Raw genomic sequence first — 144179 nt, forward strand, 5'->3', positions numbered from 1 at the left:
TAGGGAATACACCCTGAAATATTTACGGGCAAAGGAGCATCATGTCTGTAACTTGATCTCAACAGAGTGGGGAGGGGTGGGTAAAAGTGTGTGTGTGAGAGAGAGAGAGAGAGAGAGAATGCACACCCCCAGATTGATAAAATGTTAACATTCAGGGAATCTGGGTAAGCAGGATACAGCTACTCTTGGTACTATTTTTGTAACTTTTCAAGTCTGAAATTATTTCAAAATCAGAGTTTATAAAAGTGAAAAAGTTCACTCTGGCTGCCAGATGGAGTATAAACATTCGGGAAATAGGCAGCAGGAGGGAAGCAGGATGAAGGCCCCTGCCCATGGTCTAGGATGCCCTGCTTAGAGGGGACGACGGCCAAGGCTTTCAGATCTGATTCAGAGATCATAACCTTTGGAAAGTCACTTGCCCCTACAGTTCCACTAACAGGAGGCCCAGCCAGTGTCCACCAAATGGCTCCTGCCACTTTCCTTCGCATCTACACTTTAAAGCAATCAAATGTGAAAGCCCAGGGAGGCCAGAGCATCATGGCTGGCACTCAACTCTGAGAATCCTGTCATGGAATGGAGAAACTGGCTGCAGCCCCTGCTGCCTGGTCACCTCTGTCTCCAAATGTCATTGACTGCCTTTGGCTCCCTTGGCCGGCCTCAGGCCCCCCAAGAAATAAGACTCTCTGGGCCCTAGCAGGCCTTTTCCAAGATCCTTTTGACTTGAGCCAGGGCTCAATTCTGAAAAAAATAAAGGAATAGCCATCTTCAGGGTCCTGTGCCTCCTGCCTTGTGCAGGTGACATGTGACATGGCGCAGCCAGCAAGACTGTCTAAACAAGCAGGGGTTTAGCTGCATACCAGGTGCCACACTCATTAAACAAGGGCCAGCCGTGGGGCTAATCTGCCAGCAGCCTCCAGATGCCCGATTCCCTCAGGTGAATGGTGTGCCTGGGTCCTAAGCATGTCTCAGGATGCTGGGTGGTCTGATGATTCTGGACAAATGTGCTGATGGCTGCTGAGGACAGAAAAACCTGCTTCTCACGCCCTCCTTTATCATGCACAGAAGCAAACAATGCTGAGGGGACAGAAGAGGGAAGGCATACACACCCCACATTTGCTGGACCTCCCTCCCCTGTTTAGCAGTTCATAATTCGACACCCACAGCCCACTTTGCTGGATTACAAGCATTCATGGCTTGCAGGAAAAGGAGACCCAAGTGTGGACGTGGTGATAGATTGCTATCAGCAGGGCCTAGGAAAGCCTGTTCCTTTATTCTTTCAAAGTCTTTCATGGAGCCGGCCAAGGAGTGGTGACTCAGACACTCCAGAATCAGGAGCAGCCAGAGCCTTGGGTCTGGGTGCTGATGTCGGCCTCTGTCAGGCCCAGCCCCTGGCTCCTGGCCAGCTGGGAGGCTGGGAGAGTGAAGGTTTGCAGGCTCATAAAAAGAAAGCGCTTATTCCTTTGCCAGACAAGAACGCGCCAGGTTCAGTGAGGAGAGAAGGCCGCTGCTGGTTCCCAGACATTCACGCCCAAAACAGTGTCATCCTGCAGATCTGGAGGCTGGCAAAGATCTGCTTCTTCTTCAGGGCAGGAGACAGCCATGTCAGGAAAGGACCGTGCTGCTGTCCCACTTGCAGGTGACCCAGTTGCAGGTGAGGAAACTGGGGCATTGGGAGAAGGAATGACGGCCAAAGCCCCCCACTGATACCTGTCTCCCTCTTCCCTATGGTAGAAAGGCCTCTAGGAACCTTGGGGGACATAAAGCAATGATGACCCACACCTTCTAAGGTAGCCTGGCTCCTCAGGCTTGAGTTCTAATGCCAAGCTGGAGCAAACCTATGATGTTTCCCTTTTTTTCAGAATCTCTCTTCTTGACTTGAAATGGCACGGCAGCAAGCAAGGTTTCTCAAACTATCTAAGGAGCAACCTTGTTTGTGTTTGTTTATTTGTTTCTTTATTAATTTCAATCCGTCATAGCCAGATACTTTTGTCAAGTACAATAAAAAGATTTGCTAGGAAAATGAAATGAAAAAGAAAGACAAGCTGCAAGACACAAACCCAAACTTTTATGTTAGAGTTAATAGACAAAAACATGCTCTGTCCAGTTGCTATCAGTCCTTAGCTCACTAAAGTCAGGTGCCAATTTGTAAACTGGCACACTGAGTGGCAAAATGTCAAGGTCAAGACATGGGAGTTCTAAGGCCACCTCTGTCACTAACTGGCTGTGTGTGGCTTCCTCCTGAGCTACCACTTTCATTTACACATAGCAGAGTCACAAAATCATCTCAAATGGCAGATGAGCAAAGAAAGATGCCAGTTATTTTCTTTGTCTGTAGCTGTTCCCTTCTTTCTCAACATAGCCAGACGGGGTGGGGCAATGAGGCTTTTGTTTTAAGTAGTAGATTGAGTGTAATACCATTGTGTAAATGGCCCTTTAGGCAAATTCCCAGGTTCTCTTATATTTCTACCCTCAGCCTCTCTTCACCAAGATGCTGTTTGGGCGTATGGGAAAGGAGAATAGAACTTATGCCAGTGCTTCTCACACTTTACTGTGCATACAGATCTCCTGGGGAGAGTGTTAAAATGCAGATGCTGACTCAGCAGATCTGGGGTGGAGCCCAAGACTAGGTGTTCCTACCAAGCTCCCAGGTAATGCTGAGACTGCTGATCCTGAGGCCACACTTTGAATAGCTTATGAAAGATGAGGGACTTATGAAGCCTCATGCAAAGAGAAGAATCAGGTCCTAGGACACCCCCCTGGAAACTTCCAGCTCTCTGCAGTGGAGTGGCTAGTCTTGGCTGCCCTTGGAATGGTGGTTGCTGAGATGCAGAGAACCCTTCCTCTCTGATTGAGATGCAGAGAACTCCTGGCTTAACTCTCAGGGGACAGTCATAATCCCATCATCTTGGCCAGCTCTGTCTCCCCTGAGTTGTCATTTGCCCTGTGGACACCTGAAGACTCTGTGATATTCCCTATCTTGACCCTGGCCTAGAACCGCTGGCACAGAACACATCTACCTTCCACTGAGAGGAGCCAAGGGCAGCTCTGCTCACCATATGGTGCCACCCTCTGAGTTTTCTTTAATATGGAGTCTTCCAGACGAGTGCGGAGTATATTCTCCAAACTGCCTCCCAGAGTTCTTAATACAACCATGGACAGACATGTCACTGCCCAAGACATGCCCCTAACTTCTCAAATATACCTCCCTCTGGCCAAATTCCAGAATGAGAAACTAGAACTCCTTCAGATTACTCCCCCCAGCTCCAGCCCCATCTTCCCATCATTTTCTCAAAGTAGAAGGAACAATAGTCTCTCCACATTCCCCTTCCTGTCGGATTGGGACTTCCCTCTCAGCATAAAGTAGGAACTAAAGGAATATAGGAAATCCTTTTCTCTCCATATAATGCCCAACTTCCACCTGATTTCCACCATGATTTCCTCCCTGTGGGTTGAAACACAGTCTAATTTGACCACAGCTGAGCAATGGCTTCTTTGGTGAACAGTAGCTGCTTTTCTCTGGTGCTCTGGAAACCCTGAGATATACTGGAAATTCACATGCAAATACTCCCTAAATGATCCCTGCTCCCTGGGAAATGAAGGCCTCTCGCTACCCACAAGAATCTGCAAAATGGTCATTCCCTTGACAACTTGGAAATGAGCATGCTTCCTGAGGAAACTAGTGACAGGGACCTCACATGATGCCACAACCCTACACACAATTAGTGAGCACCTACTAGATGCCAGGCACCTGTGTAGGACTGGGGAGCTAGGCAGTCAAGGTCTCAAAGCGCTCCACAAAGGTTATGGCATCATCATCTCCTGTGGTGGGCACTGTGACACACCTTCTAGGTCCCCCTTCAGGGATCTCCCTCATACCACCCAGCTCTCAGCTTCAAGTCTTTCAAAGTCTACCCTACCTGCTGAGAGCTCCCTGGCCAGGCTGCACCTTCCTGGGGCAGCCTACACCCAATAACTGATAGCTTCAGAGTTGTGACATGGAGACCATTCTGATGGGCCACTGAGCTCCAGAGCTCCCTATGGGTTTGGCCAAGGCTGGATCCCATCTCGGCTCCTCCTTCTGCCCACTCCTGCTTCCTTCTTCTCCCTTCCTCAGGTGTGGATCCCAAGGACCCTCCTTCATAAACATCCCACATGCTGAACTCCAACTCAGAGTCTGTTTCTCAGAGAGCCTCACCCTTATCACCCCCAGTGCCTGGGAGATGGGGAGTTGAGAAGATGGGAAAGCAGCCAATAGCTCTCCTTAGGCCCATTCTGAGAAAGAGTGGGGCTGGAGCTGAGGCACACTCTACCTCTTCCACCACAGCTGCCAGCTGAAGTGGAAGCTGCCCCCTCCAGGAACACTGGCCTCTGCTACCTCTACTTTCCTCAAAGGAAAGCCGTGGGAGCATCTGCCAGGCCAGAACCTGGGAGAACTGGACTGGAGAAACTACAGGAGAGGCAAGAATCAGGGTGGGAGATAGACCTGTAGGCTGGAGTGGGAAGAAGAGACTCAGTGGGGAGAGGTAGCATAGTGCAGGAAGGAGCACTGACTTGGCCATTGAGAGACTTGAGTTTCTTCCCATCCAGGCTGGGATGGATGACACTGAATAGATCTGTCCTCTCAGTCAGCCTGACACCTCATCTATCAGATTGGGGATGTGCATCTGTGATCAGGTAGCCTCTAAGACCTTCCAGCTTCTCACTAGGCTGTGTTTGTGGCCCTCGGCCTTACCAATGTGACCCAGACAGCTGAGAAAGTGGAGCAGAATTCACCAGAGGAGATTGCCCTCTCCTTTTTTAAGATCGGTCAAAGGGAGTCTGGTTGTTATGGGCTGAATTGTGTCCCCCCAAAAAAATCATACATTGAAGCCTTACCACTGCCTGTCTCCCCGCCCAAGGACTTCAGAATGTGACTGTATTTGAGATCGGGCCTTTACAGAGATGGTTCAGGTAAATTGAGGTCATTGGGATGGGCCCTAATCCAATCTGACTGGTATCCTTACAAGAAGAGATTAAGACAGAGACATGCACAGAGGGGAGAGGATGTGAGGATATAGAGAGGTGATAGCTATCTATCTACAAGCCAAGGAGAGAGGCCTCAGAAGAAGCCAATCCTACTGACCCCTTGATTTTGAACTTCCCACCTCCAGAACTGTCAGGCAGTACATTCGGTTGTTTAAGCTAGTCTGTGGTCCTTGTTATGACAGTCAGAGGAGACTAATACACTGGTCAGTTAAATGTACAAACCTAATGCTGGAAAGCTTTGTCTATATTGGGAGGCCCAGGCACTGCCAAGGGGGTCCTGGCTGAATATTCATTGCTGGTATGCTGGGCTCTGTGCCAGACAAGGCTACAATTTACCACAAGCCAGGCTCTGAGAAGGCTGCAAGGGTGGGGAAGCTGCGTGCTGACTGCAGAGCTGAGAACTATGGGATGGAACTTTGACATTGTATTTAACAACCCCAGACTATGTATACCCAGGCCTAGATGTCCCACACCAAGAAAGGGAGAAGAGGGAATGTTCTAATAGGACACTGCCACTGTCTGGTTCTGTTTCCTTACCTCTGAGGAGTCTTTCTCAGTTCTAGTACATATGTATGTGCTTCGTCACTCACTGTGGAATATAATAAGAGACATAATAAACTGTTCTCACAGCCCACAGACATAAGGAATATCCACAACCCTACCATGGCCCACTTTACCCACTCAAGGCACCCCAGGGTGTCTCAGGAAGAAGGCTCAGGACCACTCCCAATGCCCCAAGGGCTGATTCTGTTTAACACAACTTTCTCTAAATATTTTCCCTCCAGATTTGGCTGGAGACCCTCATAGTAGGTCAGGGGACTTGAAAAGCAAACTGGGCCTGCCAGAAGCCACGTTAGAGCTGCCTTTGTGAGGAAAACCCAGAAAGCAGGGCTGATCCACTCATAGGCAGCAAAGGGACAAGCCCACCCTCTCCTTCCTGGGTTCAAGACAGGGTACTCACTGTGGCTTGGGAGTGCTGGGCCCAAACAGACCCCAGAAAACAGGCCTCAGCCCTCCAGTCAGCTGCCCTGTGTTTGTTTTCACAGCTGCTCCTCCTGCTCGACTGTTCCAGTGAGCAAAGGAATCTGTTTGTCTGAGTAAAAGAATGTGGCAGAGAAGCAGGAGGCTGCGGTCCCAGGCAGCCCAGGCAGCCTCACAGCAACAGAGCACGCTAAAACCTGCCAGACACTCAGGAGAGTCACCCAAAGACCTAGAGGCCAAGGTTACAGACTCAGAGACACCCTCCACTCTCACCCTCCAGACGGCCCTGCTCTTCCATGTGCCAGGATGTTGCCCAGAGTCCTCACAGCCAGTGCCAGACTGGCAGCCTAAGCACACAGAACAGGAACCCACCCTCTTAAGGTATTTTATTTGCTTTTTTCTCATTTACAGACAAGCCATACACACACACACACACACACACACACACACACACACACACACACTGAGAAGGAGGTCGATCAGCTGTATATAGGAGGAACACGCTCACAGGTCTGAAAATGAGCAAGCCCACAGCCAGGCCTGCAGTGGGCCTGGAGATGAAGAAAGACAGGTGGCAAAGAGGTGCTCCAGCCCCAAGGTCAGCTTGTGCAACCCAGCCAAGGGAGGCCATCTGCCACACTGGAGGTCCAGCCATAGGCCCTAGACCTGTCTTCTTTGTTCTGGAGCATTCTGGACAGCCCAGCGGGAACCCAGGCAGGACCAACCCAAAGTCACCTTCATTTGGATGGTTTTGGCCACAAGGACACTTGAGATCCCAAAATAGGGGCTCTGCTCCTCCAGACACTGATGATACTCAGCCACCCATACCCCCTCACCAACCCTGTGGACTGACCAGAAGTTGCCCTGAGGGCTGGGACAGGGGTGGAAGGGAGACAGCTTCCAGCTAAATTTTCTAGATGACAGCAGACTCTGCCACTATGTGATCAGATTTGAGTTGGAAAATTTCCCACTACTATTGCATTGAATCACTTGGAGAGGTAAGAATAGAATAGAAAATAACTAATCCTCTTAAATCTTGCTTATTTAGATTAATAATCTAGATGTGATTGAGCTCCTCCCCTGGGTCAACCTGTTCACCTCTGAAAGCCTCTAAGAGGTTGAAGGACTCTCCCAAGGTCATACAGCAAGAGTGACCAAGGAAGAAGGTGTCTAGGTCTGGGTTTTTCCAGAAGTTGCACCTGAGACAAGGATTTGGGCCAAGTGATTGATTTGGGAGTAAAGAAGTGAGGCAGAGAAGGGAGGCATCCAGTAAGGAGGATATTATTGAGCCAGACACCAGAGTGAGACACCAGAGGTCAATGCCACTGGGCTTCTCTGAGACACCTGTAAAAGACAACTCAGTGTTATCCCACCTGGGATGTGGGGAAGCTGTGGTATTTTTCCACTACCAGTCATTCATTATTCCTTGGAAGATGCTCCCAGGGGCATTGCCTCAAAACCCCCAGATGGGGGTGTCACGCCCTCAGAGAATGTTCTGGACTGGTGAGTGCCAAGAGAATTTGGAGACCTGGAACATCTCCTGCAGAAGTGATCACAGTTCTATGTGAACCCAGAGTCTTACTGGCTTCTCTGCACTAGCTGTCCCTTACCTGACACCTAAGACTGGAATCTTCAAGGCTCTCCAGCTAGTCTGTGATGAAGTCAGCCTGTCAGGAGTTGGGGGGTGGGCGAGAAGACTTTAGGGTAGAAATAGCCACCTCCAATGCATGTGTGTGCACACACGTGCACACACTTGCCACTTGAATGGGGTTGGGCTTTTGTGCTGGCTTCAAAATGAGAACCCCTTGAGAATCTTTAATACCACACAGAGTAAGTGGGAACCCTCTCAGAAGGGCCCCATACTTTGAGAGTGAAAATCTGGGCCCCATACCCAAATTTACCACCGTGTGACCTTGGGCAGGGGACAGATTGCTGGATACCTCAGAGCATGCATAATGAGGATATTAATACCTTTCTTAATGCCCAAAGGCTTGCTCTAAAAATTAGAAGTAATAGGGTGGCCTTCCTGCCACAGTACCTGGTTCACAACAGGGATAGTTAACCATATTTTTTGAGGTAAATTTCACCTAACATCATTTGAAGCATGTTAAAGTGTACAATTCGGTGACATTAAGTATATTTACAACATTGTACAACAATAACCACTATCTAATTCTAGAATATTTTATCACCCAAAAAGAAATCCTATACCCATTAAGCAGCCACTTCCTATTCGCTCAGCTCTCAAGGTTCTGGCAACCACTAATCTACTCTGTCTCTCTAGATATGCCTATTCTAGACATTTCATATAAATACGATCACGCAACATGTGGGCTTTTGTATCCAGCTTCTTTCATTCAGTATAATGTTTTCGAAGTTCTTCCATGTCATACCATGTGTTAGCACTTCATTCTTTTTTATGACGGAATACTATTCCACTATGTAGATAAACTGCATTCTGTTTATCCATTCATCAGTTGATGGACATTTGGATTGTTTCCATTTTTTGGCTATTATGAATAGTACTGCTGTGAACATTTGTTGAGGGTGGGTGTGAGGACAAGTTTTTGTGTGGGTGTCTGTTTTCAATTCCCTTGGATATATACCTAAGAATAGAATTGCTAGTCGTACGGGAACTCTATGTTTAACTTTGTGAGGAACTGCCCAGCTCTTTTCCTCTGCTGCTATACTGTTTACATTGCCACAAACAATGTAGGAGAGTTTCAATTTCTCCATACCCTCACCAACGCTTGGTGTTTTCCTTTTTTTAAAAAAAATTATAGCCATCCTATAGTATAAAGTGGTATCACATTGTGGTCCTGATTTGTATTTCCTTAATGACTAATGATGTTGAGCATCTTTTCATGTGCTTATTGGCCCATATATATTTTTTAAGATGTCAATCATAGCCAGCCATTATTACCCTGGGATTAAACCAATACACAAGAGTGGACTGAAGTCAGTAGGAAAGGGAATTCCAGAATGCTCTGGGCCTTCATCCCCTTGGTCCAGACATCAGAACTACCAGACAGCTTCAAGGACCTGGAGTGTAGGAACAGCACAGTAGACAGGAACAGTGGCTACTGTTGGTAGCCCACAGACAAAAGAGCAGGAGCAGATCATATCAGCTAATTTATCTATCTTTTTTTGTCTTTTGGATAAATTCCCAGGATTAAGATCCCAGGACAAAGAGGGCAGAAGTTATTATTGCTGCACCTTTATAAACCACCACAAGCTACATGTGTGTGTGGTTTTCCCATTCTTACCTCTCAAGCTTTGGTTATCATTACATTTTTAATTTTATTGGTAACTGTGCATTAAATTTTTATCTTTACATTATTTTCACATCAGATATAAATTTAATTTATCTATTACATTTCCCCTTTATAGTTATCTATGTATTTTGCTCATTTTTAAATATTTTTATCTAGTTAGATGAGCTCTTTCATAAAATAACTATATCAACCATATTTTTGGCTTCAATCTGTTTTTTCTTTATAATTCTATTGTAATGTGGTATAGGTTTTTTTGTCTTTGTGTTAAGCATTTTTGATTATCTTTTGAAATGTGCAGTTAACATTTATTATGTATTTTCTTTTTTTCCATCTTCATTGAAATATAATAGACAACTAGTTGCCTACATTTACATCGTACAATTCAATGAGTTTTTTTGTTCAGTTATAGTTGGTATACAACACACCAGCCTCAGCTGTACAGCATATTGATCAGAAATCCACATAACTCACAAAGCAATCATCTCACCAAATCTAGTATCTCTCCTCCCTGCCACAGATTCATTCCAACATTATTAACCTTCCCCATGCTATCCTCTACATCTCCATGTTTACTATGCAACCATCCACCTGCACCTCTCAATCCCTTTGCCTTCTTTTCCCCCAACCCCCTCCCAACTAGTATCCCTCAAAATATTCTCTGTATCTATGAATTTATATTTTGTATTTTCTGATTCCTCTCATCATATCTAAACTTAAAAAGTCCTTCCCTAGGGGCAGAACATTGTTTTAAAATGAGATTCTTCAGAGGAAACTGTTGTACCTTCTAAGAAATCACAAAATCCCTCTGATGGGTTAGATGACATTGGTTTCCTCCCGTCCCTGAGGTCTTTCTAGCAAGGAGAGACCATTTAGCATCACAGTTCAGAGCTTGGGCTGTGGAGCCAGATGGCTGGGTTTGAATCCCAGCTCTGCCACGTGGACAAGTTACTTCATTCTCTGTGCCTCAACTTCTTCATCTGCAAAATAGAGAGTACCCACTTCACAGGACTATTGAGAAGATTAAATGGTACATTGATTATATCTAATTTTAGCTAAGGAAAGCTCTTGGATCTGGCTGGGGCCTCAGATACCAATGGCAAGTGAAATTGAAGGATGAGATGTGTATTCTTTCTGGTCCTGAGCAAAAAGAGGGCTACAGATAGGTCCTAGCCTGGTTTATTGGGGGAGAGGGCAGGTAGGGAGCGGAGGACAGCCCACTAAGTTCACAGAGCTTCTCTACCAGCTTTTCCCTCTCCTGTTTTTTGTTTTGTTCAATCTGAGGTTGACAGTCCACCTGGCCCACTAAACTGGGGAATAAGTTTATCCTATCTGCTGGTTTACCTGCCCCAACCTCATCCTCATTGCTGACTTTTTTACACCCTGAGGAGGCGATTGCAGATGAAAACAGCCCTGCTCGTTTGGTCACTTGGTCTCCACTACCAGGGCTGCCTCATGTCATCTCCCTCACCCCGGGGCAGCTCAGACCCAGGAATTTTAATTGACCTGAAGTTATAAACTTTGTTAACAAGAGTCAGTCAAAAAAGGCCTGAGGGGGATTCAAATGCCTGTGACTTTCAGGTGGGGGTGTCAAGTCCCTAGGAAGCCAGTCACTAGGGGTTGGTGACAGGCCTCAGCCAGACCAGCTCTGGTGCTGAGCCCCAGACTATCCTGGCTGTGAAAGACTACTATCCCTTTGTTCCTTCAACTGGGTTGGAGTTCAGGGCCCTTGACTTAAAACAAAGTCTATCTTCATTCCTAACTCCCCCACTACCCACAAATATTCTGCAACAGAGTGGCTAATAATAATAATAGATGTCCTGGCCTTAACTTTGTAAATGGTCCTCACATTCACTGTTTGAGTCGTTACTCTTGTGAGGTGAGGGAAGAGAACATTATTGCTCCCACTTTATGGAAGAGGTGACTGAGCCCTCAAAAGGTTAACATTTACGTCCTGGTGTGGTTAAGGTGGGTCTCAATCCAAGAGTTCTAAGTCTTAGCCCAAAGCAGCAGTTCTCCATCTTTACTGCATCCAAATACCCTGGAGGCCCCAGGTGCAACCACACCCCCAGAGTTTCTCATTTAGTGGGTCTATTTTGGAGCCAAAAATTAGTTTTTCTTTCTTTACCCATCTTTACCGAGGTATAATTGAGAAACAAAAAATTGCACATATTTCAGGTGTTCAACTTGATGTTTCAATAGCCATTTACATTGTGAAATGATCACCACAATCATCCAAAAGAAATGAAATCAGTGTCTCAAAGATAATTTGCTTTTCTAACAAGCTTCCAGGTGATGCTGATGCTGCAGGGTGGGGGACCACACTAGGAAAACTGCTGGCCCAAAACTTTTGCCACTGCATCATATCTCCTCATTGTGTTAATAAAAAATGCTTCCAGCAGCTATGGATGGACAGATTTGGGTGTTTTCCAAAGAATCTGTTAATGGCAGTAGAACTAAAATATAAGGCAGAAGCAGTAACCTCCACCTGCAGGATATTTCACACATAAGGGAAGGAGTTTGGATGAGAGAAGCTGGGGTATCTTGGGTTGAGGCTTGAGCACAATAGGTTAATTCTGAGTTCCTTCTGGGGAATCTACATGACTGGGAAGGAGGAAGGTGAAATGATTGCTTATATACAGAACCATCAAGGTCTTGGCTGTGTAAAACATAATCCTTACTTCCAGGTGGTAATGCATTTTAGGCAATGTCTTCTGCTTATACTCAGCAATGCATGAGTCTCAGAGCGGTAGCCAGAGAAATGGTGAGTCGTCGGATATTGAGCGAGTGATAATGGAATCCAGGAGGTGGAAATTACAAGTCGAAAAGCAAAATCGATGCCCTGACTGTGAAATGACTGAATGCTTGGTGAAGAACTGTGTAGAGATGTCCCCCACTCCCCTTGCTCAGCACAGACATTTAAGATGCTCACCAGTTCAGAAGTTCCTTGAGGGCAGGGACCATATTTTAATCTTGGGTAATCGTATTGCATCAGGGCTGAAATGGGCCTTAGAGAGCTTCCAACCCTGGAATGGCAAATCGGTTTCATTTTGGTGCCAGCTACAATCATTTCGTGATGGCTGTCTGAAGTGCTGGGCTGAGAAGCGGTCTGCCTGTCTCTGAACTCTGTGGGGAGTCAGCCACCATCAATTAGTCATGCTTACCATTGGGCAGGGAGCAGGAAGGCAGCACTTTGCTCTGATTAGCCAACTCTGATCTTGTCCTACCTTCCCCAGAGACAGATGAGGAAAACACTGCTCCACAGCCCTGTCTGGGTCCAAGACTACACCCCAGCATACTCCAGTCGCCTAGCAGTCACTCCCTACCAGGCCAAGGGGTCTGTGCTTATTATTCAAGTGCCCATGAACTTGGTCACAAAAAAAATATTGTATCTTCAGTTTTACTAACCTCTAACTGAAATCAAGCATTTCTTTCCATTATGAATGTAGGCAACAAACCATAGTAGTATCAGCAGTCCTGTGACTGTCACCAGTGGAAACCACAGCTATCTTTATAGTACATCAGAGTTGCTGCAGATATCTCTAAAGATCGCTTAGACTCCTCACTAGGATGAAATGATAGCAGTTATTAGACCTGCCACTAAATCTTGTTGTCGAATGCATTAATAAAGAAGTACAAATATTACACCATCACAAAATTGTTTTTAAATATTCGGATAACTGCATTTCAAAAAAATTGGTTACCTCTGTATTTCTATTTTATACATTGAAATACATTATCTTGAGAATGGGTCCATAGGTTTCACCAGATGCCCATAGGGTGCATGGTCAAAAAAAAAAAGGTTATAACCCCTGCCAACATTTGATGATTGCAAGTCCTATGTGCCAGAGCCCCTCCTGGCCTTGGCTTCAGTCAAAGTAGCAGATTTTAGACACACAGGCCACCTTTGGTACCTTGTATTCTTTGTTGTGGCTTGGCAGCAACTGGCAGCTAAGACAGTTCGAATTGGCTGTTCTTCACTCTGGAGAGACAGCTGACCTTGGGAGCTGCCTCGACTCAGATGTCCAGACAGTGACAGCTCTGGCCCTGCGCCAAGCCTCCCCAGTTTGGCCTTTCACAGCAATGGTCGGTCTGGGTCACAGACATAGCAGGTCCATGTTTGGCTCTAGCATTCTTCACTCTCCTATGGCAACCCTTCCCTTCTGCTATGCTGGCTCCCGAGAACCTGAAAGGCAGGCTTCAATGGATACCTTTCTGCTGCATCTGGATGCCTGTTTATCAGCCTCAGGGTGGGGGAGAAGAACAATCTGGAGATTTCAATCAGAGAGCACAGGCCACATAACCTTCATCAGGCTCACCTTGCCGTTTTCATTTTATTTTCAAAATGCAGCTATCTTCCTTCCTTTAGGTATGCAGATGTTGAAGTCTAGGCTATTAACCCTGGAAAGCACCTGAAAAAAAAACTATCTGTTTCATACATCCTCCCACCCTTCACTTTACAAAAACCAGGACATAAGCTAGGAAAGGCAGCATGACCTGCCCGTGTGGCACATACCTGGAACTACAAGGCCAGCCCCTTCCTCATCATTGTACAGGCTCATAAATAATGTAAGATTTTAGCATCATAACCATCTGTCTAGGTCAGTGAAAAATAAAACTGCGAATTCGCCCCTGTTCAAAATCACCATTTGACTAAATGTGGGGAATTGGAGCCACTGTCAATGTTCATTTCCGGGAGCTCTGTTCATGGTAGATTCTCTGTAACTGGCACAACTGGAGGGTCTGTGCAGAATTCTTGTTTGTTTTTATTTTCAAATACCCATTCAGGGATTCTAGAAGTATAGGGTAAAGAGTGGAGGCCTCCCAGTTTTCATTGGCATCACTGACAATGCCTGCAAGATGCTTCTGATTTGAAGGTTACTCTGTTGACCAAGGAATCTTTCCCATTGCCTTTAAGATAAACAGCCATGCCTGAGAAACAAGGTCCTTCAGTTAGTCCAGACAGGCAAGGAGTGATAACAAACGCTCCCCAAATCTCTATGGTTCAACAGAATGTGTAAGAGGTTATTTATCACTCATATCAATTCTAATCAGACATTTCAGGGGCAGCCTTCCACATGGTGATTCAGGGACCCAAGTTTTCTACATCTTGTTAAAAATAGCACTACCAACTTCAATATGTGCCTTCCAAGGTCAAAGTAGAATAGGAAGAGAAAATGGACAATCCTGAGCAGGAAATTTTTATAAATCGGGCACATCAATTCCATTTATTTTCCATAAGCTAGAACTCAGTTACATGGCCTTAACCTAACTTCAAGGAAGGCTGGGAAATGTAGTCTAGCTGTAGACTCAGGAAGACAAGGAAATGGGTGTTGACATTGCCATAGTCTTTAATGTTATACTGGTATCTTAAAGTTCTTTTAGTTGCATGCCACAAACCAGTTTAAATAAGAGAGGAAAATGTCGGATCAAGATGACCAAAAAGTATGCTAGGTACTTCACAGAATCCAAAGGAAAATTAACAAGGAGATTCAAGAAGGGCTTAGATGATGGAGAGGAGATCATTAATAGCTTCCCATTCTATGAGACCCCAGGGTTCTTGACCCTTTTTCTTTGCTTTATTAATTAATTCAACAAATATTCATGAGCATTAAGGCTAGGGAGACCCCAGAATCCCAAAGAGCCCTGAGGCCCAGAACCCCAGAGTTCTAAGTAAGGAATTAGAGCTAACTTTATTGGTGGGGCCTCTGGGAGGATGAACAAGAGTTGGCTGAGCCATTGTTGTGTCTCCTTCACTTTGAAATTCCCAGTGGTTGGACTTGGAAAGGCTCTTAGACAATTGCTATCACCCAGCAGGGCAATTTCTTCCATATACTTCACTGAGTCCCCATTTAAGAGCTTAATGAAAATGAAAGACAATTCTCATAACCTCCATCATTTCTATCTCCAACACTGATAACTTGTACTTACTTATTTTTATGAACACTACTTCTTGACCCTGATCCGTTCACATGGGATTTGGGGGCCAGCCATTGCCCAACTTTATCTTGTTCCTTTTTGCTCTTTTTCTGAAACTTGCAACCTCTGTAGTGGTGGACAGCTAAAAGCAGATTCGGCAAGATCTCACGGGGGAAAGATTATGAGATTTCAGTTATTTCTTGTGTTTCAAACTCCTTTCTGATCTGGGAGGGAGGAAGAGGGCAGCCCGTGTGGGCAACTCAGAAAACAAGCCGACTTGGAAAACAAACCAAGATAAGAGCTTCTTGACACTCTCAGCTAGCAGGTCCCTCATTCACACTGCTTCAAAGACAAACACTTTCCATTTGTCGATTTGTTTTAGGCCTTGCCGAAACTGCAACTCTGTGGCCTTGACTCTAAAAATAAATCGCCTGCAATAATGACGAAGCTGTGCAAAGAGGAAGGCATGCAGAGAAAGAAAGAGATAGAAGGAGGCAAAGCCGAGACCAGGGGGGGAAGGAAACCGAATACCCAAACAGGAAGAAAGGATATGGAGAAATTGCCATGGCTCTTTCCTCCAAACTGATGGCAGGGCCCACTGCAAAAGCCAACAGCCCCAAGTAGGACACTCTGCTGACCCATAGGGTAGGACACTGTCCTCTCCAGACACTGTGATCCAGCTGCTAACAGTAATCCAGGCACTGCCAACATTAGCGCAGCCTGAGAAACTTTTAGAAATGCAAATTATCCCTCTCCACCCCAGCTCGGCTGAATTCAGATCTGCATTTTAACCAGCACATTAACCAGTTAACACATTTAACACATTTCACCAGTGTGCTCATTAGAGTTCGAGAAGCTGGGCAGCTTCCCTGGTATTTCACTGAATGCAATGCAGAGGAGGCAAACTCTTAGTTCTCCTCCTTTCCAACAAACCAGAGGTGAGCCCCTCCCCTGCTAAGGGGCTTCTTCTGGGAACTTTTCTTTGGAGAGAGAAACCTAGCCACATACAGCTAGGCTTCTTGTTGACCACAGTTCATTTAATAGAATGTTGCAGTTCCCCACCTACCTAACCCCAAAATAATTAGGAATCTCTTTGACCAGTCCTGCGATCAGACAACATTCATATGAATGCAGCATGCAGACCTGTTACAGACCTTGTTACTCCCCGAGATCCCTCTGGGATTTGTCATTTGAATCCCTTCTCTCCAACCCTCCTTGCTTTGTTGCTCCTTGCTCTGCTCCTGGCCTGAAATGTTCTCCTGTCTCCTAGTCTTTATGAAATTCTATTTTATGGCCTTGGTGTGAAATTTTGATACACATTGACACCCCTCTTTCATTCTCCCCTCCCCTTATGTCTCATTCACATATTTCAACCCTCCTTACTGTTCTCATCAGTTCTCCAAAGAGGCCATCCTCTCCTCATTTCTGCCTCAGCAATCATAAACTTGGTTGTTTAGTGTGGAATCTGGTTCCCCTTGCTCTTGCCCAGGCCGGGCAGCTGACCGTTCAGGCCATTGTTTAGATGCTGAGCAAGTGATAAACAGTTATGGTTGCTCTTTGCTGGAATTCTAAATAGTGGCTGTCACTCTTCATTGACTATAAAATGTACAAATGTGAATGATAAGAAAGAACATAACTGTGCCCCATCTTATCAAATTTATTTTAGCTGTGCTTTAAAATCAATTTAATTTGTAAATTATTCATGGCATGTAGGAACCATTACAGACTTGCACTAGCAAAACCTATGCTTTAAAAATTGTACTAACTTTTTTTGAAACATTCTGTGGATGCTTTTTATCGTTTTTTTTTTATTACAAAGGTAATGCATATCTATTTTAGAAAATGTGAATACTACAGATAAGCGAAAATAATTATTTTATTATTATCATCTCTAATCCTATGGCCACGAAATAATCACTGTTAACATTTTAGTATATATCCTTTCAGTCTTTTTTTTCTACACACACACATCTCTCTCTCTCTCTCTCTCTCTCTCTCTCTCTCTCTCTTCTCAAGGTTCGTTTTGCATGTCCTAGCTTGTCTCCAAAAATGGCCACCATCAAACCCTTCCACCCTGTTCTGAAGACTCCCACCCCACGCCCCATATTCTGGAACCAGCTCATACCAGCTCTCTAGAGCCAATTGTGAACATCTCTTCCCAAATCTGTATTCAGTGACATCGTGTTAATAGCTTGAAACCAGCCATGGTGGTAAATGCTACCTATCAGGTTTTCTTCCCCCAGACATAGGGTTTTTAAACATTTACCAGTATATCACTGTGTATATATATGCCCAGGGCCAAGTTCATGGGCATGCACTCTGAACACAGGGCCATATGATCAGAATAGTCTTGTGCTTAGTTTATTGCTCTACTGTCATCACCTCAAAATTCTTAATAATTTTGTGTTTGGGCTTGTGTTTTGTTAATAAAGTCTGATGGTACATCAGAACATGAGTATAAGTAGAGGACATGCATACAATGTGGTGTGTACACCATTTCTTGTTGTCCCATTGGCATTGATGTTCATAATGCCCCATGAGCTCAGAATTCTGTTGAACCCACAATCCATGGGAGTTAACAACACCAATAGCAAGTAAGTGTGTGATATCTATGACTGAGTAAGTGGGGAGCTGACAACCCTAAGAGTGCATGCTTTCCATTTGAAATAATACTTAACCCAAATGCAGAAAGAAAGCAATGATGTTTGAAGAAACGTGAACAACCAAAAAACCCTATCATATTTTTTCTTGTGTTATTTCCCTTTGTTAGTCAACCACTCACACTGAATAGGGTGATATAGAGAAAAGGAGAAAATAGGGCAATCCATAGTTCTTTTTTTCCTGTCCTTCCTTACTCATCAGTAAGCTGAAAGTAGTGTTGGCAGAATATGTGCATATCAAGAAATCAAATAAAACAGTCGAGTTAGTTTTGCACAGTGTTACCACTGTTCTGCTAAGAACAAAATGTATATATGTATACGAGCTATGAAACACAAATTCTGTGATTTTGACAATTCTGCTTAAGAGTTAAATGATTATATTTACATTTAAAACTGACATGGCAAAGATGAATGGTAAATTCATGTTAATTGTTTAAATTTTTAATTTTTCTTTACTTAGAGCAACTTTAAATAGTAAATAAGAAAACATCATGACAAGTAAAGAGAGAGACCATAGGAGAAAGGGGAAAGCTTTATATTTTAGTACCTTAACAGCACTTTTTTCCCTGGTTTTTAAACAAGGGGCCTTGCATTTTCATTTAGCACTAGGTCTCACAAATTGTGGAGCCAGCTTTGTGCATGCTACTCCCCACTGAAGGGTGGAGTCTATTCCTCCACCTCTTGAAATAGTCTGGCTTGCAACTGTTTTGACCAGTGGAATTCTGTAGAAGTGAGCTATGTTGGTTGCACACTTCAACTTTAAGAAGACTGGAAGTTTCCATTAACTGCCTCTTGGAGCCCTGAAGCACCATCAAAGAAGTCCAGACTCCTTGCTAGAGAGAGAGGCCATGAAGTGCAAGAGCACTAGGACACCAGATGTGTGAGTAAAGAAGCCACCTTGAAGGTCTAGCCCAGTTGAACCTTTGGATGACTCCAGCCCAAGTTGCCTTCTAACTGAACCTCATGATTGACCCCAGGCAAAAACCACCCAGCTGAGCTCTGTCAACCCACAGAATCATGGGAGATAATAATAAACTGCTGTTTACTGCCACTATGCTTTGGGATGGTTTGTTTGGCAGCAATAGGTGAATACAACAATATCCCTTTCATAGCCCGTGTTTTTAGACTTGAAAGGAAAATTCTAGATTTATTTTTCCAGGAATCAGAATACTAAGTAGAAAATTTCAGGGTAAGATGCAAGCTGAAGGAAGCATGAGAGTAGATCTCAAAAGGTTAGTGTGCCTGAGATTCTTTGGGCAGGGAGAGGGGATTGGGGACATATTAAAACTGCTGCTCTTTTGACTCAGCCCCAAAGATTTGAATTCAATAAATCTTCAGTATGGCTGAAGTCCCTCTACTGTGCCAAGTCCCCCATATGATTCGGAAGCAGGCTTTTGATGGACCACAGTTTATGGACTGCTGCTTCAAGGGTGTTACTCCACAGTAACAGTGGGGTGTTTTTTTTCAGAGTCAGAAGATTGCCCTAGCTACTGCAGCTCCAAATTTTAGAACTCAATGATGGCCTGAGAGGCTTAACTGGAATAAGGATAGACTTGTCCATAACAGAATTTTCCTCATCATATATTTGAAAAAACGACAGAGGAAACAAACAACAAACTATTCTTACACGTTAAGCAGAACTTTAGGGAAATGCATCCAACAGTTATTGATTATTCAGAGGACCACACATGAAAGTTGAGATGGATAATATGCCTTTTAACATCTTCTATCTGCATAAGACTCTTCCTTTTCTTTATTATTCCCAAAGAGACATGGGTGGCCCCAACATACCACTTGATTTTAGTTCTTCAGAGGAAACTAAAAACCATAAGAATATTTTAGGTAGCCATACCAAAAAAAATGATATTACTACAATTCAAATTTCAGTTAGACCATAATATATACATCTTTGTGTTCCTGGCTCCTCACATGGTGCTTGCCTCAAAGTGGGTGACCAGTAATTATTTGTCAAATGAATTAATTTGAGTTATCAATAAACTTGAAGCATCAAACAAAGCTACAATCTTGCTGTCAAACAGACATTACTGGATATGATTAGTGCTCAGTGGACCTAATCTGATCCTCATAAGGAAATGTCCTGAAAGAGAGAGACAATGAGTATATCCTAGTGAAATAACTCACTCAAAGTTTCCCAGAAACGTCTGAATCCCTGGGAAGCAGTTTTAATCTGGCAGCTCTCCAGAAAACAGTTTAATGGAGCCAGTTCCGTGGGTATCCCCAACTCACAGAGGATGAAGGATAGAGGGTGCTCCCTGGTTCTCAGGGCCTGGCTACAGAGAATGGGTGTGACCACAGACCTGGACCAAAGAACAACTGAGTATCTGAGTGGTGAGCAGAGAAGAAGAGTTTATGACCTACCTTCAAAGTGATGAGAATGAATACAGCTCAACCTCACCTTCTTCATTTTTAAATGGTTAGAGCAGTATATATCTCCCAAGGTTTTCATGAGAATTCAATAAGGTTACTCACATAGCATCTTGCACAGTGCCTGGAACATAATAACCCCTAAACAAAATTGTATTTCCTATTCCTTTTCCCCTAACTCTCACTACCCTGGATGATTCTCCCATGCTTCAGCTTTCCATAAAGATACTGTAGTGTATGTTACAAAAGAAGCTGGGAGTGGGTAATGTATCTGGCTGCTAGTCTACCTGGGAATGGCTCTTCATCACAGATTGGGGTCAAGACTGACTAGGTCCTAGGTAGATGGTGAAGCAGCTACCAGGAGAAAGCGTTTCTCATGGCAATGACAGAGGTTTAAAAGGGCAAGTCCAACCATGCAACTACATTTCGTTAGAAGTACACAAGGAGGAGATAGTAGAAGTATAGACCAGAGGCCAGGACCTGGCAAAAGGTGTGACCACAGTCTATCAGAGGGAACTGAAGCTGTGGAGGAGACTTAACTGCTGCAGAGACACTATACAACACAGAAAATGGGAAATACCCCTGGCTTCTTCCCTCTTTCCGCCCCAGGACTTCCATCAGTATCTACCTTTGTCCAATAAAAGTAGGAAGTGAGAGAACATGGGAGCAGAAAAATGCAGTTCCCTGTGAGACAGAGCAGGATAGAAAAGGCAGGGATGAATCTAGGAGCAAACAGGTGAATATAACAGCATTTACTTGGCCCAGACCTGTACATACACCCAGGCAACAAACTTCCCAAACACAGTAGCAGTCAATCCCAGCCCCTCACCTATATCACTTGGCACCAACTGATGCCACACCACAATGGAGACACCTACAACTCTACATGATGGTTCTACCTGCTCACAGGAGCACACTTGGGCTGAGTGCTGGGTAGCCTTGAAAGGCTGCAGAGTTGGCATCCCTGGGAGTGGCCCTCAATCAACAATGGACAAGAGTTGGTAGCTAATACCCCAGCTTCTTTACCCTGTAAGCATGCTTTACATGGTCTCTTAGAGGTCTTTGGTGGAATGAGCTTCAGTGGCCCACAGTGCTAATCTGCTTATTACCACATTTAGTGTTGACTTCCTTTCCTTTCCTCTCATACCTACTTCCATTGCGATTCAACTCCTTCAGCCAACCTGAGACAGACACATCAACACAACTCATAGCCAACATTTGTGCCTTCTCACCACTGTGCCTTAGTAGCAGAGCGAGAACAAGCCCCGTCACAGGGGGTGGAGAGGGGACAGACCCAGCACTGGGCACTCTTGTATTCTTCACTAGGATTTATAAACTACTCACCCCTGGGGCCCTATTTGGCTCCTCCCATCCACCATAGAACAGCTTCCTTTACATTTCTATGGGAGGAAGAGCAGGGGCAGACTTGGGCATGGAACATTCTCCCAGAATGTCTATTGTGTTCCCACTCCCACACCCCCTCATCTGCCCCCAGCACCCTATGAAATGTCGCCCCTCCTCAGAAGAGAGCAAGTTAAGTGCTGCGTTACCAAGGAACTGCCACACTAGCCACCAAAGTGACTGCTCGTTATTTGAACACTTTCTTCTATTTGACTGAATACAGGAAAAATGTCACAAATAGAATATTCATCAACCCCTTGTGCGCCTTTTCTTCCCTGCTTATCTCCCTGCTGTCATGTATGAATCCCGGCTTCAGGTTCATTTGGTATGTTGAGTGCGTGCCGGGGGAGAGGATGCCGCCGAAAGCCTTGCCCACATGCTCTTTGCCTAGACAGCCCTGCCTCCCCATTGGTGACACCCCACCAGACAAACGCCACTCACACTGACCCCTTGAGAGTAGGACAATGTCTGCCTAAGCAAAGAAGCCTTCTGCTCCACACAGAGGGAACATAAAGGACCCGAGGAGCCTTCACAGCCATTTAGTGATTCTCGGCATGTCACTTTCACAGACACCTCAGCTTCCAGAGCTTTTATCCTAAGGTGCTTCTTAGAAAGCGCAGGATGGCATCCCTACCCCACTTCAAACACTGTCTGTTTCTAGATTCTCAGAAGGGCTAAAGCCGCCTGCCAATTTCTCAGCTACAGAATCATCAGCGCAGAGCATCTCCCTCTGCCTCTTTTCCATCAGTGCTAAAGACACAGTTTCCCCAGCCCAGTCCTCCTCCAGCCTGGCCCCACCTTACAGATTGCCCTGTCAGGCTGCTGGGAACATGTTTCTAGGACTGGAAAATCAAAGTACTTATTGCACCGACAATTAGATATTATGTTCAAACCTGAAAACTGATGACTTAAACAAGATAAGGATTTGTTTTTCTCTCCTATAATATCAGTCCAGAAGCAGGCCATTCAGGGCTATTATGGCTGCTCCATGAGGCCACCAAGGACCCAGCCCTTTTCTCCTCCATTATTAGGAGGTGACCATCACCCCATGTTCTTGAGATGGTCATTGAGACTCCAATCATCAACTCAGAATTCCAGGCAGAATAAAAAATAAGGGCAGAAAGGGCCTCCTGATCTGATTTAGCCTCTATTCTACGGAGCTTTCCAAAAATCCCACATAAGAACTTCAGCTTACGTCTTGTTGACCAATAGCTGCAAGGGAAGCTGGGAAATCCAAGTTCTTAGTTGAATGCATTGACATCATGCATAAAATTGGAGTTCTATCAGTGTTTGGGCTTCATTGTGTCTCCCTACAATTCACATGTTGAAGTCCTAACCCCTAGTATCTCAGATTTGACCGTATTTAAAGATAGGGCTTTTATTATTTTTTTAAATTCCCATATCCATTTCCTCTCCCCTTTGGCAACCATCAACTTGTTCTCTATATCTATGGGAGATAGGGCCTTTAAAGAGGTAATTAAGTTAAAATGGGGTCATTATACTGGGCTCTAATCCAATATGACTGGTGTCCTTCTAAGAAAAGGAAATTAGAACACAGACAACACAGATAGAAAAGATCATGTGAAGGCAGTCACCTGCAAGCCAAGTAGAGAGGCCTAGGGAGAAATCAACCTTGTGGACACATTGATCTTGGACTTCTAACTTCCAGAACTGTGAGAAAATAATCGCCTGTTGTTTAAGCCACCTGAACTGTAATACTTTGTTATGGCAGCCCAAGCAGACTAAGACAGGTAGTAAGGGAGAAAAGACTAATGGTCATAAATAGGCAATTAGCAGTACCTGGCACATTTGGGAAAACCTTGTCCTTATTGCCTGAGCTTTTAAGACACATTTCAAGTATTTTAAGATACTTTATAAAAGCTCCTTTTTAAGATACTTTTCATCAGATGGTATCCAGAGGACCTATATCATCCCTATCCTTCCCCAGCCAGGTCTCCCCCAACCTCTATTTCTCTCTTGTCTTTGCATGGCTCTCCTCCCTGGAAATGCTTATATAAATACTGTGGCCTCTCTTGAATGATTTGAAAAGCACTGAAATAGCCCTCCCTCCCTTCTCCTGACCATAAATAGCTTGAAAGTCTAAAGTCAGTGCTTCATTCTTTGGTTAATCAATTATCGCCTATGAACACACAAATTAAATGCCAATTGATCTAGATCTGGTCAGCCCAGGTTGTGATGTTAGGAGAGCATGGGGCAGGGCCAGAGGTATGGCTGGAAAGGGGGTATCAAAGAGACAGAGGCCAAAATGAGGGCACAGAAGGGCCAGGTGGGACTGCTACCAGCAGAGGGGTCCCTCGAACACTGCTGGACCCATCCTTCGTTGCTAAAAGGGTATGTATTAGGGTGCTGGGGTCAAGATCAAAAGTTTTCCTGGGGAAGACCCTGTACCTCCATACCATCTCCACTGCAAATAAAACCATGTTCAGATCCCATATTCCTGCACATTCACTGCCCTGTTCTTCCCCTGCCTACCAAACTTCTTCACAGGGAACAAGCCTGCAGTTGAATTGGGATGTTCTGTCTCCCTGTGTGCCATGACGGTGATTCCCCCTAAGGCGATGCCATAGACATAGACAAAGGACATTCTTCTCTGTCTTTATTGAGTCTGACAGTTCTCTGTCTTCCTCTTTCTTCAATCTATTCACTTTATTGCTCTGACGGAGAACACCTTGAAGAATTCTTTCGGAAAGTGTTAGCTGCCCTTAATCCTTTTATATCCAGAAACATCTTTAATTAGCCCTCACATTTGAATATTGACTTGTTGTCTCAGCACTACACCTGCCCTTTAAACTTGCTCTATACCACTGGGGCTAGGAGACTACAAACAACATTTCCCAGCTGCCTTTTTGATAAGTTCTGCCAATAGGAGGCACTGGTAAGAGATGTGAAGGCAGAAGGAAGGGAGAACGTCCAGGCTCCTGGCTCCAAGAGGATAAAACTACTGGGTTCTCTTTTCTTGGTTGGGCCCTGAGTGATACAAATACGGAATTCAAATCTCAAAATATACTCAGAATTTTGAAGACGTTGCACCACTATCTTCTAGCTTTATAGCTGAGATGTTTATCATCAGGTTACTATTTTTTATTTTTCTGGAAGATTTGGATTTTTTTTCTTAAATTATCCTTAGAGCTCAAAATTGCAATGTCTTTAACAATGGGTATTTTATAATTTTTCATGTTTGGCACTTGGTCTACTCTCTAAATCTAAAGACTGAATGGATTTTTCTCCAGGTCAGGGAAACTGTCTATTCTCATATCACTTTGATAATTTTGTTTCCTACAAGCTTTCTGTTCTTTGCTTCTGAAAATTTTTATTAGATCAACATTTGAATTTCAGCTCCTGATCTATGTCTCTTAATTTTTCTCTTATGCTTTAAAAAAAATTCCTTATCTTTTTGCACTTTTTGAGAGAGTCTTTCAGCCCAGTCATCAATTCAATCTCCAGCCATAGCCAGTCAGCTACTTCATCCAATGAATTGATTACATTAGCAATTGCACTTTTTTCGTTCCAAGAACTCTAATATATTCTTCTGACAACAGCCAGTTTTTTTATTAATGGACAGCACTTTTACTAAATTTAAATATCTTTCTATATCCTGGAAGAATTCTGTGGGGATCAGTTCTCTTGTTTGTTTAGGTTGGTGCCTCTTTCACAACGTTAGTTTTCCTCAAATGTTTGATAATTCTGTAATCTCTGTCCTTGTTAGAGATGAAGATCCAGGCTTATCATTTACAGTGGAGGCTGGTGTGCACTTTCTAAACTCCAGTGGAAAATGTTCTCATGACAGTGAAAGCCAGTTCTGGTTATGGAAGCTCAAATTCTCCTGTTTTGGTGAGAAAGGCCTTAGATCAAGCCACCAATCCTTGGTGGTGTCTGCTAGCTTGTTCTCTAAGCATGGGGAATGCCTTTCTCCCAGTGACTACCACCTGAGGCCATGCCTTTTTCCAGCCACTGTCTATGGTAGTATCCTGAATGAGAACCTCCATGTCGGAGAGCTGTTCTCCTGGCTTTAACCTGAAGACAAGTATCAGGGTAAGGGGCAGAGCCATTAACTCATAGCCTCACACCCCATCCTCTCTCCTCCATCCCTTGCTGCCTCTGGTCTTTGGATTCTTCCAGAGTTTTCCATAAAACTCACCTTTGAAAGAAAAACCTCTTTTTCGCTTTTCTAGAATTATAGGATCTTCAGCATTGCTTTGAGGCTATCTCCCTTACCTTACATCTTCAAGTATATTCTGATGACAACTTTTCCAGCTTCCCAGCTAAGCTTTTGGTTTCGTATAACATTTTAGTATGAAAAAGTTCAAGTATCTACAAAAGTAGATAAAATGTTATGATGAACATTATGCTAGGTGAAATAAACCAGTCACAAAAAGACAAATACTGTATGATTACACTTATGTGAGGTATCTAAACAAGACCATGGAGACAGAGAGTAGAAAGGTAGTAGTAGCCAGGAGCTGAGGAGAAGGGGTAATGGAAAGTTAGTGTTTAATAGGTATAGAGTTGCAAGATGAAAAGTTTTCAAGTTTTTCAAAAAAGAGTTCTGGAGAACAGTTGCACAATAATGTGAATATACTTAGTGCTACTAAACTATATACTTAAAAATGGTTCAGATGGCGAATTTTATGTTATGTGTATGTTATGTGTATTCTACTGCAATTAAATATTTTTTAATATTATAATAAATCCCCCATGAATCCATCACCCACCTTTAACAAATATCAGTTTGTTCATCTGTAGTCATATTCACTCCTCCTCCATGCAACTGCCCCCCCCACACACACATTTTTTTTTCCTTTTGTATTATTTCAATGGAGTTTGAAGAAGGAAGGCAAATGATAAATCAGCAATCTTGAAACACAGTCATGTTTTCATAAATGTTTGAGGAGATTATTGAAGCTGGGTAATGAATACATAGAGGTTCATTACACTCTTCTCTCTACTTTTGAGTGTGTTTGAAAAATTCCATAATTAAACATTTTTTTAAAAAAGTAAAAGTCATAATGAAGTAAGACATCACCAAGGAAGGAAACTAGACTTCAGATGGTGAGCATGCAATAGAGTACACACATGTCAAATTATAATCTTGTACACCTGAAAATTATATAATGTTATTGACCAATGTTACTCCAATTAATTCAGTTTTTTTAAGTAAAAATCATGATGAGGTGAGACATCACCAAGGTTTCAAAAATAAATTTAAAAAGTGTAAGTAAAAATCAGTGTTTGAATAATGAATGCCACTGAATGAAGTACTTTCTCTGAGCTGTTTCTTATAGCAAGTAATTCTTGGCCAACAGGGCAAGAAAAGCAGTACCTTCCTCTTCCTGTTTGAAAGAGTCATTGAGAATCACAGTGGTGTCGGCTGAGACAATTTTCTTAGAGGAGTGCTTTCTTTGTCCAGATGAAGAGAGTGGAAGCAGAAATGAAGAGAGAGAACCTCCACTCGACCCTCCCTGAGACTGTTGTAAGCCCCAAGCCATACTCCTTGCTTCATAGAATGTTTATGTGCAAGTGGAGCTGGTTACACAGGTTTATCCAATGTGTGATAATGTGTGCAGGGTCTACATATATGTGTGCTTGTATGTACATATATTATACTTGGATTAAAAATTTTAAATCATTATCATACAGGAGAAGCATATGAATGGGGCAAGGTTAGCTATGGGTTGATGGTTATTGGGGCTCAGTGAGGGGTACATGGAAGAGCATTATACTGTTTAATCTACTTTAGAAATTGTTTAATCTAAATTTGAAATTTTCCATAATAAAATAACTTCTTTAAAGTGACCTTATTTTTTAATACATGTTTTCTCCCATGAGGATAGGGGAGGATTTGCATGATTGCTTTTAATCAGAAGATAGGGAAAAATATACAAATTCATTGCCATGTATTTCTTTCTATTCCATTAAGGATAGATTTCCTAGTTGTGCTCACTTCTCTGCTTAAAGACCCCTCTATCTTTCTCTCACCTACTTCCTCAATTGCCCTCAATACTCCATGAAATGGGTGTGTGTGTGTGTGTGTGTATTCAGAGACAATTGTTTTCACAACAAGAAAGCTGTCCAGAGCTTCCATTAGCCACCATACACTTTTATTGATTTATATCTTCCTTGCTCCAAAGATGTATTTAAGGTTTGCAGAGATGCATATAATAGAGCAGCATAAAATAAATTATAAATAAAGAAAGAATAAATGAGAGAAAAGAAAAACAAGGATTGGAAAGTAAAATGGAGCCAAGATTGAGGTGACTATACAAAATATTTGCCATAAAATCTATAATGCTCACTAGAAGTAGAATGCAAGTCTTAGGCTGAGTTCCCCAGCAACCCATGTGAAAAAGAAAGCCAGGTTACAGTGTGATTTACAGAGCTAGTGATATAAAAACAAAGCTGACAGTCAGGGGGAGTACAAAACTCCTAACATGGAGATCAAGGAGGCAAGTTTTCACCATGGATTATCATAAATATAGTATGAACAACATTTTCACATTACACACAGCCACAGAACACAAGACTTTCTTTCCTACATACATACTACTATACAGCAATGAGGATGAACAATGTATACCTTTACACAACCATATGGACTTTCTCATAACGTCCTTCAAAATAAGCTAATAGAGAATCTCTATATGCCATTCCAAGAAAATAATTCTGTGGGGTCCAAAGGGGGCTTTAACACTAGGGTGGCTTCCCATGCATCATACCTTGAAGAACCCAAAGCAAATATCTATAGCCTAGAAGTCATGCACCAGGATTCAGGGAGTCCAGAACGCCTTGGCATCATAGGCACAAGTGTGTGCATGTGAATTTTTTCCAGGGAATGGCTCCAAATCTTTCACTAGGTTCTCAAAGGTGTCAGTGACTGTAAGAAAAGTGAAGAACCTGCCTGGAGGAAAAGAAGAATCACAAACTTCAAAACATCTCCATAAACATTTTTCTCGGGCTCCTGGTGCATAATTTCTCAGGTTGCCAGTGAGGGGTAGAAATGTAGGTTTAACATTGAATGGAACTGAGGGTAGGACTAGAATCCTCATGTCATACCAAACTGATCAGAACCAGATCCCACTTGAAGATCTCCCACTCCTGCTCAGAGATTTGCTGGGGGAACTTTGGGGAGAAGGGTAACTTTGAGATGATAGAATGATTCAAGTGCCACCATGGTTTGGACCATCAAGCAGGGCTGTAATAACCTCTATCAAGAGAATTTTTTCTAATTTAAGACAATTATAACTGAACATCCACCTAAATCATTTCTTTCAAAGTCATTCATCTTCGATAGCGTGACTTCCTAATGACTCCTCCAAGCTCAACTAGTGTTAAAAGTGTTCCAAGGTGACCCAGATGATTAGTGCCCAGGTTATAAGCCAAGCAGTGGTACAAGCTAGGGAATCGCTACCACAAACCATGGCTTCAGATCCAGGACAATTAAACTAGAGTTCCTTCTGCCAATAATTAGATAGAAGTTATTTATGAAAATTATTTCTGGATGGTATTACTGATAATAACAATAGTTAACATTTATTAAGAATTTGTCAGGCACTGTTTACCTCCATGTGATCCTTGCAACTGCACTCTGATTGGGAGGGCTGGCTCATCATGCCCATTTTACAGATGGGTAGTCTAAGTCTTGTTCCCCTGAAAATAATTGTTGTATCCATTAAGAAACCACTCTCCCATTTCAATAATCTATTGTTATGTAACAAACCACCCCACAATGTGGTGAAGTAAAACAAAAAATTGTGATTGCCTCTCGTGTTGTGTGGATTGACTGGGCTCAGGTGGCTTTTGCTCCAAGTGGCTCATGCAGTTGCAGTCAGGTGCTGGCTGAGCACTGGAGTCCTCTGAAGGCTCAACTGGGTTGAACATCCAAGATGGTACATGCATGGGTTGGCAGTTGATGCTGGCTATATCTGGGAAGTCAGCTGTCAATCAGAATGCCGACACATGGACTTTCCATGTAACTTAGACTGTGAAATTTGAATTGTTCAATTGTTTAATGAGTAATTTTTATTATAAGTATATACCAAATATTACACAGGATATACTTATACTAAAAAAAAGTTTATCGTTTATCTTAAATTCAAACTAGGAATATATTTATACTAAAAAATATTAGCGATTTATCCAAAAGTCAAATCTAACTGAGTATCTTGCTTTTTTTTTTTTGAGTGTCTTAGATTTGTATTTATCTAGTAACCTTAGTAGGAGACCACTCTTTCCTCATTCTCAACTATGTATTTGGCAGGAGGTGGCCTTATCCCTTGTATTAGGTTTTTGTTTTGTTTTCTTTATTCCCATGTAACAAATTACCACAAACTTAGCTGCTTAAAACATTACCCATTTATTAGCTCACAGTTTCTATGGATCAGAAATCCCAGCATAGAGTGGCTCAGCAGGATTCACTGCTTAGAAGTTCACAAGGCTGAAATGAAGGTATCACATTCCTTTCTGGAAACTCTGGAAGAGAATCTACTCCAAGCACCTTCAGGTTGTTGGCAGAATCTAATTCCACCTCACATTTTTCATGCAGCACCTTCCACCTTCAAGACAGCCAGAGCACATCGAGTTTTCTTCATGCTTTGAATTTCTAAGATTTTTCCTTCTCCTTTCTCTTCTGCCACCAACCAGATAAAATTCTCTGCTTTTAAGGACTCCTTGATTACATTAGTTCCCCCTTCTCCAATCATTTCATTTTTTCAAGATCAACTGTGCTATATAACATAACACAATCAGAGAAACATGGCAGAGTGAGAGACTTCCCAGGGTCTCTCCCCTTGAAACAACAATAAGCTGAACATCTAAAACTCAACAAAAAAACACCCAACTACACACCAGAACATCTGTCCGTGGGATCTGCGCATAAGAGCTACGACAGGTGAGAACCCTAGGTGTTGGGCGGTGGACAACCTCCAGAGCTATTTGTAGGAGGGGGAGGGGAGAAGGAGTGGCAAGTTCCCTGAACAGCCCAGTCTTGGAGAGCTGTGAGCTCCACATGGCCAGCAGCAGTGCCCAGTTATCAGGGTAGAAGGCAGAGAAATAGGGATGGCAGAAAAGTGGGAATGGCAGAGAAAAAAAAACAGTTGATATTTACCAGCTGCGGTTGTAAAACCAACACTGAGCTGCAGCCTCCATCCCCCAACCCAGAGGGCCCCTCCCCCATGCCCTCCAAGACTGAACGACGTGGAGCCCCAGGGGAATCTGAGCAAACACTATCAAAAGTGTCGCTAACACTGACAGGAACTGAGGCAGGGTAGTAAGCGTGATTAAACATCTATAAGAAAAAAAAGACATTATTAAGATTTTATGTAAAGCAGAGATCCAAGAGGCTTAGACGCCACCTACTGGAAACCAAAAGAAAAACACCTTCTTTGCAACAGGCTAGGGACCATTATATAGACCATTAGATTTTCCAGAAATCTTCTTTCTGGAAAAAAAAAAACTCAGAATACACTTCCATTAATGCCCAGGCAGAGAAATAGTCCATTAAACACCATGAACAACCAAGGTGACAAGGAATCTCAGAAAGAAAGAGAAAAATCTCCAGAAAATAAGCTTACAGACATAGAAATATACGACTTCAATGACAGAGAATTCAGGATGGTATTTCTAAAAAAAACTCAATGCGATCTGAAACTAATCATATCAACAATTCCAGAAATTGAAAAAAACAAATGAGCAGAATGAGTTCTTTAGTAAGGAGATTGAAACCCTCAAAAAGAACACAGGAGACTTTCTGGAGATAAAGAACACACTGCAAGAGTTGAAAAATGAAATAACAAACTTGGGGAATAGAGTCGACTAAATGGAGGAAAGGATCTGTGATATTGATGATAGAAATCTAGAAATAAATCAAAAAGAAGAGAGAAACATAAGAATGAAAAATAATGAAAGAGAAATACAAAAACTGGCTGATACAATCAGGAGAGGAAACATAAAAATAATGGGAATTATTGAAGGGGAGGAAAAGGAACAGGGAATAGAAAGCATTTTCAGAATAATAGTTGACGAGAATTTCCCAAATCTAAGGAACGAGCTGGAGCTTGGAATTCAAGAAGTCAATAGAACATCCAATTATCTCAACCAAAAAAAATCCTTCATCAAGACACATTCTATTAAAATTATCAAAAATCAACAACAGTCTACAGCCATGCTACCCTGAACAAGCCCGATCCCATCTGACCTCGGAAGCTAAGCAGGGTCAGGCCTGGTTAGTACTTGGATGGGAAATGACCCAGGAAGACGAAGTGCTGTAGGTGTAAAAAAATAAAGAATAAGGGATTGTAAGCTGACAAGGTCCTTGTAATCTGTGAGGTCACCCAAGGGTTGCCTCACCTAGAAAGAAAGAAAGAAAGAAAGAAAGAAAAGAAAGAAAGAAAGAAGAAAGAAAGAAAGAAGGAAGGAAGGAAGGAAGGAAGGAAGGAAAGGAAGGAAGGGAAGGGAAGTGAAGGAAGGGAAGGAAGGAAGGAAGGAAGGAAGGAGACAGAAGAAAGAAAGAAAGAAAGAAAGAAAGAAAGAAAGAAAGAAAGAAAGAAAGAAAGAAAGAAAGAATGAATCAACAATGAAGACAGAATTCTCAGGGAAACCAGAGAACAGAAGACGGTAACCCATAAAGGAAAACCCACTAGATTATAGTCGAACTTCTTAGCACAAACCTTATAAGCCAGAAATGAGTGGAATCAAATATACAAACTATTAAATGAAAGGAACAACCAACCAAGAATAATGTATTCAGCTAAGCTCTCCTTTAGATATGAAGGAGAAATAAAGACCTTTCCAAACATACAAAAGTTGAGGGAATTCTCCACTACGAGGGCTGCACTACAGGAAATATTGAAAGGTGTCAGCTCACCGAAAGCAAAATGACAAAAAGAAAATACAGAATTAGGAGTAAGGTGACTAGCAAGATGATAAAAGCAGAATACTGCAACCCTTACTAGGAACAGGGTATGATAAGCTTAAAATAAGAAGACATTCACTATAGTAAGATAGTAATGAACATTCAACATACATAGGGACAAGTTTAAACAACAATGACTGAAAAGGAGAGGATACAAAGATCCAAATTCAAAAAGCAGAATGGAGATAAGGCATGAGCAGAAGAAAAAAGGATGACTATATATATAACTCTCCTTTACATATTCGTAAAGGTAACCACATGCCAAAGATTCACAACCGAAGTAATATAACATAAAACAAGAAGGAACAGAGGGTGTCTATGGTCATGCAACCCTGAACATGTTAGATCTCATTTGATCTCGGAAGCTAAGCAGGGTCGGGCCCGGTTAGTACTTGGATGGGAAATCACCTAGGAATACCAGGTATTGTAGGCATTAGAAAAAAAAAACGAAGGACCAGAGGAAAAACCAACAAAAGCCAACCAAAATAAAGAAAACAGAAACACAAGGACAAGGAAGCAATGGAAACACCAAGCTACCAGAAAACAAAAGCTAAAATGGCTATAAGAAGATTTCATATTTCAATAATCACGCTAAATGTAAATGGATTGAACTCACCAATAAAAAGGCACAGAGTTGCAGATTGGATCAAAAAACAAAACCCAAGCATATGCTGCCTCCAGGAGACACATTTCAGTTCCAAAGACAAATATAGACTCAAAGTGAAAGGGTGGAAAATGGTATTTCAAGCAAATGGCATTCAGAGAAGAGTGACAGTGGAGGTACTAATATCAGATGAAATGGACTTCAAAATAAAAAATGTAAAGGAAGATACTGAGGGACACTTCACAATGATGAAGGGAATCGTGCACCAAGAAGACATAACACTTAATAATATCTATGCTCCCAATCAGGGAGCCCCGAAATATGTAAAGCAGTTACTAACAGAACTAAAGGGAGAAACAAATCAAAACACTATCATACTAGGGGATCTAAATACCTCACTGTTGGATGTGGACAGATCATCCAAACAGAATATCAATAAGGAAATAACATCCTTAAATGACACATTAGACCAACTGGATATAATTGACATTTACAGAGCCTTCCATCTCAAAATAGCTGTTTATACATTCTTCTTTGGTGCACGTGGAACATTCTCAAGGATTGACCACATACTGATATACAGAGATAGCCTCAACAAATATAAGAGGGTTGAAACCACACGAACCATATTCTCTGATCAAAATGCTTTGAAACTAGAGATCAATGGTAAAAAGAAGGTGGAAAGAACCACAAATACATGGAGATTCAACAACATGCTACTGAAGAATGACTGGGTCAGAGAAGAAATAAAAAGAGAGATCAAGAGATACTTGGAAATGAATGATAATGATAGTACAAGATATCAAAACTTTTCGGACACGGCAAAAGTGGTCATAAGAGGAAAGTTCATATCATTACAGGCCTATCTCCAAAAACAAGAACGAGCCCAAATAAACAGCCTAATGCTTCATCTTAAAAATTAGAAAAGGAAGAACAAATGAAGCCTAAAGTCAGCAGAAAGAAAGAAATAATCAAAATTAGAGCAGAAATAAATGAAATTGAAAAAAATGAAAAAAATAAATACAACAAAGAGCTGGTTCTTTGAGAAGGTTAATAAAATTGACAAACCCCTGGCTAGATTCACTAAAGAAAAAAAGAGAAAGAACACAAATAAACAAAATCAGAGATGAAAGTAGGGAAATTATGACAGACACTGAAGAAATACAAAGGATCATACAAGAATACTATGAAAAAGTATATAATACCAAATTTAATAACCTAGAAGAAATGGACCAATACTTAGAAAAATGCAACCTTCCTAAACTGAATCAAGAAGATCTGGAAAATCTAAATAGACCAATCAACAGTATGGAAATTGAAACAATCATCAAAAATCTACCAAAAGGTAAAGTCCAGGACCAGATGGTTTCACCAATGAATTCTACCAAACATTCAAAGATTTAATACCAATTCTCCTCAAAATCTTCCCCAAAATCCAAGAGGAGGCAGTACCTGCCAACTCATTTTATAAGGCCAATATTACTCTAATGCCAAAACCTGGTAAGGATAACACACACACGAAAAAACTACAGACCAATATCTCTCATGAACACAGATGCAAAAATCCTAAGATACCAGCGAACCGAATACAGCAACATATTGAAAAGATTATACACCATGATCAAGTTGGCTTCATCCCAGGGGTACAGGGATGGTCCAACATACACAAATCAATTAATGTGATACACCATATAAACAAATTAAAAAATAAGAATCATATGATCATATCAATAGATGCAGTAAAAGCCTTCGACAAGATACAGCACCCATTTATGATCAAAACACTTAACAACATTGGTATAGAAGGAAAATACCATAATATAATAAAGGCCATATGTGACAAGCCCTCAGCCAATGTTATACTTAATGGTGAAAAACAAAAGCTTCCTTCTAAGATCAGGAACAAGGCAAGGCTTTCCACTATCGCCACTGTTATCCAATATAACATTGGTGGCCCTAGCGAGTGCAATCAGACAAGAGAAAGCTATAAAAGGCATTCCAAATAAGAAATGAAGAAGTCAAACTGTCACTATTTGCGGATGACATGATTCTCTATATAGAAAACCCTAAAGACTCCACAAAAACACTACTAGAAACAATAAGCAAATAAAGTAAAGTTTCTGCATACAAAATCAACGTTCAAAAATCCATAGTGTTTCTATACTCTAATAACAAAGCATCAGAAAAAGAAGTGGAAAACATAATTCCTTTTGCAATTGCAACAAAAGAATAAAATACCTAGGAATAAATTTAACAAAACATGTGAAGGACCTATAAAATGAAAACTATAAGACCCTGTTGAAAGAAATCAAAGAAGATACAAAGAAATGGAAAGATATTTCATGTTCTTGGATTGAAAGCATCAGTATACTTAAAATGACCTTATTACCTAAAGCATTATACAGATTTAATGCAATCTCCATCAAAATCCCATTAGCATTTTTTAAAGAAATAGAACAAAAAATCCCCAGATTTGTATGGAAGCACAAAAGACCCCAAAATGCCAAAGCCATCCTGAGAAAAAAGAATGAGACTGGAGGCATCACTCTGCCCAACTTCAAATTATACTACAAAGTGACAGTAATCAAACCGGCATGGTATTGGCAGAAAAACAAAATCGAGAGTCCAGAAGTAAGCACATATTTCCATGGACAAATGATTTTCAACAAAAAAAAAGCCAAAAACATACAGTGGAGAAAGGAAAGCATCTTCAATAAATGGTGCTGGGAAAACTGGAAAGCCACCTGCAAAAGAATGAAACTAGATTGTTGTCTATCACCACATGCCAAAATTAACTCAAAATAGATTAAGGACCTGAATATAAGACTTGAAACAATAAAATATATAGAAGAAAACGTAGGAACTAAACTCAAGGACCTTGGACTTAAAGAGGATTTTACAAATTTGACCTCAAAGGCAAGGGAAGTAAAAGCAAAAATAAATGAATGGGACTACATCAAACTCAAAAGATTCTGCTCAGCAAAAGAAATCATCAACGAGGTAAAGAGACAACCATTTGAATGGGAAAATATATTTCCAAACAACGCCTCTGATAAGGGTCTAATATCCAAAATATACTAAGAATTCATACGACTCAATAACAACATAAAAACAAATGATCCAATAAAAAAAATGGGCAGAGAACCTGAACAAACATTTCTCCCGAGAAGATATACAAATGGTCAACAAATATTTGAAAAGATGCTCAACATCGCTAGCTATTAGGGAAATGCAAATCAAAACCACAATGAGATACCATCTCACACCTGTTACAATAGCTATAATCAACAGGACAAGTAATAACAAATGCTGGAGAGGATGCGGAGAAATAAGAACCTTCATACACTGTTGATGAGACTGCAAATTGGTACAGCCACTATGGAAAACAGTATGGAGGTTCCTCAAAAAACTAAGAATTGATCTACCATGTGATCCAGCAATCTGTCTGCTGAGTATTTACCCCAAAGACTTGAAAACTCATATTTGAAAAGATATTTACACACTGATGTTCATAGCAGTATTATTCACGGTGGCCAGGACATGGAAGCAACCGAAGTGTCCTACGATAGATGATTGGATGAAGAAGCTGTGGTACATATATACAATGGAATATTACTCAGCCATGAGAAGAGATGAAATAATGCCATTTGCAACAACATGGATGGACCTTGAAATAATCATATTAAGCAAAATAAACCAGACAGAAAAAGTTGAAAATCATATGATATCGCTTATATGTAGGATATAAACCTAAAAGCAACAAATCAACAGATCAAACAGAGACTCATGGACATGGACAATGGACTGACTAATGGTTACCAGAGGGGAGGGAGGAGGGGGAGACAGAATGGGGAGAGGTAGATGGGGAAAAAATTTAAATCATTTCTTCAATTAAAAAAATAAATATATAAATAAAAAAATAAAGAAAAAATAAAATTGAGTAAAAGTAAAAATTATATTTATATTAATGGCAGTAGTGCATAATTATATAAAATATATTTTATAATCAAATTATTAATAAAACACTAATAAAATAACTTTTTAAAATTTAAAAATATATATATAACAATCACAGGGGTGAAATTGTATGATATTTACAGCTTCTGGGGTTTAAAAATCATGGGATCTTGGGGGGTTATTTTTAGAAATTTGACCTACCATACCCCCAAACCCAGTGGTAGGCTCTGAGAGTCTTACTCGAATGAATATTTCTGATGTTCGGCTTCATCCCAGAGCTAGTGAGACAGAAGCAAATGTTTGCTCAGAATTTGAAGAAAGAAGTGTTTTCTCTTCTACAGGATTAGATGCTATCTGCATATAGGCCTAGAGGTACCACCATCTGAAAGCCACAAGGGGTGGGCTGGAAGCCCACAGAGCAACCACAGAGCTGGAAAGGGAGCTTGCCCAAGGGAGCAAAGCCAAGAACTTGGGTGGTGATAGCATTGTAACTCTGAATTACCCCCTAGAACCTCACTCTGCTTGACTTTTTACTCTTGTGGGCCTAAGAAGTTTTGATAGGTTTTTCCCACCAATTTCTTTGTTGCTGATGTTTATTGAGACGTAATTGACATATAACATCATCAATTGCAATTGAAACGTTCTACATTGATGCAGGAGGTGATGTCACTGAACCTGGCTGGAGCAAAAGAATGTTCTTGTGGAACTTTAGCCTGGTGTTGCAGTTCTGCCAGGAAAGGAAAAACAACACAAAACAACAGATGACTCAGGGTGCTAAAACCTCATCTCCAAATAGCTAGACTCCTCATCTCTCCAGGATGAATTTACCAGTGTAGAGAGAATTCACATTCATTGAAAAGTTACTAAGTGTCAGAACCTCTATACAATAGTGATGCTGCAAGCACATGAAGTACCACATACAAACAGACACCTGGAGTCCTACAGCTCCTGAGTGAGGACAGTATGCTTTTTCACTCCTTTTACAAAGAAATGGAGAATCAGAGAAGTGTATTAACTTGAACTAGGACTCAAAGCAAGTGGGTGGAGGGGCCAGAGCCAGAATTCACACAGGTCACCTAACTCTGAAGGTAGTGAATTCCAGTCCATGAGCCTGGACTGGCTGAGCAAAAAGTGGCTAAGGCAAGAATTTCCATTTGTCTAGTTTAATCCTCCCAATAACCTTGAAAAGTAGGTATTATGAAAACTGGCCTCATTTTACAGATGAGGGAACCACTTACAGAGTAACTTTTCCTATGTCATAAAAAGAGTTAAGTGCAGAGTTGGGGTCTGAGCCCAGGGCTGGTACTTTTTCCACTGAACAATGTGTGATAGAGGAGGAGAATCGGAATAGAGCGAGGCAGGAATTTGAGGTCAGAGATCAATAATATTTTGGCACCATTCATACACACATTAATTAGTTTGTTCAATTATGCATTCAGATATTTATTAAATACCTCTACCCTGTGACTATGTGAGAAAGGCTCATATCACCAGTCTTTGCCTTCGAGAAATTTATAATCTATAAAGGGAGATGATTTATTTGTGTACCCAAAAGGAGTTACCATTTGGAAAGTGTCATAATGGAGAGAGGCAATTTCTGCAAGTGAGAATGGAATCTAAGGGTGTGTGAGAAATTGAAGACAGAACATTCTATCAGGGTGGGTGTAAGGGAGGAAAGAATAGAAGAAGCAGAATCCAGAGGCAGGAGAGGGGCAGAGCTCACTGCAGGGAACAGACCCACTTGGGTATTTTAACAGGAAGGTATTTAATATGGAGAATTGGGTGCTAACAGCATCATTGAAAGGATTGTGGAAAAGAAGACATTTAGCAAGCCTTTCAGGAATGACCACAGGACATGGCAGGATTGACCCTCTTGGGAGCTACTCCCTCAGCCACAATCAGAAAAGTGGGAATCTGAGATTACTGAGTTCAAAAATATACTAGAGCTTCAATCTAAGAAGGTCAATCTGGAAACTAGGCAGCAGAATACTGCCAAAGATAACTCCACAACTCCACAACCTTATTTGCATATAGGAAACCAACCAAAAGCAAAGGAATATGACCATGACCTCACTTCCATCAACCAAATCTTGGGCAGTCAAAACATGCACTTTCAATTGACAGAACCTATTTCACATCCAGAACCGAAGTTGCAAGGGAGTCTAGAACATTGTTTTTTGTTGTTGTTGTTTTGTTTTGTTTTTGTTTTTGATTTTGTTTTTTACCTTTCTAGCTTCTGCCCTACAGGAAAGCACACAAATAGAGGTGGCAGTGGATGCCGAGCACCCCAGACAATGATAGCTGGTAAACTATGGTTTACCAGCCCAAAATGTCATTCATGCTAAAAGCCCATGATACTAAACCTAGATTTAATACATGATCTAATTGGAGTTTCAGCCTCTCCAAGAAATATAATCTTAATCAACCAGTCTGGAATTTTCTACTCATGCACCAAGAAGTAATCTGTCGCATGGACCCTCCTCCATGCTCCATAGAAAGAAGAAGCAATCTGCATGACAAAAACCCTTCCAGGTATCTTCCCCCTAAAAAAGATGTCCTGGCCCAAAAAAGATCCTTTATTTTCTTTTATTAATAGCTCCCTTGCATCACCCTTTTTTCTATAAAAAGCTTTTATTTTGTACAACCCCTAAGAACTCCCTTCTAGTTGCTAGATCGGATGCTGCCTGATTCATGAATCTCTTAATAAGGACAATTATATCTTCAAGTTTACACGGTTGAACTTTGTTTTTTAATGCCACCAATCCCTCAAAAATTAAAAAGCCTTGATTGTTAACGTTTGCCAATTTCCATAGTGTAAACACTCCCTTAGTGACTGCTATTAAGCTACAGACGTGATATCACTAGGAAGCTGGGAAGAAATGTGTACAATTATCTGTCAGGAGTTAACACAAACCACTCCAGCTCACTTCTGCTAACAGATCCTATCCAATGTATGGCAGAGGCAGTGGGGAGAGGGGATGCAAGTGAAGGAAAGACAACAGGCCATGTTTGCTCCAATGAAAACAGACGCCATACTCTTGTACAATGTTCCCATGTTACTGGTTTCCTTCCTACCTTACCTGCAGGCTCTGCTGGCTTACTTCTCAACACTAAGAATCTGATCTGGTCGGACTGTTAGCCCTAAATGAAGGAAGGAACACAGTCAGTGAAATTAGAGCTTCCCCACAGATGGGCTGTGCCTATGTGGCACTGGCAGATTAAGTTTTCTCATTATCCATTTTTCTCTCAAATGTTCACAAGATGGCAACACAAGGGAAGTGGAGGATTCCAAGTGACAGAGCAAATAAGGAGGCCATTTGCTGACCAGTTTGGAGAATCTTGGACAGAAAGAGCACTCTTTTGGGCTTTTTAAAAAACTTTTGTTTTATATTGCATTGGAGAAAAAATCCTCAAGTTCGACCACTGTGAATTATTGAACCAAAGAAGATAAATTTCAAAAGGAGCAAGAAAGGCACTGGAAAAGAAAAAAATGATGATCAAACAATTAGATCGTATTTTAAATTGTACCTGTGGATATAAGAAAAGGAGGAGGTGGTATTATTTTTTAACTGAAAATGCAAACCCTTTGTGGCTGGAAGCAAGAGTTAACATGAGACCAGATGGGAACTTGCTTGGCCCCCCCAGACCAGCAGAGGAAAGATGGCCTGGCCTCACTGAATTCTAATTGCCTTAGGCCAACAGTAGTGTGGGAACACAAATGGAGGGGGAAATATATAAAAAGTTACAGGACAGTTCATCTACTTCAAGTGTCTTACAGCACACACCTCTTGAATTTTAACGACGAGAGTTACGACTGGGCAATTAACCTCATGAGCAGTAGCCCTCCACCCAAGATGGCTAGAGACAAAAGGCAGATGTAGCATTAGGCTCTCTGCAGTCACCGTAAGGCCTCTGCCTTCCTCCTCCCCGCAGAAGCAATGGCTTTTTACACCAGAATCTCAAAAAAAAGCACACATGCAAGAGAACTACTGTATAACCTATTGTTTTGTTTTGTTTTGTTTTAAACCACCTTGTTTTATTCAAATGTACCGCAATTTTAAATGTGGTAAAATTTAGAAAGATAAGTGGTAAAAATTCCTTTAAAAATCCAAAGGCCCAAGCAGGTTTTAAGCTGTTAAGTGTGTTGGCTACTTAACTATAATAATTAGCTATTCAATACAAAAATCACTTTTCCATCCAGGCCAGCACAACTGTGGGGAATGAGTTACTGAAAGAAGTAAAGAATTTAGTTCCCAGGGAAATCCTTCTGCTTGCTGGGAAGTGGCTTGAGCAGTTTATGCAATATTTTGCAAAAGGGTAGCATTTTTTCAATTGTTCTTACTCCTACTCCAGCCTCACCCCTTTCTGACCAAAGCATAAAAAAGGGAGTGAGGACAACCTGCAGCTGACAAAACTCCTAGGAGCAGAGGGCAGCTGTTGCTCTTTTAAAATAGGGGTGACAAAGGTATGAGTAGATAATTAGGATGGAGTTGAAAATAGTCTCATTTCAAATATAGTGGCTCCCTATGCCCAAGCTGCCATGAAAACAGTTTCAGAAATGGAAGGTATAGGATCATATGTGATCCCAATGTTCTAGAGAAAAAAACAGATTAAGTCATGAACCCCCAACCCCCTCAAGTCATGTGCCATAAGCTCTATAGTTCTTTTTCAACGCCTTGACTAATTTTGTCCCTTTTGGTTATACACTACCAAAAACTGTTGTGTGGGGCTTAGTTAAATAATTTATGTGATTGTTTTAATGAAAATTTCACTCTATATAAGAAAAAACAAAAATAATGGCTACACTGTGTCCTAATTTTGTCCAGGAGTGAGTTAAATATATTCTCATGGACCCCCATGACTCCATGATGGGTGTTCAGCTAGTGGTGTTGGCACTCTAAGTTGCTTGCTAAGTGCTGACGAGAAATAGGCAACCCCTCTAGGAACGAATCTTGCAAAACTAAATCTTTTGAGCATTAGTCATACCACTATGCAGGGCCAGCTCCATAGGTATGTGATCAGTATAGTCACACAGGACCCCAGGCTCAGAAGGGATTTAATGCTCTGCAGTGGCCATCTTTAAATTCTGAATAACTTTACCTTTAGATTTGTGTTTTGTATAAGTAAAGTCTTGTAGGACAATAGAGCATGTGTTGGAGGCTTGAAGCCTGAGCTCATACACAGTTTCACCTCTTGCCCACCCACCCAGCAAACACTTCTATTCTCTACCCCTGAAGAGAGGTTTGGGTTGGCATAGGCACTCCCAGGATGGTAGAATGGGTCATGGTGGAGGGCATGCCAACCCCAGGCCAATAGTACCACAGGGCATCCAGCAGGTCAACTAGGCCTGCCCTTCACCCACCATTTGGGTACCAAGAACACCCTTTCAATGAGGCAGCAATCCCTTAGGGTAGTCCTTTGGTAAGGGGAGACTGACTTCCCTGCCCACAGCTAGGACCCTGCATGTAGGTCTGGCTAGGGAAAAGGGGAACCCAGTGGCTAGTGGCTCAAGAGGACAGAATGGTGAAATGGGACCCCCAGGCACCTGTTAGGGTCAACACTTGACCCCAGGGTTATCTCTGTACCCAAGAGAACATGACATTGTAGCAAATGAAAAAAAAGTTTGACTGGTTGAAAGAGATTGACAAAGGAAAAACCTTCATATTTTAGTACCTTTAATGGCACTTTTTTCCTTAAATTTTAAACAAGGGGTCTTAATTTTCATTTTGTACTGGGTCCCCAAATTATGTAGCTAGCCTATTGCTGTATTTTACCTGAATTTTGATCCCCCAAGGGCTAACAGAGTTCTATATGGCCCTTCACTAACTTTTATCATTTGTATTGGGCCCTCCGGCCTGGCAAGTGAGTCCCGCTCAGCCTGAGGTCTGACCTTCCCCATCTGGAGCCATGGCTGGGTGCCCCAAGCAGGGTACCTGCCCAGTAGTGAGTTGCTAATGATTAAAAAGATTCTCTGGACCTGATAGCCATGATTTTTAGCATTTTCTTGTTCCTGTGGTTAAACACTCCCACCATAGATGATTTCAAGCCACCAATATGACATCACTGAATGCAGAATCAAGAGTAAATGTACACCATCTGTTCTGTGTGCAGGTTGAAGCTGGCCTCAGCCCACGGTGAATCCTAGAGGCATTAAACCAAGGCCCCAGGAAGCAGAGGGAGATAATAGAACAAAAGACATTTCTCCTAGATGCAAAATTTTCCCTCTTGGTGGCACACTGGAATTACATGGTGAGCCTTTAAAATGCATATGGCCAGACTACATCCCAGACCAATGACATCAGCCTCCCCGAAGGTGGACCCAGCAGCAGTATTTTTAAATCCCCAGGTGATTTCATTGTGAGGCCATAGTTGTAAACTTGGGTAGATGAATGGTTCTCAAACCCTAGTGGGCATTAGAATCCCCTGGAGAGCTTGTTAAAATACCCATTCCTGGGCCCCATCTCCTGAATTTCTCATTCTGAGGTCTGAGGTGGAGCCCAGGAATTGGCTTTTCTCACAAGTTCCCAGGTTGTGCCAATGCTGCCGGTTCAGGAACCACACTTTGAGATTCACAGTTTTAGAAAAAGCCTGCCTGGCGTCAGCCACCTGGGGTTCACCCTGATTAAGAAGGTACTAGGTATAAAGCTGTTACTTAATTGGAGGCCCTGGAGTTGGGGTTTACAGAAAACCTCCCTCCTGTGAAGAAGCTATTTGTTAAGAGTGAGAGGCAGGAGCCTGGTAGTAAAAGGCGACTGAGCTGTGACATGCCACCTGCTTAATTAAAAATGCATTCGAGGAGACAGAGGCCAGGTTGATCAGCCCTAGGTGGTCACCTTGAGGAATTTGCTGCCAGCAAGGCTGTCTGAGGAGGAAGGAGAGAGAGGATACCTGGACTGTCTCCTTTTCCCCCTTGGAGTGTCAGCAGCCCATCCTTGGCTTCTTAATTCCCTTCCTAATTTCTTTCTTGCACTATCTTCTAATTTACCCTCCTTAACTTCTTCACTGCAGCCTCTTTCTCAGACTGAAATAGAGAGACATACTTGGCAAACAAACTCTGGTTATTAATAATAATAATACCAACTTTTCAAAAACTTCAATATTGGAATTCCTGCTACCTCGTGTCTGAAAAATCATCAGGTGAGACTTTGGAAAAGCAAACATGGGAAAACCTACTACACTATCTAAGCCTCATTCTTTATAAAATACATCTTTCTTTCTTTCTTTCTTTCTTTATTTATTTTAATGGTGACATTGGTTAAGAAAATTCAGTAAATTTCAGGTGTACAATTTAAAAGTAAGGCATATAAATATTGCACTGTGTGTTCACCTCCCGTAGTTAGTAAAATACATCTTTTTAAACGTAATTAGAACTAAAACTAAAACAAACATTCCAACCCAGGAATTCCACGTCTAGGAATCCTCAGGAAAAATGAGTTCATATGCCCATACAAAGACATTTACAAACATTTGTAGCAACTGTAATCATAAGAGTTAAAAAATATAAACAACCCAGATTGCCATCAACAAGAAAATGGATAAACAAGTTGTGGTATATTCATACAATAGAATACTACTTAACCATGAAAAAGAAAAGCTACTGATACATGTAACAACACAGATGGGCCTCACAGACATTCAGAGTGAAAAAAGCCAGGCATAAAAGAATGCCTACATTCTGATTCAATTTACATGAAGTTCCAGAACAGGCAAAATTAGTCAATGGTGGTAGAACTCAGGATAGTGGTTAAAGAGGTTGAGTAGTATTGACTAAAAAAGGCTAAGAGGGAACCATACCCTTCTGGAATGCTGGAAATGTTCTATATCTTGATCTGGGTGGTAATTAAATGAATCCACACATGTAAAAATTTATCGAGTTGTACACTTAAGATTACTGAACTTTATGATATGTAAATTAAAATTCAAGTTTAAAAAAAGTTATTTTAGGCCATGTGACCTCCTTCGGGTGATAGTTTTTGATACCTAAGAACTGAGGTTTGAAAAAGTTTGACAAATTAGCAAAGATTTTTCTTCTTCTTCTTGAATCAGCCAAGATAAAGAAATGGTTTGGTCAACCCAAGGCCCTGAGATCCAGCACACTCAGGTTTGTGCACTAACACTAGTATGTAGTGAATGGTTGCCCTGGACCAAGCCCCACACCAACATTGTGTGTGTGTTTTCACCTCACACCAGCCCTAAAAGGTGGAGACAATTATTATCCTGATTTTATGGACATGGAACCTGAGGTTCAGAGAGCTTGAGCAACAACTGAGAAAGGAACCCAGCCCTGTGGTCACCGAGGCTGAGCGCTAAGCATCCCATAAAACTGAGTCTACAGCAGAAGATGTCTGGGTATTTCATGGAGAGAAGTCCTGAAGAAGAGCTTGTAATCTTTTCTGTGCCATGCACCTCTTTGGCATCCATAGGCTACTGAGCCTATGAACTCCTTCTCAGAATAATGCTTTAAGTGCATATGACGGAATCTCATGGAATTGCAAAGCAAGCCAATTCTATTGAAATAGGCATCAAAATATTTTGATATAGTCATATATGTGCTTATTTAATGCATTAAATAACGACATAAAATGACTGCTGGATTTTCAAATTAATGATGAGTATAAATGATATTTAGTGCTAGCTGCAAGATAAGGAAGATAAAATATCTGTGATTTCTGTTGCTGACAAAGTTATAGCTACTGCCAATATCATGATTGTTTCTTTCCTAGTCCACTAGATTTGCTGGATTTCAGTTAAAGGTTAGTGAAAATAAAAATGTAATTTTTTTCCCCATTCAAGTTCATGGACCTCCTGGAGTCTATCGGTTTAATAATCCCTCCTTCCAGGAAGCAGCCAGAGGCCCTGGAAAGAGAGGGGACAGCTGGGCTGGATTTAGGGCCTGGCTCTATCAGGAGCTCACTGGGTGGCCTTCCAGAGCTCACTTCCTCCCTCTGGCTCTGGTCCCCTCCTCTGTGAAAGAAAAGAGGTTGCACTTAGGCACTCTTCACAGTCCTTGGCTGTGTGCTTGTCCCCAGAAGCTCCACAGCCAGCTGTGTCTGGGGCTGTCTTCAACCAATCAACACATGTTTAATGTGAGCTTACCCTGTGCTAGGAGCATGGAAACCCCTGAGGGGTGCCTCTCTGCTTCCCAAATGCAAATAGATCACCCATCCTGAACATGGAGGCCAGCAAAAACCCCCAAATGCAGGATTTCCTTCTAGGCCAGCTCCCCTCCAGTTTAGTGTGCCTCCAGAGAGCTCTTATCTCGGCCTGCCTTGCATTTGAATGATCTATGAGTGGCTCTCTCCTCCCCTAGCAAACCTGGAAGAACTCCGAATGCTTTCCTCATCTCTCCACTCCCTTCAATCTGAAGCAGGGACATTTGCAGTTTGAAATTCTTTGTCTCATTGATTCTGTACCCAAAAGAACTGGGGTTAAGTGAGAGGAGAGTCTGTAACCTGGGTTCCAGTCAAAGCAGTAAACACCAGGGAAAATCAGATCAGACCCAGGAAGGGGAGATTAAATACCAAACATCCACTTCCAAAACAAAGCACTCTGTAAGAAGGGGAGTTCAGTGAGATCAGATTCTGTGTTCAAAAGTTTTTTTCTGTGTGTGAATAGCAGAGCTAGATATGGGCCTTGAAAGCAGTCAAGGTGTGAACTGGCCAAGGTGATGGCAAAAGTCAGTAAGTCAGGGTCCAAGGCCCTTCTCTCAACCAGTTCCACCGGTTCTACCACAGAACTCAGACCTGGCCTGGTCGCACTATAGGATCACCTGGGGTCTTTCTTAAAGCGTGCTCTGCCTGAGTTCCTTCCTCAGAGATTCTGATTTAATTTGAGCAAGGTGGGCCCCAGGCCTGGGGATTTCTTGTTAAGCTTCCTGGATGATCAGACGATCAGATGATTGGAAAACAGAGCCAGGACTTCATACCAGTGTTGGCAGTAATGTCCCCGCTGCAGCCATCATGGAGGATTACAGAAGATGAGAAGCGAGTTTTAGGAACTCTCTGAAGTAAGATTACTGCTTACACTGGCATTGGCCAGTAGACACCTGCTGCTGTGTCTTTTTCTCTTTCGCTCAACAAAAACATAGCTAAAACATCTTCGAGGCCCAGATTATCTGGCCCAGGGGTTGTGGTGGATATAAAAGGGTCTGTTTATGTCTAGTCTTACCTGCCAGTGTGCATAAACAAAATAGCTTTAGCAGCAACAGCAAAATGCCACAAAGTCATCACTCCACCCCTCAGCTGAGTGCTAGCCAAAGTTCCCCCAGTTATTTCCTAAAACTTCTAGGTGAGAGGATGTCCAGCATTGAGCACTCTGCTCTGTTCAGGGCCCTCCAGCCATGGTAGGGAAGCAGGGTAGCCTTCCTGATATCACTGCTTACAGGGGCTCTCAGGGTAGCAAGGCAAGGCCTTGGTCAGAGACAGAGTAGGGGTTGGGGGTAATGGGGTCTGGGAACAAAACATTACGAAAAAATATTTTCTCTCACTCTGGCCCCTTTATTAACAAGGCATGATTCCAGCGTTTGCTCCAAGTCCCGTACATTCACATATTCAACAAATATTGACAGCCTGCTGTGCACCAGGCACTGAACTAGATGCTGTCAATACACCAAGAAACAAAACAGATGTTTTTTTTTAATCCCTGCCCTCATGGAGGCTACTTTTCTGGAAACCCCTGGGTAATAGAGAAAGGCCAGAAACAAGATAACCAAGTAAACAATGCAATGGGTCAGATGCTAATAAGTGCCAAGGGGTACAAAAAATAGAGAGGAGGGATAAAGCATACATGGGTGAATGGATGGTGGAGGTGGCTGAGATCCTCACCAAGAAGCTGATATCTGCACAAAGACCTGAAGGGAGGGAGGAATCAGCCAGCATTAACTGGCAGAGGAGGGGGTGGGAGTGGAGAGCATTTCTGTCAGAGGAGAGAGGGGCTGCAAAGACCCTGGGATAGGAATAGGCCAGAGCGAGCCTGCTGTGTTCTGGACAGTATGGCTGGAGCAACAGGATCAAGGAGGAGGGAATAGAGGATGCGGTCAGACAGGTGATAGCCTGGGTCATGTAGGCCTTATAGGACACAGCCAAGGGACAATAGAGTTGCCATCAGCGCTATTTTCACTGTGAGTGAGTTGGGAAATTTTGGAGGGCTTTGAGCAGAGAAGTGAGGTGATCTCCTAGGGCCATGCTGGCTTCTTTATTGAAACTCTCAACTGCAGGGGGCATGGGTGAAGCAGAGAGCCAGTGAAGAGTCATCAGAGAGAAAATCAGGGCTTGGCCCAGCCTGTTGGCAGCCACCCATGAAAACAACCTGAGGTGTTTCAATGGTGAGGCCAACAGGGTTTATTAACTAAGCAGATGTGGAGTAGGAAAGAAAGAGGAGTGGCAAAAGGGAGTCCATGGGTTTGGGCCTTCAAAACTGGAGACAGGGATAGCTGGTTGCTGAGATGGTTGCAAATAGGGGGAATTGCAAATGGAAGAGGAGGTGCCGGGATGGGGGATGTCAGGTGATGCTTGAGGAGCCTTTCTGACACCCCATTGTTGATGTCAAGTAAGTTGAGCAGGCACTTGAGCAGGCTTCTGTGCTCTGTTTCTGAGCTTTGGATGCTAAATGCCACCCCCCAGCCTGGATTGGGACACAGGCAACCCACACCCCTCCATCCTCACTTGGCCAAAGAAAAACAAAGTCCCCAGGTCCATAAGCTCCTAGAAATAATGGAGACCCTTGTCAGCTCAAGTCAGCCAACATAGAGAAAGCCCACTTCAAGTGGAACCACTTCAAATAGAGACCAACATTCCTGAGTAGTGGGAAAAAACTAACTGGGAGTTGATCTCGAAAATGACACTCGAATCATAACAATAAGTTATTTAACTTTAATTTAACAAAATGGAGCATCTAAGTGCAATTGTGCACTATAATTCTTAGTAATAAAGTGCTAATAAGTTTGTTTATGAGTTCAAAGCTTTTCTCTCCCCTCCCCCAGCAAAACACCTAGTGGCACAAGGGCCCCTAAGTCACCCTTGACTTTCACACACCAACATAAAGATGGTCATTTTGGCAAAAATGCTTCAAGGTCTTCATCAGTTGTACTGAGAGTATCTCCTGATACTTTGTTCTTCAAAGGGTCTTCTTATAGAAATTCCCATCATGCCTCCTGCTTGTGGATGTCTCTCCAGTTCATAACCAGCTAACTCAGCCAGACTTTGATTAGCAACTCCTTGTGTGGTGGGAACAATTCCCCAGCATCATTTTCTTTGACTTCAGGAAATCCAGCAGCTCTTGACTTCATTTGGCCACTGCACTACACTGCATCAGGCTGTAGTCCACATCCTGGAGATTCCAGGGCAGGAGGGATGCAGCTGGTAAGCAGGGAGGGATGTATGAGTAGGGACAAATTTCATGTGGTTAATTCATTACTACATATTACTCTAATATGACAACTGCTTTCTTACTCAACCACATAGTTGCAGCGACTCGGAGAGCAAATGTCTGGAGAATGCAAAGCCCTTGTACGTGGCCAAGGGCATTCTACATTATTGGATATGTGCCCTGTTCCCATTCCACTAGGGCACCTCAGGAGCTACTAAGACACAAAAAGATGCATAGAAGTTTCCTATCTGGCAGCTGTGATTCTGCAACCCCAAAGTCTCTAAACCACAGGCTGCATTTTCTCCTTTGTTTTGCTGGATTTTTATTCAAGGACCTACTCCGGAGGCAGGGTGTTACCCATGCAGGGCCCTGCCCCCACAAAGCCACGTTTATGTAATCATTCCAAAACTCACAACTCCTGAAAACTTTGAGGAATGTTATTAGGCCCTGTAGGCCAGAAAGGCCGTTTCCAGGGTAACAGCAGCTGCACACTAAGGAAGCAAAACCTCTCCTGTCCTGCATGCCTCTTGGAGTTCAGGCCACTTCAGAGAAACATATGCCTGGACCAATTCCCGTGTTCTTTGCCCATTAGACCTAGCACCCACAGTGAGGACACATCACTGGTCCCCGTGTACTTGAGGATTACACCTCCTATCTCAGATGTCCCGTCTTGTTGTCTTGTCATAAATCCACCCATACTTATCCATCAGCAAGTTCCAATTTGTGGTCTGGAAAAGTCAGCCTAGATCAGCCTAGATGTGAGAGGAACTACTGCACAGAGTTTGTTTTTCCACAGTGTAGCTCGAAGCTAGCTGCCCGGCTTTTGTTTGGAGCAAGGTGGAAAACTGTCCCTAAGGGAGAGAATGCTCTTTCCAGGTGTTTGAACAACTGCAGGCCTAGAGCGCTTGACTTTTCCCCTTTGACCAGTATCCTTCTTGTCTAAACAAGACACATTTCTCCCATCTGATAAGGAAGCATGGAAATGAGGAGAGAGGCCCACAGAGGAGCATTTTGGAATTGCTGTCCATGTAAGGCTTTCTTCCCCATGTTTGTTGACTTTCTAGTTGCCTGATCCAGCCCAGTTCTGGCAGGATAGCTGAAAAAGAGCCTCCTTCCGTGGGTGAGAGACCCCCCCACACCCACCCCTGCCCCCATTTCCCCCATGACTCATGCACCTCACTGAAGTTCAAGAATAGGACTATAACATTCATGAGCCCAAGGCAGGTCATGGCCATCCTTTTCCCCTTCCCTGCTCCCATCAACACCAAACTCAGCCTTGGCCTTGCTTTTCCTTGTAGGTTTCTTAATCGGGAAAACTCTGAGCTACGGCTGGAATAACAGATGTTTCTGCTGATGACACTGAACTTCCGTGATTCATATAGAGTCAGACCCTCTGATTCCTCCCGGGTATAGAAGAAGTGACTAACAGAAAGCCCTTGGGATTGTGGGCCTTTACCCTTGAGAATGGTAGAGCCCAGTGGAGAAAGAAAATTAATACGCGTGACAAAGAAGGGGTCAGAGCAAAGCTGAATGGTGCTATTAAAATTCAATAGCAATCCAGATGAGGGAGCTTTCAGGGCAGGCCAACCAAAGTGGGTGTGGGGGAGGGTTTGGGGGTCTTGACTGAAGTACAAGATTTCCATAAAAGGGGTGAGGCAGACAGGGCTTGGCAGATCCAAAGCACTGAGGTGAAATGCCCCTGGCCTGTGCGAACACAGACAATCCTCACCAAAACAGGGTTTGCTCACTTCATTTAGAGGCTTTTCTAAACAGATTGGAGCCACTCAACATTTACCAGTCACCTACTATGGGGTACCTGCTGTGGGCTAGGCACCATTTTGGGACCTGCAGAGGATCCGAAGCAGGTTCAGCAGAACTAGGACAGACCAAACAAAGACAAGGAACTGGAACAAGTGACATGTTTCCTGAGTTTAGGTCCCCTAGAAGCCGACACTGAGACAAGAACCTGAGTGCAAATGGTTTATCTGGAAGGAAGCAGGGAAAGGAAGACAGCCAATGAGCAAGTTACTACTGTGGGCAACTGAGGTGCCCAGCTGTGGACCTCCGAGAGCTGGCATAGAACATTCGCTGCAGAGTATTCCACCACAGGCAAGAGATATGTAGTGTTTATCTATCAGCTCCCAGCAGTCATTGGTCGAGGGCTACTCCCAGGGAACATTCATCTCCTAGCACTTCCTGCCTGCATGCCCAATGACCGGAGACAGCCCCTAAGTGAAGGGACACAGGTGCTGGAAGCTGTGTGCACAGAAATGGTGAGCACAGGGGGATGTGGATGAGGCAACCATAGCATCTGTTGCACATGTGACTGAAAGAGGAGAAAGAGGACATAGACTTGTGGCCTCAGTAAAGACACCAGGACAAAGATGGTTTCCCAAACAGTCCCCGAAAGATCCTCGGGGTTCAATATATTGAGCAGCAGGGTAGGGCAGTGGTGCATCATTTCAAATAGAAGCAACATGAATGAAGACAGACACACAAGGGTCATGTCTAGGGGAGGCCAAAAGGTGTAACTTGACTGAAGCACAGTGGCTGGGAAGGTCAGGGGCAGGAGGAGTGAGAGACCTAGGCTACCCTGAGGGGAACTCAAACGCCAAGCAATAGCTTTACTCCTCATTCCATAATAAATGGAATAAGCAAAGGTGTTTGAGGAAGGATAGCATTGAGTTATGTTTTGGGAACATTAACCTGGCCAAAAAGCAAGGATCTGGATAACTCAGAGGCACAGCAATGAGGTAAAAAGTCTCAAATGCACCATTTGTTAGCCACAGCAATAATTATTTCGCCAAGGAGAGATAAAGGGGGGCTCCCTATGGTTCTTGCCCAAAGAGAAAAGGCCCCTGAAAATGTCCTTGCGGAAGTTGCTAAAAGGGGGACCAGCCCCTCAGCTGCTGGGCTTGATTGTTCCTTCTGGCAGAGATGTGGGCCCACTCATCTCTCTCCTATTTTTTTCCTCCAAGAACGCTTTGGCCTCCAGTTTCTGCAAGCTTTGCTCAGTGAGTTTAAACAGCATCTCACAGCATGGCCGAGCAATAACAAATGGTGCCTGGTGGCTCGCCTGCTGGTGGCTTAAAAAACAATTGATGACTTTTAATCAGCTGAATGAGCATGGGACAAATGACAGCATGGCCTGAATGCAGCCCAGACGTCATTGGCTGACATCAGTGGGGAGGAGAGAAGGAGGTGCCTTTCTGGCACGCTTGGGAACAAACAGGAACAGTTCCTGGCAGCTCTGGCTCCACGCCCCAAAGTCACAGCCTTCTTTCACACCTTTTGGGGAGACCGGGAGAACCAGCTGCAAGAGCAGCAAGGGTAAGCCTCCGGAAATTACATAAACCTGCACGTCATATCATGTGATCTGCTGGGCACAGGGCTGGGGCCCTGTAAGGCCAGAGCTCAGGGCCTCCAGCTGTCCCTGGTAACCTGGACAAATCAGTTTCTCTCCAGACTTCAGTTCCCCCCTCTGGAAAATGGAGGTGATAAAGGCAAGCTCGCTTCCTCTGGTAGGTTGGCCCACACATGGGATAGCTTTAGGAGAGGGCTGAATCTCTAAAGGGCTCCATTCAGGGGTCCTTTAGTGGTTTCTACCCCAGCACTACCACCAACATCCCTGCCCCCGCCACTTCCCCCTACCCACATACCAAATGGATACTCATCAAGTGTTTCTGATAAAGGAGTGAAAATTAGAGCAAAGGAAGCCAAAATTGCAGGACTGAAAATGAAGGTATCTACTGAATGCTTACTACATGGCAGGCCCTGTGCTAAGTGTTTCTATGCATTATCTCATTATCTCCATTTGGCAGATGAGGAAACAGGCTCTGAAGGGTTAAGGAGTTTGTCCCTGGTTCTGCTGTGACCATGTAGTGGGAGGCATCTGAGACCCACCTAGTTTCAAGGCCTGCTTTTCCTCACTGTTCCAGCTCAAACTAGGCACAGCGGCAACCTAAGAAAGTAAGAGGCTGGTATTGGGGGCATGTGGCCCTTTGCAGGAACATATAAATTATATTAAGAAGTGCCAGAATTCTGCCCAGGCAGCTACAAGTAATGTTTACAGGCCACACCTCGGTCAGAACCATAGGAATGCAAGACCTTTATGCCATGAATCCTTGTAGTCCACCAAAACTCAGGGATTAAAAATCTGATTCCCGGGATTATCAGTTTTTCCTTTACACTATTTGGATGGCAGACTTCCCTGATACGTTCTGTACCCACAGTCCCCTTCCTAAGTTTTCTTACATCCATCCTAACCCTGTCCTTCCTCCCCTGAACTTCCTAGTACTTACTATCTCCTCTCTGCCACTAGCCCATCACTGCCATAGCTCAGACCCCAGGTCTATATCTCAGACCCCATCCCCCACACAGAAGAAAATCTGGACTCTTCGGCATCATCCTAGGTCATGCCTGCTTGCCCACTCTCCATGCTCATTTGTGTGCTGTTTTCTGTCCCTCCCCATCCCTGGTATATTTCCCAGGTTGCCTAGGAAATGCATCCTGAGATGGAGACCAGCCTTGGAGGTTTCCTGAAGGGTACTTTTAGGAACAACACCTGTGAGGGCAGCAAGATGGGGCAGAAGAGGAGTCAAGCTACTGTGCAGTTGCAATAGAGGCCCCAGCTGACCTCATGGAAAATTCTGGAGCTAGGATGGCCCTTCAGAGATATCCAGAATTGAGGCAAGGGGGTGAGCCATTGTATCCCTTTCCCATAGACTAGTCCCCAATTGAATACAATTGGTTCCCAAGGAGGGGGTCATTGCATTGGGTAAAACAGTTCAGCACATATCAGCTAAGGGACATTCTGAGTAGGTAGCCATCCCTTCACTCCTGAAGGAAGTTCTAGGCGGTGCAGCACCATATCTATAACCCTATCCAACAAAACTCCTGCTCATCCTTCCACTGGCAGTTCTGACCCACCTTTGCCAGACCCCTAGCCACTACTTAACCACCTCAGACTCTCCATGATTTCAGTACTGATTGGAGAGCTTCAGGAACGTCAGGTAATTCCTCACAGCTAGAAGTTGGGATCACATTTACCACCTGAGCACTGTTCCTGGCACAAAGAAGTCTATCCCTAAGTGCTGAGTGGATAGATGCTGCATGGTAGGTGCCGGCAGGCCCAAGGGACCATTCCAGCTTACACGATTTCCACTCAGTGCCTCAAAGTGTCTACGTGGCTTATGCTGATGACAGGCAGGCACAGAGAAAGCTTGCTTCCACAGCCAACCTGGCAACCTCTCTTGGGTTCAGGCCAAGAAAGTCCTGTCCTTGTTCCCTTCCCTGTGCAGCATTCTACTGCAAGTCCATTTCCTAGCTAAGAGGGCCAAGTGCATTTAGAGACCTCTGTGCCAGGGAAAGCCCAGTGCCACTGCCAACCATGCTACATCACCGTTCCTCTGAAGGAAATTACTATTGATCCCACAGCTCTCCTCCCCATGCTGTTTGCCGGGGACAGCCAAGGATTCCCGTGCCAGCTGGGCTCCCACACGGCTCAACTGTTCCCGCACCAGATGGCCAGACCAACACCCTCTGGCTGCCGCACACCCCCAGGAGACAAGGCTCTGACGTCTATCTGCATGGCTTTTTCTGTGTGGAGGACAGCAGGGTCAGAGATTACAGGGCCAACCACATTACAATAAAAATCTCTACATGTCAAAAAGACTTCCAAATCCCAATCATTATCGATGTAACCAAAGAGGCAGGGAAACATTTCTTGTATCCCTGACTTTCACTGTTCATTCAACTGATCTCAGTTGACTACTTACTTGGCCAGAGGGATGCAGTGGCAAACAAAACAGTCCCTACCCTCAAGGAAGTTACAATCTAGCGAGATGACTTAATCATTTATTGTTCAAGCCAGGACATTTTTGAGAACATAAAGGGAATGCAATTAATTGTTAAGCCCAGGTAGTAGGTATAAACCAGGACTTGTCCCAGACAACCCAGAACACTTGATCACCACAGATACAGATACAACCTGACCAAAATGGGGGCGTTCAGATAATGGGGTGTGGTAGTGTTAGGTCATGCCACAAGGTGGCGCAATTGAAATACTCGTAGCTTTTCTTTGTTTTGTTTTCTATCCGGATGAAAACTAATTTTTCTTTCCAATGCTGCAGAACAAATAGAACCCTTCAGTGGTGTGCTAGAACCCGATAGTACCTGTCTGTGAGAGCCAATCATTAATTTTCAGGAGTTTTGTAAGCCAATTGTTAAAGTCATTAATACAATTTAAATTTAAATTAAATTTAAATTAAAATAATTAAAAATTTAACATTGAATAAATCATGTTAAAAACAAAGATAATAAATACTCATAAGTCACACCTTAATAATGACTTTTACAGTTTACTAATATCTATGTTTCTGAGGTTAGTTAATCTGTCATATCTGTGTGGCGGTAGTGTTATTTAATGGTGTGCTATTGCACATCTCTTCCCAGCTCCACAGTCAGACCTATTGCATGAGTAGTTCCAGACTGGCCATGGTTGTGGCATTTACATCATGGAAATCAACAGATGCTACAAATCATGGCTTTGGGAAGGGGAAGCTAGTTGTTAAGCATTTACCAGGAAACTGCTAGAACCAACATTTAGGTTTCATCATTTACATGGACAGTTTTTATATACTTTGGGCAATTCTATCACATACCCCCAAAATTATGATGTCGCTCTCCCTCAAATAAACAAAGGTGGGGAGCAGGCAGGGGTCATGTTTCACCCATAAGCTCATCTGGACTTCACTCAGGAATGGGAAGCGCATATAGATAAGACAGTTCAGTGCTAAATGCCATGACAGGGGTAAGTAAGAGGGAGTCCACAGCCAAGCTCAAGACTCCTCTGGAAAGCTCACCCCAAGCAATTGAAGCCTAATATTTGCATATTCAAGTTCACCAATGGAGAACTCATTGTGATTGGTGAAATAACTTCAGGACTTTCCTTGGTACCACAAATGCTGTCTGTGTAAGGCAGGGCCCCAGCAGGATCGGATGGCCCATTCAACAAGAGGGTTAATTGGGAAGAGTTGAGCAAAGGGACTATTTATAGAGGTGAGGGCAGATTACAGAAACCACAAGGGATAGGAAAGTATCCTGGGACCAGCAACAGCAGGAAACTGCTACCAGGCCCTGGGCTGAAGGGGCAAGGGGCAGGGGCTGTTGGAAGAACAGAAGAGAGCTGTAAGTAAGTGCTGCTCTGGGCACAAAGATGCAACCCCCTCCAAAATGCAGCCCAGACAGGGAAATCCATACCTCACTTCTTGACAACTGCCAGCCAGATTGCCTATTGGTGCATGTCTCATTGGCCAAACTCAACCAGAAGGCAGTGGCCAAAGCCACCCAAGTGATCCAGTCCAAAAGGATCAGCCACATGGGATCCACAGAAAGCAGGTGGATCTGGGGGGCAAACAGATCTGCTCAACCAATATGGTACTGCCCTCACCAGTCTGCAGGCCTCGAAGGATGCACTCACCTGTGTGAAGCCTGATCCAGCATAACAAACTGCAGGCTGGCTGTGGACCAAGAAGCAAGAGGACTGTGGCCTGGCAGAGCTGTACCAAAGCACCAAAGAAGAGCCATCCATAGGCCACGTACTTAACATATGGCCATGTCTGAGCTACACATAAACCCATAATTAAGCCTCTGTGCAGGTGTGGATTCTACCTCGATGCTAAAAAAAAAAAAGCTTACCATCAAGGGTTGTCTTTCACTTGCACAGGTCCCTTCCAAGGTCCTAGAAATTATAATTCATACCTCTACACTGGTTTTCTCAAAGGCGGCCCCAAAACGTGGATCTGATTCTGCCACTGTGACAAGAAAGGGATTGGGCCGGTTACTCTGGTTTCTCCCTGCAGGAGTAAGTCCATTGATAGGGTACAGGAGGACGGAAGTCAGGCAACAGGAGAGGGACACTTCCCCCTACCAGTCCTGAGGGTAAATAGGGGTTTCTAGGCCACTACCTAAAAAGCAGGACCTAAGAAATAAACCCTTGCCCTTACCAGCTTCATTTCTCTCAGAACATTTCCCAAACTCCTCACCCAGTTCTGAGAAAGAGTTAATAGATATGTAGGTAGGTAGAGGCCTTTTGTGGCCAAATGCTGGAAAAGATTGGTGCCCCTCAACACTCCGGAAGATTCACAATGCACATTAGCATAGCAAAGGCTCCAGATAAAGAAAACGTTTGGCTTTGTTTACTGTGGGGGTTGCCCATACTTCCTGGAGCTTAAGCTGAAAGCGAAAGGATGGGTAGGAGTGAGATAGGAGGGTTTGAAGCTGAGGACACAACTAGAAGGAAGACCTAAAAAAGCCAGGAGAACTGGAAGAAGTTGGTTGCAGCTGGAGGGAAGAGTCTGGGGTGCTGGAGCTGGGAGGAGACCGCTGAGCAGACTCTGATCCTGAGGGCACCAGGCAACAATGCACTCTGAACTAGCAGGTTCAGAGCTAGAGCACTGGTCAGATATAGCTCTCCCAGCAGGCCCAGCGTGCTGACCCTTTGCACCCTTCCATCTGTAATCAATGTTTGGGGGTGGGTAGGAGTGAATGCAGACCGCAGTATAAACATGTTCTCATGGAGTCTCCCTGCAAACTCTGGCCTCTCCTCACCCCAGTACTGGGAAGAAGCACAGTGCCCAGTGGCCCCCTGATGACACAAAACCCTCAAAGGTGACATGTGCTTCTGGCCACTTTCCCAGGAACTGAGGAGGGTTTGTAGTTACCCCCTGACCCCTTTATGACCAAAGGCACTGTCCCCTAAACCTTTGGCCATGGGGCTACAGCCTAGGGCCACCAATGAAAGTTTGGCTCTGGAAAAAAATTAACTAGCCTATAGGGGTGGCATCGGTTGTCACTGAAGCTCTCCAGCCCAGGCCACTGGGTGCTGGCCTCAGTTCCATGAGCCCTCAGAGCTGCCAGTGATGGGGAGAAGTGAGAGCTCACAGATTTATCCTCGTTAGAAATATCAAGGGATGGACAGAGGTGGTGTTCAAACAGCCGGGAAGGCATCATCTCTCCTGGCCACTCTCCTCCTATTTGTAGGTCTGTCCTTTCTCCCCAGCAGAGAATATCTGCAGATTGCATCTCCCAGGCCAGAGTGTGGATGAAGCTTTGCTTTCCAGCCTCAAATTACCACCTTCCTTACGTCAAATATGACACATTCTCCAAGCTAATGACCTCTGCCCCCCGCCTTTAAAAACACAGCCCTCCATTTCATCTCTCTCTGGGCTGGTGGCTGCCTTTCCTCAAGCAGACAGAGATGTCAGCAATTCCTCTGTCTTCCGGTGATGATTTCTCTCCTTGATGCCCCCTCTTTTAATCTGACTTCAGTTCGTGTCTGTAACAGAGCAGAACTTTCCAGCCTCCTAGCTTACCCTGGCCACAGGCAGAAGTATGGGGAGCCTTTGATTCAGTGTCGATTTCCAGGGTTGGCTCTCAGATTTGTGTTGAGACTGGTCATTTGAAGAGTCGTGGATCTCAGAAAGCAATCTGGCCTTGGGACTGACTTTCCAAGAGCAGCCAGGCAAGCTAGTAGGTACAGCCAGGCTCTTGGACAGCAGGAGCCCTAGCCAGAGATGAGCCTGACCAAACCCATAAACAACTGGAAAAATAAATGCAAGTCACAAGCAGCATGACCACCAGAGTGTGGCAGCTGACCACCATGCCCTACAGGGGCACAGAGGTGTCTGATGCCTAGAACCTTCTAGAGGCAAAAGAGTGACCAAGAGATTCTAGCACCACCCTTGACTCTACATGGCCCTGCACACACAAGGGTCGTACCTAAAATGATGGAGAGCATGGGAATCTGAGTGTTGGTCCCTGTAACTGTTGAGGTCCTCCCAGAAGCAGATACCAAGATGTAATTAGAAGTTCAAGAGATATACTGGGGAAAACATCTGTGAAGGATCAAGCATGGCAGAAGCAGGAATAAGCAGGGAGAGCCTTGAGAGAGTGATGCAGGTCTGACCTAGGAGAAAGGAGAGGGAAGGGAGAACAAGGGTGGGGTAGGAAGATCCTCAGATGTAGCACAGCTCTGAGAAAGTCTTAGCCAGGCTGATGGGGAGCCCAGAGCAAAGACTGACCATCAGAGAAGTCTCATATCAGGCAGAATAGCCCAGCCCTAGTGTCCCCATCATGCTGTCATCGTGGAACAGTCTGAGGAAAGTGTGGCCTTAGCAGGAACCTTCCAAATCCTGAAGGGAAGATCCTGAAGGGAAGCTGTAGGAGCTGGGAGTAGTTTCTTAGAGTGTGGATGAAGAGAATTAACTATCACCTCATTCATCCCTATCTTTATGGGGATGCTGAACATCCTAGATTCTGGTTATTTTAATCTTTGAGCTCCTCAAGACTGATGGGCTTCCACACCTATTAATAAACACATTTAAGTTGGAAAGGGTTCAGAGCCCTCTTTTATTTGCAAGTACAGAAGGGAGGTGGGGATAGCCAAAGACCACTTAGTACCCAGTCATTGATTTGATTATTACACAATGGTGTATTGAACACCCATTTTGTGCAAATGACTACTATGTTCCAAGGGAGGCCATGAGTCTCCAGAGGACCAGAGGGGTTTGAGCAGGAAAACCTGCTGCCCATGTCCCTGAGCCACCACCCACTGCCCAAGCAGGCTTTTGATTTTCAAAAGGGAGGGGCAACATTCCAGATCAATTCCACTTGGCCCCAAGGTAGAGAAATGAGGGGGTTCAGAACAGAAGTTTCCTAAGAATGGAGAGTAAAATACCAATGATCCCCCCCACACACACTTCTCCTGTATCACCAATTCAAAAATATACACGTGTGTCTATGTGTCACCTCCCCACACAGACACACACACAAAGCCATCTTTGGCATCGTTAATAATTTATCTTTGTAGAACTTTGTACAGTTTACAAATATTAAAGGATTATATCATTGTTTTAATCACAACCTCTTTAGGGTAGCCTGATTCTTCCTGATAATGAAGTTAGGCTCAGAGATAAGACCTGAAAAAGTGAAATGGCTGGTAGGTGGTTCTTACACTTTCGTAGCTATCTCAGATCCCTTCAAGAACCTCCCCTGTTAGAAAAATGCATGCATGCTCAAAATTTTGCCCACACTTTCAGGACATTTTAGTGCCCTACTCCAAGTCTTTGCAGGGCTGCCAGGAGATGGGAGACCAGACTCATGGCATGGTGGGGCTGAGGTAAATCTGGCAGCTCCTGGATGAAATCGAGAGAGGAATCTGTGTGACACCACAGCCAGATTAAGAATTCTCACAAGCCAGGATGGGCATGGAAGGGTTAAGGGGCTGAAGGGTTTTGTTTTTCACCTCTGAAGACTCTGTTATGGGTCATTAAGAACACACAAGGCCTAGAGAGCATTCCATTCCTTGGGCCTGCCTCCAGCACACAGCTTTGCTTCCAAACAAGATAAGTCCTGTGCAGGAAGACCCTGCTTCACAGAGATGCAGATGGGAAATCGCCCCAGATAAGGCTGTTGCTTCAGAGCTGAGTCACACAGGGCCTTTCTGCGGCCAGAATGGCACAACAGAGAGACTGCATTTCCCGCCGCTGAGGAGGGGGACGCTTAAGGAGGGGGAATCTTCCTTAAGGGTCCCCTAAGCCTTCCTGTTCTAGGCTTCTCTGGAGGAAAAATCCCCACCCCACCCCCCGGGATGCCTGGCAAAAGCCGGCAGCCTCCAGGTGGGGCAGGGGGTGGTCCTCCCCATGGTTTGGGGGTTCCAGAGCTGCCTCAGCTGCCTCCTGCTGGGCCCACGTAGAGCTTATCTAACTCCCCCCAACCCGGGTGTTTTCGGGCACCCCAGGCCCCCATCCACCATCCAGGTGGTACCTGTGTCCACGCAGGTGAGGAGAAAGGCCTGTGGGGAACACCATTACTGATAAGTAACAACCCTTTTCAGGTTTAATGACACGTTGCATCCATCCTAAAGCTCTAAAAAAAAAGGAAGGAAAAAAAGGCCCTCTCAAGGGATGGCGCCTCGCGCCCGTAAATAGGAACCACAGGCCGGGGCGCGCGGGGGAGGGTGCCTGGCGCTGCGCGGGTATGAAAATTAACTAGGGGCAGCAGAGTAAATACATTCCACACGGTATTTATTATGCGTCCGTACCTCAGAGGGGGTTCTCTGGCTCCCGGACGTGGCAAATCTTGTCCGGAGCGCCGCAGGCCACGCTGCCCAAGCCGACGGCGCGCGGGAGGGGGTCGGGGGGTGGTGAGGAGTTGGGGATGAGGTGGCTTTTCGTCCCGCACCTGGGAACCCCCGGGTAGGTCCTTTTCCGGGCTGGAGATGGGCAGTGGGGGATGGGGGAAAAGGTGGTCCCAGGCGCTGCTCAGGCTAGGGGGCCCGCAGAGCGGGTGGTGGGGTGGGAACGGGCCTCGCGCCGGGTCCCTTAGCATTCCGCCGGCGCACCCGCCAACGCCGTGTGCGCCCCCGCGCCCCGCTGTAATTACCCCGATTACCAAATGAATCTCGCGCTTTTGTGCTCGCCGGGCAGTGGGTGCGGGGAGGCAGCTCTAATAGTTGTCATTAGAGCCGGGGGAGGCGGGGCGCCGGGGGCGGGGGGTGGGGAGCGCGAGGGTGGGGGAGGCCTGCCGTTCCCTAGCTGTCTCGCTAGATCGCAGGCGGTCCCGGGCGGCGCGCAGGCCGCTGCTGGCTGCTGAGTAATGATTTTTTTTCTAATTGGAGGCGAACAGCGGCCCTAATGGATGGAACCGCTCTCGGCGCGCTCTGTGCGCCCGCCCCTCGATCAATACTGCTCGCTATGACTGTAGAGCCGAGCTCCCCCGCCCTTTGTGTTCAGAGATGCTGCGGGGGCCCCAATCCCCCCACCATCACCACACACATCGCGCCTCCCACACTGCCTCTGCCCCGCCTGGGGCGGCCCCCGTCTCCCAGGACACCCTCCCGCCCCTCCCGGACCCTCCATCCCCCTCTGTCCTCTCACCACATCCAGCAGCCTTGTCTGCGTGGCTTTTCAGCCAGGGAATGTTGTCAGGGAGGCGCAGAGGTGTAGGGGGAAGACAGACAGTGGATTGCCCCCCCCCCATCCTTCCTTCATGACCACGCGTCTGCTGAGCACCCCGGGTCCTGAGGGGAGCCAGGCACTGGTGGCTGCCTCCAAGGGATGGCACCAACTGGTCTGGGAAAGGTTCGCTGAGTCCAATTAAATCCCCGGGTTCTTTCCTTCCTGGGTCCTCTCCTGCTCCAACCCGCTCCTCCTCGGCCCCTTCAGTTTTCTGTAGGACTGGAACCATGGTGCATAGACCCACATCCTGGGGTATCATTCTCCAAGAAGTCCCTGGTCTGTTTATTGGTCTGCTTAGGTGGAAAGCTGGAGGAGGAGGAGAGTCCTTGGGGATAATGGATCAAATGTGCCCCCTGTTTTGTGGGCCTGGTTCCTGCACTGCTACTAACTAGCTAGTGCCTTTGAGCAAAGACTAGGAGCCCAGGGACCCTTTTTCTTACACCCTGGGGAAGTTTATCCAGGCCTAGAAGCTATGTGCCTGGGAAACAGCACTCAAAGGAATGGCCAAACCCTCCCGCTCCTCCCTGCAGTTTACAGACCTTGCCCCCTCCATCCCAGGGAGAAAATCCAAAAGTTCGAGATCCTGAGAGGCCCAAGCTGCTCTACCTTCTATTCTTATTTCTGTGCACTCTGTTGCTATCATTCATGCATAGCACTTAACATCACATGACATAATAAGCACTTGTTTGTTTATTGTCAGTCTTCCCCAGTACCATGTAATCTCCATAAGGACTGGGATTTTTGTCCATCTTGTATCCTCAGCTCCTCAAACAGAGCCTGAAACATAGTAGGTACTCAATAAATATTAGTTGCATAAGTGAATTGAAGGAATTTGAATTTGTCCTAACTTCTTCATCTCCTCTCCTGGGAACAGATAAGACCTTGGCTTCTCACTCCATGGGCTCTGTGGCACATCGTATTTTCCAAAAATGGCCACAGCAATACTTCTGGTCCCACATACTCTGGTCCACAACCTTGCCACTAGCCCCCTTTCAGCAGAGAAGTCTGTTTCCCCTCCACTTGAATCTGGCAGGGCCTTTGCGCCTGCCTCTATGAATAGAATGTAGCCAAAGTGATGCTCCTGACTTCCTAGTTCAGGTCATAAAAGGTGATATGGCACCCATCTGACTCTTTCTCTCTTGGGACAGTCACTCTTGGAACCGAGCCACCATGTAGTAAGGAAGCCCGGGCCACACGAAGAGGCCAAGAATTCCAACCAACAGCTCCAGCTAAGGTCTCAGCTGACAGCCTGTGCCAGCCCCAAGGTAGGTGAAAGCATGAGCCTTCAAATGATCCCAACTCTGGGCCTTTGAGCCACCTTAGTCAATGCCAAGTAGTGTTGCCCTTCAAGCTGCCCAGCTGACACTGAGAGGAGCAGAGACAAGCTATCCATGCCAAGCACTGCCCAAGTAGCAGATTCATGAGCAAACTAAATGTTGATATTTTAAGTCACTAAATTTCAAGATGGTTTGCCACCCAGCAGTAGATACCCAGTCTCCCACTCCACTGACTTCTCTTCAGGCTCCTACTTCCTGGGTATACCGTAGACCTCCTTGTCACCATACACAGAGCCACCTCTCTTCTGAGGCCTTCATCTCTGGGCTCCGTCCCTTCAGCCAGCCACTTTTTTGAGGCTCCTCAGTTCCCCTATCCCATTGCCACAGCTGCCTAGATACATATCAGAGAAGGATCTAAGCTGGCCCTTCTCTGGGCCTGCTCCCAAGAGGCTCAGCTCAGCAGGGGGAAACGACCCAGCCTTGCTGATTGGCACTACCACCATCTGATAATCCTGTTATATCCTCTGGTCAGCTCTCTCCCACCCTACACACAGCTACTCCTCCTATTTTCCATTTAACTTTGAATTCAACCCCACTCCTTGCCCTCCCTCCTACTTCACAGACACCATGGGAGTCACAGATTAGATCCCCACCCTCAGCATCTTGCCACCACACCACCCTGTCCACCTGCCCTCTGGTCCCCTTCACCCTAATCTCACTCTTGAACTCTGTGTCAGAGGAGCTCAACATCTAGGACAGTGGTGTACAATAGATCTTTTTTGAGATGATGGAACTGTTCTTTATCTGCACTTCCCTAGCCACTAGCCACATGTGGCTACTAAGCACTTAAAATGTGGCTAGTACAACCAAATAAATGAATTATTTTATTTTTCTTAATTGAAGTAGTTGGATGTGTCTAGTGGCTACTGTATTGTATGGTGCAATCTAGAGATTAGTCTTTCCCCCTTCCACGTCCCCAGCCTCACCTTACCCATCAGCGATTATCATGTCCTTCTCTCTATTATCCCCTTCCAACTACGGCCCCCACCCCTCATCTTTCTCTGGTCCTTTGCAGCTCGACTTCTTGATGGATTTGTCTCCACGGCCTCTTCTCTCACTCACATCTCAGCCCACAATCATCTAGCTCCCACACCTGCACCCTCTCCATGCCCCAGGTCTACACATGCTATTGTCCTCTCCATCCTCCCATCTGCTCCCCATCTAGTAAACTGATCCTCCTGGAAGCCTCAACTGAAAAGTCTGGAAAAAAGAAAAGGTTTTCTTAGGAAGCCTTACCTGCAACACCATCCCAGAATACGTTTAGTATCCTGGCTGTGTCTTGTGAACCTTGAGACTCAACATGTCACCATTTATTGCAAGTGCCCATGTAATTGTCAGGCTTCCCTGCAGACTGGTCACCCCATGAGGGTAGCAGCTGAGTTCCCTCATGCACCATTCCTCTACCAGGCACAAAATGTGTGTTCAGTCAATATTCGTTGAAGAAATGCCCTAGGAAGAGAGAGAGAAAAAGTCACAACCTAGTGGGGGAGACTATAGCTGAACAAGTAAGTGACGGCTGCTTTACTGGAGGACCCAGTAGGGCAGTGGGAGCACTGGAGTAAGGGGAACTGAAGGTTGGAAAAGACTTCACAAGAAAGTGACATCTCCAGTGGAAGTGAAAGGGCAGAATATGTTTACAGGTGATTAGGATGGTAGAGTATTTCAGGGAGAGCACAAAACCAGACATAAATGGCAAGGAGTAGAAAGAAATGGAGTGCTGGCTTGAGGGGTCAGAGAAGGGAGCTGTAAGAAAGGAGGATGGGGACTAGAGGTGGGCCTGAAGGAAAGGGTCTTGTCTTGTGGGTTGAGCACTTTATCCTCAACCAAGAAATGGCCTGTTCACTTTTGAGATTTTCCATTTGTCTCTTTCCTTGAAGGCTCATAGGGACTTTCAAGCGAGTAACCAAGGCAGTGGTATGGGGAACAGATTCAGGGGCATGAAGCGATGCTCAGGAGATGAGACAGGTAGGAACATGAACAAGCACAGAGCAGCAGGGATGGAGAACAGAGGACCACTTCTGGAGAGTTTCCTACAGTTGCAATAGCCGGACTTAGGTTGCTGCTAGATGGATGTGGGGGAATAATGAAGCAAGAGGTGTCAGCAGTGACTGCACAGTACTGGATAGTGTTGCCTGAGAAGGGAATTTGACAGAAAAAGGAGGTGTTGAGGAGTCCATGGCAGCCATAGAGCTTCCCTGCTCAGCTCCCCCTTTGACAGAGAACCTTCCACAAGAAGTGTAATTCATTGACAGCTTCCAGGTAGGAGTGCCTTTAGGCTCTGCCTATACCTTCACACCAAAGTCACTCACTGCCATTGGCTCAGCATGGCCATTTCTGGCTAGCTCAGGACTCATCTCTGGGTGATCTTGACGCTGGAACTCCCTGTTGGGCTGGCAGAGGCTTTCTCAGAACCACAGTGCAGTCTGAGACTCTTCCTATTCAGTCCTCTTCTTTCCCCTTCTCCTTTCTCAGGCGTCAGACCTGCATCTCAGTCTAAAGGCTCTGCCCTCTTACTCTTGCTCTCTCTCACTTTATCTCCCATAGCCATTCCCCCCAATAAACCTCTTGCACATCTAGTTCCATCTTGGCATTCGCTTCTCAGGGGACAGAGCTGACAGGCATAAAAACCCACACCAGTGCTTTACCCTTCTTGAGCCCTGTGTGAAGTGCTCCCATGCATCAGCTCATTATCCTCCCAGCAGTCCAATGAGGTAGGCACCCTTATCTTTACAGCCGAGGATTGGGGCTTCAAGAGAACAAATGCCTTGCCCAGGGTCGCATGGCTGAAGAGTGATGGAGTCCAAAGTCAGGCCTAGGTGTGCCTTACTCCAAAACTCAGGCTCTCATCTCCTCTACTGGCAAGTCTTTGGGGGCTGTTTGGGGTGAAAGTGTCCTGGAGACAGTGACCAGGCAGATGAGAAAGACCGAATGGGTGATCCTGAGAAACCTCTAGGCCTTACTTTTTCCATCTCTGTGACTTTGGGGACACACACAGATGTCCATACTTGCATGCACATGAGCATGTACACACACGCGCGCACACACACACACACACACACACACACACACACACACGTGCCAGGATCTACTAGGCTGGGAAAACTGGTTCCACAGTGTGGCCCAGCAAGCAGTGGATTAGGAGTAAAGAGATTGGGATTCCAGCTAGGGGCTTTAGTCACCAGCTAAATTACCTTAGGCAAATGACTTGGTTCCTCCAGGAACCTTAATTTCCCCAGAAACTGATAATCTGTTTCTACTGACAATCTGGTACCCTGGTGTTAGATGCCCTTTTCTGCTACAGCCTAATTTCTTGTCCCAGAACTGCCTGTCCAAGGCACCCAAGGAAAAAAAAGGTAGGTGGTTTGTTTTTGTTTTTGTTTTTGTTTCTGGTTTTCAAGGTGAACTGTGCTCTTGGCTCAGGAGCCTGAAAGATAGTCTTTGCAGCCAGGGTTGGAATACCTGAGAACCATTCAGGTTAATAGCAAGGCCAGGCTGCCTGTGAAGAAGGCTTCTGGGTGGCAAGGAGAGGAATGGGAGAGAGGAGCCCACCCAAGACTTGTTTGAGCCTATACCTGGGCCTGTCCATGTTCATCATGAAGGCCCCATTGACAAAAGTGTGCTTTCATTTGTAGTGCCCCTCTCAGCTGCCTGCTGTGGGAGGTCTAACCAGTTGTGTGCTGCTGAGTGTTTAACAACAGGCTCTGGGGCAGGGGCATCTTGTTTTCTAGCATTTGCCAATTTCCATAGAGTAAATCTTTCTACCACAGCCAATTCCAAGCTACCAACTTGTCGTCACTGGATGCAGAGGTGGGAAGAGTTGCACACAGTTGGCTCCATTCTTGTGAGCTAGAGCCAGTGCCAACACACCACTGCATCAGCCCCTGTGGTTAAATGACTAACAGCTCCCCATTTATGGCCAGGGATTCTTAAGTTCAGGGGACCAGGTTGAGAGCAGAAGAGTCAGCCAGAAGGAGCAAGTGTTAGTGTCTTCAATTAGTTGTGCCTATTGGCTGGGCTGACAGTCTAAGAAGGAACATGGCACCAGGTGCCAGATCACAGCTGAAGGTGTCACTGGACATTCTGACCCAATGTTTGTTCTTGCATTTGTTGTCTCTTTCTGATGACTCTCTAGAACTCAGATCTTGCACGTGGCAGACACTTGATATATTTCTGAGAAATCTATGAAAGCTTATATCCAGGCCTTTCTGTCAGAGGCGTCTAGGAGAGCAGTTTGAAGGCTGTGCTACAGCCTTGGGTGCTCTGGGCTGTGTGGAGCTGCCAGGTCAGATTGGGGAGAGAATTGTTCAGGGAATACAGAACTCCCACTGAGTCAGAGAAGAGTCTTCTGAACCAAGAGTGACTACATAGCTCCCCTTCTAGAGAGGGACCCCTCAAATCAGGCCTTACGGCCTGCAAGCTAAAGGCCGTTCCCCAGCCGCTTATCCTCAGACCACTTTTCCTCACTTCCATCCCCTCCTGCTTCTGCCCAAATAACATGAGATCCTTTTCTTTCTTCTTCCTTTCCTTTGTAAAAAGGAGAAGGGTAAGTTCTGCTCAAACCTGCTACTCTTTCAGGAATTGCTGTGAATTAGACTGAATGACACCACACATGCGACAGAGGACAAGCTGCTTCTCAAAGCCCTGTGTGGGCACCTCTGATAACCACCTTGGTGGCTGTCTTCATGCCTGAGGCTCACTAGGGTTTCTAGGGCCAGGCCAAGAAATCGCCAAGGACAAGACAGGCGATGTCTGCCTGGAAACTCCTTGGAGCCCACTCCCCTCAGAGGCCCTTCCTTCAGTGTGAGCCAGGGGGTGAGTTTCCCTGAGCTAGAGCTGAGCCTGACAAGTGACACTTTGATGAGAGACGTGAAGAAGAGTCCCTGGGGAGGTTGTGGAGTCTGGTTCCTGCAGACAGTGTCTCCCCTGAGGCAGTCTTCGTGCTTGAGTGCTGTGTGTGTGTGTGTGTGTGTGTGTGTGTGTGTGTGTGTGTGTACACACATCCTGCTTCTCTGAGGAAGATTCTCTGAGCTCACAGCAAGCTTTACAGAGATCCTTCTGAACACTAGTGGGGCCCACAGACACGAAGAACAGACATGGCAAACCAGCTACAAGCTGCTGGGTTCAGGAGATCCTTCCTGGGGGTTTCCCTGTCCTCACCTTCTTGTTGCCAGCTGGTTCTCTTCTAAGCTGCAGATCTCACACAGTGTGGTAAGGAAGGAAAGATCCAGCCTTCAGGCATGTGAATTGCCTGACAGTCTAAACCCCTGCATTATGCATGGGCCATCAGCCCTGGGCTAGGCACTAGGCAGACAGAGAAATCAATAAAACAGGGTCCCTCTCTTTAGAGAGCTTGCTTGCAGTCTAGTCACTGTAGAAGATGGTAAGGGTCATATGGTCCAAAGAAGCCAAGGTCACATGAAAAGCTTTCTGAAAGAACTAGCATGTGAACTTGAAAAATGTCTAAGCCAACAAAAGCCCCAGGAAATGAAACAGGAAAGAGAACTGGTTCTGTCTTCCAGCAGGGGCTTGTGGTGCAGTGTCAGCGTTCCTTTGAGGGGAAGAAGATGGAATGAATATGAAGGGGAGCAAAGAATCACAGAAGCTCCAGGTGAGACAGTATGCCAGCCATCTAGTCCTCCAGGTCCCCTTCCAGATACCAACAAGCAGAGTAGGCATTTCCTTCATGCCCTGCAGGGAGTACACTAGGGTCACACACGATCCTCTTAATTAGATGGCTCTGAATGTCTCAGTCCCCACGTATACTGAGCAAAAAGGTGCTGCTCCCTTTCTCTTCTCCTTGGGGCTTGCAAGGGCAAATCCCATTCCTCTTCCACCAACAGCTCTTCAAATATTTGAAACAGTACTGTTTTAGTTATCTATTGCTGCCTAAGAGGCACCCCACAACTTAATGGCTTAAAACAGCAATTGACTTTTTCTCACCATTCATGGGTCAGCTCTGCTCAATGGGTGGTTCTTCTATTCCACACTGCATCAGCCAGGGTCACTCATGCAACTGCACTCAAGTGGGAGTTTGGCTGGATCCAAGACATCCCAGATGGCCTTATTCATGTCTTTGACAGTTGGCTAGCTGTTGGCTGAGCTGCCTCTGTTGTCCCCTACTCGGCCTCTCTCTACAGCAGGATAGCCCAGGTTTCTCACCTGGCAGTTCTATTCAAGGGAGCCAAAACAGATGCTGCCATATCTCTTAAGGCCTGGCTCAGATGTCACATGGCATCACTTCTACTGCATTCTTTTGGTCCAAGCTAATCGCAAAGCCAGCCTAGATTCAAGAAGAGGGTAAATGGACTCATTCTTTCTTCCTTTTGATGGGAGGAGCAGCATGCACACACAGGGATGGGAGGAATTGTTGGCGACCAATTTTGTGCACAGTGTGCCAAATCCCATCACATCCCTTGTATCTCAACTCCTCCAGGCTACATAGTCTAGATCCCTTCAGAAGCTCCTGACAGGCCCAAAGTTCTTTCTTCAAAGCCATCCCTCCCCCTCAGAACCCACTCTGGGTTGGGAACATCCTTTTTAAGCCTGTCCTAGAACCTCCTTCAGTGTGGTGGGTAGGCCATTGAGCAGCATGGACTATTGAGAGCTTTTAGAGATGATCTGGAGAGATGAGTTGAGGCCAGAGTAGGCTCTTACCTGTAAGGCAGCTCCCAAATTGACTAAGGCCAGAGGATGGGGGTGAATGAGAGGAGCTTTCTAACTGAGGATATTTAGAGCTCCCTTGTCTGAAAGGCCCTTAGGAGAAAAAGCTTCCTTGCTGGTAAAGACTCTGGAAAACGTTGCACAGGAGAACAAAGCATTCTTTAAAAACCCTAAAGATTCCCCTTGTCCCAGCTGGTCATTTGGAGCAAACACTACTGGTTAGGAAACTCATAATACTTAGTTGCCAATTAATCACTTAAAGCTCTGTGACGTCCCATGTATTGTCTTGGGTTGTTATTTAACTATGGCAGTGTTTATGCTGCCAGGCGCTGGATGGAGCCTCTAAGACAGACTGCAGACTATCTCAGGACACCTTCCTGGTGACAGAGTCCCTCCTCTCAATCTCTCTCTCTCTCTCTCTCTCTCTCTCTCTCTCTCTCTCTCTCTCTCTCTCTCTCTCTCTCTCTCTCCCTCTCTCTCTCTCTCACACACACACAATGATAATTTTTATTGTCTTCTTTATTTTCTTTTGTATTTAAATATTTTCTCTATAATGAGTATATTATGCTTTCATAACAAGAAAAAATGTTATAAACAAATTACAGATTCAAGGAGCTCCTGACAAAAATGTTCATTGCAGTGTTACTTATATTAACAAAACTTGAGAACAGCAACAGTGTCCAGCAACATGAAATTTGCTAAATAAATTGTGATGAATCCATGGAGTACATAATTCTGAAGCCATTTAAAATGATGCTCTATAAGACTGCTTAATGATACAGAAAAATGATCACAGTGAAACATTAAGTGAGAAGACAAGAAGCATTCAAAAATTTAAGAGTTTGATCTAAATCATGATATATAAAAATATATTGATAAGGGCTAGCATTTAGTAGGCATTTACTATGTATCAGCACTTATAGGATCATCTCATTCAATTCTCGCAACATCCCTATAAGGTAAGTACTATTCATTCATAGCCTCATTTTAAAGATAAGAAAACTGAGGCATAGAGAAGTTAAATAACTTATCTAAAATGACACAGAAAGCAAGACTCCTCTCCTACATTCTTAACCACTATGCTGTGTACATATATTATAACAGCTTGGAATGAGATGTGTTAAAATTTTTACAGTGGTAATGTCTAGCTAGAGTTTATAAGTAGTTTGTATTACCTTTGTTACTCTTTTCTGTAAGTTCCAAATTTTTCACAATAGGGCATGATTTACTTTCACCACTGGAAAGAAATATTAATTACTTTAAAAATAAAAATAAATGGGATCTCTCCCCTTCAAAACTCTACCCAATGAACTTAAGGCTTGCAGCCTTCCTTTGATGCTCGGACCCACTGTTCTGGCCCCCACTGGATTTCCTCTTCACTCTCTTCCTTGGCAGCCAGCTCTTCATCAGTATTTGACCGGACCTTGCATGTCCTCAATAGCTGTGGCAAGGCAGCTGCTTCCCCCACACAGAGCCTCCCCATCCCTTCTACCACCCCACGCTGCCTGCACATCCCCCTGGTTTCACAGCCCCAGCATCTGGCAGACACGTGTGTATATCCCAACTCCTCCTGCCTTGCACACATCTTGCCAACCTGACATCACCCACAGCAGCCAAAGTCTTGATATAGGTAACTGCCTCTGAAATCACATCTTTCCACTGGCTACCCAACACAGGGAAGCCCAGAGCAGTACAAACAGCTCAAGACATTATGGTGGGAGTCTGAGGCTGTCATGGAGTGGGGGCAGGGAGCACCAGAAACTCCATTCATGTGATAAAACCTGGAGGTAGGGTCTCGCTATTATTCAGAGCAAAGAGGTCATCCTCAGACTCATTGATATTCAGTTCAAGCCCCAATGGGATTCACTTTGTCCCTGTGAATGTCAGCCTGTATTTATCAGTCAGTCAACAAATATTTATTGAGCCCAAGGCAGCAAGTTACAAGGTACTTGGGATAGGACAAGGGTTCATGGGGGGTGGGGAGGGACAGTGGGCCCCTTATCTTCTACACCACACACACACACAAACACATACACACACACGCACACACACACACATTCTGGAACCACTAACATAGGAACCTAGGAGATTGGTTCTGGTAGATTTCATATAGTTTTAACAGATGGTTTATAGGCTGTTAGATAAAGCGGTAAATGGATCATTGTTCCCCAATTCCTCTCCCCTCCCTGCATTACAATTATCCACCCATACCCCTTGACATGTAATTTTGCAGTTTTTCTCACTAGAAGTAAAGTATATTTCCCCAGCCCTTGACTTGGGTTTGGATCTGTGACTTGCTATGAGCAATGGGATGCTTGCAGAGGTGATACAAGCAGAGTTTTGCAATGTACTTGCAAAGCGGGGCTAGTCCTCGGATGCTTCTGCCAGTATCATGAGAAGAATGGGGCCCAGCTACTGTCAAGTCCAAGGAGCTGGTCCAGACTTCCCTCTGCCCCTAGCTGAATTTTAAATGGCAATGGCTGAGGCACCAGTCTAAGTATTTGAACATCTACTGTCTCACTCAGTCCTCTCAACAGCTTAATGAGGTAAGGCCCATTTTACAGATGAGGAACCTGGATCACAATGAAGTCACCTGGCCGAGATCACATGGCTAGGGAGTGGCAAGTGAGAATTTGAACTTAGCAGTCTGGATCCAGAACCTTCCAGGTGAGCCACCATCATGAACTACTCCTATCACTTACTCCTGACTCCCTAGGAACCTCATCAACCAGTAGATTCTGGGTTCCTGGGTTGGTCAATTCCAGACAAAGGGAACATTTCTTACCTGTGGCGACCTGGTAGCTGTGTTTTATCTCAACCCCTGGCTGATAAAGACTCTAGAACATTCCTGCCCACTACCACCACCACCACACACCAGCTTCAGAGACCCAAAACACCTGACCTTCATCTCTGGGCCTCCAGAACCAGCCTGTGGCACTGACCATGCTTCTGACACCCTGGGAGGAGCTGAGGATAGGCCTCCTAGAGTCCCATCCCATCTCCCATTAGAATTGAAACCTCAGGCAAAGAATGAGATGATCACTTTTTTCAACCTCCTGCCAGTGTCATGGGCTGCCTTGGTTAGTCATGAGGGGCAGGCCCTGAGCCCTTATCTCCAAACCCCCAGGTCCATCACAGGACTCTTGGAATAAGACTCCCACAGCCTGAGAACTACAGTGTCCTGAGTTTAATCTAGAAGTAGAGGTCCCTCTCCATTCTACAGCCCCTAAATGTCGCTAAGGTTTTCTGACACACATGCTCAATGACCTCACTTAATGTCAGTGATAGGTTCTGTGACTAAAGGAAACAATGAATAACGAAACCAATTTTACCATAGGCTAATTGGTATAAATGAAAATTATGTTCCCACAGCATCTCATCAACATTATAATGAAAGGATGTTATTTGAGGAACTGCCTGCTGTATGTGTGTACAACTAATATGTACACAGATATCTTAATTTTGGCCTCAAACTCTTGAAGGGTAGGACAGGTGGGTGGAAGTACTGTCCATTGCTGTTAGAAAAGAAAATTTATTTTAGTCAAACACTAATTTACACTAAGTCCAGGGGATGGTTAAACAATCTTTCACTTTTCTCCATGCAGAGAGATATCTGTGATTAACTCTGAGCAACAAAGACCAAAAATAAGATTGCCCAAAATTAGTCAAAAGTGTATCTTTCACTCAAATTCCAAGCTAAGTGGTTGGGGTTGGTATGGCAGCTCTGTTCCCTGAAACTTCAGGGACTGTGGCAGGTGGTATTTTCCAGAACTGGCCACAATAGTATCTCTCATCCCTCACACTCTTGTGCAATGTGACCTTGATGTTTCTCCCATCAAAAAGGAGAGTCTAATTCCTTTCCCTTTGACTCTGAACAGCCTTGTGACTATTTTGGCCAACAGAGTTGGCAGAGTGATGCTGAGAGACTTCTGAGAGTGGATCACAAAAAGCCATACAGTTTCTTCCTTGTTACTGGAATATTCTTGCTTTAGGCTCATGGAAAACATTCAACTACCCTGAGACCTCCATGCTGTGAGCATGCCAAGCCACATGGAGAGGCCATGCATAGGTGCTCTGATTGGCGGTCCTAATCTCTAGTCATCTATTCCAGACTCCAGACATACAACTGAAGCTATCTTGGATCTTCCAGACCAGCCCTTCAGCCAGCTGAATACCACTGAGTGACCTCAGCCAATACTATCAAGAGTGAAAGAATTGCCCAGCCAAGCCCTTCCCAAATTCCTGACCCACATAATCTATGAGTACAAGGAAATGGCTGTTTTAAGCACAAACTCTGGAGTAGTTTGTTAGACACCAAAAGTAACTGAAACAGGGATTCAGGTTCCATCCAATTCATTGCTCTGCCATACCTGAGGTGGCTTTGTCCTCATTGTTCAAATTGGTGTTTAGAGCTCCAACTATTATATCTGCATTCCAAACAGTAGGATGTTGGGAGTGAGGAAGAAATGCAAAGGACATGGCCCAATTCCTGTTAAAGATGTACCTGGAAGACGTCTCAAGACATCACATCATATTAGCTAGTATTTAGTCATGTAGCCATACCTAGCAGTAAGAGAGGGTACAAAATATTGTCTTTATTCTGGATGACTACGTGCTAAACTAAAAATGAGGAGTTATATTACCTAAGAATATAAAGAAAATGAATATTATAGCAGTCTGCCACAGCATCCAAAATTTCCTTTGCTCTTTCCCTCCTCCTTTATCCCTCTCCTATTTATTTCTACATTCTCAGCCCACCCTAGAATCCTAACTTGAACATCAAGGCTGAAGAAAGCTATAGATCTTCGGAGTGAAAATCCAAAAGACAAATGAGCGTTTCTTTAGCTAGTACTGAAGACACCTCTCAAGGCATAATTTCTGTTGCTAACAAAGTCCCTGTCCCTTTTCTTTCCAAAGACCCCTTCCCACAAAGGATGAGGAAAGATGGTAGGTTGAGGCAGGGGAGGGAGAATCTTGCCTGCCACGTATATTAACTAAAGATCTGTTAGTGTGTCCAGAACTGGCTCATCTAATCCTTGCTCTAAGATATGGCATCACCATTATCTTATTTTAACAGTTGAAAACACCAAGGCTAAGAAAACTTAAGTGACTCACTCAAAGTAACACAGCTAGAAAGTGGCAAGGACAGCAGGGCTGCTTTAGCAACTGTCACAGCTTATCCTTGAGCACGAGGTCAGGTGCCAGGCCCCGGACAGTTGGTCCGTAAACAACAGGTTCAAGTGCGTCCCACGCCTGAGTTCATCAGAGGAGCCACCTGTGTTCTGCACTGTCTGCTGAGATGCTGTGCCTCTCTCCTCCCTATCAACTCCTTCTCACTCCTGCAGGATCACTGGTGAGTGTGCCTGAGGGCACGAGGCCAGTGTTGTGTTTAATCATCCACTACCTCTGCCAAGAGCAGCATCCTTGACTCCTGTGACACAGACAAGCTCCACAGTGGGGCTGTCAGAAGCAAAGCTATAGTGGGGTGGGGGGTGGCTGCAGCAGAGGCACTGTGAGTATGTTCTCTTTCAGTTCATGTTGGGTTCCATTACAGAACCACATGCCCCAGCCTGAGCCTCCAATCTGGCTCTACTCAGAGACAGGCTGATGCAACACACACACCATGTAAATCAGGGAGCTTTACTATGTAAAGAACCATTGCAAATGATAAAAAATGTTCTAGAGATGGTTGTATAACAATGTGAATGTACTTAATAGCACTCAAGTGTATGCCTAAAAATGGTTAAAATACAAATTTTATGTAATATATTTTATAACCATTTATCAGCTCAAGAGCTCAAGAGTCTACAGCTTGGACTGGGCTAGGCTGGACAGTTCTAATGGACTTACCTGGGCTTTCTCATGTAGCTGTGATCAGCTGGCAGGTTGCTTGGCACTGATTGGTCTAGGAGAGCCTCACTCATGTCTGGTGGTAGGTGCTGGTTGTCAGCTAGTGGCGGTAGTGACTGGGCCACATATCTCCAGCTGCATAACCCAGGCATATTCACCCGTTGGCAGTTGTACGGGTCTCAAGAACACAAAGAGAGGGCAAGTCTCAACATGCAGGCACTTTTTAAACCTTTACTAATCATGTCTGATAGTATCTCATTGGCCAAAGCAAGTCACACTCCTCAAGCCCAGAGTCAGTGTGAGTGGAGATGACACAAGGGAGTGAATACAGGAGATGTGAGCAAATTGAGAGTCACTACTGCCACACAGCTTGTTTATGAAGTACTGTTGCAGTTATAATGTACATTTCTGACCACACAGGCACATGGTTTCAAAATAGAAAAGAAAGCTGGTTGCCCAAGCCAGCAGTTACTTTAGTCATTGAAGGTACAAGATGCCCTCAGGCAGAACTGTGGTTTCCAAAAGTGAAGACCACAGAGAGAGAACATTCTAGCATGAAATCTTCCCACCAAGACCCAGAACAAAGCCCACTTCCTCAGCTCTTAGGGATTTCTAGAAAGTCTAGGAGAGCAAGCAGGATACCCCCAGCACATCCCCCAGCCTTGTTTGTGGAAGTGTCAGCCTCTCCCATTCATCCCTACAGGCAAATTGTGATTCCTTGCCCTGCCCCCATCAACATAGAAATGCCGAAAATTTGGGTTTGAAGGAGAAGGGATGGATAGTGAAAAGCAAGCAAAAATTACTCCTTCCATAATTTTCCTTTTTTGCCTTGACCCAAGGAAGAGCAGCCACAGCTGACTGTTCTCTTTCACAGGTGACCTGCCTCTCTTATGAGGGTGAGGGGTGTCCTGCCCTGGTTGCCTGTGTAGGGCCAGCCACCACAGGTAACTGAATAAGAAAACGTAGCCACACCCATAGCACAAGTCTGCATGGGGAGGTGGACAGCTGTGGTCAGCTCCACCAACTATCACTGAGTGACCTTGGGAAAGTTAACCTCATGTTGTTGCTTTTCTCATACATGTAAACCAACAACTAGATTAAGCCCTCCTGCAGGGCCATCCCCAGGATCTTACACCCCAGCTCTTGCAAGTGACTGTCCATAGCACATAGAATATGCTTAACAACCATGGCTTGTCTTTCAAAATGGCTGTCTCCCAAGCTACAAGAGAAGAAAGCTTCTGACATCCAGGCCAGGGTGACAGGGCACCAAGGTTGCTTTTAAACCGATGGCTGGACAGCACATCTAACAGCCCTCTCTTCATTCAAAGGGCCATTATGGCAGTGATGCTCCCAGCCCCCTGGGCCTGATTCCGGACAGCCTCCCTCTCCTCTGCCCAAGAACCACCCCAAAATCTCCACCTCACATAGTCTAAGGATGTCCCAACTGTCCCTTCCCTCATAACCCTACTTCTCACAGCTCAGGCAGGGTCAGGGAGGTGGCCGGATAGGAAGACAGTATCACCAAAAGTTCCAAGAAGCAGGCCAAATCATAGCCCCATGCGCAGCCTCTCTAGAATGTGGGAGCCATGCTGTGGAAAGAATTTTGATTTTTCTCTTCCCCAGACTTCCCCTTCAACAATGCCAACTGGGGGGAAGTAGGGACAAGAGAGCATTTTTAATGACTTCATGTGGTTGCAGCTGTCCTCCAGGATGAAGCATCCTTTGGGAAAAAATAATTAGGATTCTCATGGACTAGAGAAAGAAAAAGGCCAGGAGATGGTGTTCTCTCATTCCTATTCCATGAGACAGGTGCCCCTCCAACAGCCGCACCTCCCCCATTTTACATCCCTATGGTCTACCTGATTTCACCACTCAGCATGTTCAGCTATCCTGCAGCACACCCCAGGTTATCCAGGTGCTATCAAGCTCATTTTGCATGTTCATTCCACAAACACTGCCTCCACCCAGTTCAGTTGGTTTATTGCAAGTTCATTGGTCTCTCAGCACCCCCAGCTCCATCACACTCAGTTTCTTATTGCTACGTGTCAGTTGCATAATATTTGCCCAGTCTTGCATGAGGTAACAAAAAAAGTCTCTGCCTCCCTTTTTTTTTACTTAGACAGGGCTGGAGTGAAGGAGACAAGGGTAGTCCCAGTAGCCAGCATGTCACCCTGGTGCTAGGACACTTGGAGCCTTCCTCATTGGGCTCTCCTATGGAGCCTGGAAAGAATGAACTGCCATTTTTTCCTTATGGGTCAAGTTGGGAATGCTGCAGGCCTCCTACTATCCCCTGTGGGCTCCCTGCTTCTTCATGGCTAGGGAAATCTGGCCATTGTTAAATTGGGGAGGGGGGACTTAGATATGGAGAGGGCGACATAGAGGATGACATAAGTCCATCCTGGCTTTGAAACTCTAAATAGAAGCTACCCTCCTTTCTCCAGGTTCAGAAACGTGGACAAATAGCTTCCCACTTCCCAGGGCCAATGCCCAGCTCTGGCTGGAGAGGAAGGAGAGGGCGGGCTGAAGGAGGGAGGGGGTGGCAGCGCCGCCACTGCTGCTGCTGCCCCCTGTGTATAAAACTCCCTTTGTATGCAGGTCGCCGGCTGCTCCCCATGCCAGGTGCAGCTGCCAGGATTCTCAATGCGGTTTGAACACAATTTGCCAGTGTTGGTTCAGCTCCACTGGCTTCCAGTTGGGGGGCCATATGCTGCCTTTAATCTGCCTGTGTGATTCTCACCGATGTCAATAGGCGCGGGCGGGTGGGTGGCTCAAATGGCCCAAGAGCCGGGGCTGGGGAGGTGTTTCCATTGCTGCCAAGCAGCCTGGCTCTCCACACCAAGGACCACCGGCAGCGGGTCCTCACAGGAAGCCGTGGCGCTGGGCTGCAGGGACAGGCGGGGCCCTGGCCACTGGCAGCTGCCCCTATGTCTGGCTGTGGCGCGTGGGAGCCTCTCTGGTCAGCCATCCCCATAGCCGTCATTGGGCCTTGCCCTCTGCAGAGATCCCTGCCAAGGAAGTCGGCCGGGGAGGTGCCAGTGCTCAGTCCAGACTTCACATTTCCCTCATTCTTTCTTTAATTGGATTTTTGGTCCTGCTGGGCAAAATAAGCTTTCCACTGGCAAAGCACTCTTGCCTCTTCTGAGAGTGCGCTGGTGCCCAGAGGCTCTGGGCAGCTCTAGGCAGAGTGTCACCTTCTTCCCCTAACAAAGCATTCATTTCTTCTCTCCAGAGATGCAAGAGTGCTGTACGCACACATATGCATGCACACGCACACGTACCACACACCACACATACACCACCACATGAACATACATACAATACACACCACATGCACACAAACGCATTTCCCACCACCACCATACATACTACACAATACATGAACACATACTCACCACACACACTCCTCCAGGTCCAGGCAAACCCAGCCTCCCTCCGAAAACTTGATTTTGAAGCCTTTGAAAACAGTGATTCTCACTAATCAGGTGAAGATCCTTGCTCAGAATGGCACAGCATCTGGCTCCACGGTCTGAGCTGGGCCTAGGGACCAGCTGCACCTTCAGCAGCTGGGCTGCCTCTTTCTGAGTAGTTAGACCTCCCTTACCCAAAGCCCTGCAAGTCCCAGTTTTGTACTCAGCCACAGATTAAAGCAAGAAGAAGCCACCTCCCCTCCGTCCTTGACAATCCAGCAACCAGGCTTAGCTTTGTGAGTGTTTGAGGGGTTGGGGGAGGGAGAGGCTGAGGGAGAAACAGCAGGCAAGCTGGAGTCTGACTGAGAAGTGGCATTTTACTAGCAACACGCAACAGAAGACATTTGGATACTCTGAAACTTGGACTGAGCATTAGGGAAGAAAAGGAGGGAAGGAAGAGAAAGAAAGGGGAGCAGGGGGAGGAGGGGATAAGGGGAGGAAGGGTGGAAAGGGAGAGGAGAATGAAATGGGAGAAAAGGAGAAAGGGGGAGGGGAAAGAGGAAGAGAGGAAAGGAGGGAGAAGAGCAGGGGAGACAGGAGGGGGAGGAGAAAAGAGGGAATGTAGAAGGGAGGAGACAGAGGAAGGAGGGAAGGAGAGGGGGAAAGGGAGGAGAAAGGGGATGAGATGGAAGAACAGGAAAAGGGAAGACAAGTAGAAGGGAGGAGAAGGGAGAGGGGAAGGGGAAAGGAAAAAGGGAAGAAAAGAGGGATGAGGGGAAAAGGGGGAAGAGAAAGATGAACAAGAAGAAGTGGAAATAGGAGGGAGAAAAGGGAAGGAGGGGAGGGAAATAGCAATCCCCCCACCCTCACCCCCACCTATTTTAAATGGAGGTGCGTTTTAAATAGAGGCCATTCTGAGGACAGGCAGAGCTAAACCCTAACCTCTCCTAGGTTCAGGCTGGCAGATAAAGGAAACACCGCCTGGGGGATCCGCACCCTCCTAGAATTGTCACTGTGCCAGGGAGCCCAGCAGCCCTCCATCCCTGCTCCTGGGCTCTGGAGGCCCCACATTTCCCAATGGCTGTGCCCTTCCACCCAGGGCCTGCGAGTGTTAGAGACCTCCAATGACCACCTTAAGCAGCCCTCCCCCAGGGTTGTAAAGGCGCCTATTAAAACACCCCGTGATCAACCCCAACAGCGGCCGGAAAGCTGCCAGTGGTCACATACATCACAATATTTCAGAGTCCCTGTTAACAAGCACCCATTAAAATTTGACAACCAGGTAGTAGCACAGAAAGTGCTGGTTTTGAAAAAAGACTTGAGCGTTTTCTGCTGGTTCAGCAAGACAAAGCGAGTTTACCTGTTCCTTGCATTTTAAGCCAGGAGCACAGCGGCCTTAGCTCCTGGGTGCAGCCTGGTTAATGGAATGCAGGGTGTTTATTTGTGAGGCCACATCTGAACCTGGCTTGTTAATGAGCCTGCCGTTGTAAGCTCACTGTCAGTCAGCCTGCCTTTTTTTAATCAAAAGATAAAACAGTCGGTTATCAAGGATTAATGACTCTTACAGCATCCATATGAGGCTCGTATTTATCTTTTAAAAGAAAACGGAAGGAAGAAAAATGACCAGATTTTGTTTCAGTAAGCAGTTTAAATCTGCTCCGGTAAGTTGAATTCATTCATTCATTAATTCGGTCATGTGTCTGAGAGAAGCCAGCAGGAGCCCCTTCCATCACAAGAACTTCTGACTGTGAAATAAACCCTGAGTAACCAGATTAACTATGAAGTATGTCTCTGTCAGGTTTTAGACATTAGTTCAAGTGTAGTTTCTGGGCGTTCTGGCTTATTGTAGCCAGTTGCCCATTCTGGTATTGCAGTCAGTACTTCAGGAGAAGGGGTCTCCATTTCCTGTCTCGGCCTTCAAAATAGAGTTCACATGTGCAATGACATTGTGCCACATTGATTTAACTAAGAATATCGATATTTTAAATAGATTCCCCTGTGATTCATATATTTTGCATTGCACAGAGTATGTAAATATCTCTCTATGTCTGAACACACGGAGGTGTATGCGCCCACAAGAACCTGTATCACATATACATGTGTGTGACCAGGAAGAGTATGGCTACTAAGATACTCATTTAAACTGTTAGGCAGCTTGGTTTATAACAGATAGTATGATACTAAGATCTTTTCTTTAGCAATCCAAGATATAGTTTGGCAAACAACAACAACAACAACAACAACTATTGGCCTTTCTCTCATCCAAAGAGGGCTCTGCTTTTTTCTAAGTTGGTTGTCTTCAATTGGCCTCTTTCTTTGTATTCACTGTCCTCTTTCTGAGTGTCTATGTGCTCTGAGGGATGAAAGCTATAACTATTACATGAGGATACTTGAAATCACAGCCAGAAATGTCAAGGTGCTCCTTCCCATGCTGTCGGCAATGAGACACACTCAGGTTACAATGCCAGCCATTTTGGAAATTAAATGATGTTTACAGCACTGCAGCACATCATTTTATGGCTTCAAAGAAAGGAGAATAAATACTGATTCTAGAGTGGGCCGGGGATCACAGACAAATTCAGAAAAGCCAAATGAGGTCTGTCTAGTGTGATTTAACCCCTTGGGGTCTCAGGCTCCTCATCTGTAAAGTGGTGATATTAACACCTGATCTACCAACCCGCTGGGGAGTCAGAGAATTAGAGAGAACAGAATTTAAAAGAAATGCCTAAAAGGGATTAATTCAGGGTGGCTAACCAACAGCTCAATTCCTGTGGGAAGGGTGTCACCTGGAGGACCTGAAACCCCTGTTGTTTTGCAGATTGATATTCTGACCTCTGGGTTAGGAAGAGGAGGTGGGAGTGTAAAGAGAAAGTCCCAGTGAGAGGTTCCAGAAGCTCAGCCCTGACTAATAAAACTGAGAAGTCCTGGAAAAGCTTCTAGTCAATCTCATCTAGAAGGAATTGGAAATGCAGAGGAAGGGCCATTCCACCCCTACTGTGCCGGCAATTCCTTCTGGTGACCAAAACCCTCAAAATACTAAAGGGTTTTGCCCACAAGATACGTATTAATTACAAAGGGAGAGTCATCATTTTACATTGGAGAAAGCTGACAGACACCCCTTAACCAAATGATAACAGCAAACCAACATCACGTGACTCCTGATATGAAGCACTGAAAAGGATATAGCATGGCTTCTATGATATTCTTGCCAAACATGCAGAACCTGAATCAAATCATGAAGAAACATCAGACAAAGCCAAGGTGAAGGACACTGTACAAAATAACTCTCCTGTATGCTTTAAAAATGTCAAAGTCAAGAAATTGAACTAAAGACCGAAGAACTGTTCCAGATTAAAGGAGACTAAAGAGACATGAAAATGAAATGCAATATGTGATTCTGAATTGGATCTTGGAACAGAAAATTTTTTTTTCTTTTCTATAAAGGGCAGTAGTGGGACAATTGAAGAAATGTAAATGTCTATAGATTCGATAACAGCATCATAGCAATGTTAATTTCCTAATTTTGATAATTATATTGTGGTTATATAAGAGAATATTCTGGTTTCTTAAGATATCTGTACCAAAGTATCAGAGGTAAAGTATCGTGTCTGCAACTTATTCTCATATAGTTCCGAAGTATCTATAGTTATAGCTATGTATCTATACATCTGTGGATATATATACAAAACCTGAACTATATATATGTATGTGTGTATGTATGTATGCATGTATGTGTGTATATATATACACATATATATGTATGTGTGTGTGTGTGTGTATATATATATATATAAAGAAAGAGAGAGAGAGAGAGAGAGAGAGAGAGAATGAGAGAATAAAGGAAAATGGTAAAATATTCACCTTTGGAGAATATGGGTAACGGGGATATCAGAATTCTTTGTACTATGTCTACAACTTTTCTGTGAGCCCGAAATTTTTTAAAGCTGAGTATTATAAATGTATAAAGGACTCTGAGTTTTCCTTGGAATAGCAAGGAACAAGGGAACTGGGGAGTGGACTGGAGCCAGACTTGGCAAAAACATGAGGGCCCCCAAGGGTCACAGGACAGGGTCACCATGACCCATTGGAGAAAAAGTGAGACAGGGCCTGGCACTGGTGCTGACCTCAGCCAAAAAATGCCTCTGGAATTTTCTGCAATATATTCACTACAGCAGGCTGGGAAAGTGGCTCAGTGCCTAGCAAGAGGTTCATCACTTAGTAAGTGGTCAATTGGTTTTGTTGCTGAATGAATGAATGAATGAATGAATACACACTTCCTTCTGCATCCTACGCTACAGGGCAGCAGGCTCTCCAGGTCTGACCAGGGCCTTGCACTCCCATTTACAGGCCCCGGTGGGGTGAGAAGCCTTGATCGGCAGGGAGTCAGGGGCCCCTGCATTCATCCGAAAGCTTATGCCAGATTCATTATTTAAGCAACAGCACATCCCCCAAATAAACACGTGTGTCTTTGCAGCCTGCAGCCCTGGAGCACTATTAAACACGTAGCGGGGGAAAGGCCCAGGCCCTCACTGCTGTGTGCAATTTCCAGCCGGCTGGCTATTCTTTTGTCACCGCCTTTTTATTGGTTTTCTCAAAGTGGTTACAATGCTGTTATTGTAAAACCCTCGCAGCAGAAGAGCAAGAGAGGCAGCAGTGATGGAGAATGGAACAATTTCTGCAGGGAGAGCCTGTACACCTGGTGGGGAAGGCTACCTAGGGAAAGGAGTAGGGGGGAACAGAGCCTTTTTTTACACAGGTCCACTTGACCCACTCATAAATCCACTGGGAGAAAGGTCAGTCCTTGAATTCCCGAGAGAATAAATGGCCTTGCCCTCTCTATCCCTGGGGAGGCCCCTCTGAAGAATACCAGCAACCCCTCCCCATACACAGTCAAGCCCAGCTTCTAGATGCATGGGCAGGCCTGGCCCCAGGTGTGGAGGGGGAGCCTGAAAAACAGAAGCAGGGCTGTGACTTCACCAACATCCCCACTCCTCCCCTGCAAGAAAGACTTTTTTTTCCATCCCACTGGGTTTCATGTATGGAGGTATATGCAATAAAATATGCATATTGTAAGTGCCCCTATGCCTTTTCCAGTGTTCCCCAACGTTTTTGGCATCAGAGACTGGTGCTCCTTTAAAATCTAATGCCCGATGATCTGAGATGGAGCTGAGGCAACGATGCTAGTGCTGGGGAGCGGCTGCAAATACAGATGAAGCTTCTCTAGCTTGCCTGCCATTCATCTCCTGCTGTGTGGCCCAGTTCCTAAAATGCCACTGACCGGGGTTGGGGACACCTGTTTTATACTACCAGCTCAAGAAATAGAGCATTGCTGTCCAATGCAACTTTCTACAAAGTTGAAAATGTTCTGTATCTGTCACATGTGGCTATCAAGCACTTGAAATGTAGCTAGTGTGACTAAGAAACCAAATTTTTCATTATATTTCATTTTAATTTACATAGCCACATGTGGCTGTAGGCCACTGTATCAGACGACACAGATTTAGAACATTTCCATCATTCCAGAAAATTCCTTTGTGCCCCTTCCAGTCAGTACTGCCCAAAAGGTAACAACTACTTTTCTAACTTTTATCAGTGTAGACAAGGGTCTCTCCACCTCAGCACAATTGATATTTGGAGCCATATAATTGTGAGACCGAGCTGTGTGTTGCAGGATGTTTAGCAGATCTCTGGCTTCAACATCCTAGATGCCAGTAGGGCCCACCCCCAGTATGACAACCAAAAACGTCTCTAGACTTAGCCAAATGTCCTCCAATGGGGGATATTGTGAAGACCCACCCCTGGTTGAGAACCACTACCTTAAATAAGTTTTGCCTCTTCTTAAACGTCAATAAATAGAATCATACAGTACATATTGTGTCTTTCTTTCTTTCTTTCTTTCTTTCTTTCTTTCTTTCTTTCTTTCTTTCTTTCTTTCTTTCTTTCTTTCTTTCTTTCTTTCTTTCTTTCTTTCTTATAAACACCAAAAATGTGTTGCTCACAGTTCTGGAGGCTGGAGGTCCAAGATCAGGGTGCAGTATGGTGGGGCAAGGGCCCTCTTCCAGGTCGCAGACTTCTCTCATCATATTCTCACTCTATAAAAGTGTGCAGCTTCTCACTTGTGTTTAGCTTCTTTTATCCAACATAATGTCTGTGAGATTTCTCTAGGGTATTGTAAATATCAGCAGCTCTTTCCTTTGGAATTGTTGAGTAGTATTCCATTATATAGATGTATCACAGTTTGTTTATCCATTGGTCTGTTAATAAACATCTGGGTTGTTTCCAGTTTTGGGCTATCATGCACAAAGTGGCTATAAACATTTATGTACAGAACTTTGTGCGGTCATAGGTTGTCATTTCTCTTGGGTAAATGCCCAATAGTAGAAATGCCGAGCCACAGGTAGATAAGTGTTTAACTTCATCAGAAACTCTTTTCTATTCTACACTGTGCCATTTATGCTCCTACCAGCGACAGATAAGAGAGTTCTAGTTTCTCTACACCTTCGCCATGTAGCATCATCTGTCTTTTTAATTTTAGCTGTTATAGTAGGTAGAAGGTTAGCCTCCTAAAGGCCATAAAACCACCCAGAGCAGTCAGATTAAAAGTGTATCTACAATAACCAAAGCCTAAGAATTGGCATGGGCTTTGGAGACCCCTGGATTTAGTGAGTTCTGAGTCCAGAGAGCTGAGTGGGCCTTGGACTCCCCACAGTGAGGCTATAGCAGGTTGCTTCACCACAATGTTCTTCCTACTCATAAGATGGGAGAGGCCATGGGTTGTGCCACAGGTCGTGCCATGGTGGGGAAGGAAGACACAGACAGGAAGACAGTTCCTGGAAAACAGTTTGCATCACAAAGGAGAATTGCAGGTAAAATGTGTTCTATGGGAAACCTCAACCCTTTTCCCTTCTTCATTCCCACCCCATTTCCAACACACACACACACACAGACACACACACACACACACACACACACACACACGTCCACTAGAGACATAGGACTGCACTTTGTTATTTTCAAGGTGAGCGATGATGTTGATGACGGGGAGATGAGAAGGAAGGAAGAGTTGCTTAGCTGCTATTTAGGGACCTCAAAATGGGTTAGGTTAGAGTTCAAAATGGGTTAGCTAAGGACTTGTCAACTTTTGGAGGGCGTGCCCTGAGAATATTGTCAATTAGACACTAGAAGATGGGAAATGTATCAAAAAAATAAATCCTAACTCCCACCTCGGTACAGCTTCCGGTCTAATTTTCAATGGAAAATAAACAGTGCAACTCAGAAAATGGAGATAATATAATACCACCTGGACCTGGACACAGAAAGCTACCACTGTTGAGACTGACAGAGTATGACAGGTTAATCCAGAGAGGTTTACCAGAGGAAGTCAGGAATCTGAAGGAGAGGAGCACTTGGAATTAACTGCGAGACAGAGGAAGCACCCCACCATCCAAATAAGAATACATGTCCTAACATGCTCTTTTGTTTGGTGCTGTTTCTGAGGGCCTCATTAACTGCAATGCTCCCTTAAATCTTTACCTTGGGGAAATGTTATTCACTCCCCCCAAAAATATTAATCTATTTTTAGAGTCATAAGCAAACTCCGGGTAACGAACAAATTTATGCCTGCCACTACATTGTCAATCTCTTGTGGGCTACCCAGGGAAGGTCTCTGACAACATTATCTTATAGAAGTCAGGTGGTACAGGGGTAAGGGATAAGGGGTTCCCTGGAGATGGTATCACCTATTCTGTCATTGGCTCAGGAGAGAAATGATTGGAACTGAGATGTGGCTTTTCTAGTGTTTGGAAGGTGGACCTTAGTCAATCTAGATGGTAGACATGGATCTAGTTTTCTCGGACCTAGATGTCTTGGGGCGGGAACATTCTTAAGGGCACCCACCAAGGTAAAGCTCAAAGTTGGCATCTGTTTGGGGAGAAGAGATGTTAGCCAGCCAAGAAATCACCATAGAAAAAACATCATGAAGATTGTAAGCCAAATGCTCCTGGTTCTTGTTTCTCTGTGTATTTTCCCTTTGCCTGCATCCAAAATACTTATTAAAATATGAGCTCCATGAGGGCAGGGCATCGTCTGCTTTGTTCACAGCTGCATGAGCAACTAAAGATGCACCTAACAGATGGCTCACTAAATAGTCGTTGAATGGCTGAATAGCAAAGCCCCAACTGAACACTCAGTCCTTGATTTACCTGCGTTGCTCAATCATCTGGAAAGGCGCAGTATTAGAGAACATAGAAGGCCAGTTCACTGTGCAGTGTGAGACCAGCGTGACAGTCTCACAGATGACCAGATCAAGGACCCCAGGGAGAAGGTGACTTCTCTAAATTTTTAAGGTCTAGCCATGTTATCAACCTCTCAGTGCTGATTCATCTTCCATTGCCAGTCTCTGGGGGCGGTGGGCATTATTGTATTCCACAGTGCCCTTAATTGCCCCCTCCTTACACAAACACGTTTCCAGGAAAGAAAAGCTCTAGGCAGACAGGGAAGGCTGGACTCCCAAACTTTCTTCTTATGGTTGGTGCCTAGAATCCCTGGGCCACCCCCAGGAAAGATGCCCTTTATGACTCATCCCAAGAAGGACAGAGTCATTTTCTTTGTTTCACTTCAGCACAGTTGAGACAGGTAGACAATTTAAAAATTAGCTTTATTATTTTTTAAAGAAGAATAGAAACATAAGTAGCATAAAATTACACTCATTTCTCAAGTCCAGACTCCAGGAGGTAGGCATACCTGGACACGTAAGAGGACCCTTGGTTCCAAACCTATGTACTGGAGTGAGATAAGGTATCTGGAATGCCAGCCCACGGGCCTGGCTTTAACTAAGTTCCTCTACTCCTGGCCTGCATCAAGCCAATGCCATCTTCTTCCAAGAGGTAGATGCCATCTCTGTTCTAGGGCCTGTGGGGAGTTGTTCTCCTATCCTTCTGCTACGGGCATGGTACCTCCCAGCTCCCCTTAGTCTCCTTTCCAAGGTGTGATGGCACAGCCAGCCAGTGGATGATTTGCAGGACAGCTGTGGTTGACAGCCAGCAAATAATAGAGCTTTCTGGGTCTATGTTATCTAATCCACCTACCTCTGCAGCTTCCCTTGGCATCTCACTCAGGAAGTGCCCCTCCCCCCACACCATCTGGAAGTGCTTCTTGAAAAATCTACTCATTATTGTTAAAAAGCAACACGGAGGCTTTCACAAGACACAGTTGCAACAGCAGCTTCTAAACTGTAAGTTCCTGGAAGGTAGGAATGTTTACTTTGGCCTCCTCTGTATAACCACCACCTGGCACATGGTAGGAGCTTAATAAATGATAGTGGAATACATGAGGAATTGATAAACTTACAATAAGGGTACCCCAGTGGTTTCTGGATAACAAATTATTCCAAAATTTAGCAGCTTAATAATCATTTTATTATGTTTGCAATTTCCATGGGATAGGAATTTGGACGGGCACAGCAGTGATGCCTTGTCTCCCTGCTCCATGATGTTTGTGGTCTCGTTGAGAAGATATGAAGGTTGGCGAGCTGGAATCATCTGGAGGCTTCTTCACTCACATGTCTGGCAGTTCAGCTGAAATGACACAAAGTCTGGCTGGGCTCAGCTGGGGCTGTCGATCTGAGTACCCATGTGTGTGGCCTCTTTATGTGGATTGGGCTTCCTCACAGAATGGCCAATTCAGGTAATCAGAGTTTTCACATGACAGCCACCCAAGGCTCAAGGCAGAAGCTGCCTGGACTTTTATGACCTAGCCCTGTCATACTCTTGATTTAAGCTGTCATCAGGAAATCCAGATTCAAGAAGAGGAGAAACAAAGCCCACCTCTCATTAGGAGTGTCAGAAAACTCTTTGGTCATGTTTTAAAGCCACCATTAACAGTGAAAGCCCTGTCTCCCTTAAGGATTTTGCATTCATTCCTTCAACGGAATTTATCTCGTGTATCTACCACGTGTTACACCCTGGGTGATATGTAGGAATTTAGTGGTGAACAAAATAAACATATTTCTGCCCTCATATAGCCTGAATTCTACTAGAGAACACAGACATTAAATAAATAAACATGCAAACAAATACATACAGATCATGATAAGCACTATTAAGAAGGGAGGAGTGCCTTAAGAAAGAACAAGGAGACTCAATTTAGATGGGAAGTATCTTGCTCATTTAGAAGCAAAATCTGATGCAAGGTTTTTAGTGCAAACAGTTTCTTTAGAAGTGATTCATGGAAGCTCCTGTAGAGCAATGAGGGCCTGAGAGAGCCAGGAAGGAAGCCGGAGGATGCATTAATAAGTAGGCTACCACTGTGGGCAAATGGCACCCAATGCTGTGAGATACTTCTGATTGACAGTGTAGAACACACCTCAGATTGTTCCACCCAAAGGAGGAAGCTGGGGCATTTACCCTCCAAATCCTAAGAGTCATAGTTGGGGACATTGGTACAGGCTGTCCTCTATGGATATTGCCTACTCAAACAGCCAGGGAGAATCTCAGCAAAGGGCCCCAAGTGATGGTAGAAGGAGCCCTCTTTTGGTTTTAGAGCCAAGAAGATATGGAGGGGCACCAAGGTGCCTGCTCCAGGGGTCAGGGTGCCTACCTCAAGCAAGCGATCTTCTCAAAGGAGTTCAAGGGTCAAGAACACAGGATTATAGATGATCTATACATTTATCTGTGTAGTATGTGGCATTTCATCAAACACCACTCCAACGCCAGCACATAGCACGGAACCTTAAATAACAATGCATTTTTGGTTTTCCTTCTAATGTCTACGAGTTTGCAATGACTGTCCACACTGACCACCCTGCTCCTACCCACCCCTCTCCCGTGTGACCAATGGAAAACATTAGCAAAACTGCCCACAGGCAGGCAAGGTGGGGTTGTTTGTGTCCAGGAGAGTGTTTCCCTTTTGTGTGAGGTTAACTACAAGGAGCTATGAATACCACACCTCACAACTCTGGGCAACCTTTAGATACCAGGAATCAATTCATGGGGGGCTATTTCATGGTCCCCAGGAGGCATCTTTGTTGAGGGGTAGTCACATTAGCAAGAGACCATGCTCTTGACAGGTGCATGGTTCACTGTCAAGGTTGGCAGGTGGCTCTCCAACTTTGGACCCCTTAGTGAGATTCTAAGAACACACACACACACACACACACACAGTTCCTCCACAAAGCTTTACCATGTTAAGCGCCACTGATTCACAGGGCTGCCAAGAACTGGGGATGATGATACAAGAACATCACTTGATAAGTGAGAGCACCTGGAGGAAAAATAAGTGAGCAACTGAAAAAAAAAAGTATTTTTACTAAGACAATGTGATACTGTTTATTATCAAATAGCTAAATAGAATTTCTGTAAAATTTTTAAAGAGCATTTATCTTAATGACCATTTTCAATTCAACCACTACTTAATATCAAGTATATGCCATGCCCTGAATTTAGCAATTTTTTTAAGTTAAGAATAATAATAATGACTCGGTAGTACTAAAGGTGCTTGGCAGGGTGGGGGGCTGAAGTCAGGAAACGGCTCTCAGCAGCTTGTCAACATGTTTCCTTGCTGTGAGCTGCCTTTGTCTGCTGCTTACCTGCAGGTCTTTGAGTGCTCTCCTGCAAAGCAGACCATCCCCGTGTTTTGCCTGGGCCACTGCCACCCTGAGGACAGCCACACTCTGTGTGTGTGTGTGTGTGTGTGTGTGTGTGTGTGTGTGTGTGTGTGAGAGAGAGAGAGAGAGAGAGAGAGAGAGAAAGATGAAAGAGGAAGAAGGAAAAGAAAGGGAGAGAGAGAAACACAAAGGGAGGGAGGGAGGGAGAGAGGGAGGGGAAGACAGAGAAGTGGGAGGAGAAAGAAAATAGAAGAGGGGAGAAGAGGGAGAGAAGAGGAGGATGGGGAGAAGGGAAAAGGGAGGGAGAGGGGAAGAGAGATGGTGAGGAAGGGGAAGGGAGAAGAAAAGGAGAGGGGATAGGATTCTATTAGGATAGAAAAGCCTGGAAGTCAAATTCCTGACCCAGTGATAAATAGAATCCCAGCTGCACCAAGAACACAGCAGTGGTTAAACCATTCACACTTAGAATTCCTCACAGTGGAAAATAAACTACATTGCTGGTAAATGTATAGTTGGGGAAGATGACGTCTGGGACCCAGATCCTACATCTGCTGTCCCTGATATAGGGCACAGAGCCTTGGTGGGTTGAGAAAAGAGGCTGGGGGCCTGAAAGATGATGCAGCCCCAGAAGTCTTCAGGTCAAGTTTCAAAGACCAGAAAGGTAGAGAAAATGAGCCGGAAGGATGCAGGACAGAAACTGGAAGTCAAAGGATGGGAAAGAGAAAAGAGGCCTAGGCCGGAAGGATCATGCAGCTGAGACAGACCCCAAGGAGTCCTGGTGGGTGGGGTGACCTGAAAGAGACCCTGCAAGTCTGGGGTGAAGAAGTGGGAGGAAGGAAAGAAGAAGGCTGCTAGGCTGAGGAGAACAAAAATAAAACTCTGAGCATGGATTTCAAAGCCTTTTCAGGAGCAATTCTCAGAAGCCTTACCTGTATGGTGGACAAAGACTTAAAATCACTGGATCCTGGATCTGAGCTTGCTCTGCCACCCACACTCCAGAGGTTGGGCTTGACCAGAAGTATCTCAGGCTTCCACATCCTCCTCTTTCACCTATCCTCCTCCCTGCCCAGGTATGAAAGGAAGGCCTGTGCAGCAAGGCTCCTCCTAACTCCAACCACCTTCCCCTTCATAAACACCAGTCGCATTCATGCATGGGTGTTGGCCATTGATGGGAGGGGAAGGATGGACCCCTTGGGTCCCTTTCACAGATTATAAGCACTCCTTCCCCAATTTCTGACAGCCTGCCCCTGAGACTCTCTTTGGGACCATACCCACCCACTGGTACTACTGAAGCAGCTCTCCCTCAGAAAGCCAGAAGTGACTAGGAGTTTCTAGACTCACTCCTAGGGTAGCTCTTAACCCTGATGGCATCCAGTCAAGGAGTATATCAGCTCAGCTTTCTTACATGGAGTCAGGACAGACTTTGAGGTGTGACTTACCCTCCAGAGCTCCCGTAACCCCCACAAACTCCATGGGGTCGGGCTGAAGTTACCCACTGCAGCAGGACTTAATCTGAAATTGGCTTCTTCCCCTTCAGGCTTCCCTCACACCCTTAGAGGTGTCTCCTGGAAGCACTTCAATAAGAAAGCACTTCCACACAAATCTTTGTCTCAGGCTCTGCTTCAGGGGAAATGGAAGTCATAGGGCCCATGAGCAAAACAATAAGAAAAGAGATTGTGGGTAGATACATTACAGAGGGCCCCTCATCTAATCCTCAGAATGAGACAGGCACTCTGATATAAGCGCATTGCACAGACGAGAAGCGGAAGCACAGCAATCAGAAGGGACTTGCCCAGGATGGCATAGCTGGTGAGCAGAGCAACCTAGATTAAACCCAGCTACTGCTAGCTCCAAAGCTAGTGTTTAGTCTTTGACATCCCACTGAAATGAGATGGGAGTTGCAGGCTCTCCTGTTGGGAGTCCTGCCATTTCTGAAAGGAGTTAACATCTCCAGGCCTGGCAGCCAAGGGCAATCTGGAGCCAGCCAGGCACTTAGTTGGGATGACCAGGGAGAGAGTGAAAGCTCCATTCAAGCCCTTAGTTTAGCAACGATGCCTATGCAGTCACTAGTTCACCCAGAGCCAGTTCCCCAAAGTCATGATGAATTTGCCAATCATCCAGAGGCCTTTAGCTTGGGGGCCTCTGATTAATTAAACTCCCCAATCTTCATGTGTTTTTTTAAGACAACCCCCAAAAGCCAGCACTCACTAAGAGGAGCTCAGAAGCTGTCAAAAACACCCTATGAATAAATGTTCAGGGTTCCATCCAGAGACACCCACAGTGACTGATGAGTCATTAGATGACCAGCTGTCACCACACAGTGCTATATATAGATGGGGAAGGCCAGAGGGGTGCCTGAGACCTAACATAAGTGGGAGGAATATGTATCTAGAGGGCAAGGCCCAGCTGCGGGGCAGGCCTAGAGTACCTCGAAACTGTGCCCTCAGTTCCCCAAAATAATAGAATCTAGGACTGCATTGTCCCAGTGCAGAATGCTGCTTGAACTGGAAGCAGGGAGCAACAGAGCTGGACATGGGTTATTCCAGCACATTGATGACTATTACTGCTAATGATAGTAATGGGAGAATAATGGCTCAGAGAATATCCCTCATATCACCTCATGTTCTTCCCATCATACAAAGATACAGACAACTTACTAACATCGCTGTCATTTAGGCAGCCCAAATTAAGGTTCTGGAACCCAGGCTTGGTTAGGCCAGGCCTGCACTGTCCAGTGTGGCTATTAAGCACTTAAAATGTTGCCAGTCCAAATTGAGATTGGCTGTAAACCTAAAATACACACTGGATTTCAAAGACTTAGTTCCAAAAAGAGAATGTAAAAACACTTCATTAATAATTTTTTCTTGATAACATGTTGAAATGATAATATTTTGGATAAATTAGGTTAAATAAGATATATTATTAAAATGAATTTCACCTGTTTCTTTTTACATTTTTAACGTGGCTACTAGAATGATATTTCAAATGATATATGTGGCTCACATCTGTGGCTTGCATTATATTTCTATAGGACAACACTGGGTCATAGGCTAGCGGCCAGAACCTTCAGAAAATCCTGGCTATGCCCTCTCCTGATAAATAAAGCCAGCTTCCTGGTTCAACCCTGAGAGAGGCCACTGCTGATCTCCAGACAATGCCAATGGCTAACCACAGCTCCATATACCGGTCAGAGAAGGCCCAGCTGACACACAAAATCCCCTGAGTATCTGTGAACCTTAAACTTGGCTCTCATATCCTCTGGAAATTCATAGCCTTCCTGGGAAGAATGATGAATCCTCTCTTGCCCTCTCTTACCCTCTCTCTTCCTCACTTAACCCCCAAGAGAGTTCAATGCTGTGTGATTGCAAAAAAAATCATAAAATAAGGCCAATTCACAAAAGAAGCAGCCCTTGCCCTCACATATGCAAACAGCAGAGACAATCAAAGGAAAGAAGGGAAAAGAGAAATAGAAAGAGAAACAAAGGTAAGAATTATCTCCAGATAATTCAGACCAAGAGAAAGAAACAGTATCCTGGAGACAGACTCACAAATGTCACACACTGTGCCCACCTGGGAGGAGGAGGAATAGAAGGGGGGGCTTATGCAAGCATGCACGTACACCTTATGTGTGCAGGTCGAACATGAGAGAGCATGAGAGAAAGTTTCAAGAACACGGTCCAAGAAAGAGGCAGACAAACGGAAACAGAACAGGGAAGAAAGAAGCGCAGGGGACAAAGCCAAATGGAGGTGTGGGAGCAAGGCGTATGTGTGCATGGTGAGGGGAGAATGACAGCCTCCCTCTCTGGCGAGGACTGCCCTTTCCTTCTGTGTCAGTTTAAATTATTCACGTCAGGTCAATGGAAAGAATATAGCAAAATAAAAAATGCACTGGAGCCAGGCAGGCCCTGGATTCATGTATGGTGGAAACAGCCCTGGAAGGAGTAAGGGCTTCCTGCCTTGCTCCTGGGAGTGGGCTGGACTTCAGGTATTTTCAGTGAGGGTGATTTTCTGCTGGTTGACAGAGCCAGGGCCTAACAGCACACTCCCATGGGCCAGGCTGGGAGGTTTAAGGAGCTGCATGAGGAATCAGAGTCTCCAGTCAGGTAAGGCCTGGTGAGCAACCGCAGAACACAACCCCTCTAGGGTCGAGCCAGAGCTGCCTTGCTATCTTCCACTTCCTCACAACCCTAGACTGGCTGACACTGTGCCAGCCTCCTGCCTACCCTGACCCTTCACTGGTGAATCCAGAGGCCCTAGGTGACTCTCAGTTAATCCAATCTTAAGTGCTGCTAGGACAAGATGGGGGGATGAGGGTTGCCTTCACCCCCAATATCCACCAATCCCAGGTAATTACATCTCAAATAGGCCTTCTGGGAGCCTGCGCCCACCTTGGTAACCTTGCCAGAAGAGGGCTTCACTGAAGAGGATATAGGACAACTGTGTTAATCTGCTCAGGCTGCCATAACAAAGCACCACAGAATATTTAAGGCTGGGCAGCTTTAAAGAATATAAATTTATTTCTCACAGTTTTGGAGGCTGGAAGCACAAGATCAAAGTGTCAGCAGGATTGGTTTCTTCTGAGGCCTCTCTCCTTGGCTTGCAGATGGCCACCGTATCACTGTGTCCTCCCTCACATGGCCTTCCCTCTGTGTCCTGAACAATCCTCCGGTGTCTCTCTGTGATAGCAGTCAGATTAGATTAGAGTCTACCGTAATGGCCTCATTTTAACTTAGGCCTTATTTCCAAATTCAGTCACATTCTGTGGTACTGAGAGTTTGGACTTCACCACAAGAATTGGGGGTAGGGATGGGACACAATTGAGCCCATAATAACAAAGATCAGAGAAAGACAAGTCTAAGTCTGTATAAGGACTGGGGTGGAGATGGGGCCAGTTCAAGGTGGACCCCTCTGTCTCCCTGCCTGAACTTAGAGTTGCCTCTGTGTACATTTGTAAAACCTGAAGCCGGTAATTCTTTGGAGCAAAGGGCTTGGGGAGTCTTCTCATGGCTGATAGTTGCTATCTTCCCTGGGACCAGGAATTGTGTATCCCTAACTCTAATTCAGTACCTGGCTCTTAGCAGGGAAATGATGATGGAGACAGAACAGAGGTTATTAGGCAAAGCTCTGGGTCCCTATTCATTTAGCATCTTGTCATCAATGGAAGTGACTCCAGAATGAATTTGTGCTGAATTCACAAAGGCCCTTTTGAGGGAAGAGGAGGAAGAGTCGGGGGAGGAGGAGGGAGAGGAGGTGGTGGTGGCAGGGGCAGGGGCAGAGGCAGAAGAGGAAGAGCAAGGAGAAGGAGAAGGAGGAAAGAAGGAAAGAAAAAGAAAAAGAAAACGGAAGGAAGGAAGGAAGGAAGGAAGGAAGGAAGGAAGGAAGGAAGGAAGGAAGGAAGGAAGGAAGGAAAGAGCACGGTGGCAGATTGCATTTTCCAAAATGACTATAGCAAGATCACCCACGCCACATGCCTTTCTCAAAATCTAATGTCACTCACCCATCAAGAGCTGAGGTCTATGGTCCCTCCCCTTGAATCTGGGTAGACTCGTGACAATAGAAGTGTCATTATGTGACTCCCAAGGCTTTCTCTCATGGGATACTCTCAGAAACTGGCCACCATTCCATGGAGAAGCCCAGACTCCACAGAGAGGCCTCAGAGAAATGTTCCAGCTGACAGCCCCAACTAAAATCCCAGCTAAGAGCCAGTGTCAATGGCCAAGCATGTGAGTGAGAAAGGAACCCTTCTATGTGACTTCAGCCCTAGGCATTGTCTGATGGCAGTGCAGAGGGTGGGGGCAGGGGGGGCGGAGAGAGAGAGAGAGAGAGAGAGAGAGAGAGAGAGAGAGAGAGAGAGAGAGAATGAGAGAATATGAACTGCCTAGCTTAGGACATTCAACCCCCAGAACAGCAGGGGATAACAAAATGATACTTGGTTTTTTAAGTCACTAAGTTTTGGAGTGATTCATTATGCAGCAATAGCTCACCTGTCAGCACACACACACAGTGCGTAAAAGTCCCACTTCACAGGGCCTGTTTAAAGGTTCCTGGCAGCAGACCTGGGTGCCCACTACTTAGACTCTGGGGCCAGGCTACAGGATCAAGTCCCTTTTCCACCACTTCTCAGCTGTATAACCTTGGACAAGAGAATTAACACCTCTGTCTCAGTTTCTTCCTCTCTGAACAGGGAACCCACCTGAGCCCTCCAAATGGGATGGTGGTAAGGATGAAATGTGGTAACCCACATCAAGTGCTCAGAACCACGCTAGGCACGCATTACATTCTCAATAACTGCTTGCTGTGATGATATTAGTCAACATCTCCCTTTCCGCTTCCTAACAGGTGGGCTGAGAAACATGCCATTTCTGGCAGACGCTCTGCTGACCGTCTTTTTCCATCACACTGAGGTCACCAGCTCTGCCCCACAGTTATTTGTTTTGTAAAAATGTCGGCAGCTGGGCCCCAGTCCCTTCCCCCCAGGCCTTGTGGAAAGTCAGCTCCCCTCCCCCGATAGTATTTGAGTTCTATTCCCTGCCACTGTCATCTGCTCCCTTGCCTTGCAAACCATTGATTAGCAGAAGACGAAACACTGGCTGAGAGCTGACCTGTTTTTAAAATCCCTTGGCCTGACCCAGACACAGAGCTGTGGGACAGAGGATGGGCAAGCAGTGGAGAACAACAGTTGGCTGGGCTTGAAAGACCCCCTTGCCTCTCCTTTTGTGGGGTGGCCAAACGTTGCAACGTTTGGGTGCCTAGTTCTTCCTACACACTGCTAGAGCATAGTACTCACCTCCTAGAGGTGGCTCCCATAGCCTACAGCGGACCAGGCCATGCCAGGGTGGTTCCAGCTATAACAGGTCTGCTTACTGCTCTGGGTAACAGCAGAAGCAGAGGCCAGGCACCTCACCATAAGAACTGGAGAAGTGGTGGGGGCAGAGAAGAATAAAGTCCAACTAAGGCCTGCCTGGCCTCTCGAAGGGCCCCCTCTGCCTTTTTCTCTGGGACAACAAACACTTGATGCTTCTCCAGTCCAAATTCCCTAGCTGAGGCACCTATGTTTCTCTGACTTTCCAGCTGTCTCATTCTGGGGGCCCAACCTCACAGTGAACCACCATAGGTATTCTTTCTCACTCTCCATTGGGTAACTAGCTTCTTTACCCAGAATCACCACCCTCCCCAACATCACATCTCCCTCCAGTGGCCGGCCACAGCTGGACCTCAGTGGATTCTCGGGCATCTCCTCCCCTAGCCTCCTGGGGCTATAGGGTACACAGGCAGGCTTTCAATGTGTTCACCAGCTCCCTTATTCTGAATAGTCCCTGTCCCGATCCCGTGATTACCTTGAAAAATGATCCCCAGTCTCTAATAAACCAATGTGCTCTTTAGGAAGGACACGTGGAACTTTATTTGCAGCTACTAGTCTTGTCAATGAGAGCACTATTGGTATCTGGGCCTGGACAAGTCTCCATTATATGGGACAGTCCTCTCATTGTAAGATGTTACTTATCATTGGCCCTTGCCCACTAAATGCCAATAGCATCCCTAATCATTATGACAACTAAAAATGTGCCCTCGTTTCCAAATCCTCCCTGAAGTGGGAGTACAGGGGGTGAATAGGGAAGCTTTGTTCATCTCTAGATACAATTCTTTGTACTCCATGACAGTCGCCAAGCTGCAGCTCCCACAGGATCACTTATGCACACTTGATAGGCACAATACCCTCATGTTATTCAACCAGAATCCCCACCACGGCACAGCCACTCCCTCTTCCCCATCCACACTCACAGGTGCATGCTGTGAGCAGGGCCTCCAAACCAGGCACTGCAGGAACTCAGTCCCTAAATCTAATCCTTTTGATTAAGGCTCAGGTGTGGGTTGCCCCTGATAAACCATTCACTGCAAAGCATTTACTGAGAAATCTTTTGTATAATTCCACACCTCCCCTTCCATCACTGGCATCATTATAAAAATTAAAAATAAAAAAGCAATCATGGTTGGAAGAGTTCCACTGGAGCTGTTTGTTCTTTAAGACCTACTGAGTCAAAATTTCCAGTTTAACCCCAAATGTTCGTCTCCTCTGCCTCTACTGTGAGGTTGATGTTTGTACGTTAAAAAGGGAGGGAAATATTGTCTTTTAAAGAAAGAGAAAAGGAAATAAAATCATCCTTTTTCTATGGTATGTACTGGATGCATCCACTTTTCAATATAAATGGAAGTGCTAGCACCTTCCACCTGGCCCTCAAGCTACCATTTCCCAAAAACTCATTGCCAGCCTGGCATAAAGAGGCCACACCTGGATCTTCCAGGAGAAGAAACATCTGTTCTGACAGGGACACAGCTTTTACACACCTGCAGACAGTGTCTATGGGTTTAGCTGAAGTAGGTCCAAATATCCTGGGCAACTTTTCTTCTTAGAACAACAGTTCTTAACACCAGAAGTATCTTACTGATGTCTTAGACTCCCAATCTCATAGCGATGGCCTAGGCCTGAAAGTTCAGGGGGTTCAGTCTTTTGGGGTCTTCTCTGGCAGATGTAATGATACCTATGGTCTCTCTTCCCAGAACAAGACATGCATGTATATGCATGGGGTGTTCCCACATGCTTGCACCCACTCACACAAAATTTCACACACAATCATGAAGCATCTTGAAGCTCATCCACATGCTGTGCACTGAAAATCCACCCCAGGTTTACACCAAGAGGGAATCTGATGTTAAAGCAGCATTGATGGCACATACAGACATAATTCAGTTCCAACAGACAAGGAAACCAACTCTCCAGCAGTTCTTCTCTAGCAAGACTCTCATAAGGATGATAACCACTGTAGAAAGCTCCACTGGTTTGCAAATACACTCAGAGATAATGAGAGAAAGTTTCTGGAGCTCATTGTTGCTCCTGAACACACCAAATTTATGTGAACTGCCAAGGAGAGAGGCCATAAAACAAAATGACCTTGACAAACTCAAAACCCATTGCCCAAAAAGTGAAACAATTCATGCTGATGGCAGTTCCTATAGGTAATAATGCTGCACTGCCTTACACAAGTATGATGTTCTGTATGGCTTATGTGGTTTTCACAGGCATTACTCCATCAGTCTCACAACTGCTCCATGAGGAAGTCAGGGCCCATATTATTGTCCCCATTTAGAGGCTGCAACAACAAAAAAAGGCTCAAGGAGCTGAAGTGATACCCGAAATAACACAGTTGGTAGTGGTAGGACTAGAAGTAGAACTTGGGAATCAGCTGACCCCCAAGTCCAGGAATTGGGAGGGGAGATTACACCATCATGGAGTAATCAACTAACACTAAATATGGAAACCATGATCAGATTTTGTAACTCAGACCCCTAAAGTTCTGCCCACGTGCTTCAGCAACCCAGTTGGGTCATGAAAGGGACCAGCTGCAAAGGTTCTTTTTTCTGTATTTGAACTTGTGTTCCTACTTCCAAATCTTTTCCCTTCTCTACCCCCTTTCAAACAGAGTTCGAGAGGGTTTGAGTTAGAATGGCCATAAAAAGGGAGAGAGAAAGGAAAAAAGACAAAGGAAAACTATAAAAGAGAAGACTTATACCAGTGCTGGTAAGAAAGTGACAGAATCTATAAACAAAAGACAGGTGGGGGAAGAAAAATGTGTGAATGGGAAAGGGCATGGTGGCAATGCTGTGTACCCCATCCCCCAGGCCAGCACTGACATAAGCAAGTCTCTGTTCCAGTTTTATCAAATATTTAGCCACTGGTCACTGTATTTCCATCCAACTTTCCATCTGTCACCCAACCCTAAGCCAGGATGATATTGTTTAATTTTATGTTATGGCTGAACCCCACTTCTGATACCAATTTCTGTATAGGTTAGGTTCTCCTGAGATAACAAATAATCCCCAAAATCAATCTGGGTCATTCTTTCCATGTAATCTCTTCATCTCAAGGAGGCTAGAACAGTCTTTTTGCATGGTGAGGGCAGCAGGTGAAGTAGACAGGCCTCAATGCCCAAGCACTTACCATATCATGCTTGTATCATGTTTTTTGATGTCTCATTGGCCAAAGCAAACCATGTGGCTAAACCCAATGTCAGTGTGAGACAAGTACCCACAGATGTGTATACTGGGAGGTATGATTCATTGGAGGCCATATTTGTAACAATCCACCACACACATGAGCAAAATATCTCCCCACCCACATGATGCCTGAAATGCCATCATTTACCTTATAAACCTTTGACCTAAGCATTGCCTTTTCAGCTTGCTCTTTTAAAAATCAGGCATGGCTTTATTGCATATCCTATGACCCAGGAATTTCATTTCAAGGTGTATAACCAAGAGAAATGAGTGTTTATGTTCTCCAACAGCCATGCACGCAAATACACATAGTGGTTTTATTCATAACAGCCCCAAACTGGAAACAACCCAAATGCCCACCAAGAGAACAGATAAACTGACCATGATATATTTATACAAAAGGACACTACACAGCATTAGAAAAAGAATAAATGACCACTCTATGCAACAACATGGATGGATGTCCCGGCTAATGTTGAGTGAAAGGAGCCAGACGCACAAGAATACATATTTTATGATTCTATTTATTGGAGGTGCAAAAACAGACAAAACAAGTCTATATTGTTAGAAGTGAGAATAATGGTTACCTTTGCGGGAATCTCAACTGAGAGGGGGGCAGAAGGAACTCCTGGAGCAGGTACTGGCAATGTCCTTTATCTTGATCCAGGTGACCATGGATCTATACATATGTAAAAAGCCATAGACCTGTACTCTGAAGATTGGCAGACTTTACTGTATGCATGTTAAATCTTAATTGTCTGTGAAGTACAAAATTAGAAGTAGGGATAGGTTTCCCAGTTTGGCTGCTCTGAACAAGGTAGCAGCTGAAGGAGGGGGCCTGAGGAAGGGTGGGTAGGAGTGCCTGTTTCAGGCCTTCTCCATTTCTGAAGCCAGCAGAAAAAAGGTACTTAGGGCTGGGGCCCAGTGGTGGTGGCCCTGCTGACTCCTCCCCGGGGAGGGAAAGGCTTTGAAGATCCTTTGTTCTGGGGGTTAATCAAGGAAATGAGCTGGTAATGAACAGCAGAAACAATAATTAATAATGGGCAGAATAAAAATGGATTTCAAATCCTGCAGCTAATTTGCCAGGAGACTTACTCCTGCGGCAGGCAGCCACTTTCCCCTATCAGACTGCTGTCAGACTGCTGAGTAAACCAGAACCAGGAAGTGGCAGGACTGGGGAGGGAGGAGGGAAGGACAGGGAATACAATCGCCCTGGGGAATGGGGCTTGGCAAGGACTTGTCTGGTTACTGGGCTTCATCATGGATTCTTCACCCCACAAGGAAGTGTAGGAGACCCCCAAATCTGGAGGATGCCTTCCAGAGTCCCTGGAGCCGCCCCCAACCCACATGATGACTGCCAAACCCAGGGAACCACCACCGGGGTGGCATCCCAGTCTCTTGGAGCCTTGGCACATAGTCTCCACCAATACAGACTCCCTCTGAGGAGCCAAGGTTGGAGGGAAGACAGCAAGATCACACAAAGATGGAAGGAAAACCCTCGTCAGAGAAGAAAGGTTCTAATTGGAGCCCTAAACACTCCAGAAAGATTATCTTTCTGATTCCCAATGCACAAAGAGCAACTAACAATCACCCTGTCCATAAACTCTTACCACCCTTTTCCTCCCCCCACGTCCCACCATGCCACCCCACTGCAAACAGGTCGATTTATATAGTTTTTTATTACTCCATTAGAAAACGAGTGTTCAGGGATCCTTCCAGCTTCCTCCACTTTGGGGGCAAAAGGCTGCCTGGGTCTCCTCTGTGGTTTTTAGTGTGATATCTTGGGGGAAGTGGGTCAAAGTTTATATGTAACGGTCAAGTCTCTTAAGACCTGCCTACATCAGTGTCTTCAGATGACTTTGTCCATGGCCAATAAGAAAAATGTTTCCCTTCCCATCATACCATTCCCTGCATGTCCCCAGTGCCATCCAGCTGTCCCTGGTTTCTCAGGGTTTCTTCTCTTCCCCTCCACAAGGGCCCAGGCTCCAATCTCACTATTTTCTAAGACCATCTATCCTTCCCAGCCCTATACTCCACTTTGTTCTAGGATGTACTCATCAGGTATAGGGGAAGCCCAAACCTATGTCTGTCTTTGACTATGAATCTGTTGGAGGCTCAATGCCTTAACCTGAAGGCTGATGGACAAGTGTTGGGGAAACTCCTCAATTCCCACTACTTGAGTAGCTGCTTATACTGACAAATGGATCTCTCTCCCTTCTCAACTTTAGTAAAGTCGATTCTTCTTGCTAAAGGCTAAGTACTCGCTGAGTTGCAAGTTTCAGAAAATGAGGCCATTGTGGGGCTATTTCTGAGGGAAAGAAAGACTGGCGGTGCCAGCACCAATCCTATCCACCTCCCACAAGAATTGGGCACTATTATTTTTACATCGGGGAAAATTCCATCCTCTATTTCAAAAACAACTGAATCTGGCTTCATCTTTTGCAAAAGATACACTGCGGGGAGAGGGTGAGGATTTAACTCTTAAAGATAGTTCAGGGCAGGTGACCAAAAGGTAGTTAGGATGAAGATGACTTGGCAACATCTAGGAGGACTTTGCAGGTGAAGCTCCTGCAGTTACGGTTTCTGTTTTGGGGTAAAGGAGGATAAGAGAGAGGCCATGGGATGGCATCACGCTGAGAGCACAGCCAGGCTCCAGGTAGGGAAGCCAGTCCCCCAGGAAGGGGCAAAAAGAGGTGGGGTTTCTGGTAGTTTTGGAAACCAGTTATATTTGTCTCCTAGGTCTGCCATAACAAAGAACCACAGACTGGGTGGTTTAAACAACAATTTTATTATCTCACAGTTCTGGAGTCTAGAAGTCCAAGCTCAAGGTGTCAGCAGGCTTGGTTTCTCCTGAGGCCTCTCTCTCTGTCTTGTAGATGGCTGACTTTTTCTTGTGTCCTCGCACGGTTGTCCCTTTGTGTGTGTCTGTGTCCTAATCTTCTCTTATAAGAATACCATCAGTCTGGATTAGGGCCCACCCCTGTGACCTCATTTTAATTTAATTACCTTTTTAAAACCTTATTTTCAAATACAGTCACAGTCTAAGGTGCTGGGTGTCAGGATTTCAACGTAAGAATTTTGGGGGAGACACAATTCACCCATGACACCAGTACAAGGTTTCTCTTCTGTTTCTGCAATTACAACCTGTTCAAACTCCAGTCAACATAGTTCCCAGTCTGGGAGAAGCTGCAGGTTTGTGGACAATACATCAGAGGGTCCTTGTCTGCCCTCTGTCCCCCAAGGCTCCTCCCTGTGCAAATTCTCTCAGTATCTAAGTCCCAACAGTTTCAAGAAGCCTCCCCTAAGTGCTGAGCTCACATGGAGCTTTCCCTTGGCTGAACTCCAGTGCACTATAGGAAGGATTGTTAGAGTCTAGTTCTCTGTATCCTGAGTAGAAATCTGCTTTATGAGTAAGATCTTTGAGAATAGGCAGCGCACACGCACACACACAGACACAGACACTGCCAGTATGCATGTCCTCCCTTTCCCAGAGAGGCAGTTTTGGAAGTTGGTTTTGGGATTGGCTGCACCCTCAGCTCCAAGGATCAGCCTGATTGGTTTAATCAGAGTGAACATCAGGACTTTTCTGGGAATGGTGCAACACAGTCTCTTTTCTGGACAGGGTTTGGTTGTGGGAGAAAGCAAGGCTTAAAGTACAATCACTAAGGCAGCAATTTGGGGTGGCAGGGTGCTAGAAGTTCCAGAGATTTGGACGGGGGCAGGGAATAACTACTATGTACAACTGCTGGAGCCCATCCAGAGGAAACCAAGCAAATAATAGGTATTGGTGTCATGTTTAGGTCCTAGATCAAGCGTACCTAAAGTAGGTTACCCCTGGACCATTCAGTAACATAAACTACTAAATTCCCCCTTTTGCTCTAATTGGTTTGAGTTGGGTTTACAATGGAAAGATCATTAACCGATATAATTTCTTTCAGATACTCCAAACAGCCTAGCCCATGATAACAATGAACACTACAGAATCACAAAGTCATGACCTGTGAAGGCTTCGTAGACGAGGAAACTGAGACAAGGGGTAAAGGGATTTGCTAAATCTTATGGCCAATTAGTGGCTGAGCCTGGATGACAGCCCCGATGTCCAGTCTAGTGCCATTCCCACCGCACCAGAAGAAACGAAGGCCTCTGTTACTCCTGCCCTGTTCCCCAAACTTTTTCCCTGGGGGTGAAGGAGGGGCCAGAGAAAGCCATTGGGAAGCCACAGCATCCTCAGCCTCCCAAACAGGAAGACTCGGTTGCGAGCCAGGAGGCCAGAGTGGAGGTGAAGCAGGAAAATGAGCGGCTTCATGTCAACCACATGTGCCAAATCACCTGGGGACTGTGAGCAAGATGCTAGTGCAGAGTTGGGGAGCAGCTGCCAATCCAGGCAGCAAACATGTTAGTGTCCCCAGGACCTAGGAGGGCCCCATTACATGCTCTAAAGAGCCCTCTGGTGTTAGGAGGGCTGTCCCCAAGTGGAATGATGGGCTTGGCAGGCAGGGCAGAAATATGTTATCCCTGGAAGAGAATAGTCAGACATTCATCATAGACAAGTATGTATGGCCATCTGCATAGCAATCAGATGCCTGGGATTTACCAGGCTGGTCAGCATTTCAAGCTCCAGAAACCATCTTGGGCCATGAAGTGACTTTGGGAATAAGACCCGAATCAATTATTTACTGCTATGTAACAACTTACCTTAAAACTCAGTGGCTTAAAACAATACTATTTGACGGTGTTTTCTCTTTTCTTATGGTCCTGAAGGTTAACTGGGCTCAGTTCAGCAGTTCTTATTCTTCCATATGTTTGTGGTCAGATGGTGGCTAGAGCTGAAATCTGAAGGCTTCCTTACTTTCATGTCAGGTGCCTGAGCTGGGAAGACTTCAACATCTGGGAGTGGAGGGACCAGAATGCCTGCAACACTTCAGGAATCTCTCTCTAAGGTGGCATCTTCAGGGTAGCCAAACTTCTTACATGGCACTTCAAGGCTCAAAGGACCTGTGTTTGTGGTGGGGATGGGTGAGGAGGCAGGGGGAGAGAGAGAGAGAGAGAATGAGAGAGAGAGGAGCCATATGGAAGCATCGCACAGTGTCACCTCTGCCTCATTCAATTCATTAGAAGACAGTCTGGCCCATATTCAAGGAGAGGAAACTTAGACTCCACCTGGTTGGAAGGACTGTTGAAGAATATTCAGACATGGTTCTAAACCACCATAGACACCATACTTAGCAGAGCAACAAGGTCAAGGAGCCTGGGTGTCTGGCCCTGTGCAATGCCAGAGCTGCCCAGGGCTGCCTAAATCTGGACCTCCTAAACATGAGAGAGAAATTGAATTCTATTTTGGACACATTGCTGTCATTTGGGGTTTTCCAGTTACTTTTGGCTCAACCTCATCCTAATTAATACAGAGAGCACAAACTGCCATGTCCTGTTCCTGACACAGAGCAAGCCCTCAAATCAAGACTCGCTAAGTAAGAGTAGTTGGGCCAAGAATAAATTTTTTTAACTAAAACGCTAAAAGTTTTTTTAAAAAAAAGAGTGGATGGGCTGAAGGAGGGATGGAGATAAAGGGGTATGTGTCAGAGATTGGCTGGACATCAGAACTCAAATACGCTATTCCACTGTCCTCTAAGTTCACTTATATTTGTGAGCCTGGATCCTAATATCTATTTGTCAAAATGAGAAAACAGGCAAAATAAACCTAAGGAAATGGAGTGCAGACTGTAAGTGCCTATCAATGAAATTAGTGAATGAATAAGTACAAGGCATAAACAAACAAGAAAATCTCCCCAAAACGAAGGCTCTCAGATGTGGCCAAAGTGTCCCAGCTGGCCCTAAGCTATGTTATTAAAAAGCCTTTTGTCTTTGGACCTGTCTCTTTTCCTCCCCTCCTCCTCCTCCTCCCCCTTCTCCCCCTTCTCTTTCTCTTTTTCCACCTTCCCCTCTTCCTGCAACCCCTCCTTCTCCTTGCCTTCCCTTCCTTTCCTTTCCCTCCCCTTTCTGTTTTCCTCCTATTCTTTATCTAGCACATATTATTTAGCACCCCCTTCCCAGAGAAACGAGGAATTTTCTGATGCTCCAGACAGAGGAAAAAATCAATTCCTCCATTGATTCAAATATCTCAGCAGGCCTGGGGGTTGTGGTCTCAGTACTCCATCTATCCTTCTCTCCCCTTCACCACTCCCACCCATGCTCCTCTCACCTTACCATTCTTTTCCCCTCCCTGCCTTTGCACATGCTATTCTTTCTTCAGAGATGCCATCCCCCCTTTCTGTTCTGACCAACTCTTATTTGTCACTCACTACCCAGCTCTGATGTTACCTCCTCTAGGAAATACCCCAATCTGAGCCTACACAACAAGTGTGGAAGGTACCCTTACCACATGCTCCCAGAAGCCCATGCTCACCTTCATCAAAACACCTATCCCACCGTGTTTGAACAGTCTAACTGGGTCTCCACATTGAAACGGAGTTGCAGGGGTGGTGTGCTACCATTGTAGAACCTCTGAGAATACACATCCAGAACATCTTCGATAGCAGCTCTAATGGCCGAGTCTTCCCTGGATTTCAGCAAAGACTAACCCAGAAGAAGGTGTCTCTTGTGTTCTGATACCTGGGGTGAGTACCTCCTGGCATCTCTCAGATTAAGTATGTGGACAGCCCCTATATTGTGTCCAGTCCCAAAAGAGTCCTGAGTGTTCCTTGGGCTGGTTCCCTGGAATTTGAATTCTGAATATGTTTGAGCAATGTCTTTTCTACTCCTTTCCTAGACACTTCTGTTGTAATAGATTATATTTTTCAAATATGGCCAAAACAGTAATATTTCCTATCCCATATGCTCTTCCAGAATTTTGCCAGTCCCATCAAAAGGTGGTGTCTCTTTCCTCTCCCCTCGAACCTGGGTAGGTTAGTGACTGTTCTAACCAACAGAACATAGTAGAGTGATGCTATGTGACTTTCAATGCTATGTCATACAATGCAAACAGCTTCCACCTGGCTCTCTTCCTCTTTCTCTTCTGGGACACTTGCTCTTGGAACCCAGGCACCGTGCTGTGAGGAAGCCCAAGACACATGGAGAGGTCATGGGTAGGTGTTTGGCCAACAGCTCCAACTAAGGGCTCAGCTGACAGCTAACATCAGCTGCCAGACATATGAGCAAGCAAGCCTCCTACCAGGATGTGCGTGCTTGCCTGACAGCACACTCCCCTAGTGTCTGCAGCAGCAGAGAAGCCCCAGGCAGGAAACAAAAGGCACAGATGCACGGTTTGCACTTTGAGTGAGATGCTGTCATTGTACGTTGGGTCGGAGCCCTCATGAAACTGTCCACCACATCCAAAGCTGGAGGTGGAAGTCAGGCCACAGAGAAGTAAGCCAGGGCAGCAGAGGCAAATGATCCAGCAAGTTTTCTAACCAATATGTCTTAGTTTCTCATATACAAAATGGAAATCATAACAGGGAAGTTGTGAGGATTAAACACGACAATCTAACTGAAGTGTAGGATATGTTGGAAATATGAAATAAATGTCAATCTATTGGGAGTAAAAAAGCTTCCGAGGTCCCACAAAGACTTCTGTAAATCTACAGCAGGCTGACTGCTCTTGAGAGCCATGAGGTCCAAATGCAAGCACCAGTTACTTGAGACACAAAGGATGTTTCAGAATTCTGAAAACTTGCTTTTTGTTGCCTTGGACTTGGAACACTGATTCTATACCATAATGTATAGAATGGAGAGGCATGAGAACAGTTTTCCTGCCACATAAAAGGGAATAAATATTCCACCGGTTTGAGAGGTTGGCTGGCCAGTAGAAAGGTCTCCATGCCAACTGAGGCCTGGAATAGGCCTGAGGCTCTTACAGTACAGGGACAGGAGAGGCACAAAATCCCCAGAGAGGGCATAGAATGGAGAGTAGAAGGTCCGGGGCCTTGTTACACAGCAGCTAGTAGGGGAAATCTGTATTGCCCTATGGAGAAGGCCCACATTTAGCATGGAGCTACAAAGGTAAACTGACCATGGCTAAATGAGGAGCCTTGGCTTAAGGAGTGACCTTGGCAGTGGTCCCAAGGGTGGCCCACATCCTGCACATCCCAGCACAGTGGAAAGGGAAACCAAGAACACCAATGTCCCCACAGCACCCAGAAGGGCTGACTGAAGGGACTCACCAGGGGCATGTAGGGGAACATGATGCAGGTCACTTCTAATGTGACCTCTGGACCCAAGGCCATGGCCACACAGGACATCATGGTCCATGCTCCAGTCCAGGAGGGACAAGCACAACTGGGCCAGGGCCAGTGACCCCAGTGGGTGAGGCCAGGAAACAGGGCAGCATGTGGACACATGTCCATTGCTCAATGCCAGGATGGCATAGGACTCCCTCCTTTCCTACCCCACCAAGGGTCATAGCTCACACCAAGACAGAAAGGGCAAGAGAGAACCCTGAAGAGATAGCACCAGCCTCAGAGTGACTGTGATTTCAACCCAAAGTGACTGTTACCTTGACTTGGCAAATTCAAGTTGTCAACCATCAGCACAAATGGAGGCTCAAGAGCTCAGTTAAGACTGGAGTTTGAGAGAAATAAAGAAAAGCTACATCTTAGCACACCTGAGTGTCAAGAGACTAGAACTTCAACCCACTACATAAGACTTTACTCAAGGATTAGAAATAACAGGAGAAAATGAGGTCAGAACATAGTTTACACATAAATAATCCAGCTGACAAGCTGTGACTTGCTCTCCAGGGTCTATGTCCCTGCGGGAGGCACACACATAGGAGGGGGCAAGCAGAGGAGGCTCTGAAGGAGGGGCAGGATGTCAGGAGTCTGTCCAAAAGAAGACAAAACGTTTGAGTCTCCTTTTTGGATCCTGCTGGCTCTCTCAACAACTCTTAATTACCAGCAATCAGCTCTTAATTACCTACAACAAGAGAGACCAGGGAAAACACAGATAAATGAAATCCATAGATAATCCCCAAACCCCAATTTGGTCGATAACATCATCCAGCTTCTCTGTGTAACCTCTTGCCAGGACTCCTGATCTCCCTACAAGTGGCAGGAAAAAATGATCACAAATTCCCCCTCTTCCTCTGTCCTTGCCCTTGACACCACCTGTCGATGCAGGGGGAGAAACCGATGGGCCCTAAATAATGCCCAAATGGATAGTCTTTCCTCCCTTTCCTGGGAGGCAGCTGCCAGGTCCCCTGGCTGGCTGCCAGGCTCCAAGCCTCCTGGTGCTGGACTGTTTTCACTGTCTGTTTGCCCAACAAACAGGAGTGCTGGCTGTGAATTCAAGCCACCTTGGAGGACAGAAAGGGAGGACAACAGATTCTAGGACAGGGCCTCTGGGACCACAACTGTCCTAGGGCTGCTGTGGGTCATCACGTATCCCACAGACCAGGGGCCTCTTTGTCCACACCTGAGGCAGGATGGCCACCCAGAGCCAGGGACAAAACTAAGGCAGATAAGAGCTTGAAGCAAGAGCAGGAATGGAGGAAAGATGGCACATGCTGGGGGTAGGGGGATTCTTCGTTTCATGAATTTTCCATAGTCAAGGATTCTTAAGCGTTCTCTCCTTCTGAGTAGTCAGGCAAGGCACACACCTCAGGCCCCAAGCCTGGGCCAGCAGAATCCTGGAAAGCTTCCTGTTCTGTTGAAAAAGAATGTTTCATGGCCATCGCTTTGAGAAAAACATCCAATTGTGACCCAAGGGCACCAAAAATTGTGCCCAGTATTAATTAAAAAGAAAAAATAGAGGGCAGGGGATCTATAGAATTAACAACACCCTCCCCTAAGCCTCCTCCATCCCTTCTCTTCCCCTGCCCCATCTCCCTGCAGAGGCTAAGGCAGTTGTCAGGCAGGGGTCCTTTCAAGTCTAGAGGAGTTATGAAAGTTGAACCTAAACCTGAGCATTGCTCTCCCTTTTCTGATTTTTCTTTTTTCCTACAGTCCAGTTAACACAGTGGACAAACCAATCCTCACTCCCGCAGGCCTCGTTAATGAACCTGCAGTAGCAAATGTGCCTTGTTATTGCTGGAAACCTGGAAGCAGCACGCTCCCCACCAATGTGCAAATACCACACAGAAAGGTCTCTCTCCCCTCCCCCTCCTCTCTTGTTCTTGGTCTTTCGCCTCCCCCAGGGTTGTGCACACAGCTAACGCCTGCAGCTGAAGCTTCCAGTGCCAGAGTCCTGCTGGGCAGCATTTCCAGAGTGTACCACCCTCATCATGCCTCCCCCTACCCCTTCCCAACCCTTACCCATCCCCCTCCCAGATGTCTCCCAAAGGACTGGATGAAAAGCTAGCAGTCAGCTGGCCCACATACCTGATTCAACGCCTGCAAATCAGGGCCAGACAGCGCATTGAAGGGAGACAACTGGGCCCAGGTTGAAGGAGACTAAGGAACACTAAGAGCTATGAAGCCACAGTGTGGGGAGGGCTCTGCTGTGGCCTCACCCACCACCCCCGGCCCTGACCGGGTCACAGCCCCTGCTGGACTCTAAGTGGGCATTAATGCGGCCAGCGCTAACTAGATTTTATCACAGGGCCACAGGAATCATTTTCTCCAGTACTTTGCTTCCGTCTATCTCCTTTGATAGGGACGGTTGCTTATGCTTCATGAGGTCATATTTTCAAGCTTTTTGGCCTTTTCTTACTTGCTTAATGACAACTTGAGTAAGGGAAAGACCAAAAGAAAGAGAAAAAAAACACAGGCTCCAGGTACAAGGCAGTTTCCTACAATCCAAAGCCAACATGTTCCCAGGGGGTTATTATGTATCTTTCCTGTCACCTGGTGACCCAAGACACCGGAGGGCCACATAGCACAGCAGGTAAGATACACCAACAGGCCTTCTCACCAAATGATGCAGGGAAGTTCTTAGAAGGAAAAAGAAGAGAATGAGAAAGACAGCATTCGATTTTCCCCGCTGAGGAATCTGACATCACTTTCTGCCAAGCAAAAATTGCCTGCCTTTCTTCAAGCCAGCATTCTGGAGCTGTTTTCTGATTATTTCAATCAGCCTAATAATGTATACATTTGAGACAGCTGCCTTGGCGGTTTGGAGAGTTTGGCTTTTCTCCTGGCTCCTGCAGAAGCCTAATTTTTGCTCCACGATGTTCACATGTAGCTAGGGGAAAGGGGCTTAGATGGATTTCCCAACTCCAAAATATAGTCATCTGGGAATTTGGATCTAGGTCCAGAAGTCTTTTCACATTGACTGGCCGGATTGGAGGCCCCAGTGCTGTGTCGAGTTTGGAGTGTTCAGATTCTCAGCTGGTTTCCTCCCCAACACTAACACTAGGAACTGGCTAAATTTGGGTTCTGTTAATTCCTATTTGCAGTCCTCAGGCCTCAGAGTCCAGTGTGGCTTGCTGGGTATGATGGTTCCCCTTGCAGGTTGTTACTTCATGCCAGGCCTGGGCATAGGGGTTGCCAGCAAGGCCATAAACTTCTACAAGAGCAGAGAGAGAGAGAGAGAGAGAGAGAAAGAGAGAGAGAGAGAGAGAGAGCGGAAAGCAGAGTACAGTGCTATCCACCAAGTGCAACGGAGCCCAAAGAAATGGGTACAATCCACTGAACCATGCTTAATTCAAGTTGACTCTTAAGGTACCCAAACTTAGAATAAGGCTCCTATCAGGCAAAAAAAAATGAAAATTTTGAATGGCATCAGAGAAAGTTAACCAACATATTATATAGAACTACATGTATTAGAATAATAAGTCTGACATTTTGACTGCTTGCTATGATGAGGAGTAATGGCAGGTGTTTTTGCATACATTACCTCATTTAATCCTCACAACAAGAAATGTAGATATGACAATCACCATTTTCATTTCAGAAATAGGGAAAACCCTCCTGTGAGTTAATTTTTTTCTGCAAGTGCAAATGTTTCCTTTTCTGAGCTTATGTTTTTCTAAAACACATGCAATCCTAAATAACCCTTAAAAGATCATGGTCTTTGGAAAAACTTCAGGAAGAGGTTTATCTTCCTGGATGCTATAACTGATGGAAAGGGATGGATGAGATGAAAGGGCAGCCTCTGGTTACAGATGCAGAGCTCGGGCAAAGAACAGATTTTTAAGGGCTCCTCACAGCTGTCTGGACCCACCTTTTCACTCTTTTTTTTTTTTGGCAATTCTGTCCCTGATTGGAAGTTTCTTTCTGACACCATTGCATACATACACAAATTGGTTAATATCTTTCTTCTTGGTTGCAGAACATCATCAGTAGTCTAACTGTTCTGAATATTTCCTGATATTCATCATCCTGAAGGTTTTCAGAAAATGGGGAAGAGGCTATCACTGACCCTGGAGAAGCCTATGTCACTGCCCGCTGCAGGTGGCAGAATGTCAATGAAATATCTCTTCCCTCGGCTCCCCAGAGCTCACAATACCCACTACTAAGCAGGCAACAGTGTCTACCCTCACTGAGCAGAGCACGGCCCTCCCAAGAGAAGTCACTAACAGGGCAGAGTTAGAGCTAGGGGAGTGTCCGGCCCCTAACCAATACCCTAGAGCACATTGCACCCAGAGTTGTCTCCCTCACCACTGACACCTTACATGGCCACAAATTTAGTGATACACTCATCACTCAAAATCTCAAGAAACTCAACTTTTAGAACCACTGCCAGTAGTAGTTAAAAAACACATGAAAAACTTCATTTCATTTCATTAAGCTGAGTCTCATATTTGCCTCCCCCCCAGAAGTATTAGTCCTGAAGTATGGGTAATCTATTTAGAAGGTAATCCCAGGAAATACAATTGACAGAGTGGAGAAAGTGAGATCAGAAAGGGGAAAAAGACAAGAAAAGTGCTTTAATAAGCAGATTTCCACTGTGGGCAACTGACCCATTTGGGCCCCCCTTGGAGACTGTGTAGAACACACTCAGAATTGTCCCTCTGAGTTGCGATGAAACAGAGATATTGATCCATTACTCCCTTGCCTCACTGGCTGAGAGTCTCCCCCAGAGCGTTTACTCCCCAGCATTTGTAGTCCTGTTATCCTGCTTGCCAGCCACTAGGAAAGGCCTTCATCCCTTCCAAGGCCAAATACCCCTTTTGACAGAGATATGCAGGAAGCCATCTGCAGGTACAAGAAGTGTCAGCAGGGGCCTCTGGGGTGGACAGAGTGTATATGGGCACTGAGAGCACCTGCTACAGATCTAGATAACTTCTGAACCATCAGCAAGAAATCAAATCCACCTTCGGGAGGTAAAGACTGCTATCAGGAGAGATCTTCAGAGGAGTAATAATAATAGCTGAAGTTTATTGAGTGCTTATTGTGTACCAGCTGCTGTTCTAAGCATTTTATATGCACTAACCCTTTTAGATATCAAACATCTGTATAAAATAGGCACCATTATTATATCCTTTTGACAGATAAGAAAATAGATGTGGCACAGACTGCAGGGCAATTCCACAGATATCTCTGAGTGGTGAACCTATCATTGAAATAAACAAATAGTCATCCAGGTGATAGACTTTTAAGAAGATAAGGTAGATTCATGTATATATATAAATATATATATGCAAATACATGTGGTTATGTTTGTTAACAGCAAAAATAGTTTCATAATTTATACATGAACCAATGAATAACCAATTAATTTTTGACCACCTTAAAGGCCCTAGCAGTTTAGGAGCACGAAGAGCATGTGCTGGAAATACTAAAGAAGGCTTTATGGAAAAGATGGGCCTGGAGCTGTGGTTGGAAGAAGCAGCATGAAATAAGTCCTAGAGGCAGGATGGAATAGGGCATAAAGGGGCCAGTTCATCTGATGTATTACTCGAGTTGTCAATAGTACTGTTCAAGTATTTCCAGCTCTCTTCTTTCCTGGCATATGGTAGAATTATATTTTCTTGCCTTCCTTTGAGGTTAGATGTAGCCATTTGACTTGACTTGGCCAATGAAATGTTAGTATAAGTTACTTGTATACTATTTGGTGAACACTGATAATTTCCACCACACCTGGTTCCAGAATACTGGCAAGTAGTGGGAAGTTGCAGTATGGAGAGCATAGGCACAGGTGAGGAAGGCTTTTGAGAGCCAAAATATGACCCATGAGGTATTGGGGAGCCACTGTAACCAAAGGAGCAAGGCAAGGACATGAGAAAGGCTGACTTTGGACTTTGGACTAGCAGTCTAATGCTAAACAGACAGGCATGCAGGGGACCAATGGAGGTGGGGTAGGGACTATGCTTATATTCAAGGAGGTTTGTTGGGAGGCTGTTGTATTAATACAGGCCTAATGTGATGAGGGCTTAGTACCCACTATTATCAGAAAAAGAAAGATGAGAAGTAAATCCTGTGACATCTCAAGGAAAAAGAAAGTATGGTGTATTCAGAACCCAGGCTTTGACATCAGACAGAAGATTCAAATCCCACCTCTGATACCTACTAGTTTTTTGATCTTGAGCAAAATACATAACTTCTCAGAGCCTCAGTGTTCTCATGTGCAAAATAGGAATCATGATATTACTTACCTGTACAGCTACTGAGGGTTGAGAGACTAGTGATTATGTTTGTAAATTGACAGTGGAAGTGTTAATGATGGTGGAGATGGTGGTGGTGATAGCAGTGTTGGTGAATCATAAAAAGACTGAAATTAAAGCTCTGGAAAATAAAATGTCTAGAATTAGGGGACAAGACAAAGAAGAGGCTCCCAATATGTAAAATGTAGAAGTTGTAGTCAGAAGATAGAAAGTAAACTATGAAATCCAGGATCCTAGGGAAAAAAATAGAAAAGTTTTAGTAAGAAGGCTTAAGCTCAAAGTGGACACAGAAGATATGAATGACATCATTAGGTCTGACAAGAATAAAGTGACTATGACCTGGTTAAGGAGCAAGTTAGTGGCAAGGGATTAAGAGGGACTAGACATCTGAGAGATGGGGCCCAGCTGGTCCGGACCTCCCTCATAAAGAGTTCGGCAGTGGAAGGAAGGAAGATAAACAGACCCCTATCAGTCAGAAATGCTGCAAGTAAAAAGTTTTTTTTTTTTAATGAAAAATGTAAGGAAAGAAGTCCATGGAGAGAAAGAGAAGTGAAATATTTGTAAAAATGCTTAGTATTCACAGAGTTGAAAGGATCAGCAATAAAGAGGCAAAATTAAGTAGCTAAAATTTAAATAAGCCTCTATTTAAATTATAGCTCCTTTCCTTTCTTTACAGGTCTTTACAGAGCATTTACGTTGAAGACCCCAATATTCTGATGTGGTTGAGCCATTTTTAATAGAATCTTTGCAAGCTGTTCCCCTATATCTCCTCCCTCCTGACTACCCAGGAAAAAGACTACATTTGCCAGCTAAGTGTGGCCATGTGACTAAGTTCTGGCCAATGGGACATAAATGGAAGTATGACATGTTGGCTTCCAGGAATCTTCCTTGAAAGATAGTCAATCCGTGCCTTTCATCTTTTCCTTTTAGTTACTTCTTCTATCCTATTGCCTAAATGTGAGTGTAATGGCTGCCACTTTGGATCATGAAGCTAAAGGCCCTATTCTTCAAAGGGAAGAGCATTGCGCTTGGATATTTCTAGATTCCTGAGGATTTCATGGAGTAGAGCAGTCATTCCAGCTCTGGATTGCAGCCAAAACCCAACTTCCCAGATACAGTTCCCAGGGAGAAGACAATTGGCCTAGATACCCACTAGGGTGGTCTCTGACACTCACTCAGAGAGCAGCCCTCTCTCTTGGGGTAGCCGTTTCACAAAGGGCTGTCCTCAGTCCTCCTAGGCAACCTTCTGTAAAAGGCAGAAGTGAGGTCCACTTTGCCCTCTGCATCCCCCTTGGGCTGGCGAAATCTTAGAAGGAAGGTGCCCTAGTGGTGCATCAGAGCAGCTTGTGAGACACTCGGCCTCAGTGTTGGCTGACTGGCTGGCTGGCTGGCAGGAAGACAGATTCTGATCTCAGTTGTGCATAGCTAACAAGCAGTGACTTCACACTGGTGAAGCAAGCCGATTTGAGTGCTTTCAAGGACAAAATGTGTCCTGCTATCTCGAGGTGAAAATCAGAACCAAGTAGCACCATCTCACTATTTCTAGAGGCAAAGGAAAAGCTTTTAGAATCTGGTTCCATCCTGTTCTGAAATGAAGTCCTCTCAGCCATACCAGTCCCATGCTTCATACAAGTGTCTATATCATTTCCCCCTTATGATTCATCCAGCATGTCTCACTTACTGCCTGGTTCTGTGGTCATCTTTTGAGTAGGTTTTCTATCTCCTCCCGCCACTCCCATGACCTTTTTATGAACTTGAAGGGAGCAGGGACCCTGACTTACTCACCTTTGTAACCATATTACATAGCAACATGCTGGCATGCAGCAAAGGCTCAAAAAAGTTTCAGATTAATCATTACTGCATACAATTTTGTGATTTTTGCTTAAAAATAAGAGGAAGGAGGTCCACATAAGTCATTTACACCAATTCCCTAATGTCAGGGCAGCGTAAAAGAGCTTCACCAAGTTAATTTTAAAGACCTGCCTCTCATAACCCCAAAAATTTCAGAGAGAACTTCCACCAGGCTCTTTGGTAAAAAATAGTGATATAGGTTTTCCAGTGACTAGCCTAAATTCCTCTCGTCGCAGTTTATAACCCCTCCATCTGCTCTTAATGTCAGTGTGACAGCCCAGCTGCTCACTGCCACCTACAACCTGGGCTGACATTCAGCTGAAATGCACTGCTACAACAGCTGTGCTAGTTGTTAAAATATTGAGATGCTTCCATACCATAGAGTAAATATCCACTGTCCCAGGCCCTATGAATGTCCCCATCTGCCACCCTGACCACCCTTGGCCACTCCCTTAGGACCCCTTGGGCTTTCTTTCACTCCAGAGCACTGAGGACCTCCAGAAGCCCAGATCTCAGGGACAGTTCTGAATGGTCAGTGCCCATATTTGAATCTCGCCCAGCCATGGCACCCTTATTCTTCTCTTCCCCAAGATATAAAACAGTGAGTCCAGCAGCCTGCCCCCTCCCTTCAGGTGTTCATGTCCAATGACAGCAGCCCCAAGCAGACGTGTATGTTCTGTGCCAACCATAGATTGGGGATAGGTGTTATAAGTTGTCCACATGAGAGGAGAGATGAAGTCACTCACCTGGGACAGTTGGGAACCAGATGCCCAGAGAGGAAATGGGAGGCTGGAGCCTGGTCTGTGAAGCCACCAAAAGCCAGGATGGGGCTGAGCTGGATTCAGCCAGAGCCAGACCTAAGTGTAAGCCCAGGAGTGACCAGGTTCTGGGGCAAGTATGAGGTCAAAGCCAGCCAGACAAGAGGCAGGCTTATCTGGGCTACCCATCCCTCTCTAGAGTCCGTAAATGCCCAAGAAATGAGAGGGTAGCATATCTTTCAGAAGGCAACCAAAAACCCATGAGAAGTCTCAGAGGAGACTCAAGGTGACCCTGAAGTGGTTTCTGTAAGGATGATGGGTGGCTAGAAGCAGAAATGAAAGAATAGGTATAAAGGGAGCTTTTGAAATGTGGCTCTTGCACCCTCTCATCCTCCCGAGGCCTTGGGACTATCATTTCCTGCCCCTTCGTGATAGAAATTGGTGGCAGCAAGCAACGTTGCCATTGCTGAGGTCATCAAGCAACACAAGCCTGCTGGTGGAGGAGATGATAAAAAGAGGCACTGGGCAGAACAATAGCTCAGGGAACCCTCCTTCTCCTTTCCCTCCAGACTCCAGAGTCATGAACCCAGCAAGCCTGCCCCATACTCTGCTGCAGATGCCTACGAGTTGAAGGGGAAATCTTCATCCATAGGATTTGCCTGGTGACACTGTCACAACTGGAGTGACCAACACTGGTACTGTAGGGCCATAGCCTGGGACTGCTACTGCCTGGGGCCCAACATCAGCCCTACCTCATGGCACAGACAATGATAAGGCCAGACAATGATACCCTTGAGGGGAACGCCTACTGCAAAGGCCAGACAGCAAACAACGTCAGAACCAGCTACATTGGATGTATGTGAGGCTCAAGCATTTAAAATAAATGTGAGGAATATACTCAAGGAGAGAACGGGAGATTTCTATGGTCCTGTGTCAAACAAGGACATAGAAAAATACCAAGTACAAATGAAGGGAAAGAAAAGAAGAGATGAAAAAAAGAGCACCCTTGTTGGGATGAATTCTAAGATGGGTACAATTAGAGACCAAACTAGTGAGCCGGTTCTTCTGATGCTGTCTATGTCCCACCAATATCCCTCAGGTCCCTCTATCATTTTTGTGTATGCTGTGTCTCTTGGTAGGAGGACTGTCCTCAGGCTGCCAAACTCACTTTGCCCATGCACATAGCAAGTTAGAAGTACCTGGTATTTTAAATTCAACCCTTAACCAATGATAGGAGGGAGAGATAGTAAACATTCTCTCCCCCTTGTCCCAGATCAGGGCCAACTCTGAGGTGTGACCTGCCCTGTATTTCAAAAGTACCCTTAATGGGACTGAGCTCAAATATCCTCCTTGAGACTTGCCATGATAGCACACCTTGGGAGGCCCCATTCCCCTACCATCTCAGTTCTCCATTCCCCTCTACTTTTTTTCCCTGAAAGAGGGTCCTAATGGATCACCTTCATATATATCCTTGACTCAAAGTTTTGCTTCTGGCATATCCAGTCTAAGATGTAGGGAAACCCTTCTCTGTGAACAACACCACCATCTCCCACTGCCCAAGCCAAAACCCTTGCAAGCAACCTGGACCCATTGTCTCCCTAACTCCCGCATCCAATCTACCAAAGTTCCTTGGCTCTAGCCCCTCAATGTCTCTGGAATCTTCTCTCACATAGTCACATCCTACATAGACTACTGAAACAGCTCCTTATGGGCCCCATCCCATCCTGTGTTGGCCCCTCCAATTCTTTCTCTAGGACAACCTGAATGGTCCCACCGCACTGGAGCTCAAAGGTGCTCCCTGTTGCCCTCAAGCTAAAATCCAGTCTTACACGTGCTTTCAGGGCCCCTCCTGCTTCGGCCCCTCACACTCATCCAGCCTCATCTCTTCCCACCTACCACTGAACTCAACATTTCCAGGTCTTCACATACATTCTTTTCTCTGTCTCCAATAGTTGTCCTTTCCCCTGCAGCCAACTCTGAGCTTGCTATCCTTCAGCTCTTTGTCTAAATGCCTCCAGCTCTGGAAACCTTCTCTCTCTCTCTCTACCCAGACCAGCTGCCCTGTCACATGCCCCTTAACACTCTGGAATGAACACTCCAGGTGTTAGCTGCCTTTTTTCCAAAAGCAGCCCCTCTCCTCATCTCGTTGTTTCCAAGGCCAGCACCATGTTAGTAATTTGTAACCCTCCTGCGCCTTCACTGAGTTGATTGGTCCAGAGCTGTACACCTTGACCAAGAAAAATCAATGAGAACTTTCCCCCAGAAGTTTTAGGCCTGGAATGGAGAAAAGTGAGTGAATCTCTGACTAGGTGGCTAAAGCCAAGATATATAATGTTCCAAAGCATCAGACATTATAGTCTCTGTCACAGGAAGAAAACTAGTCTGAATAAGAGAGAATAGAAATATTAACGAGAAGAGAGGAGATGGAGAGAAGATGATCTTGGGTTCCTAGTGTCCTGAGCCCAGACATATTGCTGCCTTGAGTTCTATGAGATGCCCACTTCCTTATCAATGATGACAGAACTTTAACTCCATTTTCCCTTAAGCTAGTTTAAACTGAGTTTTGTTCCTTGCCACAAGAGAGACTTAGCTACTAAGCAAACATCAGGCTTTATTTAGTCGGCTTTCTTCAAGTCAGCAAGCTCTTGTCCCTGTCTTCTTCCCTGTGGAATTGGGACACCAAGCACAGTGCTTGGCACATGATAGGTGCTCAGCACTCATGTGGGCAATGGTGGTGATGGTGACAGCAAGTGTAGGGGCTGCTCATTGCTGCAGAACAGGCACAGGCATAGATGGGTTATTTCATCTCTCTAGTGGCTACCCATCTTGCAGCTCCTGCCTCCCTTCTTGTGTACTGCAGGCAGGCAGAAGGGGAGGGGAAGGCATAGGCACTGTTACTCAGTCGGATTCGGTGCTTTAGGAGCCCAAAAGGGCATCAGACAGTTTGAGTGACACTTTTAAGTAGCTTTGGGCCTGGCACAGGGACACTTTGAGATATGCCCCTGCAGGGGTGTGACTGACCCCCACCATAGGCTCAGGAGTGGGTATGCTATTATTCAAGGGCTCTTTCATTTCCAGAGCCTGATGATGAGGATGTACCACACAAACACCCATTACCACATAGCTCTGGGCGCTTCCCAAGAAATGGGATCCTGTTCCTGTAGGACACCACACTGATATTTGAAGAGCCCAGGAACACATCCCAATTCGATTCAATCCACAAATGTGTCTGGAAAAATGCATGTGGCATCCTTTAGAAATGTCATACCCTGGCTATAGCGAGGGTAGGGAATGTTCTGTCACTCTTTAGGGACAACACAGCCCAGGAGGGGAAATATCAGCCTTTTTGCCATTGGAGAGCAGGTGTTTCCAAAACAGATCCACAAAGGGTAAACCGGGTTAGGTACCAAGGTTTAAATTAGGCATAATTACTCAGCCCCACAGTTGTAGGCCCCTCTTTTTTTTTTAGATCTGTGAAGGCTTCTGTCTAAGCTTCTGGAAGCCAGGAAGGCCTGTGATTTTCTCTCTTTGTTTTCCTCTCATTTTTTATGTCATTATTACACATGCAATGATATTTTATGCTAATTTCTAAATAAAAATTATCATATTGTCATAGGACTTCTTTTTATTTATACAGTGCAGAATCTCTACCCATCTCGGCCTCCACCACCATGCCTACCCAAGGCTCCCTCGCTCCCACACTATTTGTTTCTTGTTTCTCTTTCCAGATTTATTTGATGCAAATACAAGAAAATACAAATAGATATATTCTTATTTCTCTCCCTTTTTACATAAAAAGTAGCATGCTATATATACACACTATCCTTCACCTGACCTTTTCATTTAATCTGCTTTCAGGATTTGTCCAATCATACACAGAGGGATTCTTCAACCTTTATTCAACTACAGATTGTTCCAACATGTAGATGCCATAGTTTATGTAGTCCATCCCCTACAGATGGCCATTTTGATTGTTTCTACCACAAGAAATACTGCAGTAAGTAACCATGGACAAATGTCACTACACACACGTGGAGGACTGATTGCATTGATGGCCCCGAGCCTTTACCTCTTCCTGTATCCCTGACCTTTGACCCTTAACTTTGCTGCTCTGTTACTTAAGAGGCATAGTGTGTTTCCTTGACCCTTAAATCTGGACTTCACCATGTAACTTCCTTAGCAGATTTGATGCAAACAGAATTTTTAAAAAGTGCTTGAGGTTTCAATTTTGTCTTTTGTTTCCCTGCAATTACCATGAAACATGCCCAGGCCAGTCTGAGAACAAGCTCAGGCTAGCCTGCTGGGGGATGAGAGCGTGCATGGAACAGAGCCAAGTTGTCCAGCTGAGGCTGTCCTAGACAAGTCAGGCCCTAACCAATCTGCTAGCTGACCACAACGGATACATGAGTGAACTTAGCCAGGATTATCTGAATCTAACTCAAATCAGCAGAGCCACCCAACCAACGAGCTAGTGAGAAGTAATAAAGGTGGTTTTAAGGCTCTACAATTTGGGATGATTTGTTATGCAGCACTAGTTAACTGAAACAACATACAAAGTATATGCAAGTAAATAAATTCCTGAAGTGGAATTACTTGATTAAAGAGTTTGTGCATTTGAAATTTTGATAAATACTGCCAATTTATCCTCATAAAAATTGAACTAATTTATAGTCCCGTAAGCTATGTATGAGAACACTTGGTAGACAGCCTCACCATCATAATATGTTATCAGTTTTTCAGATTTTTGTCAGTCTGTTAGGAGGAAAAGAATATCTCAGTGTAGTTTGATTTGCATTTTCTTATTATGAGTGAGAGTGAGCAACACTTCATATGCTTAAAAACCATTTGTATCTCCTTTTCAGTAAACTGTGTGTTCATATCTTTTGCATATTTCTCCTATTGGATCACTGATATTTTTCTTATTGATTTCTAGGAACTCTTTATATGTTGATGAGATTAGCCTTTGCCTGTGATCACTCTTCCTTGAAACTATACACTCCAGATGAGAAGCCTAATGTCAAAGAGGAAAAACATAGATAGCAGAGGTTTAGCAGAATGTAACTTTTCCTCAAACAATCAGCAACTATGTATTGAGCACTCTCTTGTTCAGGGCTCTGGGTTAGGCATCCCGGCATAGTCATAAAAAATATGACATGGTACTCAAGGAATGTTCTACATATGACTGTAGTTAAATGGCAACATATATCTACCCATAGTCCCTTCCTGAGGGGTGGGGTAGGGAACCATATATATTCCTCAAGGCCCGACCTTTCTGGCCACTGCTAATTGGCCAGGGCAATATGCCTGATCTAGGGCAAAACCAATCCATAACCTGCACTAAATCAATTAGATTCTCTCTTGAGAATCTGAACTCAGAGACATAAAATCAGTCAGAGAATGATGAGCCCTGGAGCTGTCAGACCACTTTGCAGAGTTGGAGCTGCCATTTGGGGCAGCCATACAGAGCCATATGCAATCAGACAAATGAACCAAGGAAGAGCCAAAATGCAGACAGAACACAGCAGTCATCCAGAGACACACGGGATGGAGCAGGCAGAGGCCCCAGGCTGAAGGACAGACTTCCGCCTCATTTCCACCTCTCCAAAGCTCAACTCTTGTCTACATGGCCCCCAACAGTTTTCCTGTAGTTGAGTTCTATAAGAGACCTCTATATCCTGTTACTAAACCTCTTATTTCCTTGAAATAATTTAAGTAGTGTTCTTACTCTTGGTTTCAAGAGTGTTCTAAGACAAGAAATTGTCATATTGGCTGAAAAAAAATAAAGTACTTTATCTCATATGGCATATTTCTGCTCTAAAAAGTTTCATGGTTGCCATCACTTCTTATTTTATAGCTGGAGAAAGTAAAACTGGAGAACCTGGAGACTTGGCCAAGATCACTCTGACCACAAAGGGCAATGCCCAGCCCTGGGCAGGAGGTGTCTATTGCCAAGTGGGCCTTACTCTGCACCTCACTTTGCTGCCTCCAGGCCGAAGCATTACGTAAGCACGTGCTAAATCATGGGACTTAGGCTCTAAGTACTGAATAGTTTCCGGGAGAGAATGATCAATAAGAGCTAGCATGGTCAGGGAGACTGGCCAGGTCCCAGACGACCTCTCTGGTTCCCACCTGCACCCCCCACACTTGGGGACACTTCCCACAGTGCTTATTTATGTGTATGGCACCCTTCCTGGGAGGAAGGCTGGTTCGTTAAAGGAAAATCAGAGTATTGGTCCCCCAAAGAGATATGCTTGTCCAACAGAGTTGCTCAGGTGGCCTCTAGAGAGGATCGGCCACCTCTGCAGGGAGACATGTAGCCATGCATTGCACGCAGAGACTACTCTTCCCACCTACCTGTCATCCCTGGCAGTATTTTACATCAGAAATTGGAAAGAGGGATGCTGAGCCAAGTGACCAGCCACTGTGCCCTCTCATCCAGGACCCTTTCCCTCCCAGCAATCAGCAGAAGAGCCCAGAGGCCTCAAATTTCCCTCCCAGGTTAAATCCAGAAGTTCAGGTGGTGTGGGCTAAGCAAGGGAGTGGGAGTGGAGAGGTCACAGAGGCTGAGACAGCCTCCCGCATGTAAGACTCTACTCCACACATATACTCCCTCCACCCCTTACACCCCCTAGAAGAACTTGCAGACCTCCCCTGTGGGGGTAAATGGGTCCCGGAAAGGAATTCACTTTATCCCTTTTGTCCACAGCCACATCAAAGAAAAGAATTAGCTTTCCCAATCTTTCCTAAGCACCCACTATGTACAAGACATCCTGCAGAGCACTGATGTGGGTTCTGGAGACTTCTGGGTACATTTTCTGAAGAGGAGAGGGGACAGGGCTGGGGCCTAAGGGGAGGGGGAGCAGTAAATTAACCTCCTGCCAAGTAGGACAGAAATCGAATTTCTTCCCCTCCCTTCTCATGCCTCCCTTGACACCTTCCTTGACAACTCACTTTTTATCTCTCTCCAATTACAGTTTTAGACGTTTAGGATGTTGCTGTTTTAGTTTTAAAATTTGTTAGGCTCAATTTATGCCACTTAGTAAAACCTCTTTTCTAAATGAAGCCAAATTAAAACTAAAACAGTACAAGCAATAAAATGTGGGCATTTCATTTTGGGTTAGGTTGGCTTTTTGATTGTTTGTGTAAATGAAGCCGAAAGGAGAATTATGAAGCCTGTCTCAGGGCTAGGTAAAGGGAGCAATTCCATTGGATCAACTGTAGGTCTGTAGCTGGCTCAGGCCAGCCTGGCCTCTTGCCCTCAGGTCTGCCAGAGAAGGTTCTTGTGCAGTTGGGTGCCTTAAAACAGGTCGCTATCCTTTGGCAATGCCCTCCCCTCTCTGATTCCTCAGGCTGATGGGAGGAGCCACTTCCTGCTGGCCAACTGTACCTTGGCAGGCTTCGTATAAGCCAGTGGAGGTGACCCACTACACAGTGTACAATAAAGAGATGGCGAATTGAACTGAACTGACTAACAGTCTGGAAACATCTCTTCTCACATTCTTGCTTGATAATACGCCCCTAATTTCAATGGCCAGGGTGAAGGTGGGGCCCAAGTAAATGGAGAGGAGGGAGGGGGAGGACAGGGAGGAGGGGAGAAGGAGGAGATCCTGAGCTACTAATTAGGCATCTGGTATTAGAGGAGGTGGCTGCCAAACAGGTCAGAGAAATTCCTAGCTGATGAGCCAAGGATCTGAGCCACTAGCTGGGCCTCCCTGGGGCCCTCAGGAGGTGACATCTGGGGTTCCCAGGTTGGCCCCAGCTGTACCAGGGGAAGAGTGCAGAGAATACCATGAAAACTGAGAGCCCAAGAGGGGAGGCTAAGGCAGCAACAATGGCCACAGCGATGAGACAGCGACTAAGGGCCAGTGTGCAGCTTGCCAAGCAATTTGGCTTGTCCCCATGCCAACAATAAAGGCCCAGTGTCTGGAAGGAGATGGGTTTTTTTGTGTGCAGAGGGGACACCTTATGACTGACCCTGGCGGAGAGCCACAATCATCAGGAACATGCTGGAGAGGAGAGCAGACATGAGGGGGCAGAGGAGTCCGTTACAAGAGCAGGGCTAGACTCAGGGTTGCGGGTGTCTGGGGAAGAAGAGTAGAGGGAAGGATGAAATGGAGTAGAATAACTCATGTTGAGGGCCAAGGTTTGTGGGGAGGGGCTGCCCTAATGAAGAAGTCTATTACATTTGGGTTAATCTCTCAAAGCAAATAGAAGTAAAGTACAATCAGTGGAGGAAACTTCTGCAACAATTTAAATGAAACTGGACAAAATCAGCAGAGATTGTATCTGGAGTCCCGCTGGTCCCCAGGATAGCCCAAAGCCTTAGGTTACCCACTGTTGCAGGCTGGTTTCCCCAGAAGCAGAAGCTGTGATAGTGTTTGGGGGAGGGATAAGATGTTTGGGAGGGATTAATCACTCTGAAAGTAAGCAGGGGAGAGCAAGACTGGGCAGACAGGGGAGTCAACTTGAAATGCAAGCCTGACAGAGTCTTGACTAACCTGAAAGAGAAAGCTTGGGAGTAAGGAGTGCCCAGTACTGTGTTCTGTCTATAATCAAAATGGTAGGGCCTTTATAAGGACCCCCACTTCAGCTTGGCCACCAGATATGGGCTGCCCAGAAAAGCATGGCCTTGGGCTCTTAGCAGCTGAGGCCCACCCTGAAGGGGCTGACAGCTGGAGGCTGTCTGTGGACTACACAGCCCACAGCTGGGCAGCGAGTCCTCCCTCGAAAGGAGATCTGGGTGGCACTCCTCCATGTCTGCCATATCTTCTCCCCTTTCTTAATTTCTAAGCTCCTAGTACATCTGGACAGATAAATCTTTCCTTTCTTCTGGGCCTGGTTGCCCCCTCTGTTCTTCCAGAGGCTGATGATTGCCTGGAACCCAGTCTGACTAAGCCCAGCCCAGTGCTTTTGATTGGCTCAATTCTTCCAGGCCCTGGACAAGAATTCCACTCATTTCTCCATCATGATTTCCTCCCACGCTCAGGTGCTACATCCTGGTAACCAGTAGCCATCACAGCTTGCAATTGCAGGGGACCTAATGTTCATGGCTTGTTTGGGGTTTAGCATTGGTTTTGCAGTGCTGGTCATTAGGCTCCATTGTGCCACCCACCAGGGCACTGGCCTGCCCAGGACAAGCCTGAGATGAACTCAACCTCGGTTAAATTGAACAAACCAATCAGGACCACAAAACATCTACTGCTAGACCCATCAACTGTGGCAAACATGGTCCCCACCAGCTTCCAGCTCAGACCCCCTTCCTTCCATGACTTGCCAGTAAGCAGCTGTCACTCAGCCATGTAGCTTTGCCTCTGAAGATTCTGGACCTCCAGCTCCACTTAGGATCCTAGCTATTAGAATAACTGGCACATTCTCTGGATACCCAGCAGCTTCTTGACTTGCCTAGGCTTTTCAGAAGCACAATTTCTCTCTCTCTGGACTAATTTTAAGGGTCCTGAAGAGAAACAACAGATCTGGGGACACATGGCGACAAAGCAAAACACCCTGGGCAAACCCCAGCCCTGATTTCCCTTCCTAACTTCTTTCCTAACCTCCCTGTTTCGTATCCTTTGAAGCTCAGCTAGGGTGGCACAAATTAGGGCACAAAAAGAGCAGTATCAGGGGCTGACAAGTGAAACTAGGAGCAGCTTCTGGCTTACACGGCAGCGGGAAAGGAATGCCTGGAGCACTGCTCTAATATGAACTGGGGGAGAAAGAAGGGGAGACTGTGGCACATATGTATGCACATAAACAGAACCAGCTCATCCAATCAGTACTATTCTGCCCATTTTGCTGGGCTCACCCTGTGGTCCCATGCTCCTGCCAGGAGGATTGTCTTAGATGGAGGTGCTCAGCCCATTCTTACTTATAACTTGGGTCAGCAAGAAGCTGTGGGCTTCTGGGGGTGGAACTTTGGAAGAAGCCTCTTAAAGGCCTACTTAACCCCATTACATACGTTCCTAATATACTTTTCACTGTCAGCAAATAGTACAAATTTGAATTTTACTCACTGATCAAATATTTACCCTGTGAGCTGACAGTCTAGCTGAACTGAGACTTCTACAATTCTCCACATTTGTATTAGATGAATTAGCATTTTATTCTAGGCCTGCTAGTTTAGGAGTCAAAGGTGAGATAAGAAAGACCAGAGGTAGATGCCTAAGCAATTCTCCACGAAGAATGGGTTCGGTTTAGTCTTATGTCTTAGTGTAAGTGACGGGTCTTCTAAACAACCCAACAGCATTTAAAAACATAATTTTGAAAGATACGGAAGATAGTCATTTCTAAAGAACAACAATTTTCTGTATTTCTCATCTACATGACATAACATCCTATCTCTAAAATCTGTTATCCAGAAAAGTGGGCTAAATGTTCATCTCATGATTTATTTGCCATACAAATTAGACAAACCAGGTCATCTCTCAGAGCCTCAGTTTCCTTATCAGCATAGTGATACAAGAACATTACCCCCATCAGAGGTTGTTGCACAAGTCAAAAGAAATATTGAAAGTAACAACATTATAAAATGTAAGGCACTAAATAAAGAGTTGGATAAGACCAGAAACCAGAGCTGTTTTTAAATATAGCCCCCAAATTCTCTGATACTCATCCCATCAAGAATTCCTATTGAATCTGAGTGGGCTTGTGACTGCTTCATTCGATAGAGTATGGCACATGTGACACTATGTGGCTTCTGAGGCCAGGTCAGAAAAGGTCACATATCTTCCAACTGGGTCTCTTGAGATAGTTATTGTGGGGAAAGCTGATTACCACGTAAGAAGTCCAACCACCCTAAAACTCCCCTGCTGGGGAGACCTGTAGAGATGCTCCAGGGTACAGCTCATCCTGTGAGGAACCAGGAATGTGAGAGAAACATCTAGACCCAGTGACCCCATCACTGGGTGGTCTCAGTAGATGCCACAAGGAGCACAAGAATCATCCAACTGAGCCCTGCCCATGGATCTGTGGGCATAACAAAATGCTTGTTATTTTACACTGTTAAGTTCCAATATCTGCCAAGAAATAAAATCCCCCATCTCTGATTTTGTTTCTTCATCCCTATTTGATTCTAAGAGACAGAGTGAAGTGGAATTTCTCATGACCCAACTTTGCGGACATGGAACCACAACATGTCCAGTCATCCATGGAACAATGGAAGGCTTGAACCAGTTCTGTTGCCCAGGTCCCCACTTTTCCCACAGGACAGAGCTGCCCGGACCTCAAAAGAAAAAGCTATCCTCATGAGTTCTGACCTCGTGTAAAAGAATTACTAGGAAACTCCTAATTGCCAAGCAATAAAGTAAATGGGTGCCACAGAAAACCGCAAACAACCCATCATCCACAATTAATTTCCTCTTGGCTTGGGAATGCTGGGGGTTTTGTTGTTAAAGCAGGTTGTTCTTCCCACTTAAGCACTTAAATTTGGGCTCCTTCTAAAATGCGAAAAAAAAAGGAAAAGAAAAAAAAAGACAAAAAGTGCTGGCCTTCCCAGAACCTACACTGCCTGGAAGGAACTTGGTGTGGCCCAGAAGGACGTGATACGCGTGCCGGCAGTGGCCTGCAAGAGATCTTAAAAATACCCTGCTTCAGAGAATCTGGAAAGTGAGCAATCCACACCTGGAAAACAGGTTGCTGGCTGTACAGAGGTTTCCAAGTCTGGATCCCGTTTACACTTGCCGAAGCGCAGCCTTCTAATTCCAGCCGCTCATGAAAAGGCACGTAGGTCTTCCGTGACGTCAAATAGCTCTTTCAACTGAGCATAATTTCTTTCAATGATGAGCTTGGAGGGGTTTCAGCGACAGTGGGGTTTTTTTTTTAATGAATCATAAACATGCAGATCAGATTTAGTGTTATGACTGTGGTGCACAGAGCGTCACTGTTAATTCTTGCTAAGCGCTGACAGCAGGATCAACCCCCAAACAGCACAGGCAAATACACCATCCCAGCCCCGGGGGCTTAGAGACTGCATAATTACAGACAACGCACAGTAGTCATTATCATCACCGGAACATTTCAGCCCAGGCAGGCACCCCCATCGGAGAGCCTCTTGGTGAGCCTGCCAGCTCAGGTTCCCTCAGCCAGCGAGGAGTTTACTCCCGATCTCTAGACCAGGACTTGGATAGAGACTACCAAAAGCAGGGTGGGGTGGACAGAGCTGGAGTGCCCACTCCCAAGTCCTGAAGGCTATACTCCGTGGCAACTGAAACTTGCTCTGAAATGCTGCTGAGTATGAGCTGGAAGGGAAGGGGTGCAGGGCTGTGCAGAATGCATGCCAGATTTTGCTAAATGCTGAACAGCTGAACAAGTCCCCAGGGCTGAGGAAAGAGCGTTCTCTTTCCCTGTGAGCCACTCGCTTGTTTGCTCAGTGTCTCTTATCAAAGGCCAGGGTTAGGGGCTGGAAGTCAGAGTGCTCATCTGGGGTGCCTTGTCACTGTTTATGCCCAGGATGGCCCCTAGGTTGGATAAGGGGGAGACAGCAGGAGTCACCACCACTGGTCAGTTTTCATAGTATTCAGCAAGGGCATCATAAGACCTGCATTTAGAGTTTCTACTCCATTTTTCCTCCAAAAGGTTTAAAGAGAAAGCTAAACTCCTGGGGTCTGCTGAACTGCTGGGTTCTCCTTGCTCCCACTCTGTCAACCTATAACTATTTAATGAGCCTCGGCCACAAGCATGTGATAGTGTCGGAGCTAAAAAGGTGAGAAGGCTCAAGTCCTGTAGGAAGGAAAGGTGATTTTAGATCTTTCAATTCAATATTCTGGTGCCAGAGTGCCAGTAATCCCCCGTTCTTATCCATCATTCCAGAACACCTGCTCTGTGTGCCATGCTTCAGGGTCTCACTTGGTCCTCAAGAACATCATGAGGTGGGTATTAGACCACCCACTCGACAGATGGGGAAACTGAGAGACTCCAAAAATCTGCTCAAAGGCATATAGCTGATGAGGCTCCTGAATGTGAATGGAGTGCTGTTTTCTTTGAAACTGAATACAGACCCTGTAGATCAGTGGTCCTCACCTTGGTCCACACACTAGAATCCCTGGAGAACTTTCAGAAACCCCCAGGCTCAGGCTATACTCCAGACAAAAGTCTGAATTTCTTCAGCTGGGTTGGAGACGTCAGTACTTTTTAAGCCCCCAAAGTGATTCCAACAAGTGGTCAAGGTTAAGAACCAGTACTTGTACCACCGTAATCATCTTTCTTTCCCTTTTTTCCTTCCTTCCTTCCCACAATATGCATGAATGCCTATTAAATGTCAGGTTAGGGCTTCATATCCTCCGAAGCAGTGGTGTGTGTGTGTGTGTGTGTGTGTGTGTGTGTGTGTGTGTGTGTGTGTGTGTGTCTGTGTCTGTGTCCGTGTATCCCCTAGACAGTCACCGAAAGTGACAAAGGGAAGCCCTGACAGGACTGAGCCCACAAGAGTGGCCAGAGTAGAGGCAGAAATTGGGATGCAGTTTAGAAAGCAGTTTTTTAGTTCTGCTTAGAGACTCCAGCAAAGGGTGGAGTTTGGTGCTGACCACTCCGGACTCAGAAATTTTACTCCTAAAGTAGCTTCCATACATCCAAGAGGAGAAAGGTACACATCAATGAAGGCCTAAGCACAGCACCAGGCCTGCAGGGTCACCCATAACCAAGTGGGGAGCTCTTGGGTGACTCCTGCTGTACCCATCGAGCTGCTCTGGGAGGCCAAAGGGTCCCCTTCTCCACTGTCAGGAAAAGAGGGCGAGTGGTAATACCCCGATTCCTACTGTATAACCCTCCCTCTAGAAGCCAGAGAACAGAGCTGCAAATCAACTTTTTCAAACTAAAAGATGCTGATAGGTATGCTTCTTGCATTTTGCATTCAAAGGAATGCCAGGCTTCCTATGTCAAGTGAGATATAGTGAACTTTCTTGGCCAGTGGCAGAATTTTTTTTATCTTTAAGACATAATGTATAGGACAAACACTAATCCCTCACTTAACCAGCATCAGGGAAGAATGAGTTGTTTTAAAGAAATGAATTTGCAGGCTAGGAAAGTTCACCCCCTATAAACTCCAAAACTTCAAAACAAAAGTGTACTTACTTTTAAATAAACCATGTCTAAATTGCATTACACATTTCCCTATTTCCTCTGACAGCATTGACACAGTTGAAGTGGTCTTGGTGGCCCACTCACTCGGAACGTGGACAACTGTATCATTCTGAAAGACAAAGCAGCCTTCTGCGTCAATTTGCTCCTTCAATAGATGGCCCCACTCTGCTATCCTCCTTGAGCACTTGTTTCTGGTTTGTTCTCCTCTCTTCTTGTGCTCAGATATAGACAATAACCCCTTCCTGCTGCTTTTGGTATCCCAGGGGCCTCTCAGTCTCTGCCCACACTGGAACTCAAACTTTTCCTCCAGCTTACTCCTCCTTCTCTGTGTTCCTGACCCCAGCTAATGTCACCTATGTTCACCTAGTCATCGAAGTCAAAACAAAACAAAAATGAAAGCAGAAGTTGGAAGGTATTTCAAAATCAACTGGCTTGTTAGAATAATTTGTGAGGTAAGAGCAAAGAGGCTCTGATGAAAAAGGATCTGAACACTTCTATGGTGAATAGTTAAACAACTTTAGCGCAGGGAATTTCTAACATATTTTTGGCTCTGCTGGATTATTCCAGATACTTGAGGTTGCTAAGTCACATAACTACTGGATAAGCAAGGTGCCATGGCTCATAGTATTTTGTTTCCTTTTAGTTAAGGCATCAATTTGGTATTATTCTAGAAACAAGCTAGAGTTCAGGGGCTTGATAGGAGTACGTCTGTTGTCTTCTCAATTCTCCCATTATGCAATTTTCCAAATGACAGTGGCTCCAAGTCAGAAAGGGGCAGCTGCTAGACCAGGACCAATGTGAAATAAGGGTTAGCCCTCCTCCTTTACCCTTCTTCCTTTCTTTTTTTCCTCTAAGAGAGTGTACCCCCACCTCACCCTGCCCACAGGCCCCACCTGCCTCACACACCAGCCAAAAACCAAGGCAGGGGGAACACTGCCCTAGAATGAGAGAATGGCCCAGAAAATATGGCTTGCTGCAGTCACAGAGAGGAGTGAATCTCTCAGACAGGAGCAGATCACCGCATTCGGGAGCTGAGTCAGAAACAAGATTTGGTCAGTGCACCTGAAGCATACCAGGGCAGCCAGGCCTGATTAGTAGTTGCCAAACTCAAAAGATCGATGCGTAAGTTGGATACCAACACAGCCTTTGGCCATGGGCATATTCCCTTCTCAGGGCAAGAAAACCTGTGCCCACCTCTAAACCATCCTCTTTGAGGCTCCTGGGAAATGGATTCAGAGAGCAGCAGGTGTGTCATGGAAAGAAGAACCAGAAGTCACAGTCAGTGCCTTCACCCAGGCAGCACTGGGTGATGATCGCTTTACACCTCTTGACTCCAGGCTGACCTTTCCCTGCCTTTAACACAATCTATAAAACTGATTACAATGTGATGGGCTAAAGCTTTCTTTCATGGCCCAAGATGGTAGCCCTACATCGTGGATGGGCCAGGCTGTCTTAGCTGTCCACAGGTCTACCCCTAGATGAGGTGAAGGGGAAAGTGTTGGGAAGAGTGAGAAGGGTGGACTGGCCTGCAGAGGGGTTCTCGTTTTCCCATCTCTCTAAACCAGCTCCAAGTGCCACTTGTAAAATCAGCCCTTCCAGCCTTCCCCACCAGCTTCCAGGAGCCCAGTGGCCAAGCATCAAACTGATTTAAGATTCTGGATTCTCAGAAAAAGCCTGAAAGGAGATGGGAGCAGAGATGGCGCAGTGTTCTCCACTGGACACACACCCTGCTTCTCCTGAGCACTAGATCTGTACTCCTGCCCAGGCCTGCCCAGTTACCCCTTGCCCTGCCCCGTCACTCACCGTGGGAGCCACCGGGAGACCAGCCTGGCAGAACAGCTCTCCCACAGCCTCCTTGTCGACCTCCCGGGCAGCTTTTCCGAGCTGTCTCTTTGGCTAACACAGGAGCTTTGGAATGAGAAAGGGAGAGAAAGACATGAGTGGTGGGGGTGGGGGACCTCTCTCTGAGCTTATTAAAAATCTTTTGTGTGCCATAGAATAAGTCCAGTCTTGTTCGTCTTCCTCCCCCAGCACTTAACTTTTTCAGGCCTGATGAGCATAAATGCTTCAGTTAGTCCATGAAACCAAAGACCCTTCTTGGCCTTCAACTATGTCTGGCTTTCCTTTATGTGGCCATCATAATTAGGCGGTGGCCCGACCCCATGGCTGAGGTGGCTGCTCTGGCTCTCCATAGCCCTGTCGCATCTCTGAGGACGCACGCTCTGTGCTAGGCTGGCAGAACAGTCTGGAAGAAAAGCCCGTTGTCAAACAAATCATCATTCTGGGAACACAAAGCCACGGGGACTCTGGGGGTGCTGCTGACACTCGGGGCGGGGGCCGCCAGCATCAGAGAGTCGTGTCTTCTGTGTGGCGCTGAAGCTCCAAGTTTGGAGACAGAAAGCTGGCTTGTGGCCAACAGCAGCGGCGGCAGCCACCTTATCTAAATAAAGGGAGAGGGCGCAGAGTGCAGTGTTATCACAGGCACACAACAGGCTCCGCGAGGGGAAGGGGTGGGTGGATGCTGCGTGGGTGGTTTCATGTTGTGATGTTTTTTTCTTTTGTGGTGGTTGTTTTCTTTTTTATCTATTCAGTTTTGTAGTAGTCAACAGCCCGGCACTTGGCAAAACCTGGCAGCAATACCCACCCAGCCCTTTCCAGTCCAAACAGCTCCTGTCAACTTTTACAACCCCGTGCTAAAACTCCAGGCACGTCTCTTATTGCCAGCACCAGGTTATTTATTTGCCCTGCCTGTCTGGCCTCAGATTTTTTCACGTATATGTTACCCTGCAGTTGCTTCAACTTCCCTCCGGTCCTTAAAATACCAGGAAATGCCCAGTCCAATGGAGCGCTAGGAGGTGTTCTAGTATTTCATGTTTTTAGGGTTCTGCATTGGTTCGTGTCATTTCATCTCTGTTCAGCTTTTGACCTGAAGGAAGAGGAAGCCGTCTCCATTGTGAAAAGTGCTCTCTTTCACTGGAAACCATTGTTATTAATAATAACCTCACCAGGCGTACTATCAAAGGGTCTGCCATATCTGCCATATGTTCCCTGCCCACCAGGGTTTGGTGTACACATGACTCAGAGGGGACACGACTGGCTCAGGTCAGCCGGTGAGAGCCACAGCCTCAGCCACTCCTATAGCCCCATTTACGTTCTGGATCTCTGGTCATTTTCTGGAACTGGGCCTTTCATTCTTTTTTAATCCTTTACACAAACAGTGTGGGGGGGCTTTAAAATCATCCAAAAATATAATAAAATAAAAAGGATTTTCATGGTTGAGCCTGACCCGGTGCAATGCAGAATATATTATTTCTTTCAGAGCAAGGATAGCAGATCTGCACATGAAACACAGATCAAACACGGCCCGCAAAAACAATGGTAGGAAGCATAACCAGAGTGAATTGATTCCTTGATCCCACTGTACCAAAAAATTAAAGAGAAGCACTCCTGGGGTTTTTAACCCAGATATGACTTCAGCCACAGCCGTGTTTCCCATGCTCCAGTATCTCTTGTTTTGGCTCCCTTTTTCTGTGTAAGAAACATAGAATGAAGTAAGCAGTGCCAAGTCCTGCGGGTCCAACTGGCTTTTTAAAAAAAATTACACAGCTCCATTCATTCATCCTCAATACATGTACAGGTTTACACACACATGCATGCAAACACACACACACAAATATGTATTGGTTTGTTTTACCTTTTCCCCAGAAGTAAACATTAAACAGGACAGACTGTCATTTCCTTCAACAGGACAATGAGAAAAAGACAGAAAAGACACTGTCAGGCATCAGGAAAAATTCTTAGAATGAAGAAAGTTCTAATCCCCAGCCTGAGGCCCGTCCAGCATCTCCTTGCCCAAAGAATGATATGGACCCTTAGCTTTCAAAGATCTGTTTAAATATGCAGGTGGTCTAGCTCTACTCAGCTGTTTTTTATGTCAGCAATGGCCCCAGGCTGACCCTAGCCCCGAAGATTCCTGATTGCCCTGCTGGCTGAGTGCTAGAGGGTAGAGCGCGCATCCCACCCTCTGCCTTCTGATGGGCCACCAAAGTGACTCTATCAGGCTGGTCAGCTGCAACCAGTGTCCTCTCTTGACCTCTACTCTAACCCCAAGGACACCCTTTATTTAGACACCACAGTCCAGCTTGATGATCAAGTCCCAGATTTGCTTGCTGGAGACAAACTAGGAATGGCCACAGGCTGACCCCAGAGGACGGCCCAAAAGAGGCCTCAGGAGGGCAGGCCCAGCTCTCAGTCTGAGATGAAACAGAGATCACAAATTTGAGTCTTTAAGGCTTGTGTTCAAATTTCAACTCTCTTGCTGTCTGTGACCTTGGGCTACTGTGTTGCCTCCCTCATCATGATGTCTATATCAGTAAAATGAAAGAGGAGAAGCCATGTGAGAATGGAGCAGAGATATATTTGAAGATGCTGGTCTTAAAGTTTGAAGTGATGTGGCCACAAGCCAAGGAAGGCCTGAAGCCACCAGAAGCTAGAGGAGGAAAGGAACAGATTCTCCCCTGGGATGTCCAGAGGGGGTGAGGCCCTGTGGATACCTTGATTTTGACCCAGTAAGACTAATTTTGGACTTTTGGCCTCCAGAACTGTGAGAGAATAAACTTCTATTGTTCTAAGCCACCAAGTTTGTTATAACATCAATAGAAGACTTATACAGGCTTTACTGAGGGCCACTGAGAGGCATCCATGAGATGGTGCTACATACTATGACCTGGTCATCTTATCTGAATAGGCCCTCACAACAAGCTCGTAAAATGATGGGCAAGGCAGACATAATTTCTTTTACTGAGTAGGAATTGAAGGCTCCCAGAACTTAAGCATCTGTTTAATCACATGCTGTTTGGTGGCAGAGCTGGAACTAGAAGAGAAGTCATCCAGAGTGTGGTGCCATTCCTTCTTCAGCACCCACCATACCCTGTGCATACCCTCTACCATCTTCACAATTCTAAAGAAGTGTAAAATAGGACCTCACCCCTAGTGGGAGCTGGGCAAGACCTCCAGGGACCTGGAAGACAAGGGGACCACTCTTAACCCGCGTCCTGCCCCTGGAGTTGCAGCATTTGGATAAATGCTACTGTGGAGACCAAGTTAGGGATGGAGATCCCACTTTGAGTTGCATCTCTCCTCCCAGAGGAGAGGGAATCCAGAGATGTGATTTTTCCCTCAGTGACTCACTTCCCATCCCTGTCAGGCCTCCCAGACTCCCAGATTCCTCTGCAGTGACATGGAAATACTAACAAGGCCATCCCTTCCTTGAGGAGCTATGGAATTAGTGAATGCATGCCTGTGCAGAAACGCCTGGTGAGTTGGTTATGACCTGCTCTCCCCCTCAGGTCTCCTCAGGCAATGGAGGGCCTCAGGGAAGCTTGTCAGAGGCACCTCGTAGAAAGCCCACCAGGAAGGCCCTACTCAACTCCTCACCCACATGGGGCCCAGCCATGACTGCTGATCCTGCCCAGAGAGCTAGGGACAGCCAGGGACCCTGCAGACTGGATCTTGAAGCTCAGGCTGTTCTCTCTCTCTCTCTCTCTCTCTCTCTCTCTCTCTCTCTCTCTCTCTCTCTCTCTCTCTCTCTCTCTCCCCCCTCCCCCACCATCCACCCTTTCACTTTCCCCTCCCACCATACCCTTCTCACACTCCCATTTGTTCTTTCACACTCTTGCACTCCTTCTTTTCTTTCTTCCTCTCACACTTTCTTACTCTCTCAAGCTCTCTGTTGCACCTGACTCCCCAGAGCTCCCCTTTGGAATCTGGCTGAGGCCAGACTGCCTTGCCTAACTTCCTCCTCCACCTCTCCTGCTTCCCTCACTCCCTCATGGATTTTGCCTGAGAGCATACTCTCCATAAATCCCCCAGCTCAATCTGTTTCTAGAGAATTCTTACCTAAGATACCCTCTAGGGAAGTAAAGACATGGCCCTGCCCTCCAGGAACTCCTGGCCTGGTGGGAGAAGCAGCATGGTAAAGAATCTAGGACAATCTCTACTACTCTAGGTGCTATGATGGATGTCTACTCAGCCCACCACAGGGAAAACTTCATAGAAGAGGAGTTCCATGTATATGAAAAAGCAGGAGAGGGAAGAAAGATGAAAAGGGAGAAGGAGAAAACAAAAATATGAAAAGGGAGCAGAGGAAAGACAGGGCCACAGTCTAATCCACCAGGGTACTGCTAGCTGCTGCGTGTGGCTGGAACATGGGGTTACCAAGGTGGTGGCACAGGGTGGCGAGCCTGGAGAAGTTGCAGGGTCTCATCACAGCAGGCCTCTAGGGGCTCAACTAAGGAGCTCAGATTTTCCCTTGAGGGCAGTAGGGAGCTAATGAAGGCTTTGGAGAGATCCAGATTTGTGTCTGAGAGCTTACCTTGGCTGCAGAGTGGAAAGATTTAAGTGAGGAAGCTGAAGATGGAGATTTAGACAAGATGACCTCTCAGGTTCTTTCAACCTGGAAGTTCTAGAAGTCTCCATGAAAGACAGGAAAAGCTGTGGGACATAGGGAAGAAAGTAGGGCGAGAGATGGCCACTCAACTCCCCTTGACAGCAGCTATCAGGAGAGATAGTAGTAGCCGGAGCATCTGCCTGTGTGCTTGGCTGGGCTATATGCTGCCATTCCTGACCCAGAATCATTCTCACTTTGGCCTGTCATGTGGCCAGGCCTAGAGGTGTCCAGGGCTAGCAGACAGAGCAGGAGGACAGACAGGAACAGCAGAGACAGCAGGGCAATGATGAACTGTGGAGAGGTAAAGTGAGGACCTGGGATGGAGCCAGGTAGGCTCAAGATCCCTGAGAGGTGCATCTGCTTGGGTCCCTCTCCACCCCTGTCCACGGCATAGCCCTGCATTCCTCCCCACTCCCTCAGTGGGGTCAACTGGGGAGAGGGGTGTTCTGGCCACCATCAGTGTTCGGAGAGGCACAAGCATGGCTCAGATTGCCCCTCAGAAGAAGGCTTGGCCTGCAGTCTCTCTGGAAGTCTGGTGATGAGCAGAGCTAGGACAGCAGACAACAAATGACTGGGGCACAAAGGGGGCATGGCCAGAGATGCTCCTCATTAGAATGCAGTGTACTTCCACCAATCTCTATCCAGTGCCCCGGCCATTCTTGCCAAGAGCTACGTGTAGAGCTGCAGGAAACAGAGCAGGACAAGGCACCCAGAATCAGGAATCCTGTGAAGACAAGGAGATGCTTGTCAGGGTTCTGAAAACTAGCAGAGGTGGCAGGACCCAGGGCAGGCCCAGGCTGCCTGCAGAGGTGGAGCACCGGGCAGCACTTCGCCCCTTGGCACCCCACCCACTGTCCTTTCTGCCTGACTCCCTCTTTCCTGGTATTCTAAGACCCCATGGCAGAGGAGCCAGCTTTATCTCTTCCTATGTCATTCTGCAAACACAATGAACACTTCCTAATGCGGTGGGGGGTGTGGGATAGTGTGGGTGGGGCAAGGCTGAGTGAGGCAGGTGGAGTGGGGATCTCTACCGTGCAGTTGTAGGTTATCTTCGCCCCTGCCCTCTGGGAGTTCACAGTCTAATGGGAGAGACAGATACAGTCAAGAACACCCTCGGAGCAATCAGATATGGAGGATAAATGGCATCTATACTTAGTAACTAGGGAGAAGTGATGTGGGGAAAATCATCACATAGCACTCACCAGCCCCCAGGCACTGCTCTAAGCAGTGGATGTGCATTAACTCATTTCCTTCTCACTGGCTCAGAGGCAGGTTCTAGTGCTCACTCCTATTTTACAAATGAAGCAGCTGAGGCACAGAGATGTTGAGTAACTTGCCCAAGGTAACAAAGGTAGAGCGAAATTTGTCCCAAGGCCTTGCTCCCAGATTCTGTGTCCTTAACCACCAGGCCAGACAAAAAGAATGACATCTCTTCGGTCTTTGCAGCAGCCTTAGTGCATGGTGAAGAGAATAGGACCTTGAGTCAAGTAGACCTGTGTAACTCTAGGTGGCCTTGGGCAAGCACTTTGATCTCTCTAAACCCCAGTTTCCTCACCAGGAAAATGCAGATAGCAATAGTCCAGCACCTTACTGAAGGCCTTGAGGAGTAAATGAGTGTAGGGGTGTGGGGCTCTTAGCACCAGGACCATCAGCAGACAGCTTGATTTGTGTGGACCTTTAACAGCCTCAAGTCCTTTTCACATTAATTTGTTCAGCTTGACCTTGACCAAGGAGGAGCCAGGTGGCAGCTATAGGGGTCTGGCACCAAGGCCTTTGGAGAAATGAGGGCTTCAGGAATAACATTAAATAAGTCAGTTCTTGCCTCTTCCTAGCAGAATAGCCAGGTGCCCAGAGCGTCCCCCCAAAGCCACCACCCATGCTTTATCTCAACCCTTCCCCCAGACTCCTGAGCCATTACACAAAGGCATTGATCACCCCTTCATCAGGGGTAGGCCAAGCCTCCAGCCCCAGGGTTCAAGACCAGAGGCCTCAAGTCAGTGTCCATCGAGATGACAGACCAGAACCTGAGGCCAAATGTGAGGGTGGACAGGCTGCAGGAGAAGGGAAGGGAGGGGAGATGTACTGGCCCACACTCCACCCCACTGAGGAGCTACAGAGTCAGCCTGGGATTATCTCCCCCACAAGAAATCCACCCTCAGGCCCCACCACACATGGGGATTTGCAGATGGCTCCTTGATTCAGATCTAAGGCCTTCCCTAGCGGGCATTCACCAGCCTCAGATGCCGTTAGGGGAAAATAATGTGTAAACAAGAGATGGAAACTTTCTGCTGTGGGTGGGCATAAGCAGCTTTCTAGTGGGCTTCAGCCCTGGGCTGCTACCCACCTCCAAGCTCTGTGACCTTGCACTAGCTCTTCCTTTGCTGAGCACCATCCCCAAACCATTTTGTCTGCCTGGCAACATCTGTTTCCAGCCCCATCTCCTTCATGGCACTTTGCTGAAATCACACACACACACACACACGCACACACGGGTTAAAGTTTATCTTCCTATCTTCCTTTCCTTACGTCCAGGTTGTTGCATGTATACTCCTTTGTTGAAGAGAGTACCACACAGTGTTACATTTTTTTCTTTGACCTGGCAATCTCCCAGTTCCAGCTATCTATTGCTTCATAACAAATTACCCACACCTTAATGGTTTAAAATAGCAACATTTATTTTGCTCATCAGTCTGCAATTTCAACAAATGTGGTGGAAACAGTCCACCTCTGCTCTACTCAGTGTCAGCTGGGGCAGCTTAAAGGTAGCATGACTCATTTGAAGGCCCTTCTCATGCCTAGGGGTTCACACTGTCTATTGGCTGGGATCTTAGCTGGGCCTAGGACCAGAGACCCTACACATGGCTTCTACACATGGCCATTGGGCTCCCTGGCAGTATAGCAGTAGGTTCTGAAGGGGAGCACCCCAAAACCAGGCAGAAGCTCTAGCCCCCTTTGTGGCTTCACCTCAAATGATACACAGCATCACTTCTGCTATAATCACAGACCCTTTGATTTCCAGGGAGAGAATACAGACCCCACATTTCAGTAGAGTGTCATCAGTCAATTGGAAGACAAGCATGTGGCATGGCATGTATTGGTGCAGCCATTGTTACAAAGTACAATGCCACATTACTCTACTAGACTAAATGATTCATGAGGACAGGTGGCATTATATGGTGCTAAAAAATGCTTGCAGAAGGAAAAGAAGGACTGAGGGAGCGAGGAAGAGAGGGAAAAGAAAGAGTTTTATAACAAAAGTGCTGGAAGTTACTAAGGAGATCACCTGGTCTGATTCTCCCACTTTAGAAATGAAATAACTGAGGTTCAGAGGTACACACACCCTGTCTAAAGACACAAACCCAGTTCGATAAGATCCAGTGTTTGAGTCCCCCCTATTCCCCATGGTTGGGGAGAGAGAACCCCTTGAAATCTACCTGAAGTCTTGGGCCTGCACAGTTCCCAGAGCCAGTGATATCTTGGCATTTGGGGAACATCGGCCTCATCTTTGGACTTTCTTAGTGCTGGTCTTCACCAGGCCCATGCCCTAGTTCCTGTCTGCCTCCCATGCAAATCCCCATGTATAAGCCAGACTGGGGCAAGTAGCCAGGGCCCACCTTACCCTGCCATGGGCCTGCCTGGGGCTGGAGGCTACCCTGCCCTTCGGTCTGCTGTCAGCCTTCCTGGACCTCCATATGTCAGCCCATATAGGGCTGCTTGACCACCAGACCATCCTCTTTCCAATCCTGCCCCAGACAGCATGGGGTCAGAGAGAAAGTCCTGCCTGTAGGGATGGGAGGGGGGTCAGATGGGTGTCAGTTCAAACATAAGCTCAGGTTGATATGTCCCAAGACATCAGGCTCCCTGGCAGGCAAGCAAGGTGGGTGAAATAGGATATCATCCCTAAAGGACTCAGCAGTTCATTGAAGGTGCTCATAAATAGCAGTTCCTCTTCTCCACCTTTCCCTGATCCTCTATGGCCTCAGGAATGGCAGCAATGCCCTGCTCAGGGCTTTTTTGGATTCCAGGGAATGAAGGGAAGGAAGATGTCTGCCCTCTGAGCCCTGGCTAGGGAAGACAGCAAAGACAGCCTGTTCAGTTACTGTCTTCTCGGGTAGAAAGTGGGAGTGACCCACCAGCCCTTCTCCTCCAGCCTGACCAGAACATTCCTCAACATCATCCAACTCCCACGACAACATTTCTATAATCACCAAACAGTACTGTTATTTCCTACTACATAACAAATAACCCCAAAACTTAGTGGCTTAATACAACATTTTATTATCTCTCATGATGTCACAGTCAGGAATCCAAGCAAGACTCAGCTGGGCAATTCTTCAACAGCACCTGACATCGACTGGAGTCCGTTAGTGGCATTTGTGTAGTGGCTATGCCTAGAGCCTCGACAGAGGAATCCAAGAGGCTGGCCCAGCTAAGCCTCCCTCCCTGGCCATGAAGTGTGATCCAACTTCTGACATGGTGGCTCAAAGCCCCAAGGGATCAAAGAAGTAGCTGCCAGTCCTCATAAAGGCTAAGCCTGACTCTGGCACAGCATCACTCTGCCATTCTGCACTAATTACAGCAGCAGGGGCCCAGCTCAGACTCAGGGAAGGGGTGACAGACCCTCACCTCTCAATAAGAGAAGCCTCAGAGCATCCATGGTTCTCTTTGATCTGCCAGAACCAAGTGACTTTTGGACCTAGGGCCTGGGCTCCTGCGTAGGTCTGTCTGCCCACCAGGCAGCTCTGTACCCAGGGTCAGTCTCACGACTCACTCCAAACTGAGCTTGTTATGGGCTGAATTGTGCCTCCCCTGATCCAAATTCATATATCGAAGCTCTGAACCTCAGGACCTCAGAATGTGACTATATTTGGAGAAAGGGCCTTTAAAGAGGTGATTAAGTTAAAATGAAGCTGTTAGGGTGGCTTGATCCAATCTGACTGGCTCCCTTATAAGAAGAGAAAATATGGACACACAGAGATACACAAGTATGTGAGCACAGAGGAAAGGGCATGTTAGGGAGGACACAGTAAGAAGGTGGCCACCTACAAGCCAAGAAGTAAGGGCTAAAGAGAAACCAACCTTCTGACACCTTAATCTTGGACTTTCAGCCTTCAGAACTGTGAGAAAATTAATGTATGTTGTTCAAGCCAC

At 45.5% G+C, this 144179-nt stretch overlaps 5 long non-coding RNA genes and 2 pseudogenes across 7 annotated transcripts in view; 3 read left to right on the forward strand and 4 right to left on the reverse strand.

Annotated features, from left to right (window-relative positions):
• Positions 1-6346, reverse strand: part of LOC118607787 — a 10669-nt gene extending 4323 nt beyond the window's left edge. The window contains exons 1-2 of one of the 2 annotated variants that reach the window (XR_004952820.1): positions 5987-6346; positions 5563-5614 (exon numbers count right to left, since the gene is read on the reverse strand). This is a non-coding gene — a long non-coding RNA (uncharacterized LOC118607787). The remainder of the gene's footprint in view (positions 1-5562; positions 5615-5986) is intronic. The other variant, XR_004952821.1, reaches the window with a different exon arrangement.
• Positions 6347-31810: 25464 nt separating this feature from the next.
• On the forward strand, positions 31811-31929 carry LOC118608530 (annotated as a pseudogene).
• A 955-nt stretch (positions 31930-32884) lies between these two features.
• LOC118608513 lies at positions 32885-33003 on the forward strand (annotated as a pseudogene).
• Positions 33004-47606: 14603 nt separating this feature from the next.
• LOC118607789 lies at positions 47607-61912 on the reverse strand. Its single transcript, XR_004952823.1, has 2 exons — positions 61601-61912; positions 47607-49487 (listed from the first exon to the last, which is right to left on the reverse strand). It is a non-coding gene; the product is annotated as an uncharacterized LOC118607789 (long non-coding RNA).
• Positions 61913-62887: 975 nt separating this feature from the next.
• LOC118607788 lies at positions 62888-76199 on the forward strand. The gene is made up of 4 exons (XR_004952822.1): positions 62888-63781; positions 69373-69461; positions 73078-73180; positions 74625-76199. It is a non-coding gene; the product is annotated as an uncharacterized LOC118607788 (long non-coding RNA).
• LOC107516654 lies at positions 64810-79935 on the reverse strand. Its single transcript, XR_001598347.2, has 3 exons — positions 79756-79935; positions 76364-76541; positions 64810-65302 (listed from the first exon to the last, which is right to left on the reverse strand). It is a non-coding gene; the product is annotated as an uncharacterized LOC107516654 (long non-coding RNA).
• Positions 79936-89172: 9237 nt separating this feature from the next.
• Positions 89173-93061, reverse strand: LOC107516627. Of its 2 annotated transcripts, XR_001598341.2 has the most exons (5): positions 92812-93061; positions 92302-92434; positions 90949-91029; positions 90367-90497; positions 89173-89345 (listed from the first exon to the last, which is right to left on the reverse strand). It is a non-coding gene; the product is annotated as an uncharacterized LOC107516627 (long non-coding RNA). The 2 variants fall into 2 exon arrangements; XR_001598342.1 differs by lacking the exon at positions 92302-92434.
• Positions 93062-144179: the final 51118 nt, after the last annotated feature.

The sequence above is a fragment of the Rousettus aegyptiacus genome, unplaced genomic scaffold (genome assembly GCF_014176215.1).
Source record: "Rousettus aegyptiacus isolate mRouAeg1 unplaced genomic scaffold, mRouAeg1.p scaffold_m13_p_9, whole genome shotgun sequence".
Lineage (NCBI taxonomy): Eukaryota > Metazoa > Chordata > Mammalia > Chiroptera > Pteropodidae > Rousettus > Rousettus aegyptiacus.